The 144,179-nt window shown below is 38.0% G+C and overlaps 1 protein-coding gene, 3 long non-coding RNA genes and 1 pseudogene across 4 annotated transcripts; all 5 read right to left on the bottom strand.

Annotated features, from left to right (window-relative positions):
• Nucleotides 1–27,328: 27,328 nt before the first annotated feature.
• Nucleotides 27,329–86,782, bottom strand: LOC145790371 ((+)-neomenthol dehydrogenase-like; annotated as a pseudogene).
• LOC145790005 (uncharacterized) lies at nt 61,699–62,289 on the bottom strand. Its single transcript, XR_014328559.1, has 2 exons — nt 62,156–62,289; nt 61,699–62,042 (listed from the first exon to the last, which is right to left on the bottom strand). It is a non-coding gene; the product is annotated as an uncharacterized LOC145790005 (long non-coding RNA).
• LOC145790003 (uncharacterized) lies at nt 62,877–63,537 on the bottom strand. Its single transcript, XR_014328556.1, has 2 exons — nt 63,411–63,537; nt 62,877–63,058 (listed from the first exon to the last, which is right to left on the bottom strand). It is a non-coding gene; the product is annotated as an uncharacterized LOC145790003 (long non-coding RNA).
• Nucleotides 86,783–103,407: 16,625 nt separating the features above from the next.
• LOC145790001 ((+)-neomenthol dehydrogenase-like) lies at nt 103,408–120,544 on the bottom strand. Its single transcript, XM_082867796.1, has 5 exons — nt 120,218–120,544; nt 119,864–120,110; nt 119,386–119,454; nt 104,712–104,888; nt 103,408–104,001 (listed from the first exon to the last, which is right to left on the bottom strand). Exons 1-5 carry the CDS (start codon nt 120,244–120,246, stop codon nt 103,636–103,638), a joined length of 888 nt encoding a protein of 295 aa, XP_082723922.1. The 5' UTR covers nt 120,247–120,544; the 3' UTR covers nt 103,408–103,635.
• LOC145790007 (uncharacterized) lies at nt 109,822–110,979 on the bottom strand. Its single transcript, XR_014328560.1, has 2 exons — nt 110,855–110,979; nt 109,822–110,088 (listed from the first exon to the last, which is right to left on the bottom strand). It is a non-coding gene; the product is annotated as an uncharacterized LOC145790007 (long non-coding RNA).
• Nucleotides 120,545–144,179: the final 23,635 nt, after the last annotated feature.

Genomic DNA, 144,179 nt, shown 5'->3' with positions numbered 1-144,179 from the left:
GCACTCTTAAGCATACTTTGAGCATTGTAATTGAATTAAAGAGATAAGAATGAAGTCTAAAGAGGAATGTGTGAATTAAAGAACGGATTGAGTTATTTGTGACCCATATATGTTTTGTGATGTGTAGGGTCAAGCTCCAAGGCAAATCCACAAGCCGATCATTGTGAGTAATATCTTAACAAAAGATGTTTGAATATGTTGTTATCCTATTGCTTACCTCTATGTAAGTCTGTAAGTTCATTAATTTGAATGGTGGACAATGTCTGATATGAAAGTTTGCAATGGGCCAGAGGCCGTTCTGACAAGAAATAATGAATGGGCCAGAGGCCGTTTTGACAAGCATGAATGAATGGGCCAGAGGCCGTTTCGATATGAATGATTGGGCCAAAGGCCAGTTTGACACGAAAGTGTGAATGGGCCAAAGGCCGTTTTGACATAAACGAATGGACCGAAGGTCGTTTTGACACGAATGAACGAATCGAAGGTCGTTTTGAGATAAATGAATGGACCGAAGGTCATTTTGAGATAAATGAATGGACCGAAGGTCGTTTTGACATGAACGAATGGACCGAAGGTCATTTTGAGATAAATAAATGGACCAAAGGTCGTTTTGAGATAAATGAATGGACCGAAGGTCGTTTTGAGATAAACCAATGGACCGAAGGTCGTTTTGACATGAACGAATGGACCGAAGGTCGTTTTGAGATAAATGAATGGACCGAAGGTCGTTTTGAGATAAATAAATGGACCGAAGGTCGTTTTGACATAAATGAAAGGACCGAAGGTCGTTTTGACATGAATGAATGGGCCAGAGGCCGTTTTGACATGAATGGATGGGCCAGAGGCCGTTCTGACATAAATGAAAGTATAAATGGGCCGAAGGCTAGCCTGATACGAACCACGGTCACTTGACTTAAATTGTGTATATATATATGTTAAATAGAAGTATGAATTGGGCCCAAGGCCGTTTGGAGTATGTTGTTCTACATATCGTTTGTTTGACTTCTTTGTTTGATATTATTCACTGGGCTATCGCTCATTCTCATTCATGTATTTGTAGGTGAGCCAAGAGAGGTCCAAACCCAGCCTCAGTGAAGTTTGTGTGGAATAACCAAGGTTTTGAAAAGTCAGCCCTCGCGTCTCACGAACGAGACACGTCTTCGCCCTTTTGCTATCTTGTGTCATTTTGCCATGTTGGCGAGGACTTTGGTTTACGTCTGTATATAGTTTTGCTTGGCTGACTTAGATTCGAGTGATCCTGTATGTACAGAGGTTGTGTCAGTACATATTTTGATGTGAGTTATTAATATGTATCTGTATGATTGTTATGATGTGCCATGTAAGCACAGCTCTATGGACAAAGTTTTAAATTGCTTCCGTTTGGCCCCCATTAACTTTGTTAAAATACGTTTGGTTTGGTTTGAGGCCGTAGGTAATCTCATGATTACTGGCCGGTTACATCCTTAACCCATGGGGGCGGGTTCGGGTCGTGACCGGTTTCCTCCCGAGAATAGCTAAATTTATTGTCTTCATCTAGACATCAACACTGTCGCGCCCCACTATTTATTACTCGGAGTCATTACCAAATTCTTTAACTTAATCCAATTTCAGAGACAACATGCGGAAATAAACTCATACATTCAATCCGTAGAAATGATTAACAATACTCTCATTCGTATGCAAAGTAAACATTACATGAACTAACTTAATAAATTGCCCTTGGGCTTACATCATTAAAAGTACAAGAAGAAGGGTGTAACCCTTTACAACAATGGCATTCCGCCAACATAACTAAGGCCCCGTGGCCAACATATAAGAAGATCCAAATCTTGTAGCACACCCTGCGAAACACCTGAAAAAGATTCAACAACGTGGGATGAACATATAGTCCAGTAGGGATCTCAACATGATCCTCAACAATAACAACATTACAGATAGCTATGATCATGAACACCCATTCTCATACTAGAATAATAATGTGACAGTTTATACAAAAAATATATATATAAATATATATATGAACTTTTCTTGAAAACAATCATTTAATTCACCGCTATAAGCGATTTATCCTCCCTTTTTCCTTTCATTAACCCCCGTTCCCAATCTTTTATAACATTAACAATTACTTAGAAACATAGATTCACTAAGCCATTACTCTTCCATTTGCCACACATACAACAGATGTGCCTTTTCAAAACATGTTTGGCATTTCAATGCAATTCCAATTATATCGTAATCATCCATGCACACCTCTATAAAAAAGATAACAACTCAACTACATACATAAAATCAATCAATGAGTCAACTCGTCCCTCCAGCACTATAACAAATACAATCCACAATGTTTCCAGATACACTGAAACAATAACAAAACAACACTGCACTACTAGCTATATGCGTAGTAAGCCAAAGATACACTTCTCACCACAATCTACCAGTTTACCAGGCGCTAGCTGGAAGGGTATGGTACCTTAGATTATCAGCGCGTCAGTTCTCCAGGCGCTAGCTGGAAGGGTATGATACCTTTGATTATAAGCGCTGAACACATAAGTGTGTGGAGTCCATCCCCTATCTTCTCACACACACTAGAGTACAACCCCTCTCTTCTCCCAAACCAGTATACAAATATAATGTAATTCAGCATTTCATTACATATAATGTTCAATCAACAATGGTGTATTACATACACAGCAATTCAACACAACCACGTCATCCTCCACCGATGACCAAGGATAAAACCTCTAGATGCAAATATTTAGCACACCTATTAAAGACTCAATTACTATGAGACCACAAACCCGACAACAACATTGACATGGTAGTTCAAGATGCAATTCCACACATGTGTGTGTTCAACACTCATGAAACAATAATCCAATTTTCATACGTATTTCAAAACACTTTTCCCATTTCACAAAATGAATTCCACTTCCTTTGTTTTCACAAAATCATTCCCATGGACAAAAGCCATAACTCATTTAAATTCACTACATTCTTTTCAAAGCCATTTCGAACTAATTATGCAAATTAAGTCATAAACAATAAATTAGGGTTTTTCCTTCCTCTTTCTCAATATTGACCAAAAAGGCCCAATTTACATCAACAAACAACAATAACCACAATTAAGACTCAAAATACCTAAGTATTTGCCCCAAAGATCAAAACCCCTCAATTAATTTATTAAATCAAATAAAAGAAATTAGGGTTTCCTCTCCTTTCAATAACCACATGCTAATCAACACTCCAAATAGCCCAAAACAACTCTCAATGATAACATAACCATTTCAAATACCCAACCCTAGGTTCCTTCCCATGATTTCAAACAAATCCAACATGGATATGATTTTTATGCAATACAAAATTACCACATGTCTATCTATAGACGAAGTATTGAAGAGAAACAAGGAGAATTCCCTACCTCAAATGGAGAACTCAAATAGAGAAGACGACCCGAAATCAAAGTGCTCCAAATCCCAAATTTCTTGGATCACAACGAAGCCCTCGACGATCAACACACTTCTTACAAAGGCCCAAGGTGAGGAAAGCACTCTAGCTAGATCAATCCTAAGAGAGAAGTTAGGTTTTAGAGTGAGGTGCCCTCCAATGGAAGTTTTGAAAAAAATAAGAGAGAGAAAGGAAATCAAAAAGTGATCAAAAAGTGATTTCACGGACTGATATAATAACAGGTCCGCTCGAGCGTACAACACTCCACTCGAGCGTCAGACACAGGTTCACGCTCGAGCGTCCAAATTTCCGCTCGAGCACCGGATGCACTCTCCCAGAATTTTCTGCAGACGACCAAAATGCTGAGAGAAGGAAATTCACGCTCGAGCGTCCAAACTGTCGCTCGAGCGGAAAGGCAGCAACAAAAGCCCGCTCGAGCGTCAAACCGCCGCTCGAGTGGAGAGACCAAAACTTGGGCAAAAATTTCAAAGCTTTAAAACACCACCAACTAATTCCCAACTTGCCCAACACAACCCAAAACTCTAAAACAAAGAGTAAGGGATAGAAATAAGGATAAGACAACAACGAATCTACGGAACTGAGTCCAGATTATAGATATACAACAACAGGGAATACCGAGATCGCTATAAACACAAACTTATTTTCTTTTTTTCTTCCAATTTATGAGTATGGGTCCTTGTAATGAAAATAAATCAACCCATTCAACAGTACAGGACTAGGTTGTAAATGACTTGTTTGAAGATGATTAACGAAGTGGAGAAATATGCGTGTGAAAAGTATAGCATGTAAAGAAATCTCATGGGTGGAAACAATAAGATCAAAATCAAAAAAAAAAAAATCTCACCCATGTTGATTTACTTTATCACTACATTTTTCTACAATTAAATTGTGAGAACCCGAATATAAAAAGAAAATAAATAATTAGATATTAATAATTTTACAAGTCTCAAATATTTTGATAGTGATTATTAAAGTGTAAATTAAATATTATTGGAGGGTATTTTAATTAATTATAAACTATAAATAAATTCATTATGAAAGCCCACAATAATAATAATAACAATAATAATAAAGTGATAAATGTGAAATATAAATTGATTAGGAGGATGTATTGTTTAGGGTTTTGTTTTATACTATAGTAATCGAAATTGGTCCCTAAGTGGTGAGAGGAGCAACCTTGTGAGGATAGATAGAGAGAGAGAAAGAGAGAGAGAGAGAGAGAGAGAGAGAGAGAGAGAGAGAGAGAGAGAGACAAAACAGAAATAGAAAAGAGAGGGAGAGAAAGAAACTTCTAGCACCTTTGTGGCTCAACAACTCTAAGGTAACAATCAATCTATTCTTGTTCTATTATAGTATGTTGTTTACATAATTATGGTACATGTGGGTCTTGTGAGTTGTTGGAAGAAAAAGGAACCGTTTGGTTGATTGGGATTGTGTTTGGTGTATATTATTATCATGCAAAATTTTAAAGCGAATTAAAGAGCTAAAGTCGTTGGATAATAATTCTGCACAAAGTCACAAACTTTAAAAATCGAGGAATCATATCAAACAGATGAATTTTGAATTGAAATTTTTACAATAGATTAATTACATATTGAATTGCATACCAGCATTTTCTTATAAATTTTGCGAGTCAAAATCCATATAAAATGATGCGTTCAAATCTATTCAGAAAACTAATACAAAATAGAACTTTGGAAGTGTCATTCTCTTTGGGTATAAATCTGAAAATTATCAAATTAGCATCATTAGAACCGGTTACGAGTCTAGTTTCTTACATTTTTGGCCTTGAATTGATTGCTAGTGTATATTAAGAGAATCATCAATTTCTTTAAAGTGTTGCAGAAAACAACCTGTTTGGATATAATTAATTGTAAATAATTATTTTGATAAGCAAATCAAGTAAAACCAATTGGGTTTGAAATTCAGGATATATTAGTTGATATCTGGAGGGTTTTGGAGTTTTTCTAACAGTGTGGAGTGGGTTTTTAATTTTCAAAGTTAGCAAATAAATTGGGAAAATTTGTTTAAAATTCTATTTTATCTCAAAGTCACATTTAATTAAGTTTCGATCTGGACCCATGTCTTGAGTAATTTGAGACCTTCAAGAACATGGACTTAGGTATTATTTAATAGTAATGGTGAATTGGGTTGAGTTGTGATAGTGTAATTTAGCTTAGGATTACTTAGTTTCTTATTCCTTTTAGTATTTTTGAGTTACTAGTGACATATAGTTTTCATACTTGGTTCAGGGCAGTAGTTGGACTTTCCTATTTGGTTTGAGGATTATATTATACAATGTTTAGGTGAGTAGTTGCATGCTACATATTTTTATAAATGTTTCCTTACCCTGAACAATTGGAAAATTAAATTGTTGTTTCAGGACTAAATTGTTTTGATAAATTATTATAGTATCAATGGAATTAAATTATTTTTGAAACATGTGCAAATTTGGTATACTGTAAACTATTTGTTATGGTCTCATGTTTATAATGGTGAATTACCATGTTTTGTGAAACTGAATTGTATTGATAATTGGGACCATCTGTATATAAAAATCTAGGGAAATTATTCCACTGTGTGTGGTGACTCTGGCCACTAGAGAACAAATCTAGGTTGGGCTATGATGACTCTAGTGCTCAACAATTGTAAGAAAAAGCCCGGGTTGCCACCCCGAGGATGACTCTTGGTTCGATATTGGATCCAACATGCTTATTGCCTTAAGAACTTTGTGGCGTGTTACTTGTTACCCAGAAAATTATTGATGATCATGTTGTAAACTGTTTTAAATGGAGAATGCCATTTGTTATGTTCTTGAGAGACAAGAGTATTTTTAACCATTGAATTGTGGAACCTCCGTTTTGAAACATATTGTCTTTATCAAAATTGTATGCCAATGTAATTTCTGTGATATGTATGTTATTTTGGAGTTAAACCTTGTTTTCAAAACTATCTTACTATGCATGCTTCTACTCATTGAGCTATCAGCTGACTTCATTGTTTATCATTTCTAGGTGGTAGAAGGACTTAGAGTGGCTCATGGCATAGCGGGGACTCAATTACATGGACCTCTAGGACATTCATTTATTTTGTTTTAGCTTGTAATGTCGGTTTTGTGCATACATTGTGGTTAGGTTTTATTTAGAATTATTTTATTTTGTGAGCAGTTTGTGTTCCATTTAGTATATATTTTTGGAAGTTGGTTATGGTTAGTTTTACCATTTATACTTGTGACATGTCACTGGATTGAGTTTGGGTTTATTTATTACTTAACTATTGTTACATTTATTCTTTGTGATATTGGGTTCGTGTTTAGGCTTACGTGTGCCTTGGGCTAAGTCCCTATGGGCTACGGCCGGTCATGTTTAGATTTGGGGGTGACATAAATCCCTTTCAATTTCTTCTACATGAGAGGTCGTAACTATGGGGAGAGTTTCTGTCAAATCTATGGGTGCAAGGGTAGGCTCAAGTGACAAAAATACTAACTCCATATCAGTTATTGGATCACTAGATGGATGTGTTATGGCTTCACTAGGTTCTATTTGCAATTCTTTTTCAAAAATTTCACAGCATGCACTCTTATAAAATTCTTGAATGAGTTCATCCAAAGAAATCCACACCTCAACTGGGAACATCTCAAAATATTCGGTTGCGCACACTGTATCTACAAATTGACTTGTTTGAGAGTTCAACCCATTGTAAAAGAAAGTAATGAGCAGAGTCATTTTGTAGCCATGTTGTGGACAAGCGTCTACATAGCTCCTATATCATTCCCAACAATGATAAAATAACTCATCTGTTTCTTGAGTAAAATTTAATATTTTTCTTTTGAGAAGAGTGAGTTCGGATGGAAGTTGTGATTCTTTCCATTTAAAATAAGCTAACATATTTACTCAATAATCCTCATTAATTGAAAACTCAGGACCAGAAAAATCACTTCCAAAGAAAGCCATCTTTAGGGGAAAAAAAGATATATATAATTTTAAGTGCTTACGGGCTGTTCACTTGCTATGTAGACACGTGAAAACCCTGCACAAGTAGACACTAGCTAGAGAGAGAGTAGTAAACCAAGAATAAAAATAAAATAAAATCCTAAATTATAAATTATAAATTAAAATAAAAACTACTATCAAATTAAACAACCATGCCAAATTCCCCGACAACAGCGCAAAAAAATTGATCGATCGTTTTTCAATAAAAAATAAAGAACTAAATAAAGCACCAATTCAGTAGAACTGTGGATTGTCCAGGTATCGTACCGCGAGAACTTTGGACTAAGTTGTATCAATTCAAGTGGTAATTTGTAATTTAATTTCAAAAAGAGAAGATGATTTGATTTTTACGAAAGAGAATTTAAATTAAAACTAAAATAACTGCGCAAATAAAGAGAGTAATCTGAATATGGAGATGGACTTAGGATTTCGAATCCACTACTAATCTCATATCATATCATTAAAATATCTAATTCTATTAAATCAATAGGCTGGATAATAATGATGTGTCGTGGCTACAAGCCCCAATTTCGTCATCAAGAAAATAAGTATATGAAAACGTAGGCGCGAATCATCTTCGGTCGGCACAAATGGTATACACTAAACTAAGGTTGCAGCACAATTTGTCTCCCCTAAGCATGACTCGTCTCACGATTTGCATATACAAGAAAATAAAACAATTGTATGATCATGCATTCTCAATCACAGAAATTGAATACATAAATCAAATAAAAGTATTATTTGAATAAAAGATCTAAAAATGATCATACAACGATTATCTAATTCCAAAAAAAACTCTAATTAGTGTTTACAAGAGATTATAAATCTAAATTTATTCTATAGTAATTAAACAAATCATATCCGTCCTTTATTAGTTACCTAGCTTCTACCTTTATTTTCTTGTATTTTACCAAGAAATGAGTGTTTACCCTTGTTTTCTGCCTCTAGCTATTTGAAATGAATAATTTTGAAGAAAATTCCATATACCATATGCACCTTGTTATATATATATATATTTTTTGTAGTGTATGTTGCTTATTTTTTGTCGTACATATTACATATTTTCTTGTAAGAATAACGACAATTTATTGTTCAGAAATGAAGTTACACATTTTGTGATTAGAAAATGTTTGGATAAAAAAAATATGTAACATTACCACCAAAAAAAAATTACCCACCCAAAAAACATTACCACAAAAATAAGTAGCATTACCACAAAATATATAACTTTATTTTTAAATCACATATTATTTAAATCCTACCAAAAAATACATAACATTTACAACAAAAATACATAACAAGTTAGTGGTTGGTTTAATTTTGGTAGCTAGATATAGTTAAGATAAAAAAAAATATTTAAATTATGGGTTAGTGAGAGAAACTCTGGCTTCTGTCTAGAAACGTCTTGTTTCTAGGGTTTCAATCAGCTCATTGACATGGCCGGAGTAAATGCAAGTTTGGCTGGATTTAATTTGGAAGATGGGGCTTCTTTGAACCAGCTAGGTAATCGTTTATCGGGATTTGAGGGGCTGGCCCTTGTCACCCCTAAATCGGGTGTTACAAGAAAATTAGTGCAAAGTACAGTGGCTGATGATCAAATTTAAGAGAACAACCTTATCAATCTAGTTGATACTGCTAAGCGAAGTGGTGGTATGGAAGACAGATTTGTTTTCTATTGCGGATTTAGCAAATTGTCTTCAACAAATGAAGGAGAAATACAATCGTGATGCATCTGAGCCTAATAAGTAACCCGAGATGGAGTGATGTGCTTGAAGATGAAACTGTGGGTCGTCGCTCTGAAGGAGTGAAAGACAACCTTCCTCTCATGAAGGCCCAAGGTATATCTAATCTTTCCCATGAGGGCTTTATAGCAGTTAGTGAGAAACTGTGAACAAGCCTTGAGGGGATAGATCTATTAGGGTTAGCCCCACAAATGGCTGGGTCCAGTAGCCTTGATTCATTAGGGTTTCAGGAAATCCAAGCTTGTTTGGCTAGTGGAGAGGATTGGGGTCAACCTAGTAGAGATAATCGGGGTGGAAGAGGATATGGAGCATATTGTGGTGGTCATGGTAGAGGATATAGGGGTTATCATGCTCTACCGAATCAATTTGAGAGAGGGGGAAACCCTATTGAGGTAGCATCTCAAAGGCCTGCTAAAACTTGGGCTGAAGTGGCCGCCACACCGAAAAGATCACCAGTCAAATTGAGGTATATTCCTCCTCCTCCTTCGGATAACCCTAATGTTGTAGATTTACCTTCATGTATTGAGGGATTGTGTAGCACTTTGTACTTCTTAAATTCATGGGATTTCTTTTGACACTCTTATTATTGTACTTAGAGCCTCTTTAGTTGATGTTAGAGTATTGATTGGGGTGATATCACAATGGTAAAGTAAGATTAGACCAAAAACATTGATTCGGATAATTATCTCATGAGTATTCTTCACTCTTTTGCCCTTTTCTCTTTCCACGCTTTGAATTTGGATGTGAGGCTAGAGTCATTGGAAATCTTGTTTCATGGGCTTCGATTTGAACACAAGAACGACCTAAAATGGAGTTCGGACAAGAGAGTTATATCATTTTGAAATTTGAGTATCTGTGTTGGAAGCAAGTCTACTCGAGCGAACTTTTCACTGTTTCAGCGGTTTGCACGAATTTCACTGCTCAAGCCAAGCTTTGACCGCTCAAGCGGTCTGGTCAATATGAGGCACTTTAAAATCACTTTTTGGTTCCAAATCTTTATTCTTTTTTCCTCTCTTCTCTCCCTTTCCTCAATATCGAAACCCTAGAGCCCCAAACACTTGATTTCTCCAATTATTACCTTAGATCCACCCTAGATCCTTCAAGGAGGTTGAAAGGAAAGCTTGGATTAAGAGTTCCACCGAGTATTTCGTAATTTTGCCAAAGTTTCAAGTGAGTTCTCATCTTCAACTTCCAATCTTAAGGCAGGGGTGTCTTTAACTTGTTATATCTTTGATTTGAGACCCACATGTGGTAATTTCATTAGATATTCATCCTTATATATATATGTATGTATATGTGTATGCTTGTGTTGGTTAATAAATGATTTGGAAGGATGTGGTCAATAATTCATGATTTTTTAGATGGAATTATGTCTTTTATTGATGATTTTCGTTGTTGATGAGGAATGATTCATAAAAGAGAGAGAACCCCAAATTTTTCATGAACCCTAGTTTTGAAATTTGTTCAATAAAGAGAGGTTTTCCTCAATTGGTTTCAAAATTATGAAATTGAATGTATTTACTTAACTTTAAGGTTAAAATATAAGATTTGAAACTTTTCTCTATATACACCTTGAGTTGGGGAATGTTGTTAATGAGATATCCTCCATTATTGATGTGTAAAGTGGTGAATTGTTATGAATTGAAATCATTGTAGAAAATATTGAAGATTTATAAATTCATGCATCGTATGCATTCGAAATTTCTCTTTTGACACTATGATGAAGTGATTGTTGAAAAGCGGAAGAGAGTAAATAGTCTATGAGTTCGGTAGTGAGTTGGGTTGGTTTTTGAGTTAAGTAATGTAATTGGTACCCGCGCAGTGAGTCAAGGTGCCCAATTTCCCTGTCTGTGCATATTGATGGATGAATGTGGGAAAATATTATTGGGTGTCCACGAGCCTACCGTTTCTGGAGCCAACAAATGTGGAAAAACATGGTTCTGGGTGTCCATGTCCCCGTCGTTTATGGAACCGGCAAATGTGGAAGGGAAAATGGTTTTGGGTGCCCATCGCCCTGCCATTTCTGGAGCCAGCAAATGTGGGACTATTTTCAGTATACAAAACTATATTTATATATGTATGATTTTGATTTTTGGCTCATAGTTGGGATGTCATAGTATATTTCCACCTGTGGATAATGTGGAAAGATTGAGCTAATTTCATGCATTGCATGTTTTCACTCACATACATAGACACTTATATACATCGTCATTTCTATATTCCAAATGTTTACATTGCATGATCATGTGTTTTTCAATTAATAATATAACTTGTTAAATTCATTACCTACTGAGCTTTTGCTCACGCCAAAGCTAACCAATTTTAGGAAATGAAGACTAAGCATCTCCTAAGTGATTTCTTGAGAAAAAGAAAACCCTTTTGGAGTGTGAAACCTTTTGTTGAAATCTTTAAGACTAAGGTTATATTGTAATTGGATGTCAGTTTTATGTTAGTGTAACAAGGAACACATTTTTTAAGGAAGTCGACTTGCGATTTGTTTTGTTGTATGTTTTCTTACTTATGAACTATTTTGTTTTGTTTATAGATGTAATGAGACGATATTGTAAATCTTAGGGGATAGTTTAAAAGGGAATGAAATGTAATGAATGTTATTTCATTATTTTTGTCTCTATTTGTATGGTATGTGTTGTATGGCGAGAATGCCTAAGTGAACAGGATTGGGAGGTGTTCTCCCAAGGCGCTACAGTTTGGGGAAATGGGAGTCATGCTTAGTGGGATATTTTCTAGATAAAAAGCTATCGTTCAACTATGTTAGAAATAGTGCCTCCAACCAGTGGAAGAATATGGGTTTGAAGGAAGCCTTGGCAAATGGGGATGGCTTTATGTTCTCCATGTTTGATAATGCTGATTCATGTGAAAGAGTCTTAGAAGGGAGACCCTAGTACATGGGAAACCAGTTGCTACTTCTAAAGAGGTGGAATAGAATGATGAAGCTAACAAAGGAGTACGTATCCCAGATCCCTATATTGGTATGTTTCTATCGAACATTGGGATTTTGAAAGGCTTAGTAGGATAACTAGTAAAATAAGGATCTCCCTGTTCATGGATCACCTAACTTTGACTGGTACAAGGGTATCTTTTGATAGAGTTTGTGTGGAGGTGAATGTGGAATCTACTCTTCCACGAAACTTTTTTGTAAGGTGTGATGATGAAGTGGTAGAGATCAAAGTAGAATACTAAGGTATACATGCAAAATGTGAGTATAGACACCCCATTTTTGACCGTCCTCAAGACTTGGACGTCACCGTTTGAACACTCGGTGATCATCCACGTTTGTATTCGTCTTGAGTTCCCGGAGGTCTCGGCCACGCGCCTTGCCTCAAGATCTCTCGACTCGACTGTTTTGTGTTTGGTTTTGCACCAAACACTTGTGTTTTGCCTTGGAGGGGCAGGGAATGGCTTATGGGCCATCCCCACACATCACCGGCCATGGCTTGAGGCCACCGGCCAGTGTTTTGTTGCCATCGGCCAGATGTTTGGCTGGTCGGCACTCTAGATGGTCAGTCGACCATTTATTTTGTCAAAAAAGCATTTTTGGCTGGCCGATCACTGTGCATCTATTTTTGCAGATATTTTTATGCCAGCTGTGCTAGATGGCATACACCTTTTCCCCCCTCCATACACGTGTATGGAGGGATTTCACTCTTTCCAAGCTTGTTTTGTAAGCTTTGCAAGAGTGATCTTCTATAAAGAGGAGGCCTTTCCTCCCTCCTTTAGGGTTACAAAAAATCCCAAGGGAGCTCTGGTTCTAGGGTTAGCATAGTGCATCTATTCTATCTCTATTTCTCCCCCTCTTTTGCTCTAAGTGTGTGTTTGTCCTTAGTTTTGCACTAGGACACCTACCATTACACCTTACCTTGATTGCTAAGGCATTAGGGGGTTGTTCTTGAAGTTCTTAAGCTGGTTTGGAGCTAAGAAAGCTGCTGGAGTGATCCTTGTGAAGAAGGTCTTCAAGGGTAAGATTCTTGCCCTTTTTACCCCATCTTTGCATAGTCTTTTTGCCTACCTTGCTTGCTGTTTTAAGCTTAGTGTATAACAAATAAAAGTCTTGTTTCAATGGTGAGGATGGTCGTTTAAGGTCCTAAGAAGGAGAGGGCCACCCCCTCTCCTTGTTGTCTTCAATATGTGCCATTTAACCCTCATGTGTGAGCAACATTTTTGAGACCATGTTGGCCATGTTTCAGTAGGTATTTGGTAGTATTTTTCCATGTTTTACCTCTATTTTTACTTGGTTTAGACACACCATGCTTGCCTTGCATACTTGTCTTGTAATGCCATGTTTTAGCCTTAACACGCTTTGTGCTCTGAGCCTTGTTCTAGCATGATTTAGGCCTAGCTTTGCGAAGCTTTTATGCATGTGTTAGCATGCTAAAGGTCTGTTTTTGGTCATTTGGGCCATCCATGCTTTGCTTTGTATAGCTACCATGTAATTCCCCTTGTATGCCTTGAGCATTGACCCCTCTAGCATGCCATCCTTGCTTTGTTTCAGTGGTTTGGAACCACTTGTCATGCCATTTCAGTCCATTTAGAATGCTTGTATGCTTGCATTTGGTGTTCCTTTAAAGCCTTAAAGAGTTCATGTTTAATGCTCAATGAATGTGCCATTGCGTATGCCATCATGTGTAGGCCTCTAGGATGCCACGTCGTTGTGATTTTGGCTTTGTTTTAGCATGCTAAAACTCTGATTTTGGTCATTCAATTCATGCCGTGTTTGGTTTTGTTAAGGGTAGTTCAATACCTCTTTGGTGAGCCTTAGACCTCGAACTCTGCTTGCATGCTTTGATTGCCTTGTTTAGATTGATTTAGCATCATTTTATAACATGATTTCAGAGTTTATAATGCATGCCATATGCCCATGATGTTCCTCTTTTGAGTGTGCTTAAAAGTTGTCTCTATATGCCTAAGTGTTGGACCTTGTATGCATGCATGTTTGTATGTATTTTGGCCCTCATTTCTATGGCTTTTGGCCACTGTTTTGGGCCTAGTTGAGAGTTGCCCAAATTAGTCTAAGTCCACTCCCACTCTTTACATGTTGTTACATGTCTTACACTTTGCATGCTTTGATTGCATCATGTCTTGCATGTCCATTAGCCTTGTATGTTGAAACATACTTGGCCCATCACATGCTTGTTTGTGTGCTTCAACATCCGTATTACATCTTGTATGTTTGGCTAGCATTGATGCTTCATGCCTTGTGTGTTTGTTTGCATTATCATGTTGCATACTAGCTCACATGCCTAGGTTGCATGGCATTGGCATGCATGCTTTGCCTCTTGAGTTGAGTATGATAGAGGTTGAGCTCGTTGTTTGTTTGTGTCATCCCACATTGAAAATGCATATTTGGTTCTTGGGCCATCACGCATTGAAATGCGCGATTGGTGGTCTGGGAATCGAGTACCATGCCCCTTTGAGTCATGAATATGATAAGGAGTGTGGTTGGTGCAAACATTGCTTTGAAAATACTTTGCCATGCCTTGTCTGTCCTCTGCTGCTGTCAAAACAAGTTTCTGCAGGAATCTTTGGCCGGCCGACCGTCTATACTGCCGACCGACCAAATATTTGTGGCCGAGAGCTTCATAATTGGTCGATGACCAACTCCCTTTGGCCGGTGGTGATTCCCCTTGGTCGGTGGTGTTCCACATTGTCCATGGAGTGTACCTTGGGACTTGTGCAATTTTCAGAGGAGCAGAGCAGGGAAAATAGAGGCAGCTTGTGCATGGCGACGGATTTCCGAGCAAACCTGAGCATGCATGCATCGGACCCTCTTCCTGAGGCTATTTATTTGCTGAACTAGTTAATTGTCTGTAATATTTAATTAGCTTGTAGGTTAATTGAATTGTATTATTCTTTTGGTCCCTCTGAACGAGGGCAAATTTGTAATAAGTGTGTGTGAGTTTGTGCATGTCTTCTAACCCCCTCTTCTTTCTCCCTTTTACTTACTTGCTTTGATGGTTAGTGTTAGGGCACGTTTAATTTAGCATACCTTATGCTATGCATGCGTGCATCATTCATCAGTCTTGCACGCACCAGGCTCGGCGCATCATGCTAACTGCATAGTATTTCGAATTCCAAACTCGGATACGTGCATCAAATTGTTTTATTTCACATGTCATCCTCAGATTAGCCGAGCCTATTCTAATGGCATTTTGTATGTGATGCATTAGCCATTTTTAACATGAACTAGGATCATGCATGATTACTGACTAGTTCATTGTTTTGGCACGGAGTACGATGTAAGTATTTATGCTTTAGCATCTCACATGAGTGTGAATGTTAACATGACAGCATGCCTACCATGCGGCTATATGCTTACGTGATATTACTGCCTGAATGCCTGTGGGTGAAGGTTGGATTGTTTGAGTTGGAATAACTCATTGAAATTCGTGTTTTAGCTTACTCGTGAGTAGCAAATTTCAAATCATTTTCAAACAAACGGATATGCGCTGCTTTGTTCCAAATTAGGCGATTTAGTCTATACTTGTTTTGCTGTGCGCATCACGTAGTAAATCTAGACTAATAACCGGAATAAGAACGCATAATGTTTTCAAAACTAGATATCATGGTTAGTAGAGGCCGATCTTCGGATCGGGCGAGAGGGGGTGCTCATAGCTGAATTTCCCCAATCGTACCCAAGTTCCCAAGCCGAGGCAACTTTGGTGTTGACGGACATGTGGCCTTAGGCAAACGAGTCAGGGTTTCCTAAATTCTCCCAAAATAAAATATTTCGGTGGCGACTCTGTATCTGGCAAAGCAGTCCATGTTTGGCACTTCTTTACAAAAATCTGGTTTCCAAAACGATTTGTCGGATTTGGACTCTTTGGTGATTTATCAATCTCACATTGCATATTATGAGATCAGATTAAGAACCGACACAAATCGAGTCTGAACTGTAGCATGAGGCCCAAGGGCACGTCTACAGTGAGTACTGTAAAATTTTTGGACATGAAACTAAGAAGTGTGTAGCTAACTAGGTGGCTCACCTGGTTCAGATGCAACAAGAGACAGAAAATTTAAAGGAGGGTGATTGGCAAACAATCAAGGCTAAAGGCAAGAAGAAGTGTGGGCCCTAATCAACATGATAATCCGCCATAGAGGGAGAGTTTTAACCCAGGGGTAAACCAGGAAATGGACCCTAATCAACCAGCAATACAACCACAGAGGGAAAGTCTCATTCCAGGAGTCAACCAGGAAGCCCCACTACAGGAGCTGCATGATGAATTATTGGGACTAGCACATGTTCTCAACCCAAAAACTAGTCAAATCATCAAAGAAGTGGAAAGAAAAGCCCTGGCTGCAAAAATTCCAGTTGAGAATGTGGAACCAGTAACAACAATAGAAGTGCAAAACCGTGGCATCAAGCAACAACAAAAAAAAAAAAAAAAAAGATGTAAGAAAAGCCTCTGGGAGCTAAAGGAAGAAATACAGGTATCGATTGATTTAGTGGGTTAATAGTGACCTTCATACTTTGCTATGGATTTTGAAATTTCATCTTGGAATATTAGAGGGTTAAATGACCCTCTAAAACAAAAAGAAATAAGGAATTTTGTTTTGAAGGAAGATTTAAAAATCCTTGGTATTTTGGAAACTAAGGTTGAACATGCTAATGAGCAAAGTATTTTTAGGAGGGTATTTAAGAATAAATGGGCTTTTCTAACTAATTCCAACATGGATTCTACTGGTCGTATCTGGGTGTGTTGGGATCCCACCTTTTATGCTATTAACTGATTATATCAATCTGATCAAATAATGTTTTGCAAAATTGACCTATTAGAAAATGATACCTCTTTTGTTGCTGGTTTTGTGTATGCTGAAAATCAACATGTTTTGACAATCCCTCTTTTTGACAAATTTTTGTTTGGCTTGGGGACTTCAATGCTATCAGATACCCTTCTGAGAAGATAGGGGTTGCTAACACTTGGTCCAATGCCAAAGAGTTGTGTAATCACTCTATTAACAAGTCCTCTTTAGATGACATTTCTTACAGTGGTTGTCAGTTCACTTGGGCCAATAAACAAACTGATGGACACTACATAGCTTCTAAGATTGATAGAGTCTTAGGAATGATAGCTGGGTTAAATCATTTCCTTTGTCTCATGTCTATTTCTATCCTGCTGTGCTTTCTGACCATTCCCCTGCTATCCTGTGTATTACTCCTAAGGGGACTAGTTATAGGAAGCCTTTCAAATATTTTAACTTTTGGGCTGACCATAAGGAGTTCATTCCTGTTGTTAGAGATGTTTGGTGCAAACATGTAAAGGGTCCTCCATGTTCAGAATCTGCTGTAAGCTTAGGTCCCTGAAACCTCTGTTGAGAGATTTGAATAAGCGGGAGTTTAGTGACCTAGGAAGCATCGATGAATGCACGAGTGCGGGTACGCTACTACGGCAAAACTCAAAAAAAGTATGATACAGGTACGGCTGCGGTAGGTCAATATTTTTTTTTATTTTTTATTTTTATAATTATTGTTAAAGGATCCAACCTACAAATTAAAATTAAATATCAAAACTAAAAAGATAACTACAAAACTAAAAGACAAATATTGACATATTTCAATTCAACAATGCCAACACCAAAGGAAAAACAATGCCAATTCAATCCATGGCCAGTAAGTAGCAACAAATGGGCTCTAACTGTAGAATATGACCCTTGGTACTCAATGTTACAAAAATTACACTTAAATTTTGTATTACCACTTCCTCCTTCCCCCCTTTTGACTAATTTTGTAACATAGCCCCAAAGAGGGGCATTTCTATCTCCAGATTGATCAATGGAAGGAGTAGAAGAAGCACTTGCAAATGAACCTAAACTGCTTGATGAACTCATTTTCCTATAATTTAAAACCATTAAGCATTAAAAATAATATTTGTGAAATCTCACTTTGACATGTTATGCACTGTGAATCTGTGATCATAATTTATTTTTAAAATCGTTCTTTTTGCTCATCAAATATTTAAATAACAATTAGGACAGATCTAATATATTGCATATATTGAATAAAATGCATATTCTAGTGACAAGTATCATATTGCATACATATGATATATATCAGGGGAAAAAAATCAGGACATATCTTAGTTCAAGAAATCTGGACAGATCTTAGTTCAAAAATCTGGACATATATAAGAAAAAAAAATCTTCAAGAAAAATGAAGAAGAAGAAGAAGAAGGATCAAAGAAAGAGAAAATCAAAGAGAAGAGAAGAATCGATCATTTGCTGTGAAGAAATAGCACAAAAATCTGGACAAAAAAAATGAAAGAAAGGAGATGAAGAATCAAAGAAGAAGATGGGAAAGAATCGAAGATGAACTTACCTCTTCAATTGCACCTTTGAATGAGAGAATCAATCAGCAACACCTTTGATTAAACCTTTCAATCGCACTTTCGAAGTGTTCTTCAGACTCTATTGGGTGTATTTCTGGAAGGAGATGATCGAATAGACATGGAACCCTAGCACCTTCGAAGTTCTTTAGTCTTGGAGTATTTCTGAAGGAGAACTGGAAGGAGATGAGATGACCGAATGATATAGAATAATAAAACCCTAATTTTATTTGGTTTCATGTTTTATTTATTACAAAAGAACCCCAGATTTTTATAATTTTTTAAAATAGACACAAAAAATTGCTCCGGTACCCTTTAATTTATAAAAAATCTCATTTTTTACCCCAGAGTACCCAAAAACGTACCCATGGCATACCCATTACTATACTAACCGTATAAAACGTAACCGGTGCATTTTTGGCATACCCAGTATGCATGCAGCCTTACCGGTACGCGTACCCGCACCTGGTATTTGTAATGCAACATTTCTGAAGTACTCGTGCTTCATATTTAGTGACCTATCCTTTAGGGTCCGATGTGCTAAATCTGATTTAGAGAGTGCCCAAATCAAACTTGATAAGGACCCTATGAACCTTGATCTTTAAGCCACTAAAAACACTCTTTGCAAGAAGTATATTGATCTGTGTAAAGCTGAAGAGAGTTTAGCTCACCAAAAATCTAGGATCCGATGGCTTAGCTTGCGAGATAGGAATAGTAGTTTCTTCTTTAGGTCTGTGAGGAATAACAGAACAGAGGCTGAATCAGTGGGGTTGCTCTTGATAATGGGGTTAGGCTCACTATTCCTCCTGACATTCATTCTGCTTTTGTCACTAACTTTTCCAACTTGTTTGAATCTCCTCATGAGGACGTTTATTCTGGGTTTAAGAGAGTTAATTCCTTAATTAACAAGAGATTCACTGGTGATCAGATTAATTCTTTGGCCAAAGATGTGACTGTTGAGAAGATAATAGATGTATTAAAATCCCTTAATCCTAACAAAGCTCTTGGACCTAATGGGTACTCTACTAGTTTTTTTTTCAGAATGCTTGGGATGTTGTTGGTTCTGAAGTTACCCTTGCTATTAAATTCTTCTTTCATTCTGGTAAGCTTTTTAAGGAGATTAATAGTACCACAATTGCATTGGTGCCTAAAGTTCCCAATCCTACCAAAGTGGGGGACTATAGACCCATATCCTATTGTAATACCATCTACAAGTGCATTGCTAAAATTATTGCCAATAGAATCAAAGGTGTGGTTCCTAGTGTCATTGATCCTATCCAATCTGCCTTTGTCTAAGGGAGAAGAATTGCTGATAATATTTTCCTTTCTTAGGAGCTTATGGGGGGGTATCATAAAAATTCCCCCTCTCCTAAGTGTGCTATGAAAGTTGATCTTATGAAAGCTTATCACAATGTTAGGTGGGATTTCCTCTTTGATGTGCTAAAAGCTATGTCCTTTCCTTCTAGAATGATCAATTGGATTCAAGCTTGTGTCTCTTCTGCTATTTTCTCTATTTGCACTAATGGTAATCTTCATGGGTATTTCCAAGGGGCTAGGGGGTTGAGGCAGGGTGACCCTATGTCCCCCTATCTCTTTGTCATTGTTATGGAAGTACTTCCTAGAATCCTAAATGAGAAATCCCAGGATCCTCAATTCAAATTCCATTGGAGATGTGGGAAAAACAAGATTGTAAATCTTTGTTTTGCTGATGACCTCATCGTTTTCTATATGGGGGCATATTCCATCTATTAAGCTTATTAAGGATGGCTTTGTGGAGTTTCAAACCTTATCTAGGTTAGCTCCAAACCCTCACAAGAGTCATATCTTTTTCTTTGGTTGTGATCACTCTCTTAGGAATGATATCTTGGGGATTACTCATATTCAGGAGGGTCAACTACCTGTGAGATACTTGGGTGTTCCTCTTATTACCACTAGACTCAGAGCCATTGATTGCAATAGTCTAGTCACTAGGATCACTAATAAGATCAAATCTTGGAGTAATAAATCTTTGTCTTCTGCTAGGAGGGCCCAGCTGATCAGTACAATTCTTTTCTCCATGCAAGTTTACTGGTCTTCCTTATTCATCCTTCCCAAAAAAAAGTCATTAAGGAGATTGAAGCTCTTTGTAGATCTTTCTTTTGGTCTGGTCTAGAACTTAAGAAAGCTGGGGCTAAGGTTGCTTGGGATAGAGTTTATGCACCTAAGAATGAAGGGCGCTCAAGCTTCAAATCCATGGAGATATGGAATAGAGCTGCTGTGTTTAAATATATCTGGTTTCTTGTGGCTGGTGGGAACAATGCATGTGGTGTCAGTGGATTAAATCCTATTTGTTAAAAGGCCACAGCTTCTTGGAAGTTAAACACCTTGTGACCCTTCTTGGATTTGGAGGAAAATTTTGTCCTTAAGAGAGTCCTTGTTTCACTTAATTTAGTGAAAGATTGGTGTAGACACCCCATTTTTGACCGTCCTCAAGACTTGGACGTCACCATTTGAACACCCGGTGATTATCCATGTTTGTGTTCGTTTGGAGTTTCCGGAGGTCTCGGCTACGCGCCTTGCCTCAAGATCTCCGAACTCGGCTGTTCCGTGTTTGGTTTTGGCACCAAACACTTGTGTTTTTGCCTTGAAGGGCGAGGAATGGCTTGTTGGCCATCCCCACATTCCACCAGCCTTCCCCTAGCATCACTGGCTGTTTAGGGGTGCCACCGGCCATGATTTCCTAAAATAAATGCCCGGTCGGCACTATATTTGGCCGGCCGGCACTTTATTTTGCCGGCGACCCCTTTTGCTGGCCGGTGTGACTCCTTTGCACCTTTGAGGCATGGTGCATGCCAACTGTGCCAGCTGGAATGCACCATCACTCCTCCCCGTGCGGTTTTTGGCTGGTGTGAACCTTTGAACCCCCTTTCCTTCTAGAAGCTTGAACCCTTTGGCCAAGCTTCTTGGGGAAGCTTGGCCAGCTGTTTTAGCTTCTCCAAGAAGCCAAGACTCCTTTGCACCCTTTGCCCCTTTCCTTTAGCTTCCTTGAGAAGCTTAAGTCTTGGCCCTTTGCCTATATAAGCACTCACCCTCTTCCTTTGTCAAGGGTTGGAGCTTTTAAACCAAAAAACCAGAGCTTCTATATCTATACATCTGATATATCACTCTCTCTCTCTATATATCTCCCTCTCTCTCATCCTTAGGGTGTGTTTGGAAGCCTAAAAGTGCATTTTGACCTTACTTTTGCACTAAAACACACATCATTACACCTTGCTCCGAGATTGAGAGGCATTGAGGGTTGTTTGTTGAGGTTTTGGACTGATTTTGATCAGTAGAGAGTGGCTGGATCATCTGTTCTTCAAGGCTTTTTCAAGGGTGAGACACTTGCTTTAGTTTCCCCAATATTGCACTAGTTTTCTACCTGTCTTGCATGCTGATTTAGGCTTTGTGTTCAACATGAAAAAGTCTTGTATTTTTGTGCTTAACATCTTTCATTAAGGGTGTTTTGGCATTGGGGGTCGAACTCCCCCCCTTAGGCCTCTTTTGGCCTATTTTGGTGCCCTTTTCTTTAAGCTTTGTTTACTTTGTTGTGTTGGTCTCCTCACCACTGAAATCCAGTGGATTTTTAGTGGTGATGGAGTGATTTTGAAGTCTTGTGTAGGGGAGGGACACCCCTCTCCCCTTGGTCCTTTTTTACCTTTGTTTTGGCTTAAAAGGGCAACATGCATGCTTGATTATTTTTGGTCCCATTTCAGAAGTTTTTTGGGTGTTTTAGGTCGTATTATATCTCTGTCCAATGGTGGTTTTTTAGCCCTTAGCATGCATTTCATACTTGCTTTGTAATTCTCTATCTTGCCTAGAAGTGTGTTATGTGTTTAGTCTAGCATATCCTCTTGTTTTGACTTAACCTTGTGAAGTCTTTGGCCATGTTTTGTCATGCTCAAAGTCTGTTGGCCACTAATTTTGTCATGTTTGGCATGCCTGATATAGTTGCTTTGCATTTTGGCTTGTAAGCCTTGGTTGTATGGGTCACCAACATGCTTAGCATAAGCTTGTTATCATCATTCGGCATCATTTAATATCATGTTTCAGTCCATACAATGTGATCTTACATTATCATTTGCGTCTCATTCATTGCCTTGAAGTGTTGTAGTTTTGCGCCTTAAAGGGTGGTCATTATGTATGCTACCATGCTTAAGCATTTGGGCTGCCATATCATGGGGCTGCGGGGACTCATTTCACATGTTAAAAACCTTCTTTTTGTTGCTTAGTTCATGCCATGAGTGGCCTTGTTAGTGGTAGCAAAGTACTCCACCCTGTGCCTTAGTCCTTGGGCCTATTGGCATGCTTGTTTGCATTGGGTGTTTGTCCACTTTTTTTTTTGGACATTTTCGGCCACTCTTTATGGCAAGGTTGAGGTCTGTCATTTATGGTTTTAAGTCCACCATTGCATGCTTATCATTTGCTTATTGCTTACTTGGCTCATTGCATGTTGTCCCATGCTAGCCTTAGGGCATACTTGTCCATATTTGCATTACATTTGCGTCTCATATGATTAGCACTTTGGATACTTAACATGATAGGTTGCATCATATTTGACATGTTTTGCATCTTAGCCTAATGTTGCATAACTTGAATCACAAGTGCATACATGCATTACATTGTTTGGTTTGGGGTGTCAAACCAAACTTGAAGGATGAGGGGTGTTTGTACTTCGAGTGACAAAACGCACCTCAACCTTCGGTGACCAAGGCCCTTGACTTTGGCATGATAGGATCTTGGTCCTCATTTGTGTGTTACATGCATTTTTATATTGAATTGCAACCTTGGCTCCTTAGGCTATCATGCATCAAATGCACAATTGATAGCCCGAGGGTCAAGGGCCATATTCCGTTGAGTCCGTTACATGATTGGGAGAGTAGCCATGCATACACTTGCTTGAAATTCCATGCCATACACTGTCTGTCCTTATTGCTGTCAAAAACCAGATTCTGCAGGGATTTTTGGCCGACCGGCAGTATAGAGGGCCGACCGGCAGTATAGAGTGTCGACCGGCCATTGGGGGATGGCCGATTACTTCATCAGCAGCCGACGGATATTTTCAATGGCCGGCGGACCTTTCCTCCAGCCGATGGTGTTCCAAAGTGTTCATGGGACCTGTCCCAGAACTTTGGCAATTTTCAGAGAAGCAGGGCAGTGCAAACAGAGGCGGCAATGGTATGGTACGGACTTTCCGAGCGAGACGGGTTCGAGCATGCATCATTCGCGCATCCCGAGGCGGGGGCTGTGGCCACCTTTCTTTTTGCATTCATTCTGTTAATTAATTAGAGATTTTGTAATAATTAATGTATTATTTATTCGGACTGTAATATTTTATTTGGACCCTCCGAGTGAGGGAAATTATGTAATAAGTGTGCGTGAGTGTGTGTATGTCTTCCAACCCCACATTTTTCTTCCCTTTTATTTACCCGCTTATGATGGTAGACTAGGGCATATTTAAATTAGCATACCTTATGCTATGCATGCGTGCATTCATCCATTTGTCTCGCATGCACCAGGCTCGGCGCATCATTCTAAACTGCATTTGTATTTCAATTCCAAATTGAATACGTGATAGTTGTAGCATTTCGCATGTCATTGTGCATTAGCCGAGCCTATCTTAGTCGCATCTTGCATGTGTTGCATTAGTCATCTTAACATGAACTAGGATCATGCATATGATTACTAACTAGTTTTTTTTTGTTTTGGCTCGGAGTACTCGGTAAGCATTTCTGCTTTAGCATACCGCATGCGTGTGAGTGTTTCCATGATAACATGATTACCATGAGGCTAGCTGCTTATGTGATATAACTGCTTGAATGCCTGTGGGTGAAGGTTGGATTGTCTGAGTTGGAATGGCTCATTGAAATCCGTGTTTTAGCCTACTTGCGAGTAGCAAATTCCAAAACATTTTTCCAAAACAAACGGATATGCAATGCTTATTTCCAAATTAGGCAATCTAGCCTATACTTGTTTGCTGTGCGCATAACATAGTAATTCTAGGCTAATAACCGGAACAAGAACACATAACGTTTTCAAAGACGGATATCACGGTTAGTAGAGGCCGATCTTCGGATCGGGCGAGAGGGGGTGTTCATAGCTGACCTTCCCCAATTGTACCCAAGTTCCCGAGCCGAGGCAACTTTGGTGATGACGGACACGTGGCCTTTGGCACCGAGTCAGGGTTTCCTAAATTCCCCCAAAATAAAATATTTAGGTGGCGACTCTATATCTGGCAAAGTAGTCCATGTTTGGCACTTCTTTTTCTAAAAATCTGTTTTCTCAAAACGATTTGCCAGATTTGGACTCTTTGGTTCAGATTAAGAACCGTGACACAAATCGAGTCCGAACTGTAGTAGTGAGGCCCACAGGCGCGCGCTACAATTGGCAATGGTGAAGGGACCTTTTTATGGTATGATAACTGGCATCCCTTTGGATCTTTATGGTCTAGGTATGGTAATAGACTCATGAATGTCATTGCTTTAAATGGGCAAGCCAAGGTGGTTTCTGTTGTGGGAAAATAGGCTAGAAATGGCCCAATACTTCATGTTGGGAGGTGAAGGAAATCGTAGCCCATACACCTCCTGATCTTAAACCATCTCTTGGGTGTAATGATAGCACCATTTGGCTCCCTACAAATGATGGTAACTTCAGCATTAGTTCTGTTTAGAATATTTGGAGATCAAAGTGGCCCACTATCTAGTGGACTAATCTGGTGTGGGGCCCTTACTCTATACGTAGAGTGGGTTTCATTCTTTGGATAGCTATTATGGGGAGATTGAACACTGGTGATAGGCTTGCTATCTTTGGCCTAACCCCCAACTATGTCTGTCCCTTGTGTGGTGAAAATGGGAAGGACCATGATCACTTGTTCTTCCAATGCCCTTTCTTCTCTAAGGTTTGGGTTACTGTGCTCACCAAGTGCAAAGCTAATTGGCAGAGCACTAATTGGTTGGGTCTTACTGAGGTTGTGCCTGGAGAATGCAAGGGAAAATCTCTAGCTATAATCATCAGGAGACTTGGCTTCTGTTGCACTGTGTACCAAATATGGATGGAGAGAAACAATAGAATCTTTAGCAATGAGAGAAAATATGAAGAGGTAATTCTGCAAGGTATTATTAGTATGGTCAGATATAGGGCTCTTGCCCTTAATATCAAACAGACTCAGACTGATAGCTGGTTTCTTTAAGAGTGGAGGTCGCCTATAACTATCCTTAACATTGAGGGGGAGTGTTATCATCTGTGGGTTGTGTGAATGAGAGCAAATATTGAGGGTTGAGTGTGGTGAGCTTCTATAGGGAGATGGTTTGGACTGTTTCATTTAATGTGGCTCTGTTTTGCAAGTATAAAATGATGAAGCCCATTATTGAGAGTTATGAGTTCACCAAAAATGGGTTGAGTGTTGGCAGCAAGAAATTGAGTGAGCACATATATATTGAATGGAGTGTTGTCAGATGTTAGTTGAGTGAGCTAGCCCTAAATATATCCTCTAATTTGCTAATTTGCTGCAGGCACTTATGGCTGGTACAAAAAATAGGGAATTCCTTGAATGTAGGTTGAGTGAAGAAGACTCTAAATTATTTGTTGTTTTGGATTGTTTTTGTGTCATTCACCTGCTATCATTGCTAAGTGTTATTTACCTTTGTGGGTGAGTGATCTAGCTATCAAAAGTAGGGAGATTTGCTACTGGTTTACCAATATTCACATCATTAACACTCTCATGGTCTTACCTAAGGCCTTAGCACTATTTTTCTTTGTTGAGTGGTGTATTTATTGTGGGTTGAGTGATTTAGACCCTCTATATTGTGACATTTGCATGGAACAGTCTTCTATGCATTGTTTATTTACATATTTTATTTATGTGCTCTTGGTTCTTCCAAGCTTCATTAATCTGTGTTGGGGGCAAGCTGTGTGCTGCCCAGTTTGCTACTATAGGGAATGAGGGGAACACAAGGACCATGTTACAATGGTACGCCAGTCCAAGTGGAAAACTTCAAAATGGAAAATCCTTTGTCTTTATTTTCAGGTCTGTAATAAGCTACTATCTTTTTTGGGTTTTGTACAGATAATGTATGGATATTATTAGCTAATTGTATGCCTATTCCTACGGGCTGTGTAGGGAAATGTCATTGTTTTTGGGGATTACATATGTGCGGCCGCCTAGTCTATTGGTTGTTGCATTGTATGCCTTATTTTTTGTGGACTGCCTTGTACTGTGGCTGATATGCTTTATACTAGTTTTTTGGAGGCAGGTCAAAGTGCTATTAAGGGAGATGCTGCAGCTAGTGAAGTATGTGATGATGCTGCCTATGCCCAAATGCCTAGGATTTGGAGTGGTATATTTGAGGAGTTTTTATGGCTTTCTGTTATATGTAAGGGTCTTGATGTATGGATTTTTGTACTTATTCATGATGTATGGGTTTTTTTACTTGTTCATTCTCCCTATTTCTAGATCAAACATGGATTTTGAACAGGATGTATGACTCCATCATCTTTTTTATTTTTATTTGGTTTAGGTTAGTTTGTAGTAGTTACATTCTAGGTTGGTCTCGTGTATAGCTGTGATAGGCCTTGGGTATGCCCCTTGGAATCTTGTAAATTCTCTTGTTTTATTTTATGACATATTTACCCAAAAAAAACAAAATACATAACAAGATGCTAATAGTACATACCTTTTGAAAGGTGTGTATCATAACATCACCCATAGTTTAATTGCCTCAAGTTGTTCATAATATTACTTATTTAAATAACATGAGAATTTTTTGAGTACAAAGTCATATAGGATATATATAAATATATACTTACATCTTCATCTACAATATTGAAATAAATAGTTCTCACTCAAAAGATGACAATTCATTGCGAACAAAAGAGGCCAGAAAGTCCTTCATCAGGAAATAGGGCTAGCTTCACAAGACATTCAGCACCTTGTTCTGTGCTTGGTATGTCGTTGTTATTGTTTATATCTGTTTTAACATAATCGGGGCAGACACAATTGATGCGGAATGTGGGATACTATTTGGCCAAAAATCATGTGTACGCGTTCATGGCTGCTTTCGACAATGTATAGGCAGACAACAACATAGGCCAGCCTTTGGATTCTAACGAACCTTCTTTGAAATCTTTTAGAAACTCGTTCAGTACCTCATCTATTCTCTCTTTTGTAAAGCTTTTGGCATCATTCAACACTCCTTTAGCCCATTCACCGGGTATGTTCTGAAACCAAAAAAAAAAAAAAAAAACAAAAACAGAGAGAAAAAGAAAAAAACTAAAGTGAACAACAATTGGCAACAATAAATTTGCAAATATGAAAACAACCTCCACATCCACGAGAAAGTTGATCCTGGTTCACATTCTTTAAACAAAACACTTCGGAGAAGTAGCCCAAAAAGTACCCAAAAAATAAAATGTAGGGACCATATTCATTCCAAACTATCAAGCATGGACATTTCTACACAAGTGATGTGTTTGTGTCGTGTTCATGTCGGACATTGACACTCGTTGGACACTTACTAACACATGTCGGATACTCATCTAAACATGTCATGTTTTTTAAATTTTTATAAACATAGACACTCTTCGAGCACTTGGAGTGCACACATGTTCATCATTTAGACAGACATGAAACTAATTATAAGTTTGAACATATAATTATAAGATACAAACATAAAAGAAAAATAATGTTGATTTACAAAAATTAGTCTTGTTATATTTTTTAAAATTATATTTTAATGATATATTCATATATGTCACATATAATAAATACATAAAATTATATATTTTGTGCATGTTCTCCACGTGGTGTTTCATGCATTTTTTTAAAATTTCATGTTGGCATATCTGTCGCATGTCTATGTCCATGCTTCACCAGAATGTGGCCAACACCACACCTATGTTGAATTTACACCATATACTTTATTTTCTGGGTACTTTCGAAGTGATTTTTCTAGATGCATGGCTTTTCCATAAAACTAAATATGGCTATGAATGCCACATCCTTCTTGTATTATGCACAACGTTGATTAAAACAATTTACCATCCTTATCACCATAAAGATATTTGATGTTTTCACAGTGGCGACTTCAAAAAATTTTGTCAGTGACTCGGTGGTGACATTGTGAAGCATAAATTCTACAAATCCTAACTTCTGCATGGACAAGTTACAATGCTTTCTTAATTTGAACAAATCACAACAATTATCAAGTTACAGATTTTTTTTCTCTTTTATTATTAGATAACAAATCTCCACTATGCTCAACTCCTATCAATCGCGTGATGAGACCATATAAAAAGTGAGTCTTCGCAAGCAAAAGAGAAGGAAAAATTGTCATAGATGCTAAGCTTCAGTTCCCATCAATTCTCAATTTTTGCATAGAAAATTAGAGCCCAAAACCAAAGGGCGGGAAGTCAAAATATTTGGGAGAACAAAAGAAGACATTTTTAAAAGCCATTGGGAATTTCAATATAGATATATCAAGCTTAAACTCGTTTATCCAGTGGTGACAATTGTATTATAAATTTTTGAAGAAACAAATATGTATATATATTTGTTTCTCAAGGGGTTCAGCTGGCACCATAGATCATTGAGTGACGTCAACCATGTGTATTATTGGATAGACATAACAGCCCTGGTCTAACAAAAATACAACATTGATAATTGCTTTGGTAGGAGATAGTAAATCTTCTGCTAAATCTTCTACTTTGAATTCAAGAGGCAAATTTCAAGCAAAATTTGTAAGCAAGTAAGACTACTTAAGTTTGCAATAACCAAAGTGAAAATTTTATACTTATGAAGGAGTATCGTGTTACTTCTGTACTTTTAACTTCCCTATGCTAGAAGAGAGACATTTACAATCCTTGGTGAATCCGAGAGTTGGAGGAGGGGAATGAGTGCTCCAATCATTCTTTTTGCTCCACATTCATCAGTCAACTCATAGTTTTGAGATCAACCAGTAATAGTCCTTGTGGTTTTCTATTACTTATTACCTAAAAAGCACACACTTTTAAGAAGGTGGTGTGTCCACGTCCAACATGTGTCAGACATCGACACTCATTGGACACTTCCCAACTGTCATCAGATACTTCTAACACGTGTCAAACACACATTCAAGCATGTTCCTTTTTTAAAAAAAAAAAACATTTAGACTCGGAAACGCTTCTAACACTTGAAGGACACACATATCCATCATTTAGACACACATGAAAAACTTTGCAAGATTTAACAAAATAGTTTAAGATCTCATAATAAAAGAAAAACAATGTAAATTCATACTTAGTAGTCCATCTTGCTTTAAGCTTTAGAAATTTGTGTTATATTGTATATTTTTATCTATCTTTAAATGAAATATTCTATATATGACATAATAAATATATAAACACGTATCACCCAAGTGTCGTGTCCTATATTTTTAAAATTATAATATCAATGTGATAGGGATTGGAAAGGCATCGGATAAAATTAAAATCAACATATCAGTGTGATGAGGATCCTTCAATATTAATAATGATCTCCAAAAAACATTTTAAGGTTAAGTATAGATTTTAACCATTTCAAGAAAATAAAAATAAAATATCGAAGATAAGTAGCCTTCAGGTGGTATGCATTTTTGGAATCACACCAATTTGAATTTACTCAAGAGCGAAAGAAATGAGTCATGACTAAGACTCACATCAACAGCATCTGCTAACTTTAAAGCATCCCAATCTGTCACGACTCCACTAATCCCAGCATTGTTCACCTACAAGAATTCGAGAATTTTCTTTATTTGCTTTACAAAAAATCACCAAAACATTCAAAGAGATGGATCATAGATCTAAATTTGGATTGAAGGCTATCTCTATACATATGACTCTCACAAATAAATAAATGCATAGTTCACTTCCATATCTTCAACAAGCACAAAATCAATGATGAGAAATGCAAACATTTTTCTTGTTGCATAATATAATCATACCGCTTCCTTTGTATCAAGACAAAAAAACATGCTCATCAAATCCATGAATGCTTCAATTTCGTTCTATATTTTCAAAAAAAAAAGGCAAAGATGAATACAACTTAGGGAAAAAAGAGTACAAATGAGTAACTAGATATTGCCAAAGTTTATCAAAATAGTAATTACAAGTAAATTCATAGTTCACTTCCATATCTTCACAAAGAATGCAATGGATGATGAGAAACACAACCATTTTTCTTGTTGTATAATACAATCATACTACTTCAATTCTATCAATTGAATGCATCAATTTCATATTTCAAATTTAGGAGGGGGGGGGGGAAAGAGATGAAAACAACTTAACACTGAAAATCAAAGTACAAAAGACTAACTGGGTGTTCAACATTATCAAAATAAAAAATTTACAATTCAGTTAAGCTATAGGTATTGATTGAGATTGCACAACAAAAAAGTAAAAAGGAAATTTGATTTCGTATTTCATATCACACTTTTTTATTCCATAACCAATTTTCTGGTGAAATAAATAAAATAATATATTTGATTCTACCTCTATCAGGCGAGCTGCCTGTAGAATTACGATTCTGTAATTTAGATTCAGAGTGTGAATCTGTACATTCTTAAGAATCTAAAGAGGGGATCCCCTTAGATCTCAAATTGAGACTCACCTCCTGAGGGAGGTTTGGCAGAACCTAACCCCCGATCTCTTGTAGAAAATGAGGCAGCCCATCCTGTTCAACCACTTACCATTCAAGAGAGTGGGAGAGGTTTTCTGCTATACACCTCAAGTAGTTGTGGCAGTATTACACCAACTACCTCTTCTCGGTTATAAAATAATTTAACAAAAAGTACAAAATAAATAAATAAACAAATTTAGGAATTAGGTTGTGAAGGTTTCAAAATGCGGTGTTACGTAACGGTTATAGCCGTTACGTAACGGTTGCGGTGGTAAGCGCTACCCATTACACTCACTTTTGAGGGGTAATTGAAATTCACATGTGTAATGGTCATTTTGGTGTTACCGCTACGGTACCTTAACGGTCCATTAGACACCATTACAATATTCTGAATAGCTTCTTTTCCACACACACACACACACACACACATAAAAACCTTAAAAGAACGAATTCTCAAGTGGTCCAAGCCCAAAGAAAAAAACCTTGTATGGATTTTTTTTTCTTTATAATTTATTTTTTAATTTTTATTTCATTACATTAACATGTAAAATAATATATATATATATATATATATATAAATAGTGATTATATTTATTTTTGTAATTATTTCATTTAATATTTAATTTTAAATATTTTTTATTTTGTTACTATAATGTGTTGTCTAAAAAATGTCTTTAAAAAAAAATCACTAGGTTATAATGATTCTAGTTTAAACCCGACTTGTTCATTGTTTTGAATCTCGAATTTCTTGTCTTGTTAGTTGTTCATGTCTTCTTTCATCTTATTCTTTGTTGAGATTGGTTATTGGAGTGTCTTGGTTGTGTTTGAAACAGGTTGGGAGTTAGTTTTTCAAAACTGTTACTACCTAGTTTTTGGTTTGTTCGCTCGAGCGAACTTTGAGAACTTCCAGTACTTTTGCAGATCTGCAAAACTACCGGGAGTATGGCATTCATCGCTCGAGTGGTATTTCTTCCGCTCGAGCAGTCTTGGCTCAAGCGGTCGTTCTTGCGCTTGAGCGGTCTTTTGGAACTCTCAGTACTTTTGCAGACATGCAAAAGTACTGTAAAAGTACTGAGAAGTTGGTGTTCTTCGATCGAGCGGTACTTTGTTCGCTCAAGCAGTATCTCTTTTTTGTGTTTAGTCGCTCGAGCAGTGTTTTGGTCGCTTGAGTGGTCTCAGCGTATATCAGTTCCGAAAAGTCAATTTTTGAGTCATTTTCTCATCTCTCTCTCTCTCTCTAAACATTTAAAACCCTAAATCTAGACACTCTTTCTCCAAAACTCATTTTCAATCCTCAAATACACTATCATCCTTTGGTTTCTACATCATTGTCCTTTGGGAAAAATAGCAGAGCACACCAAGTGCTTCCATTTGATCGGAACAAAATTTGTTTTCGGCTTCGTCGAGTTTCAACCCTTGTTCTTCTTGGTTATTGTCTTTGAGGTGGGGATTTCTCCTCACTTTAGTATGGTTTTTAACTTGGTTATTTGTCTTTCTAAAGAAATTTTGATATTGGGGATTTTTGGAACAAAGCTAGGGTTTTGGTTTGAAATCAAAATAAGGGTTTTCAAAATGGGTTCTTGAATATGATATGGGTTTGTAAATGTGGTTGAGTTGTGATGAAATGGTGGATTTTTATCCTTGGAGTTGACTTTTAAAGAAAGGGGATTTTGCCCAAAATTGTGAATATTAGATTTTGCAAAGAGAAAATAGAATTGATGTTGGTTTTATAAAATTGGAACGATGATGATGATGGTGGTTAAGTTGGATATGAATTATCACTCATATCTTGAAATGTGGGAAAGTATATATTTATTGGATATTATTTATTTGTTTAGAGATATCTTTTTTGGGCTATCAGTGGAGGATAACTATGATTGTTGTAGAAATTGCATGAGAATTAGGGAAATTGAAACTAATTTCTCATCTATTTGCATTGACCATGGTAACATTTAACACATTGAAAATGCTTATTGTTTTGAGAAAAAATGGATGAATACCTTGGTGAATTTGGGTAGGAAGTGTAATTGTGGTATTAAGTTGGCATGTGTGTCCTTGGTGAAAGTCCAAAAACCTGCACGGATAGATGCCGAGCCTTCCGGTTAGTACCAGTTAAAAGGGCAATTGATAGTGCTTATAACCTACTTGCAGACACATCCTACAGATTCCTAGTGTTGTATCTACTACCCTATTTTCTATTGTAAAGCAAATGATTTCATGAACTATGATATATAAACTTGGCATTGCATGGTTTTTGAAAAGAAATGTAAAATGTTTTGACATGAGCATTGCATATACATTCACCTTATAACTTTGTTAAGATTCATACACTGTGATAGAGTTTCTCTACTAGGCTTTGGCTCACCCAACGTGGAAAACCATTTTCAGGTGTTGATGATAAGTCTCTGCCAAGGTCGTAACTTGGAAGGACTTGGAGCCAAGAACTTCTTTTGTTATTGCTGTAATTATTTTTTGTACAAGCCAAGGCTTTATTTGTATTGAGTTTCAAACTCACTTTTGTTGTAACCAAGTATCGACTTGGAAAGTTATAGCCATTAAGGCATTCATTTATCTGTTTAACTCTTAATTCATGTCTTTTGCTTATGACACATGCTATAGATTAAAAGTTAAGGCTTATGAATGTATAGTTGCATGTGTCATCTTTTGTACAACTGAATCATATAACTGTAAAGATATTATATTCTGAAATATATTGCTAATTGGTAAATATTGTGAGATGATTTTGTTGTTATATTTTAGGGACGTTATAGATTTTTATAATCATTTCATTTAATACTTAATTGCAAATAATTTTATTTGGTTAGTTGTGAAGTGTTGTCTAAAAAAATGTGTTTAAAAACAAAATCATTAGTTGAAAAATAATTTTTCTTTATGGCACAAATTTTTTTTTTATAATCATTTCATTTAATACTTAATTGTTAATAATTTTATTTAGTTAGCTGTAAAGTGTTGTCTAAAAAATGTCTTTTAAAAGAAAAAATCACTAGCTCAAAAATATTTTTTGTTTATAGCACAATTTTTTTTATAATCATTTTATTTAATAATTGTAAATATTTTTTATTTAGTTAGTTCAAGTATTGGTCAAAAATAATTTTTTAGACATTTAAAATCAATTATTCTTAAAATCATTAACTATTGAAATAAAATATGAAAAGTTCCTTTTATAGTGATTTTAAAATATGAAATATATTAGATCATACTTAAAAACTAACAAAAATTGATCAAAATTTATTTTAAACCCTAATAAATGTGACTTTGAAAGAAAATATATGCGTATCGGTAAGTTTTTTTCAAATTGTGCAAAGAATTAAAAAATTCACTATTTCGATTACCGCAACTGTTACAGTACGACCTTTACACCCTGACCCGCAACCACTCCACCACAGCCATTACGGCGACCGCAACTAGTTTTTGAAAAAAAACTTGTGAATCATACCAAGATATCAACATAGTAACTGTGTACTGTAAGAGCATCTTCAATCCTTCACTTTTTCTTTTATCAAGTTTAAATTTGATGAAAAAATGTTAAAAAATCATCTTCAATCTTTTCATCAAATGTTAATTAAATCAAGTGAGAGTCATTTTTTTAATCAAATTGAGAATGTCACGACCCCATTCCGCCCCTAGTAGAATGGTGCCATGGTAGCCAGTAATCCGAGATTACCAAAGGCCAACTTACAAGGATTTACACACAATCAGAGTATACATATGGGGCTAACATGTACGGAAGCAATAAATTTAAATCTAATTAGTCCACAAGAGCTGTGCATAGATCGAACGGAATGTCATACATCTTATCAAGGTCTTACAACTTGGGTACAATAAAATGAAGTACAAAAATACATCTTGACCAAAAGGCTTCTCGAGCCATCATATACAAAATACAATGAAATGCAAGCTAAGATGCATGATCTTCAAGATGCTACAAAATGCGAATCCAAAACAAGTTACAAGGTACATCTAGGCATCACCGCCGTCCTGCTCATCACCTACATATATATGAAGAGGGTGAGCTTGGATACTCAGTGAATGGTACAAGTAATAAAGGGTTTGCATACATGATATCCGAGATCTTTAAACAAACAATACATAATCATAGCTTGTAACACAACATGGGATGAATCAAGTTCATCTAATGAATCTTTCAAGCTTCATCAATCAGAGTCTTTCGAGGCTTTCAAGTTTCAAGGGATGGCATTAAGAAAGGTTATGCTACAAATGCTTATAGTCCCCTAGCACATACGGACTTTCAAAGGTTGTATCAAAACAAAGGCTAATACTTGACACACAAAATATGGATAGTCATTCATGCTTAACAAATACTTTTCCAAAACAAGGAAAAGCAAAGCTTTATCAAAACGTTATAACATAGCTTTATTAGAAATACCACTCACATAGTTCTTCAAACGTCGGGGTTACAAGCAAGGATCCGAGGCCTACAAGCATATAACAAATCCCATTGAATGCACTATCAAACAAGCTTTACATGAATGCAAATGATCTCGGTATTCCTTCAAAACTAGGTTGAACCAAAACAAAACACTGTTCCTCATATCGGGAAAACATAATGGGCACCAACCAGGTCTTGGCCGAGGTCCCACACCTCCTTGCTGAGGTGTGGTCCCGATGGCCACATTCAAGGAAACGAAGTCGGGAAAATCTGGGTTTCCCTTTCTTTGAAGAACATGATCATGAAAAACATGAATGCAAATAGCATAACTTGTTATTACAAAATCTGAGGTTTCATGCTATGGATTCAAAAACATGGACCTGGGCACCCATACTCGAAGGTTTTATGAAAACAAACACAAAACATGAATCTTAATGCAAACTTTTGGATCAAACAAGGTTTTTTCTTCAAGAACACATGAGTACCACTTTCTCTTTCTAAAACCAAACTTTGAATCGATGCATGGCTTACAAATCGTGCTCGATCATGCAATGCAGCTAGATGAACAATAAGAACAACAAGAGTAGGTCAAGATTCTAACCTCAAGACATGAATCTAACGGTTTGAACTCTAAGGATCAAGCTTGGAAATCTATTCCTCCTCTAATAACTTCTCTCTCCACAAGATCAAGATATGATACAAAATCATGCATTCCTCTCTCTTCTGGCTGATTTAACACTCAACTCGGACACGTGGCAACGGTTGGTTGGTTCTACTAAAAAAGGTGACTAAGTGAAAAGACAAGACTATGACAAAGTGTGTTCAACAAGCAAGATGGCATAGGCACTCCGACAGGTAATGATCTCGGCTAAGAACAAGACATCGGCAAGTAAGGTCTCAATGATATCGGCTAGGAAGGACAACACTTGACTTAGCTGTGCCACACCTCAGCCTAGATGTGTCACACCTTGGTCTAGGTCATACCAATCCAGGAACAAGATCACTTAGGCGCAAAGGTAACATCTCGGCCTAGATAATACACATCTCGGTCTTCGTGATGAACACCTCGACCTAGATGATGACATCTCGGCCAACATGCCTTGGTGAAGGTAGAGGTCAACCAAAGTGGTTCCAAGATGGTTCTAAGCTTAAAGTGACCTCGGCTTGGATTAACCTAGGCTAAACACACACACCAAACAAGGAACAAAGCATGCAAGTAGCACTTATGCAAGACAAATCAAGGTTTTGCAAATGCAACATATCAAGAAAAGATCATGTAATATATGCAAGCATGACTAGAATAAAGTGAGGGTTGTTACAGAGAACTTATCAGATCTTTCATCAAATTTGAATTTCATAAAAATTTTAAAAAATGAATGATTGGAGATCGTCTAATAGTACAATACTAAAATTACAATTTAGGTGAGCTATGGTTGTTGACTAAGACTGCAAAAACATATAATCATAATCATAAAATAAATGAACAAAAAAAAAAAATTGAGAATTGGGTTGTGAATCATACCAAGATATCAAGGCTTCCAAATTTAGACTTGATAAAATCAGCAAGGGAAGCAATACTAGATGGGTCCACAACATCAAGCAGAAAGAACACCACATGATCAAAGAGGCCATCACTTTTGAGTTTCTCAAGAGCTTCAAGACCTTTTTTGTCATCTCTAGCAGTCAACACCACCATGATTCCCTTAGAAGCTAATTGCCTACATATTTCAAATCCTAGTCCTTTATTTGCCCCTGTAACCACTGCATATCTACACATAGACAATAACACAAACAGTTGGTGAGTGTGAAAGTTGAAGAAGCTAAACGCTACAAAAAGAAGCAAAAATTACCTCTTTGTTGTACTGATTGTCTCTGCCATTGCTTCACAATATGGGATGTTTTAGAGAAGTGTGAGCTTCAGTCTCAACCTTTGGTTTTTTAAAGCCAAACCGAACAAACGTCTCAAGCCTAGAAAGTCTCATAGAATCTTTTTTATCGCTTCTTTTGTCTTTCATTTGAATTTTTTGACACGTGGAAATCTTAAAGCTTTCTCAAAAGTTTTGATGATGAAATCGTTTATTTTATAAATTTATTTATCAATAAATCTCATCTCACAAATAAGTATTTCAATTAATCTCAAATTTTTTTTATTGATCTGTTAAGTTTTGTTGATGGAGATTTTCTTTCTATGTGGTCTTATTTTTTATTTTGGTAGTATTTTGGTAGACAATTATACTCTTTTATTAATGTGTGACAGGTGTGATGTAATACTCCAATGAGGCGAGTATTAATATGGCATTCCAACGATGTGACACTCCAAAAAAAATTAAAAACTCCTCAGTGTACTTTTTTTAAATGTGACAACGTGACGGGTATGATGTAACACTCCAAAACTTTTACTCCAAAATAAAAAAATCTTAGTGCATTTTTCTCAAATGTGACAACGTAACGGGTATGATGTGACACTTCAAAAAAAATAAAAACTCTTTAATATATACTTTTCTCAAACGTGACAACATGGCGGGAATGATGACACTCTAAAAAAAATTAAAAACTCCTTAATATATTTTTCTCAAATGTGACATATAACACTCCAACATGACGGGTATGATGTGACATTCTAAAAAAATTAAAAACTCTTTAGTGTACTTGTCCCAGATGTGACACTCTAACGCGGTGGGTATGATGTGACACTAAAAAACTTTTTAGTGTACATTTTCCAAATATGACACTCTAATGTGGCGAGCAAATGAGTCATTACATATCCAAAGAGACTAAATGGATCACAAGAAAAAATATGGGACTATATATATTATAAGTTCAAAACATAGGACTTATTGGTCAATCTCCATTTTTTAATATATATTATCTATAAAAAAAATTAATTGATCCAATAATTAAAATATTTTTTATTTTATTGTGTATGTCTTTAAAATATATATATATATATATATATATATATATATATATTATATAGTCTATTTTTGAAAATATTTTTTCATTCATTTTTTCATAAATAAATACGAAAAATGAAATCATTATGATTATCAGATCAAATTAATTTTTTTCATGAATAATAAAACAGTTCGAATCATCAAAATTAAATCTACATTCATCTTACAAACCTCTTAAATTCTCTCGTATTTCATACCATAAAACATATTGATCTATATAGTACATTTTAACTACTCATATTAATAGATATTTTAAATTAATTTGTGTCATAATCACATCACTATCACATGTGTTATTTATAATTATTTCATTTTTGGGATTAGAATATTTTTAGAATATCGATATCTTTTTTATAATATGAAAATGATTGATCCACCGAATATAGGATGTCCGACTCTGCCTTAATTATATGGCACCCCTAGGCTGGACGACCTTTCGAATGACTGCCTGGATGACCAGTGTCATCCTTACAGCCGCGGCTATCACCTTTGACTGGCTGGACAGCCTCCCGATTGACCGGTATCACCCTTATCAACTACGGTTGTCACCCTTGAATGGCCCGATGACCACCCGCATGACCACGCAAGAAGCCCACACAACTTTAGGGCAACTGGAGCAAACACATTTGGACAATTCAGATAAGCCCAAATTCGACAGATGTATTACTGTTTATTATATTTTTAGACTATACATATATTGTTAAATATTAACGATTTTTGTATTTTTTTTAATAAATATTAAAGACAATTATAAAAAAAAATTTAAAAAAACCCTTCAAGCTTTAAGTCTTATAATAAAATAAACTGTAAATTTAAAATTTTGTCAATTTAAATTTTAATCTTTCGATTTATTTTCAATTTAAATCATCCATCTATTTTTGCTAAGTAAAATCGACAAACCTACATTAAATGTTTAAAATGCTAATTTGCTTGAATTTAATAACAAAAATAGCTCTTTTTCTATCAAATTTACTTAATATAAATAGAGAAGTAGTTTAAATTGAAAACAAATAAAAACTTTACGATTTTAAATTGATAACATTAAAATTTATTTTCAAATCTTATTTTTTTTTTTTTTAAACTTTCCCCTAAATATTAGCATAAGATTGTGTAATTTATAATATTTATCAAAAAAATATTTAAAAAGTTGATTGATTCTGTTATTCATCAAGTCTATACAAGGTTAGGGCAATGACAAATAATCGTCATTGCTTATGCAGAAGTAATCTGAAAAATCCCAAGTTACTTCCAAAATGAACTCCCTAATGCTTGAAAATTTAAACCTTTAAAAAAAAATGTATTTTATTAGAACGTAGTGAATCATATTAAAAATATGAATTTTTTTTTTTTTTTTTTGTCGTCGTCGTCAATTACCTGTAACGCCCTCAAAATAATACAAATAAACCCAACATTCATGACATCCATAGACATAAAGGAATAAACCATATTTCCATTTATCAGAGTATTAAGTACAAAAAGTATGGCATGTTGACAACAAAAGTAAGTGCCCTACGGGCTTACAACTTTCCAAGTCAACACTTGGGTTCAACAAAAGAGAGTTCTAACTCTAAACATATTAAGCCCTAGGCTTGAATTACATGTAATACAAAAGATAATCACAAAAGTAAGCCTTCAGCTTCTAAACCTCCCAAGCTACATCCTTGGAGGCGGCATATCACCTGCACCTGAAAATGATGTCCCATAAAGGGTGAGCCAAAGCCCAGTAGAGATACGCTAAACCAAATATGAGTAATAACTAAAACATTAGCATTTTGATAAATGTTTAACACTTGTAAAACCAACTTACAACATTTCCCAGCTCCATGACAAATACACCCAAGTTTCATTCTACTTTCCTTTACTTATCCAATTCAAATTTATAAACATGGCTCATTATCTAGCCAAACAATTAAATGAGACTACAACTCATATTAAAACACTTCCATTATCCACAATTCAAATGAGACTACAACTCATATTATCAACACTTCAATACTTCAATTATCTACGTTATGCAAACGTAATTAAGATTTTGGGACTTTCACCCTGGACACTCCGGGTAACTTAGTTATCAATGGAGTCCATCCCCTATCTCCTCCCAAACAGGTTTGAGAGTACATCCCCTATTTCCTCCCAAACCATGGAGTACATCCCCTATCTCCTCCCAATCAAGATACATATGCAATGTATTTAAACAATTTATCATATACAACGATCAATCCAGGCACATATTCAATGGGTCAATTCAACAGTCATATTCAATGACATAACTCAATTGATTAGTTTTAATTCACCTAATCATCATGCAGTGTCTACAACAATCAAGACTATCCTCCACCGATAGCCCAAAGCAATTATTTCTAAACAGATAAATAAATTTATCAAAACAAATAAATAATCAGCAACTTCATAGGTGGGTAATAAATTAATCCAACCACACCATTCTACCACAATTCCATCCAATTTCATGATTCTCAACCCAATTTCATATTTCCATATTTCCCAAATTAATTATACAAATTAATTGTTTACTTTCAATTAGGGCTTTGATTTCCCCCTATTCACAAATGTTGCCCCCAAGGCCAAGTTTCACTTATATTTCATAAACAACCCCAATTTCAAGTCTCTTATACATATTAGACTCAAACATGGAAAACCCCTCTTTTATAATTTCAATTTCAAAACCCTAATCTTCCAAAATTAGCAAAACTTCACCACTTATACAAAATGACTAAAATCTAGGTCAAAACTCATAGTAAGAAGTAGATCATCCCTACCTCAAAAGAAGAGACTCAAAGGAGATGAAGGTGAAAACCCAAGATGCTCCAAACCCAATGTTTTCGGATCAGAACGAAGGCCACGCCAAGCTCAAGCTTTTATACAAAGGAAATAGTGTAGGAGAACCCTAGATCAAGAGTTCTAGTAGAGACAAGTGGTGGTTTAGAGAGAGAAGCAGCGGGGGCTAGGGTTTGAGTAAAGAAGATGATGAAAAAGTGTGTAAAAACCCGCTACTGCAATCTGATATACACGAACTAGAGTGCGGAAAGCCTTGCTCGAGCCAACAACACAAAGCTTCAGGTCTGCAACCCAGTGTAGACACCCCATTTTTGACCGTCCTCAAGACTTGGACATCACCGTTTGAACACTCGGTGATTATCCATGTTTGTGTTCGTTTGGAGTTCCCGGAGGTCTCGGCTCGTGCGCCTTGCCTCAGGATCTCCGAACTCAACCGTTTAGTGTCTGGTTTCACACCAAACACTTGTGTTTTGCCTTGGAGGGGCAGGGAATGCCTTGTGAGGCATCCCCACACACCACCGGCAGTGGCTAGAGGTCACCGGCTGGTTTTTGCTGCCATCGGCACTATTTGTTGCCGGTCGGCACTATTTGTTGCCGGTCAGCACTCTTTTTTGCCAAAATGGCATCTTTGGCCGGCCGACTACTGTGCATCTGCTTTTGCAGATATTTTGTCACAGCTGTCTTGCAGTTGGCTCCCCTCCATACACGTGTATGGAGGGATTTCCCTCTTTAGAAGCTTGTCTTGTAAGCTTTACAAGACAAAAGGCTCTATAAGAGAGAGTCTTCTCTCTTGTTGCAAGGGTTAGACACTTGAGATTTTTTAGAGAGCTTAGATAGCCATTTTTAGGGTTCTTGAGTTCTAGGGTTAGAAACCATACACTTTCTATCTCTATATCTCCCTCTTGTGTGTGTTAAATTGTGTTTGTGTCTTACTGTTGCACACAAACACATATATAGTGTTTCACCTTCACTTAGCTACTGAGGTTCTAAGAGGTTGGTTTTGAGGTTTTGGAGCTGTTTTCAACCTAGAAGAAGCTGTTGGAGCACCATTGTTGAAGGGGTCTTCAAGGGTAAGAAACTAGCCCCTTTATTCCCCAATCTTGCATTGTATTTCTACCTATCTTAAAATCGTTTTTGAGCTTAGTGTATAATACAAAAAAGTTCTTTTTTTTAGCCCTCTTGATTGTTTATTAAGAGTGTTTTGTGGTTTGGAGGTGTTTGACCCCTCCTAGGCCTTGAAAGGCCCCATTTTGTGCTATTTTGAGTGAGCTTCGAGACTTTGGTGTTTGGGCCTCTTCACCACTAAAATATTGAGGGATTTCAGTGGTGAAGATGGTGCCTTGAAGTCTCCAAAAGGGGAGGGCCACCCCCTCTCCTTGTTGTCCTTGAAAAGGACCATTTTTGGCCTCTTGAGGGAGCACCTAGCTAAGCTTCATGTTGACCATGCCTTGGCTTTTTTTTGTGCTTAATATGTCATATTATACCTCTGTTTTTTGTTGGTTTTGGTACACAATGCATGCTTAGCATACCTACCATGTAATGCCATGTTATTGCCTCAATGTGCCTTAGGTTGTTAGCCCTTGTTAGAGCATGTTTTAGGCTTAGTCTTGTGAAGCTTTTGTGCATCTTTTGCCATGTTTTAGGTCTGTCCATAGTTGTTTGGGTCGAATTTGGCATGCTTAGTATAGCTCCTTTGCATTCCGGCTTGTTGGCCTTAAGTGTATGAGTGTATAGCATGGCATTTTTGCATTGATTTGGTGATTTGGAATCATCCACCATGTCATTTCAGACCTTATAGTATGCTTGTATGCTTGCTTTAATTACCACTTTGATGCTTTGAAGGTTTGTGTAACATGTTCTATGTTTTGGCACTTGTGCATACCTTTGAATTTGAGCCATTTAGATGCCATCTAAGTGGTCTTTTGGGCTTTATTTTATGTGCTAAAATTCTGTTTTTAGTCATTTAGTTCATGCCATGTTTGGTCTTGCTAAGTGTAGTTCAATACTCCATTGGTTTACTTTGAGTACTTGGACCATTTGTATGCTAATGTTTAGCTTATCTTGTTGCTTGGTTTGACATCATCCTAACATGATTTATGACATGGATAGGCCCACAAGGCATACGGCCCACGGCAAACCACCCCGAACCCATCGCTTGGGGCCAATGGCACAACCCGGTTGACAAGGCCCAGAACAGCTGGAGGCCACCTAGACATGAAGGGCCAACGGCATTTAGGCACACGGCAGGTGGGACACGGGCCACATCAGCAGACAAAGATCTGCAGAGTTATTATCACAACACATCACCATTAATGCAACCCATCACAGCATTTATTACAACAGCACTGCCCGCCGGAACAGAGCCTCCATCACCCTAAACAAGATGAGCTATGGCACAGGCTTTCGGCGAAAAAAAGCACGTCACAGGAGACAGGAAAAATGATGACAAAAGGATATAAGCAAGGATAAGAGGAAAGAAAAAAGGTTAAGTTATCTCTCTCTTGATCTCTCGATATACAGTTTTTTCATACTCTGCTCTACTAATTCTTGCACCGGAGGGTTCACTGGGGGACTACCCCGTTCCCCCCTGAACTTGCATGCAGGTCATCTGACGGAGTCTCCCTCTTGAGCCGGAGCCTGAAGAGCCTGGGCCGGTCCGACCCATCCACCCGAGAATCGATACCTCATCAGTTGGCGCCGTCTGTGGGAAAGTACTGGTTTATTCGCGCGGTAGTTGTGTTCACTACCGCCGGAGCCCTCCCTTCTCACTATCACCTCTCCTTTTTGCCCATCTAGGTGTATGGTCACGACTAGGTCCATGGCTTCTCACCACAACGCCTCCGGTCACCAAACAGACCCCTCCCACCCAATCAATCCACCACAATACATCATCGAGCTCACCAACAGCATTAACCGCATGGCCGAGCAAAACCAGGCCCTGATCAATGCGTTACTCCAAAGAAACCCCCCCGTTCCACCTCCAAACGTTCCACCCAACCAAGGAACAGCCCCAGGCCATCTCGCTCCACAGCCCCCTCCACCTAACCCAGAAGGTTCGCAGCACCTTCCTCCCCAACATGAAAACATACCACCTCCACGCCCGCCGGTTGCAGTACTGACTCCTGAGGGGGAAGCTAGCAGCGTCCAGCCTCCATTGGCCGACCATGGCGACAACACCCCCCTCTGGGACGCTGAAATCCGAGCTATGAAACTCCAACTACAAGGGGTCATCCAGAACATCCAGCACAAGCCCTCAGCCACCGCCAACTCACCTTTTGTTGCCTCCATCCGCGACAAACCATTGCCTGCCAAGTTCAAGATGCCTACCATTGACTCCTTCGATGGCACGACGGACCCAGTCGACCATCTGGAAACCTACCGCACCCTCATGGTCCTCCATGCCTTCCCTGATGAGATCATGTGCCGAGCTTTTCCAGTGACACTAAAGGGATCAGCTCGGCTGTGGTTTAGCCAGCTACCGGCGGAATCCGTCTCCGCCTTTCAACACCTCAGTGACTCCTTCCTGAGCCATTTTATTGGAGCCCAGCGTCAGAGGCGCCCGGCCACCCAGCTCCTTAACATTCGTCATACTGAGGGGGAGTCGCTCCGCAGCTTTGTCACCCGTTTCAATACCGAAGCCCTTCAAGTAGCGGAAAATGACGACAAGGTCATCCTCACCGCCTTTATGGCCGGCCTGCGGTCGTCTGACTTCCTCTTCTCCCTCTCCAAAAACCCCCCAGCCACCATGGCAGCCCTACTGTCCAAAGCTCAGAAATACATGAATGCAGAAGATTCCCTGGCCGCTCGACAAGAGCCGACCCCTAAAAATCCGACTCCCAGAGAGAAGAGGAAAGACTCCGAGCCCAGAACCGCCCAGTATAATGACCGCCCCCCCCGAACTGACCGATCGATTCCGACCCGACCGCCCGGTCGGTTCGAGCGGTACACCCCTCTCAACTCCCCTATGGATCACGTCCTCAACCAGATCCAGCGGGACTACCCCCTCAAATGGCCCCTACCGTCCCGAAACCCTTCCACCCGGAAAGATCAGTCCAAATACTGCCGTTTCCACCAAGACCATGGCCATACCACCGACGAGTGCATTAACCTCAAAGACCAGATCGAGACCTTCATCCGCCAGGGCCGTCTCAGCCGATTCACAGACCCCCGTCCCCCACAGAGACAAAGAACTGACCATCCCAGGAACAATCGCCGACGCACACCGCCCCGCAATCCAGCCCCACCAAACGAAGGCCACGATCGCCCCCCACCACAGCCTCGGCCTCCGGGCAATCCCCCCCCACCAGTCGGCGAAATTAGAGTCATTTCAGGAGGCCTTGCTTGCGGGGGGCCATCCCGCTCAGCCCAGAAGGCAGAACTCAGAAAAATCAGACAAGGCTCAGACAAAGCAGTAATGACGGTGGACCGACCTCCCAAACAGTCAAAACAATGGATCGAACCCATCACCTTCACTGATACCGACTGTGCCGGAGTCCGTTACCCACACGATGACCCCCTTGTCATTTCCGCCATCCTCTCCAACTACAAAGTCAGACGAGTCCTCATAGACAACGGCAGCTCTTCAGACATCATCTTCCTCAATTGCTTCCGCCAACTCAAGGTTGGGGAAGAGAGCCTGTCCCCTCTCCAAACCCCTCTGGTCGGCTTCACCGGAGACCGAGTGACCTCCATCGGCTCCGTCGATCTGCCTATCACCATCGGTGAGCACCCGCGGCAGACCACTAAGCTGCTCACCTTCCTCGTGGTCGACTGCCCCTCCGCTTACAACATCATCCTTGGCCGCACAGCCCTAAATACCTTCCAAGCCATCACTTCCACATACCATCTGGCCATGAAATTTTCCACCGACCTCGGCGTCGGAACCGTCAAAGGCGAACAAACCACAGCCAGGGAGTGTTATGTCGCCTCACTCAAAGAAGTCAAGCTAAAAGAGGCCATGATCATCGAAGGACTTGACGTCCGAGACGAGGACGAGCTGGTCAGAGGTGAACCTGTAGAGGAACTTGTTGAAGTCAACATTGATCCCACCAATCCAATCAGAACCGCCAAGATCGGCAGCCAATTACCCGCTCAAGCCAAGGCCGACCTTACTGCCCTCTTAACCGAGCACAGAGATGTATTCGCCTGGACTCATTCTGACATGCCAGGCATCGACCCCTCCTTCATAACCCATCGCCTTAGCATCGAACCCCATTTTCGACCCCACCGCCAGAAGCAACGCATCTTCCATACGGAGCGCAACACCCTTATAGCCGCCGAAGTTAACAAACTCCTCGAAGCCCAATTCATCAGAAATGTGGACTATCCTAGGTGGTTGTCCAATGTGGTCCTCGTCCGAAAACACAATGGCAAATGGCGGCTCTGTGTCGACTACTCTGACTTGAACCGAGCATGTCCTAAAGACAGTTACCCCCTCCCTCGCATAGATCTGCTGGTCGACGCCACCGCCGGTCATCAAATGCTCAGCTTCATGGATGCCTTCTCTGGGTACAACCAAATCCTAATGCACACATCCGACCAGGAGGACACATCATTTATTACCGACCGAGGTACTTACCATTACCGGGTAATGCCGTTCGGATTGAAGAATGCTGGGGCCACTTATCAGCGGCTGGTTAACACCATTTTCCATCACCAAATAGGCCGGAATATGGAAGTCTACGTCGACGACATGCTAGTCAAAAGCAAATACTCCTCCGACCACCTCACTGATTTACAAGAAACCTTCACCACCCTGCGCAAGTACCAGATGAAGCTCAACCCAGAGAAGTGCGCGTTCGGCGTAGGATCTGGCAAATTTTTGGGTTTTATGGTCAGCCAACGCGGCATCGAAGCTAACCCTGAGAAGATCAAAGCCTTGGTCGAGATGCAGTCACCTCGGACGGTCAAAGAAGTTCAGAGGCTCACCGGCCGAGTGGCGGCCCTTAACCGCTTCATCTCCCGCGCGACAGATAAGTGCTTGCCCTTCTTCAAAGTCCTTCGGCAGACCTTTGAATGGACAACTGAGTCCGAAGAGGCCTTCCAACAGTTAAAGCAATGCATGGCTAACCCCCCCTTCTCTCTCAAGCAATCACGGGTGAGCCTCTCTTTCTCTACCTAGCAGTATCAGAAACCGCAGTCAGTGCGGCTCTCCTCCGAGAAGATGGCTCAGTCCAACGACCGGTCTATTACATTAGCCGAGCTCTCAGGGGCGCGGAGCAGAACTACCCCTTGCTGGAAAAACTATCCCTGGCCTTGGTCATTGCCTCTAGACGACTCCGCCCATACTTCCAAGCCCACTCCATAGTGGTCCTCACCGACCAGCCCCTGAAGAAGGTCATGCAGCAACCGGAACTCTCAGGCAGATTGATGCAGTGGTCAGTAGAACTCAGCCAGTTTGACATCTCTTACCGCCCTCGGACAGCAATCAAAGGGCAAGCTATAGCTGATTTCATCATGGAATTCACTAAACCGACCCCGACCACCACACCCCCGCCCTTACCAACTCCAACAGAGCCAGAAGATCCTCATTCCTGGACTCTCAATGTTGATGGGTCGTCCCGAAGAGAAGGAAGCGGTGCCGGCATCATCCTCACCTCTCCTGAGGGCGGTCACTTCAAATGTGCCCTCCGTTTCCTGTTTGAAGCAAGCAACAATGAAGCCGAGTATGAGGCATTAATAGCAGGACTCCGCCTCGCCAAGGACATAGGGGTCAGCCACCTCCGAGTTTTCAGCGACTCCCAACTCGTCGTCGGTCAAATGACGGGGGACTTTGACGCCAAGGACGATACGATGCGAGCCTACAGAGACCTGGCACTCCCCCTTGCTCGCCTCTTCAATACCTTCCACATCAGACATATTCCTCGGGCAGACAACTCCAAAGCAGATGAGATGGCTCAGTTGGCTTCAGCTGACCATCCTACTCTCAGCCATGATGTCCGCATAGAATACCTACACCACCCGGCCGTTTCACCGAGTCTACAAGCTATACAATACATTCATAATGAACCTATCCCATGGGCATCCGACATCCTCCTATTCCTGACCACAGGAGCACTCCCAGAGGACCAGCAGCAGGCTTCCAAAGTCCGATCCCGAGCGTCCAATTACGTCATTATCGACGACATATTGTACAAACGCGGTTTCTCCCGGCCATACCTACGCTGCCTCAATCCAGCGCAAGCAACTTACGTAATGCAGGAGATCCATGAGGGGATTTGTGGCAATCACTCAGGAGGCAGATCCCTTGCCCAGAAGGTACTCCGTACTGGGTATTTTTGGCCAACACTCAGTCAGGATGCGACTGATTTCGTGCTCAAATGCGACAAATGCCAACGCTTCGCCAACATCCCTCATGCTCCTCCTACAGAGTTAATCACACTCTGCAGTCCTTATCCGTTTGCCAAATGGGGGATTGACCTGGTCGGTCCCCTTCCCACCAGTCGAGGTCAGACCAAATTCGCAATCGTTGCCATCGATTACTTCACCAAGTGGGTCGAAGCTGAACCCCTTGCCACAATCACCGAGCGGAACACAACCAGGTTTATCTGGCAATCGATCATTTGCCGATTTGGCATCCCTCAAGCCATCATCTCTGACAATGGCAAACAATTCGATAACGCGAAGTACAGAAAATTTTGTTCAGATCTCCAGATCCAACCGTGCTTCTCCTCCCCCGGTCACCCCCAGGCAAACGGCCAAGTTGAAGTCACCAACCGTTCCCTTCTCAAAATCATCAAAACCAAGCTCGAAGCTGCTAAAGGCCTTTGGGCCGAGGAACTGCCCAATGTACTCTGGGCTTACCGAACCACTGCTTGCACCCCCACCGGCGAAACCCCTTTTCGCTTAACATATGGCGCTGAGGCGGTTATCCCGGTAGAGGTCGGCCTCCCCACTCCTAGGGTTTTACATCCGGATCTGGCCTCAGCCGAAGAGCTCCATCGAACACACCTCGATCTAGTCGAAGAGCTCAGAGAAACCGCTGCTGTCAGATTGGCTTCTTACCAGCAGAAAATGAGAACACACTACAACCGCCGAGTCCGACCTCGAGAGTTCTCTGTGGGGGATCTTGTCTTACGAGAAGTGACTCTCGCCACAAAGAATCCAGCCGAGGGCAAACTGGCAGCCAAATGGGAGGGCCCCTACATCGTCAAAGCCCGACCACGACCAGGCACTTACCGACTCCAAGACATGGAAGGCCGAGACCTGCCCCATCCCTGGAATGCAGAACATTTGAAGCGTTACTATCAATAAGTTCATATTTTTGTATTACCAATATTGTTGTATTCCCCTTTTCTTTATATATAACGCAAATTCCAATTGCAGATCTACACTTTCATAATTCAAATGTTTGTATGACGATCCCATAACATTGCCACCGACATCAATTCAAAACTTCACAACCTCAGCCAGTCCGAGCACTTCAAAACCTCGACCAGACCGAGCACGTCAAAGCCTCGACCAGTCCGAGCACTTCAAAGCCTCGGCCAGACCGAGCACTCAAAGCCTCGGCCAGACCGAGCACTCAAAGCCTCGGCCAGTCCGAGCACTTCAAAGCCTCGACCAGACCGAGCACGTCAAAGCCTCGACCAGTCCGAGCACTTCAAAGCCTCGGCCAGACCGAGCACTCAAAAGCCTCGGCCAGACCGAGCACTCAAAGCCTCGGCCAGTCCGAGCACTTCAAAGCCTCGACCAGACCAAGCACTCAAAAGCCTCGGCCAGTCCGAGCACTTCAAGGCCTCGGCCAGACCGAGCACTTCAAAGCCTCGGCCAGACCAAGCACTTCAAAGCCCCAGCTAGACTGAACACTCGACCGAGCACTCCAAAACCAAACAAGGCTACATTTTCCACACTTGGTCACATTTTGAAACTTCCCCATAACACTTACTTACTCTCACTTTCATGTTTACACTCTCACTCGTCCGTTTTGAAACCTCCTCATAACACTTACATTTTTCACATTCACTTTCAAATTTACGCTTAACTGTCTAGCTACTACTTGTAACTTACCCTTTATCCTCATTTGTGGACTTTTACTGCACAAAATTTCTTACTCATTTTTACTGCACAAGGTTTTTATTCATTTTTGCTGCACAAACAGTCAGCTGCCAACAGACACAAAATAACATTCGTACACAAATTCATCTTAACCAAACCCTTCATTTATTTATTCATTCACTCATCGAATTACAATGTATAAAAAAAAAAAAAAAAAAAAAAAAAAAAAAAAAAACAATGAACAAAAATTACAATGTATACACTTGACCAAACCCCACAAAGCACGCCCAGCCCTTCTTTCCCTTGGCTACTCTTCCTCGCTGGATGCTAGATCCTCTTCTTCAACGCCTTCGTCCAGGGGGGTCTGGGCCACATCATCCTCGCCTATTGTCACACTACTCAGGTCCAAGTCTGGAAACAGCTCCTCAGCTCTACGCTGGAACATTTTCCAACCGCTGTCCCAGTACTCGGCCATTTCATGCTTGTAGAAGTCGGACTGCTGGAAGCTTTCAATCACCTCTGATTCTGTCCTACCTCCAGCAGTCTTCCTTGACGGGCCCACCCCCCCAGGCTCTTGACCAGCCAAACTCCTGGCGACAGCAGCATCCACCACCATTTGAAATTCGGAGGACCCCTTATACTGCTCCACTGCTGCGATGCATAGATCAGGGTAGGCCGCCTTTTCAGACGCCGCCTTCGCCCTCTCCTCGTCCAGCTCCCTTTGCAGAGCCACCCTTCCAGCAGCTGCCGTCGCCCTCTCCTCTTCCATCCCCTTCCTCAGACTCTCTAGCTCCGCCGCCATCTTCGCCTTCTCCATCTCCCATTCCCTCAGAAGCCTCCCCTTGTCCTCCTCTGCTCTGGTGCGCTCCTCCCCCAGCTCCTTCAGCAGGTCTCCAATTCTGGAGTCCGCTTCATCCTTCTGCCTGACCAGCTCTTCATTGCTGGTCATAGCCTCCTCGTGCCTCTCGACCGCCACCGCGCAGGCCTTCTCGGACTCTTCCAACTTTTTCTGCTCACCAGCCAGTTGGAACTCCAGCGACACAACCTTACGGCGTGTGTCCTCCAGTTCCAACTTAACTGCTGGCAGGTCGGCATAGGCAGTCTCCCAGTCGGCACTGTCCTTCCTCAACTTGGCCAGCTGGGCCCTGGCCTCCTCAGCCTTCAACTTGGCGGCCCCAGCTTTCTTGAGAAGAGCCCCCGCCAAGGTAGTCACCTCCATTTGGGCGGAGCATAACCCCCTCAGCAGGTCGGCCTCACCATACCCAGATGCCGCGCGCAGAGCTCCTTCGTCCACAATCTTCACCAGGCGGTCGGCTCCCGCCCTGGCTGGGCCTTCTTCTCCCTCCATCCTCCCAGCTACCGCGCGCGCATGATAGATAGCCGTGGCCACACGAACCCCCCCTTCCTGGGGGTCGGGCCTCCTTTGAACCTGTTCCCTCCCACTCAGCGCCGCCTCCCCCACCCCAGCCTCCGCTTGTACTGGTGGACCCACCTCCACAACCTCCACCGTTGGGATGATCTCCACTTCCTCTGGGGCGTCCTTTGCCGCAGGGACCTCTGCATCCGTTGGGGCCACCTTCGCCCTCTTGGCCCCAGACTCCTCTGCAGCCTCCTCTGGGGCCCCCCTCTTCCTCTTCTCCTTCTTTTTCTTCATGACCGTCACCCCCCCTCTGGCCTTTTCCTTTACAGGGTCTACAGGCGGCGGAAGCGGCTCAAAGCTGCCCAAGTCTTTCTCCCCCAAAGGCCTAGGGCGCGGTCGGATCCTCTCCCGCGAGAGCGGTTCAGCCGGTCGGTCCCTCTGTGCCTCTATCAACTTCGCAGCCTTGGCCATAATGGCTCGATCCTCCATCTCCTGTACTCTTCTCCTCTCTTCCAACTCCCCCCGGCCGAGGTCTCCACCTTTCGGCTGCGGTCCCAGCCCCGCCTCAAACAGTGCAAACGGCTGGACAAGATCGTCCCATCTGGCTTTCTCTCTCTCTCTCCACTCCCTCACTTTCTTCACCCTCTCTTCCGCCACCACCCCCAGCCTAGACTCCATCGACCGATTTGGCACCTTCCAGATGGTGCGCACACCCATCCCCCCATTAACTGACACGAAAAACCACCGTGGCCGCCACCCCTTGATCGACGTAGGCAGCCCTGCCACCAACCCCCTGCCCATCACCGCCTGTAGGGTGACCCACGTTTCTTGCTGACCCGACGCTTTGTAACATGAGAAGAACTCGTCGATCGTCATGGCCTCTCCTCCATTCGCCTTAGGCCACGCACTCGCACAAGCCATCAGAATCTTCCGCGCATTGGGCATCAACTGCCCCGGCGCTACCTCCAGGCGATTTAGCACATCAACCACCACTTGAGGCAATGGCAGCCTCAGCCCCCCTTTCAGCGCCTCCTCGTACAGGGAAAACTCCCCTGGCTTCACCATAGACGGCCTTTCCTCTGGCATCGGCAACCGTAAATCTACCTCCGCCGAAATCTGGTATCGCTCCCTAATCGCCTCCAAATCTGCCACCGTGAGTGTGGATCTGTCCGCCTTAGTGTGCCACTGCCCCGACTCCACCTGGTTTAATGGCTTTGGGGCCAATATCAAGGCCGATGCCTCTGTCCTGTACTGCGCTGCTAACTCCTCCCCATCATCGTCCCCCAACGGGTCTACCCTCACGTTAACTACTCCTTCTTGTGCCATTTCTAGGGCTTGCTCACAAAACACTTCTGACGCAGACACAAGAAAGTTGAGAGAATGCTACACAGATATGTCGCACGCCGTGAAGGAGTTAGATATTTTGAGTTCTTGTACCACGGTAAGTGAAACGCATTATACCTAAAACCTACGGTTTTGCCCGTATTCCACGGATCCCCATTAATTTTCGCCCGTTTCAAAACCTTTCAAATCAACCGCCAAAACCGCCTTTTCAAAACCCCCCGTGACCTATCGCTTCATTTCCTGCCCCAACGCTTCATCTTCCCCCACGACACTGCCACGTGTGTGGCCACGATGCACTGTCCCCTCCCCTTACCCTGTCTTTTCCATTTTCACATCAGCACCTTTTTGAACTCCACGCCGCCCTGGTCGGCACACCTCACGGCCGACCCCTCCCGCTCGGCTACCCTCGTGGTCGGCACGTCTCACGGTCGACCTCTCCCGCTCGGTCACCCTCGTGGTCGGCACGCCTCTTGGTCGACCCCTCCCGCTCGGCTACCCTCGTGGTCGGCACGTCTCACGGTCGACCTCTCCCGCTCGGTCACCCTCGTGGTCGCCCCGCCTCACGGTCGACCCCTCCCGCTCGGCCACCCTCGTGGTCGGCCCGCCTCACGGTCGACCTCTCCCGCTCGGCTATCCTCGCAGTCGGCACACCTTCCAGTCGGCCTCTCCACTCGTTTCACACTTCTCTCCCTTCTTACTATTCCCTTCGTTGGTCTAAAGCTGCACTCGGAAATGGGGGACTACTGACATGGATAGGCCCACAAGGCATACGGCCCACGGCAAACCACCCCGAACCCATCGCTTGGGGCCAATGGCACAACCCGGTTGACAAGGCCCAGAACAGCTGGAGGCCACCTAGACATGAAGGGCCAACGGCATTTAGGCACACGGCAGGTGGGACACGGGCCACATCAGCAGACAAAGATCTGCAGAGTTATTATCACAACACATCACCATTAATGCAACCCATCACAGCATTTATTACAACAGCACTCCCCGCCGGAACAGAGCCTCCATCACCCTAAACAAGATGAGCTATGGCACAGGCTTTCGGCGAAAAAAAGCACGTCACAGGAGACAGGAAAAATGATGACAAAAGGATATAAGCAAGGATAAGAGGAAAGAAAAAAGGTTAAGTTATCTCTCTCTTGATCTCTCGATATACAGTTTTTTCATACTCTGCTCTACTAATTCTTGCACCGGAGGGTTCACTGGGGGACTACCCCGTTCCCCCCTGAACTTGCATGCAGGTCATCTGACGGAGTCTCCCTCTTGAGCCGGAGCCTGAAGAGCCTGGGCCGGTCCGACCCATCCACCCGGGAATCGATACCTCATCAATTTATAATGCGTACCTTACATGCTATATGTCCATGATTGCCTCATTCAAATGTGCTTAGAAATAGCCCTTTGATGCTTAAGCATTTGGGCCTTAACATGTGCATGCGTGTATGTGTATTTTGGTCCCTTATTTTGGTCACTTCGGCCGCTGTTTTGGGTCTATTTAGAGTTGCCTAAATCATGCATAAGTCCATCTTTTCATCCATTTGCATTGCCTCATGTTTGCTTGTATGCTTGTATAAGTGCCTTGCCATGCCATGTTGCATCCTTAGCTTGCATGCCTAGGTTGCATTGCATCTTGCATGCATGCCTTGTTCCTTGACTTGGTGATAGGAATTGGGCCTTGGTTTGTTTGTTTGGTTTGCATTTCATTTGACATGAAAGTTGCACTCTTGATCCTTTGGGCCATCATGCATGGAAATGCGTGATTGGTGGTCCGAGAATCGAGACACATGCCCTTTTGAGTCACAAACATGATAAGGGACATGATTGGTGCATATATGCCTTGAATTGTGCTGTCATGCTTTGCCTTGCCCTCTGTTGCTGTCAATTGCAGATTCTGCAGGAACACTTTGCCGACCGGCAGTTCCCAGTGCCGACCGGCAATCCCTTCTCTGCCGATAGCTTCACCAATGGCCGGTGGCCACATCCCACTACCGGTGGCAATCCCATTCAGCCGGTGGTGTTCCCCCATGTCCAAGGAAGAAGTCCTGAGGTTTTGGCAGCCTCCAGAGGAGTAAAGGAAGGAAAACAGAGACAGCCTACGCATGGCGGTGCATTTCCGAGTAAGACCCGAGCACACGCTGCATCTGGCACTCCTCCCGAGGCGGTTTACTGTCTTTCCTAGCTTAGTTAATTTATTAATTAATTAGGCAATTTGTAATATTTAATTAGCTCGCGTAGTTAATTAATTTGTATTATTTATTTGGTCCCTCCGAGTGAGGGCAAATCTGTAATAAGTGTGGGTGAGTGTGTGTATGTCTCCCAATCCCCACTTCTTTCTTCCCTTTTATTTACCTGCTTTGATGGTAGATTAGGGTACGTTTAAATAAGCATACCTTATGCAATGCATGCTTGCATTCATACATTTGTCTTGCATGCATCGGGCTCAGTACATCATGCTAACTGTATTTGTATTTCAATTCCAAATTGAATACGTGCATCAATTGGTTGCATCTCACATGCCATGTTTAGGATTAGCCGAGCCTATCTAATGCATCCTGTATGTGTTGCATTAGCCACTTTAACATGAACTAGGATCACGCATGTTTGCTAACTAGTTTATTGTTTTGGCACGGAGTACGATGTAAGTATTTATGCTTTAGCATCCTCTCATGCGTGTGAATGCTATCATGACAACATGTTTACCATGCGGCTAAATGCTTATGTGATAAATTGTTTGAATGCCTGTGGGTGAAGGTTGGATTGTTTGAGTTGGAAAAACTCGTTGAAATTCGTATCTTAGCCTACTTGCGAGTAGCAAATTCCAACACATTTTCCAAAACAAACGGATATGCAATGTTTCTTTCCAAATTAGGCAATCTAGTCTATACTTGTTTGCTGTGCGCATAACATAGTAATTCTAGGCTAACAATTGGAATAAGAACACATAACCTTTTCAAAATCGGATATCATGGTTAGTAGAGGCCGGTCTTTGAACCGGGCGAAAGGGGGTGCTCATAGCTGACCTTCCCCGATCGTACCCAAGCTCCCGAGCCGAGACAACTTCGGTGATGACGGACATGTGGCCTTTGGCACCGAGTCAGGGTTTCCTAAATTTCCCCATTAAAAAATATTTAGGTGGTGACTCTATATCTGGCAAAGCAGTCCACGTTTGGCACTTCTTTTCAAAAATCTGTTTCTCAAAATGATTTGCCAGATTTGGACTCTTTGGTTCAAGATTAAGAACCGCGACACAAAATCGAGTCTGAACTGTAGCGAGGGCCCCACGCGGGCGCGTCTACACCCAGAAGCACGCTCGAGCGATGAAAAGCTCGCTCGAGCAAAGAAACCCAAAACATAGTCGTCGCTCGCTCGAGCGAAGGAAAGCTCGCTCGAGCCAAGAAACACAACCTTCAGGTCCAAACTTGACGCAAATGCACGCTCGAGTGAAAGAATGCTCGGTCGAGCCAAGAGACACAAGCATAAAGCTCGCTCGAGCAACAAAAGCCTCGCTCAAGCAAAGACACCAAAAACTGGGCAGCAACACTTTGTTTCTAATCACAACCAACCTGTTACAAACCTGCCCAACACATCCTAAAACTCAAATACAAAGAATTAAAGGTTAGAACGAGACATATACAACAATACTGAACTATGGAACCCAAGTCCAAAATACTGTACATAAAGGAGAAAACCCAGGAGTGCTATATACCGCTTAAATAAGTTGAAACCAAACAATCAAAATATTGTGAAGAAATTATAAAATAAAAATAAAAAATAGGATTTGGCACTTGTAACAAAATATTTTTTTAATTTTTAATTTTCTCAATTCCAACATTAATTTTTTGATTTGTTTTCAATCTAAATTATTCACTTGTTTTTGTTAAGTAATATTAACCCCCAAAAAAGTATCTCAGTCATTAAACTCAATATAAGTACAAATAAAATATCTAAAATATCATTTATAGATTTTTCTATCTACTATAATAGTGAAGGTGGTTGAAATAATTTAATGCATCCTTAACAAGTATCCTTCGGGCATTGCTTAACAAAATCCTACATTAAATGCCTAAGATGCCATTTTGCTTGAATTTAATGACTAAAATAACTATTTTTCTATCGAATTTACTTAATATAAATAGGGAAATTGTTTAAATTGATAAAATTAAAATTTTATGTTCAAACCCTAAAATTTTTTTTTTTTTTTTTTTTACTTTCCCCTAAATACTAGTATAAGATTGTGTAATTTATAATATTTATCAAAAAAAATATTTAAAAAGGAGATTGATTCTGTTATTCATCAAGTCTGTACAAGGTTAGGGTAATGACAAATAATCGTCATTGCTTATTCAGAAGTAAGCTGAAAAATCCCAAGATACTCCCAAAATGAACTCACTAATGCTGAAAATTTAAACCTTTTGAAAAAAATGTATTTTTGTGAGAATGTAGTGAATCATATTAAAACATTTGATTTTTTATTGTTGTTGTCGTCTTCATCAATTGTGATTTAAATAAGTTGAACCCAACAATTAAAATATTGTAGAGAAATTATAAACAAATAGATTGAATTTGACACCTATAATAAAATAAATTTTCAATTTTCAATTTTTAATTTTCCCAATTTAAACATTAATTTTTTGATTTGTTTTCAATTTGAACTATTCACTTGTTTTTATTAAGTAATATTAACCCCAAAAAAAAAAATGTATTTTAGCCATTAAGCTTAATGTAAGTGTACATAAAATATCTAAAATATTATTTTTAATTCAGTTTAATGACTAAAATAAGCTTTACTTAACAAAAATAGACAGATTATTTAGATTGAAAATAAATCAAAAGATTATGATTTAAATTAATAAAATTAAAAACTCGGCATTTATTTTATTACAAATGTCACCCTTGAGTTTTTTTTTTTTTTGTAATTTTTCCAAATAATATTTCCTTAAATTGCAAAAATTACTTCAGTTTTTTTTTTTCTTTTCTTTTTTTTTTTTTTTTTGTTGTTGTTGTTGTTACAATTGTCCCTTTATTTAAATTTTTTTTTTTCATCAAATTCAATTTTCATGATATATCAATTTGATGGAAAAAAATATATTCCTTTCTTGATTTGATAAACATTATGATAAAAAAATTAAAATTAATTTCATTTTTTTTTATCAAATTTAAATTTAATTAACTAAAAAAAAACCTTCAAGGATCGGAGATATTCCAATCACCGCCATCAAGAAAGCTTATATTCTTGTTACCTTTTTCAGTCCTTGAATCCCTTATTATGTACTGATTAACACCATTAGGAGCACAAATTGACCATAATACTTTTTTTTTAGTTTTTTATCGAAAAATAAGCAGAAATTGATTTCGTTATAGTAAATTAAGATCGTGGTGCCAAAATTTGATAAAAATTTGCAAGACAGATGAGAAATAAAAAATAAAAAATAATTAATTAATAGTTTCTCGACTTCAATCTACTGATTTTCTGATCATGTTAGAAATCATATAAAGACAATTCATATTAAATATACAATATTTTAGGATTAAGGTACAATTATCTCTTGTATATGTATTAATCTACACTATATGATATGTCTTTTTTCAAATTACAGTGTTGATATCCGTGATCCACAAATGATGATTTATCCAGATGAGCAAAAATAAAAAAATCATAGAGAAATATAACCAACCAAAATAATTAAGAGGATTTTTTTTTTAAGATCCCTAATATTGAGATTTTAGAAGATAAAAGATATACAATATTTTCATAGTAGTTAAGGTCTCTCAACATTTCTACAGAGAAAATTTGACTTAGAGAAATTTTGCCCGACTCAGAGAAATTTCAATTTTTACAGAGAAATTTCTCTAATTTTATAGAGAAATTTTGAAATTTCTCTGTGATCATACCAGAGAAATTTCATTTCTATAGGTTGGGGCCAAAATTTCTTTGAGTCAAGTGAAATTTCTCCAAGTTGAGCAAAATTTCTTTAAGTCGAATTTTCTCTGTAAAAATGTTAAGAGACCTTAGCTAATAAAAAAAATATATATCTTGGACCTCTCCTACTATACAAAATTGGAAAGGAATGTTTCACTAGTTTTTCCCAAGTCATGTATCTTAATCAGATCAAGTGGACCACACAGTATAAAAAAAACAAAATGTTAATCCTTTAATTTTTCCTAGAAATTATAGGAACATGTTCCTTTAGGCAATGTTTCAGTCTTAGATTCATGGAATAAAAAGGTGGGGAGAAAAAAAGAAGAAGAAGTAGGTTTGTACTTCATTTCCTTTTCTTCTCCCTTTTCTTTTTTTTTCCCCCTCTACAAATCCAAATTCGAAACACAAAAATTTCCAAATAAAATCACATTGGTTGTGCTCACTATCCCCAATAAATAAATAAAATAAAATAAAAAAATCCATCATAAAGGCATTTAACTTTTGTGTGTGCATCTGTCTATGTTTACAATCACAAATTTGAGAACTACTAAATTTTGATTGCATAAACCATAAAAATAAATAAATAAGATGAAAATGCACAAATTTTCACATATATTAAATTTTAATTACATGAACCATATAAAAAAAAAAAACAAAAAAATCACCTAGGTTTCGCCATGTAGTTTTATTGCCTCAAGCTATTCATAGCAAAACTTGTACAAATAACATGAGAATTATTTGGGTAGAAAGTCACATAAGGTGTGTATATCTATCGATATGTTTTATAAGAAAAAAAGGATTTTTAGTGAGAATCCTTCTAGGAGCTCTAAACTCTCATTCTAAGATTATTGAATTTTTAATTTTAAAAAAAAATTATTGACTAATATATTTAATTAATTATTAATTATTTTATAAATAATAATTATTCTTTAATTTATGGATTTCAAATGAAAAGATAACAAAATATTCCATAATCACCCCCCATCATAATCTCTTTCACCAATTTTCAAAAACTTAAAACCTTTCTTCCTACTCTTTCTCTTCCTTCCCCAAACTATCTCTCTAATAAAAAACCTACCTATCTTACACAGTTCTAATATTTTTTTAAATGTCAGATGCAACTTGCTTATCCCTAAAAGGATTATATCATACAAGAAAACATCACACCATTTTTATTATTTTTTTCTAAGGTTGTTAAAGGTTAGTCAATATTAATTTCTTTTTTCTCTACTCATTACATTTTTATTTTTCAACAATACTATTTCTCCATTCTTTTACACCACATCGCTTTCAATCTCTTTTTTCTACTTGAAGATCTATACTATATATATAAGAACATATAGTGGGTGTGCTCTTAAGCCTCCAAATCTCTATTCTTAATTTCCTAAAATTTTAAAAAATTATGTGGCACTTAAGTTTCAAACTCACTCCTCTCCAATCACTTCCATTTAAAATATATATATACATATATATATATATATATTAATAATTTAATAATATATGCTCTTAAAATAATAGTTATCCAAATACAAACTTATTAACAAGAAGAAAAAAATAATAATAAAAAAATTAAAAAGATAAATAAAACTATCACGAAATTCAAAAATATTTGAATTGAAAATCTATATAAAGATAATCTATATCTATCAACAAAATTCAAAATAAAGATTATTTAAATTTGAATTCGAATCTATAATAAACGTAATCTATATTTGTCTATCCAATTTCACATCTCTATCCTCCTATATAAACAATTATATTTCAATTGATTATAAACACATACAAAATTATTATGTTACTCTTTCTCTTTCCCCTCCTCTCCTTCTCTCTATATATAATTTTATATTGTTATAGGTATAGCTGAAATGCTCCTCACATTTGCATTTTTTGTCTAAATTTTAATTTTTTTTACAAGTGACATCATAAATATAATACCAACCTTGATGGCTCAAGAGTTTTTTAATTTCTTTTTATGGCATCAATGTTGAATATTATGTACCAAAATTGCAAAAAAAAAAAATGTGTAAGAAAATTATTTATGTGTATCATTCTCATAATAACTTTCCCACCAAACTAAAAAACTCTTTCCTATTTGAGAATTTCAGAGTAATTTAACTTAACCTTTAAGTATTTACTATATTCTTTTACCTAAAATTTTATCTTTCGAGGATATTTTGGTGATGGGTTCACATAGTTTATATGTTTTCATGTAATATTTAATTTTTCTCTTTTACATTTGATATCAAATTTATTTTTTTAATAAGCAACTTGAATAATTGAGTCTTTTATTTTGTTTTGTTTGTGAGTTGACAGTAAAATATTATTTTTATCGTAGCAAAGCAGAGTTATCAATTATATGATACTTATTGATGTTTCACTGCAGTTGTTTTTGATTTATTTGTTTGTTTAATTGAATTACATTTTATGTTTTTGGTTATTAAAATCTCATCAAAAATATATAATAAAAGTCAAAATTGACTTTTAGTGACGAATATTGAAAGTGTCCCTAAAAATAACAATTAGCGACAAATTTTCTATCGTCGCAAAATGTTTGATTTTGCAAAACTAAAATATTTCGTCGCTAATACTTCGTCACAAAATGTCTCCATTTGGTCGCAAAAAGTAAAATAGTGACCTTTTTAACAACAATTATATTTGGTCGCAAAAAGCAAAATAGTGACATTTTTAACAACAATTATATTTGGTCACTAAAGGTTAGAAATAACATTTTGAAAACATTCAATTTCATAGCTACAAATTGACATCCAAAACACAAATCTATTCCTGTAGAAAAAAAAAAAAAAAAAAGGATCAAATCTTACACACAAGATCAAATCTATTCCTATATATACAAAAATCAAAACTCTAAGTATCCAAATTCACTTCAACATAGTTCATTATATGAGTAAAATCCCAAAACAAGATCAAAATAGTTCAACATTGTATGAGTTAGAACTCTATGACGACTTCAACTTTGTCTTTCTCTCGCACCACATCTTCACAAGTTCAGTTACAAGAGCAACATGCCCCAAACAATTAGTTGTTCCACGACCACAAAAGCTTATCACCGTCTATAGTCACCAACAGTTTCATGTAGTATAAAAATTGAAATTCATATGGCAATCTAAGTAAGTCTAGAAACAAAAATTTGGGCTGATATAAAGCAATATAAAGCAAAGCAAACCTGATGCAACATTGCTTTTTTGCTCCCGAGTACGACTAGTCAGGATGACATAGGGATCCATGTTACCTACTCATTATCATCACATACACCTCATCAAAGAGAAACACAAAGCCAATTGTCATGAGATTGTGATCTTTTAAAGTGCAAAGAATACAAGATGGGTTTGACTTATGAAGACCAACCTAACCAAATCTCTTCTAGTTTTCAAAACAACAATATAAAGCAAACCCACTTCTCTAATTAAAGCCACTTTTCTCTCTAACTTTTAAACCCACAAAGCAAACCCACCCACATTAAACTCACTTTTCAATTGTAGCCACCATATAAAGCAAACTCCCTTTCTCTCTCTCTCTCTCTCAAAAAAAAAAAAAAAAAAAAAAGCTACAAACCTATACTAAATTCTAGTCAAATAGTAATTTGTAAAAGAAGAAGAAAATGTTATATTCCCACCACACACAAACAAAAAAAAGAAAGAGAAAGAAAGAAAGAAAGAAAGAGAGGCATAAATGGATATGTAGTACACACACCTCCAATCAATCTATTTAAGCAAAATGAGAAAGAAGGTAGGTAGTATGGGTAAATCGATATATATATGGAGCATCTTAAACTAATAAATGCTTAAATTAGGAATGATGAATGGAGGTACTGCCAAAAAATTCTTCTAATAAATACCTTGGTAAGATTTCCTGGAGATGCCAGTGGTAGGAAATAGGCAAGATACTTAGATCAAATATGTTGAATAATAAATTGATAAATTTAATGGCTTCAATTAACAACAATTCAAATAACTTGGTTCATTCAAACCAAAAGCTTATTAGAGCAACCTTCCTGCACTGCCAATGAAGTCTGCATACATGCGCCACTATTTTGGGTCATCATCAAAAAGATTGCCACATCGCCTACCTGAAAAAGATAGCCATGGTTACTGGAAACATTTGTCATACCCGTTTCTTTCCCTTAGCTTAATTGACAATTGCTAGACTAATGAATAAAACGTGAAGATAACCAATGCTTGAATCCAATTTCAGACTACTTTTGAAGATTAATAGAGTGGCTCCCTTTCCTTCTAAATATACATCATATGTGCATGTGACAATTGGAACAAGGAAGATAACTCATCAAGATCTTTTCTTCAGATAATTTTAGGGTCAAACCACATGCTTTCTCTTCAATTTCCTTATATAAAGAATAAATTGCAAGGGAACATTCAAAGGGAACATAGAAGAAACTATAAAGCCAAGAAAATTTAAAATACCTGATGGCAGCAGCAGAAGCAGCAATAGTTCTGGAGAAAGAGCCCACACCAACAGCCTACGGTGTTAGTGCATTATACTTCTTAGTTTAAGATATACCTGGAGTACAACTCATCTTTACAAGTTAACAGTAGTTAAATAAAAAACCATTAGAGGGAGTGGATTACCTTTTTGGAAATTGACTTTTTTTTTCTTGATTTTTTACTATACATCCTAGGATTCGTCTGTAAATTTACTTTTTTTCTGATTTTTTATGGAAAGATGTGCAAACAAATTTGAGAGAGTGGATTACCTTTTTTTGGCTAATTTAGCATGTTCCCAAACATAGCCTTAATGTTCTAGTTTAGTTGCTGAGGAAAGAAAAAAAAAGTGATGCTTAAAAATTTTAAATAAGCTTCACAATTGTGATCTAATAGAACAGAAGGACTCCACTGAAGTAAAGCTAATACAAAATTAAATTCATAGATTTTTTTTATATACTTCATTTTCAACATCCAACATAGGGAAAATGAAAAGAAAATCACACAAAATTGAAAATTTTGTAAAATTAACCAGTGGATTGATGTTAATGGTACCTTGCAATTAGCTTGCTAAAGCTGTGGCAAATGAGAGGCAAGAGAGAGCATCGTCGAAGCCATTTGAATCAGACAAGATGATGAAACAATAAGATCAACTTGAAACACTTAAAATTAGAAGAAAAAAAATCAAGTAGTGATCCTCGAGAGAAGTAGAACTTTGTTGAGTCTAAATTCGAATCGGTAATCGATGTAAAAAAACAAGAGTAAGAACACAAAAACAAACCTCAGAAAAGTAATGATGTCGTATTCAGATCTAGGAACAAAATAGCCAAAAACAAAAAACCAACCCTGCCTTTCAAATAAAATTGATAATTCGAACAAAAATGAGAACTAATCACTGTTTTCTTCGTAGATCTATAGATACACATACATATGAGGTACAGAGAGTGAGAGATGCACCACGTCTACAAAAAAATAAAATAAAAATAAAAATAAAAAATTGAAATAAATGATGGATCTGTTGTGAATGAAGCTTTAGATCTCAAATCGACCAAAAAAAAAAATAAAAATAAAAAATATGAAGAAGATAAAGAATCAAACCCATAGACTTCATGAGCTCTGTGTGTGTGTGTGTGTGTGTGTGAAAAATGATAGATCTACCTGATTGAAGCTTAACATCTCATATGTTCGATAGATCTACCGTTAACGAGTAATGATAAATCGATTTTCATGATCCATTTTCTCACATCGAGCTTCAAACGAGAGAGAGAGAGAGAGAGAGAGAGAGAGAGAGAGAGAGAGAGAGAGAACTACAAAATCAGGGCAAAGGAGTGTCTGAGCTCATAATTAAAGAATATCACAAGTTTTGTTTTCGTCTCTAAAAGATTGTTTTTAGGGACCACATTGAATTGGTCTCTAAAATTTAGTCTCTAAATAACTAATTTCTTGTAGTGTAAATACATTTGGTAAATTCGAATAGGGGGTGTAGATTGGTATTGTTTAAGTTGGCCTGAGTGTCCAGGGTGAAAGACCGAAAACACCACAAAGTAGGTACCACGTGCCTTCCGTTTAGGAGCCGGTAAAGTGGAGATTGGTAGTGCTAGTTATGCCTACTTGTAGACACCAGCCTAGGGATTTCCAGTGTCATATTTACCGCCCTTTGTTCTATGAAATGGATAATTGAATTGGTTATGCTATTGAACAAGTGCATGGCATAAGAGTTTGAAAATGAGAAAAACCTATGATTTTTGGCATTGGCATCTCATATGCATTGCACCTCATGATATTGTTAAACTATGTACACTTTATTTAGATTATCTCTGCTGAGCTTTATGCTCATCCCTTAGTGGAAACCATTTTTAGGTGATTGCGATGTGCCTTTGTCGAAGTGAAGGCAAGAAGGAACTTTTAGAGCACGAAGCTTTTTTTTTTTATTTGTTTTCTTTTTGTAAGCCAAGGACTATTCGTGTTTAGGTGTGAACACCATTATTGTGTAACTGTGCAAGGCCTTAGAACTTATAGCCAATAGGGTATTATTTTGTACTTAGCTTGCTTTAAATTTCTATCATCACATGCCATAAATTTATATTTTAGAAATAGTGAATGTATGAATGCATGTGATTTCTTTTATTATTCTTACTAGAAAGTCATGAATAGAAAAGAAAGGGGTTTTGGTCCTTACATTAATGAATGTAATATTTATCATTCTCTCTCTCATGTTAATGATGGAATAATTGAAAATTAGATCATCTTGAGTTAAATTGGGTTTATCGGATGTATATATTTTTGGGGCGTTACAAAAACTAAGATCAACTACAATTTGGCAACAATAAATTTGAAAATATGAAAACGGAACCTCCACATCCATGAGAAAGGAAACGTATGGACTACACAATACAAATCTCCACTATGGTCAACTCCCTTCAATTTCATCATGAGACCATATAAAAATTGAGTATTTTGCAAACAAAAGAGAAGGAAAAAATTTCATAGATGCCGAGACATTTTTAATAGTAAAGGAACACATTTTTAAAAGTTATATGGGAGTTCAAAATGATTTTTCTAGTGGTGACAATTGTATTATAACTTTGAAAGAAACAAATATATATAAGGTTTCAAAAAATATTTTTTTAAGGGGGTTCAGCAGACGCCACTAATCATTAAGTGGCGTCACCCATGTGTCTTGACTAGACAGAACCACCCTGACCTAACAACAATACAACATTGATAATTACTTTTGGTAAGAGATAATTAAACTTTTGCTTTCAGTTCAGCAACTGAATTTTAATCCAAAATTGAAAGCTAGTAAGGCTATGTAAGTTTGTTTTAATTAGAGTGCAAGTTTTGTACTTGTGAAGGAGGGTACAGTTACTTTTATACCTCTAGTTTCCCCGAGGCTGAAGAGACATTTACGATCCTTGGTGAATCAGAGAGCTGGAAGAGGGGAATGAGTGCTTCAATCATCCTTTTTGTGCCGTAGTAGTTCGTTTGCAAGCATTCGTTACCCAACTCGTAGCTTTGAGTCATTACTTTTTTCCATGAGCTTACAACTTCTTCCTGCATTAATGAAATCATTCAGTTACAATCCTTGTGGTTTCTATTACCCATTACCTAAAAAGCATGTTTTAATTTTTAGGTTTAATTAGCAAAGCATGAAATTAGAAGCCAATTGAGGTGATTTTGACCCAGCTTATAAACTAAACTCTGAGCACTCTCCACTCTCTTCAACCACTTTTTTCTTTCTTCTAAAATATAATGACTCGTTTTTTTTTTTTTTTTTTAAACAACATGAAAGAATTATTGAAAAGGAGTATGATGACTTTTGGGATCTTTTGATCACGTAAATTATGCACATGAATCATCTTAGAGGTTGTCACATATGAGGCAACAAAAGGTTTCCCTATCACAGATTGTAGGAAAATCTTGTCCAAATATATAAATAAATATATATATATATATATACACATTTAATAAAAAGTGCACTTTTGCTCTTTTGCTTTTCTATGTGGAATCGTGTAATAGTAATAGTGATCTCCATGAAATTTAAAGATTAGGTATAGATCGTGATCTTTTCATAAAAAAACATGCAACTTTGTGAAACAAAAGAAGGAAAAATAAAATATCAAAGGCCATTACATGGTATGCATTAATGGAATCACAGCAATTTGAATTTACTTGAGGGCAAATGAAATGAATCATGCATAAAGACTCACCCAACTACCCCTTGGTGACTGCAAAGAATCCCAATCCATCTTGGTTCCAAGAATCCCAGCATTGTTCACCTACAAGAATTCAAGCTTTTTCATTATTTACTTCACAAAAAATCATTGAAACATTCAAGGAAACGAGTAATAGATCTTTCTAGAAATTGGATTGAAGGCCTTATCTCTTTAGTGTGTGAGTATATATATATATATAAATATGCTTCTCACCAATAAGTAATGCATAGTTCATTCCATATTTTCACCAATCATGCAATCGATGACAAGAAAGAAACACAACTAGTTTTCTTCACTACAACAAAATACACATTTGGCGACCGAATTTGGTGACCAAAACAAATTTAGTCGCCAAAAATATACCTTCTGGCGACTAATTTTTTTTTAGTAGCCATAGGTTCATGGTTTAGCTACCATGTTATTTTAGTCGATATATATTGTTTTTTGGCGACTAAAAAAAATTAGTCGCCAAATATATAGTAATAGGCTACTAAAATAATATTAGTCGCCAAAAGTCTATATTTTAGGCTACTAATTCTAGGTTTAGTCGTCGCATATAGTTATTTGCCGACCAAAAGATAGCTTAGTCACCAAATAATATGGACATTTGTAGACCTTTGGTGACTAAAAAAATTTAGTCGTCGTATATTCAATTTTTGCCGACAAAAAAAAAAATAGTAGCCAAATGATACTTTTGGTTACCAATATATTAGTCACTATTACTCAATCTTTCATTACAAAATATTTAGTCGTTATTCATGATGATTTGGCGAACAAAAGTTTAGTCTCTAAAGATTGAATATTTTTTTTTAGAGGGAAACGAATTAACTTTGGCGTCCGATTTACACTTTGTTCACACACACTTTTGGCTCTGTTATGTCTCTCTCACACACACATTATATACACTCTGTTCTGTATCAAACACTTTTGGCTCTCTGTTGACACTACCAAACCTCACCCCCGTTCACCACCGTCACTAGTCACCGGCGCTCGTCACCGTTGCACATCACCACCGGCACTGTTGCAAATCACCACCACCACTAAATCACAGGTATTTCTCTCTCTCTCTCTCTCTCTCTCTCTCTCTCTCTCTCTCTCTCTCTCTCTCTCTCTGTCTCCCGTCCTTCCTCTATTTCCCTATTTCTCACACTTGCTCTAGGGTTTTATATGATTTTTTTTGTTTAATTGTGTGTAGATTTCTTAACTCAAAATCTGTATTTGGATCTCAAAACTTATATCATCCTCTCATCTTCCCTTGTCATCTTGATGAAGACGACATCGCTCTTCTCAAAACTTATGTACTATCTCTTCCCTTTTAAAACCCTAATTTCACTTCATATCTCGATGTCTATTATTTTCTTATCATTTGTTTGGTTACATAGAAAACTAAATTGAGAGAATGAAATCTGTATTTTGATCTCATTGCTTTATTTGGATTTGTTCTCAAGTATCGAAATACACATAAGAAATCGTACCTATTATTTCAGAGTGATTATTATTCAGATTTTTTGTAGATTTTTGTGTGGTATTTCTTCATTATTCAGATCTTCATATGCTTTTCCATCAATAGTAGGGCTTTTCTATTTTCCCTAATGTTGTTATTCGAAATATACAAAAGCAACAGATTTTGAGGCGAATTATTTCACAATGATTAATATTTCAATTTTTGGTACATGTTTGTGTTGTGTTGTTGCCTGTTTGTTATTCAATAATAGACCTTCAGATCTTCATATGATTTTCCATCAATAGTAGGGCTTGTTTGTTTCCCCTCATGCTGTTAACAGGTTTAAAAGTAAGGAAATGTATGAAATTAAGTAGGGAAATATATGGAAATGATGCTTATTGAGCATTACCAACTACTTGTAGCTTGTTCTATGCCTTTTTTTGTTCTTAGGCCTCGTTTGGGAACAGGCTAATTTAGTAACTTTTTGGCTATTTGGCTAAAAAGGTAGGTAAAAAAAACTTGTATGTTTGGGATGACTTTTTGGCTAATTACGAAAAGATGTGCAAAAAGTAGAGAGAAAAGAGAATCTTTAACTTTTTAATATGGATTGTTGACTTTTTGGCTAATTTAGTAACTTTTTGGCTAATTGGCTAAAATAGCCTATTGCCAAACGAGGCCTTATTATGTTGTTGGGTGTCTATTAAATTGGCTTTATTGTTATGATTTATGCAGGGTTTGGGTCCTTACTCTACCAGCATAAAAAAAAAAAAGCAGAGAAGGAAATTAAGGGTTAATTTCTTAACTCAAAATCCCAAATTTTGTGTTGATTTGTTACACTTGCTCTACTGTTTTGTGTTGATTTCTCACACTTGCTATAGGGCTTGATTTCTAGACATAAATCCCAAATTCAAGCTCAAAACTAAAAATCCAAAACTTATCATGTTATAGTGGGTGGGACTGAAATTCTGCTAGTTGTGGAAAGTTGAATTGATATTTTTTGAGTGTGTAAATTTGTGAGAGTACTGAAGTGTGGTAAATATCTAAATGATTAGAGCATAAGTTATACATCTACTTATATTAATTACAAGTCCAAGTTAGTGTAAAGATACCATTGGAACCTTTAAGGTTTGCAATCAAGCCATCGTTCCTCTTGTGTAAATATTTAATTTGGCTTGCAAATTGAAATTTGCTACCTTATTTGACCTTTTGAAAATCATGCTCTTCAGTTAAGTGTTGGTTTTAAAATTCATTCATATTATAGTAAAAGTTCTACAAAAATACTCTGTTGCAAGGTTCAGATGGTCATCGTCCTATTTGGTAAGAGGAATTTCATTCATATGATAGTAAAAATTCTACAAAAATACTTCATATATTGACAATATTGTTTTGGAGAACTTGGTATTGTTTTGACATTATACAAATAAGAGAAGAAAAGAAAAGTCATTAATTATGTAAAAAAAAAAAAAAAAGAGGAGGGAATAGAATATTTAATGATGCAATATGATATCACAACGATGGAATTCCATTAAATGATAAACCTAAAAAAAAACACAGATAGGACCTGTGGCAAAACACCTTAATTAGTGGCCCCCTTGACAAATAGGACCTGTGACAACAGACGGAATGTAATTAGCACGTGGAGGTTGGGAGTTAGAGCCGAAAATGCCTTAAACTTAACTGAAAAAGGGCATTAAGGGAACAACCTCTGAACCACCATATGGATGTCAAGGCCACCTTCCCCATCAAAAATAGGACCCGTGACAATAGATGGAATGTAATTAGCACGTGTAGGTTGGGAGTTAGAGCCGAAAACGCCTTAAACTTAATCGAATAAGGGCGTTAAGGGGGAAAAAATGCGAAATAGCCCCCAAACCACTGTACGGATGTCAAGGCCAGCTTCCCCATGAAAAATAGGACCTATGATAATAGACAGAATGTAATTAGCATGTGTAGGTTGGGAGTTCGAGCCAAAAAGGCATTTAACTTAGCCGAAAAAGGGCGCTAAGGGGGCAAAAATACGAAACAGCCCCCGAACCATCGTACAGATGTCACGTCCAGCTTCCTTGTGACAAATAGGACCTGTGAAAATAGACATAATGTAATTAGCACGTGTAGGTTGGGAGTTAGAGCTGAAAACACATTAAACTTAATCGAAAAGGGGCGTTAAGGGGGGCGAAAATGTGAAACAGCCCCCGAACCACCATATGGATGTCACGGCCAGCTTACCCGTGGCATATAAGGCTTGTGACAATAGACGGAATGTCATTAGTACACATAGGTTGGAGTTAAAGCCGAAAACGCTTTCAACTTAAACGAAAAAGGGCGTTAAGAGGGCGAAAATGCGAATCAACTCCTGAACCACCATACGGATGTCACAGCCACCATCCCTGTGACAAATAAGACCTGTGATAACAGATATAATGTAATTATTGGGAGTTAGCACGTGTAATTAGCACGTGTAGATTTCTCATTCATTTTACTTTGAGTAGGAAAATGAGAATGTAGAAGAGTTACAAATAAATTTATAACCAAAACATTCTACCAATAAGCATTTATTTTATGAAGTTGTATGCTCCTAAAAATTGTATTTTTTGTAAATTAAAATCTAGTTTGGAATAAATCTTTCATGATACATCGTACGATTGTATTTTGAAAAAAGGTTTTTATAGATTGTTCTACCTTAAATGCATATTATTACAACCTTTTTCCTATGTCTAAATGAATTGATATTTTGTAATGGGTGTAATTGTTTTTTTATTTTTTGTAGATGGCTTTTGGCATGGACTTGTGGATAGTCTACATTTTTGTTTATGGAGGACACTTGACACTTTTGTATAATCTTGCTAACTATGTCGCCCTCTGCTTTTGTGTAGATTAGCACCGATGATACATATAACTTTTGTAATCCAACTGATAGTTGTTGGCGTGGCATATAGACCACCTTTTGCCGTGGTACAAATTACGGTACCACGCCAAATGGCCATATCGCATGGTAGCAAATATATTTTTTTGTTTATGGAGGGTTGGATTTTTGTATGGAAATATAATTTTAGTTTGGACACTAGTTGGTTTCTATGGAATATATACATTTAAAGTTATTCATTTTTGGATGGTTGGAAGTAATATGGATTGTGGAATGATTGATAATTTTACGTTGTGGAATGATTGATAAAACATGTATTGTTTTGTTTATATACATACTACAGGTTGCATAGAATATAGACAGGTTGTGGAGAAATTAGAATTTTGTGATAAAACATAAGAGCATTTTTTTGGCAACTAAACAATTTGTAGTAAAAAAGGAAGTACATATTTCAGTGACTAAAGTGTTAGTAGCTAAAACCAAATAAAAAATTTTGGAAAACAATTATGGCGACTACAAAGCTTAGTGCCAACAGAAAGTAGACATTAAACGACTAAAACTAAAAAAAATAAAAATAAAAATAAAAATAATAAAAAATAATAAATAATGAATAATAAATAATAAAAAAAATCAGACATTTGGTGACTAAAATATATTGTAGCGAAAAAACATAACACATTTGTCGACTACAAGTTTAGTAGCGAAAAATTTGAAACTTTTGCCAACTAAATGTTTAGTAGGAAAAACACAAAATATTTGCCTACTAAAAACTTAGTAGCCAAAAACAGTCAAACTTTTAGCAACTAAAAAATTAGTAGCCAAAAAGAAAACCACACTTTAGGCGACTAAAATCTTAGTAGCCAAAAATAATCCGACATTTGGCAACTAAAATATTTTACAGCGATTCTAGTTTGGACTCGACCCATCTTGTATTTTGGACTCAAGTTTTATGATTCTGTATTGTTGTTGTTGTCTTTTTCCCCTTATTTTTCATTGAGTTTGAGTATTGGAGTGTCTCGGATGTGTTTGGAACAAGTAGGTTGCTTAGTTTTCAAACCTCTTGTTGCCCAAAATTTTGCTCCTCTGCTCGAGCTGCACTTCTTACGCCCGAACGGGCTTTGCAAACTCTCAATACTTTTACAGGTCTGCAAAACTACTAGAAGAGTGTATTCTATGCTCGAGTGGTTCTTTCTGCGCTTGAGTGGGATTAGCTCAAGTGGCGCTGTTTGCGCTCGAGTGTTGGTCTGTTGTCTAGAAAACTATTGGAAGTGTGCATTCTTCGCTCGAGCGTCATTTCTTCAAGCGGACTGTGCGTATATCAGTTTGCAGCAGCCTCCTTCTACATCACTTTTTCCTCTCTTTTCATTCCAAAACCATAGATCTAGAGCCTCTCTCTAAAACTCACATTCTCTTTATATTTTCACCTAAATCCGTTGGTTTCTCTACCCTAGTGTCTTTGGGAAAAAGGTAGAGCATCTCAAGAGCTCCATTTTGATCCAAACAAAAGTTGGTTTCGGTGTCTTTGAAGTTTTCTCCTTGTTTTGTGCATCTTCTAACTCTGAGGTAGGGACTTTCTACACTCTCCAATAGTTTTTAACTTTTGTTGTGTAAATAATGTTGGGATTTGGAGGATTTTAGACAAACCTAGGGTTTTGGTTTAAAATCAAAAGAGGGGTTTTCAAATGATGATGTTGAAAAGGATTATGAGTGTAGATATGAGGATGTGTTGTGTTAAATTTGTTGATTTTGGCACCTGGGTTGGGTTTTGAACGAAAATGGGGTTTTGCCCTAAAATGTCTCAAATGGTTATTTTGTATAATTAAATGAAATTGGTATTGGAAATATGAAGGTAGAGGAATGCTTATATAAATGGTGGAGTTAGATATGTATTACTTTTTATAATTTATCTGTTTTAGAGATTGTATATCTGTTTAGAAATATTTGTTTTTGGGGCTATTGGTGGAGGATAGCTATGATTGTTGTAGAAATTGCTTGAGGATTAGGTGAATTGAAACTAATCGCTTATTGATTAACATTGAACATGATTGTGCTTTAATACATTGCATATGTACAATATTTGGGAGGAGAAATGGGATGTACTGTAGTAAATTAAGCTCTTGTGTGTCCAGGGTGAAAGTCCCGAAAATCGTTTTTATACATGGGTGCCGATATCGCGGACGAAATTTCTGTAAAATGGCAAATGAATGAGTTTGTATCATAAGTATATTGATTTAAGACCCAATGAGTTGCATCCTCAGTATTGGTTGATTAAATGAAACGGATATAAACAATGAAATGAGATATTAAACTTGGCATATTATGACCTTGTAAATTATAAACGATTTTATCACAAGTATTGTACATGCACATCATGCTTATATCTTTGTTAAGATTCATTCGTTGTGTTAGATTGTTTCTACTGGGCTTTGGCTCACCCTACTTGGGAAAAATCATTTTCAGGTGCTAATGATATGCCTCCGCCAAGGACTTAGCTTGGGAGGACTGTGAAGTTGAAGGCTCATTTTCGTTTATTTTGTATATAACTTTTGTACAAGCCGGGGGCTTTATTTGCATTGAGCTCCTGACTCATTTTGTTGTAACCAAGTACAATCTTGGAAAGATGTAAGCCTGTAAGGCATATGAAATATCTGTTTAACTTTTATTTCTTATTACTACTTGTAACACATGTTGTAGATTCGGGATGAACCATTTATGAATGTATTATGGATGTGTCACCTCTTGTATACCAACTCTGATTGATAAAAGATTACTATTTTGTTATGTCATTATGTATATAATGTTGGGAATCAGTTTATAGAATTTATTTCAGAGCATGACAACTTCGTATCAGAGTGTACCAAGTTTGAATACTTTGGGTACGTGGGAAGTGGTTACTACCACAATGGATTTGTCTCGTTTGATAGAGACATTAGCATATATGATATGCTTACGTGATAACATGACTATGGGGTTATATGGGTATGAGATTTGATTTCGAGGATATTGATTGGGTCTACGGGTTTCTAGAAGTCCTATTAAAAGAGTACTTGATCACTGCTATTTCTAATTGGAACTCTGGCAACGCCGCGGGACAATTATTGTCCGGGAATGAAATTCGTATGTGTTTATGTGTAGTGAATTATTGTTGTCCACCGCATTAGGACGCGAGTGAGTTAGCTTCAGCACATTTGTGAATGTGCTAATATTTTCTGTTACCTTCATTAGGATGTCAGGACGTGGACATAATAGTGGTAGGCGTGGTAGGCCTAGAAGACATGAGGTGCCTATACTGGATGATATTCCAGTATAGGAGAAACGGGTTGGTCAGACTAGTGTGGCTGAACCAGTTGGTCAACTGGCTATGGGCACCTTAGCCCATGAGATGGCTGAAGCGCTGCTGGAATCCATGGACATTCTCAGGGCTGAGAATCAAGTCCAGTCCCAAGTAGTTGAGGCAAGGCCATCTTTCTTGAAGCGAGAGTTTTTTCGGTCAAATCCGGATGAGTTTGTGGGTGATCCTAAAGAGCCACTAGAGGTAGATGAGTGGCTAGAGCAAATAGTGAAAATGTTCGAGATGTTTGTCATCGAGGACGACCAGTTGCGAGTGACCTTGGCATCTTTCCAATTGAAGTGAGATGCAGGTCAATGGTGGAAATATGCGCGTGGGTGCATTAGGGTGACTTGGGAGGCTTTTATCAGTGCCTTCCGGGACAAGTTTTTGCCTCCCACAGTTAGAGAGAAGTTGAGAGATCAATTCTCTAAGCTTGTGCAGTTGAATACTCTGGTGGCTGAGTTTGAGGCCACATTTATCAGCTTGTCTAGGTTTGTACCAGAACTCATGGCAACTGAGGAGTGCCGCTGTTTAGAGTTCGAGAAGAGGTTGAGGACCTAACTTATGTTCAAGGTGGTCAGGTCAATGATTACAGATTACGGACGCCTTGTGGAAGTGGCAGCTCATCAGGAGACCGTAATGCAAATGCAGGAGAAGAGAATGAGCGACTCTAGGAGGAGTCAAGATGTTCAGGACGACAGTAAGAGGCAGAGCGATTCTAATCCTCAACAGTCCCAGGGAGCATAGTCGAGCTTTACCTTTCCAGTGCCAAGTTTGGGTTCTATGAGGGGTGGTCAGGGAGATTTCACTTGTTACAAGTGTGGTCAGTTGGGCCACAAGTCTCCAGCTTGCCCATAGAGAGGAGGAGGGCAACGGTCTGCACCGTCTTCAGCTCGTTCTTAGGGCCAGAGTCAGGGGAGAGGCCAGCCGGTCACTTGTTATCAGTGTGGGTAGGTGGGGCACATGAAGAGATTTTACCCTCAGTTGGGCGGCACATCTGGTGCGTCTGGTTTGAGGCAGACACAGAGCCACCAGCCAACACAGTCAGCACAAGCCTCGAGGGCCAATCAAGGAGCCTCTTCGGCTCAAACAGTGCATTAGGCTTATGCTCCGACGGGTGAGTAGGTTAAGCAAAGACCTACGAGGTGTGTGTATGTTGTTACTGCGGCAGATCTTGTACCAGCTCCTTCTATAGTGAGAGGTACCTTCTTGTTTTGCAATTCAGTTGCTAATGTGTTGATTGATAAGGGTGCATCTCATTCATTTATCTCATCTGCATTTGCATTGGTTTTGAGGTTAGAGTTGGCTCAGTTAGCATCTCCTCTCTATGTAGAGTCGCCTATTGGTGGTGAGATTGTTTTGAAATAGGGGTGTCAGGGTTGTGACATAGAGGTTGTTAGTCGCCGACTCCATTTTGCATTTGTGTTGATTGACATGTCTAGCTTTGATGTTATTTTGGGTATGGACTGGTTGTCATCATATCAGGCTGTTATAAATTGCTACAGGTAGAGGGTTATTGTATGTACCTTGAGCGATGATTGTTTTTATTTCTTAGGGGACCAGGTTGATAGGGTCTTATCACCGGTGTATGATCCGCATGGGTAGAGTGAGCTTAGTCGCCTTCTTGCCAACTTCTTGAGTACTGAGTGTGATAAAGTCCGAGTTGAGTTGCCAATGGTAGTTTGTGAATACCCAGATGTTTTTTTAGAGGATCTTACTAGCTTACCACCTCACCGAGAGATCGAGTTCTCTATTGATTTAGTGTCTAGCACGACACCAATCTCTATGGCACCATATAGATTTGCACTTACGGAATTGAGTGAGTTGAAGATTCAACTCCAGGAATTGTTAGATAAGGATTTTATCTGCCCTAGTACTTCACCATAGGGAGCCCCAGCTCTTTTTGCCAAAAGAAAGATGGTGCATTGCGATTTTGTATAGATTACCAGAAGTTGAAGCGAATAACTGTTAAGAACAAGTACCCAATGTCTCATATCGATGATTTGTTTGATCAGTTGAAGGGGTCTTGTTGCTTCTCTAAGATAGACTTGAGATCGGGTTATCACCAGCTAAGTGTGAGTGAGGGAGAATGATATCCTGAAGACGGCATTCCGTATGCGGTATGGCCATTATGAGTTTCTAGTGATGCTCTTTAGGCTAACCAATGCACCAGCTGTGTTTATGGATTTGGTGAATCGGATCTTTCGTGAGTTCCTAAACCGTTTTGTGGTCGTCTTTGTGGACGATATCTTGATTTACTCACCCTCTGAGGAAGAGCACGAGGAACACTTGCGAGTGGTGCTTGAGTTGCTTAGAGCACACAAACTGTATGCTAAGTTTAGGAAATGTGAATTCTGGCTAAGGGAAGTTAAGTTCTTAGGCCATGTGGTATCCGGGGAAGGGGTGACTGTAGATTTATCCAAGATAGAGGCAGTGCAAGATTAGAAGCAACCTAAGAATGCTTTTGAAATTCGTCGTTTCATGGGGTTGGCCGGGTATTACTGTTGGTTTGTAAAAGATATCTCTAGATTGGCTGCACCGTTAATTAGACTGACCAGGAAAGGAGTTAAGTTTGTGTGGAATGAGACTTGTGAGAAGTCTTTTCAGGAACTTAAGGTTAGACTTACAACTACTCCAGTATTGATTATTCTGGAGAGAGATTTGGGTTATTCAGTGTATTGTGATGCCTCACGGAAAGGTTTGGATTGTGTGTTGATGCAAGAGGGGAATGTGGTAGCTTATGGCTCACAGTAGTTGAAAAGACACGAGAGAAACTACCCTACTCATGACCTAGAGTTAGCAGCGGTGATCTTTGCCTTGAAGATTTGGAGACATTACCTGTATGGTGAGAAGTTTGAAGTGTTTTCTGATTATAAGAGTCTGAAATATCTGTTTACACAAAAAGACTTGAATTTGAGGCAGATGAGGTGGATGGAGATTATAGAAGATTATGATTTTGAGTTGCTTTATCATTCAGGGAGGCCAATGTTGTGGCCGATGCGTTGAGTACAAAATCCATTGGTAGTGTGGCTAGTGTTGTCATCTGGGAATGTGAGATGTTGGGTGCTATTGGGGAGTTTGACTTGCATCTTAGCGAGTTCGTTGAGTTTCCAACCTTGTTTTCGGTAGTTGCACAACCTACACTTGTGAACCAAGTGATAGAAGCACAGAGGGGTGACCTTGAGGTGGAATCCCTCTGGGAGAAGATCTCCAGTGGGAAGGTAGAGAGAGGCTTAAATGTGCATCTCGACCTGAGTGTGAGATACCGTGACTGTTTGTTCATGCCAAAGTCTTGCCGAGAGGAAGTACTCTGAGAGTTTCACCATCTACACCTTGCGGTGCATCTGGGAGGCACAAAGATGTATCACGATTTTAGTCACCAGTTTTGGTGAAGGGCTATGAAGAAGGATGCAGTCATGTTTGTATCAAAGTGTCTTACTTGTTAACAAGTGAAGGCCGAGCATCAGAGACCAGTGGGTCTGTTACAACCCTTGTCTATAGCTGAGTGGAAATGGGAACATGTCACAATGGATTTTGTTGTGGGCCTTCTGTGGACTCAACGAGGTGGTGATGTAATTTGGGTAGTAGTTGACCAGTTGACTAAGTGGGCGCACTTTATACCTATGCATATGAGTGACTCGGTAGATCATCTTACCTTTATATTAGGGACATAATGAGGTTGCACGGGGTCCCTATGACGATTTTTTCGGATAGAGATCCATGTTTCATGGCTCAATTGTGGCAGAGCCTACAGAGTGCCTTGGGCACAAGACTGACCTTTAGCACTGCATATCATCCTCAAACTAACGAGCAATCTAAGCACACCATTCAGATTTTAAAAGATATGCTTCTGGGTTGTGTCCTTGACTTTAAGGGTTCGTGGGAGAGGCACTTGTCCTTAGTGGAGCTTGCCTATAACAATAGTTTTCAGTCGAGTATTGGCATGACACCGTTTGAGGCCTTGTATGGCCGACAGTGTAGATCCCCTATGTGTTGGGCCAAGGTGGGTGATGCACCTATGTTGGGTCCAGAGTTAGTCCAGGAAACGACGGAGAAAGTTACACTTATTTGTAAGAGGTTGGTTACTACCCAGAGTTGCCAAAAAAGTTATGCCGACCGTAGGAGGAGACCGTTGTCTTTTGAGATGAGGGACCATGTATTCTTGAAGATATCACCTAGGAAGGGTTTGATGAGGTTTGGAAAGAGTGGAAAGTTATTCCCTAGATTTATTGGTCCTTTTGAGATCCTTGAGCGGATCGGAGAGGTAGCTTATCGTTTGGCCTTGCCGCCACAGCTTTCTGGAGTTCATGATGTGTTTCATATTAGCATGCTTTAGAAGTATGAGCCGGATCCATCACACGTGTTGGATTGGACCGAGTTAGACGCAGATGAGGATGCCTCGTATAAGGAGAGGCCGGTGATAGTCTTGGATACCCGGGACCAAGTCTTGTGAAGCAAGACGATTCCTTTGGTTAAAGTATTGTGGAAACATCACAGGGTTAAGGAAGCAATTTGGGAACGTGAGTTAGAAGCCCGTGAGAAGTATCCAGACTTATTTGTTGATGTTTGAACACGTATTGGAATTTTGATTATGTCAATGAAATATGAAAGCATTGTATATGTTTTGAGAATATGAAAATATTGTATATGTGGTATATGTTCTGGAAACACGAGTTTAATATAAACATTGGATATGTTTTAGAAATATGAATTGTGTATTAAGTATTGAAAATTTGTTTATCATGTTGATGGGATTGAATGACCGGAGAATGGGTCGTGGTGATGGAATTGAATGATTATCATTATTGTAATTGGTTTTAGCTTGGTTTTAAAAACTTGATTGAGATTTCAGGGACAAAATTCTTTAAGGGGTGAGATTATAGCGATTTTGGTTTGGACCTGACCCATCTTGTATTCTGGACTCGGGTTTCATGATTCTATGTTGTTGTTTTTGTCTTTTTCCCTTTATTTCTCATTGAGTTTGAGTATTGAAGTGTCTCAATTGTGTTTGGAACAAGTTGGTTACTTAGTTTTCAAACCTCTTGTTACCCATAATTTGTTCATCTGCTCAAGCGACACTTCTTGCGCTCGAGCCGGGTTTTGCAAACTTTCAGTACTTTTGTAGGTCTACAAAACTACTGGGAGAGTGTATTCTACGCTCGAGCGGCACTTTTTGTGCTCGAGCGTTGGTCTGTTGTCTGCAAAACTACTAGGAGTGTACATTCTGCGCTCGAGCATCATTTCTTGTGCTCGAACGGAACCACTTATTATGTCTGACGCTCAAGCGTCACTTCTTGCGCTCGAGCGGACTGCGCGTATATTAGTTCGCAATAGCCTCCTGCTACATCACTTTTTCCTCTCTTTTTATTCCAAAATCCTAGATCTAGAGCTTCTTTCTCTAAAACTCACATTCTCTCTACATTTTCACCTAGATCTGTTGGCTTCTCTACCCTAGTGTCTTTGGGAAAAAGGTAGAGCATCTCAAGAGCTCTATTTTGATCAGAACAAAAGTCGATTTCGGCATCTTTGAAGTTTTCTCCTTGCTTTGCGCATCTTCTAACTTTGAGGTAGAGACTTTCTACACTCTCCTATGATTTTTAACTTAGTTATTTGTTGTTGTGTAAATAATGTTGGGGTTTTGAGGATTTTAGACAAACCTAGGGTTTTGGTTTAAAATCAAAAGAGTTGTTTACAAATGATGATGATTATGAGTATAGACATGAGGATGTGTTGTGTTGAATTTGTTGATTTTGGCACCTGGGTTGGGTTTTGGATGAACATGGAGTTTTGTCCTAAAATGTCTCAAACGGTTATTTTGTATAATTAAATAAAATTGGCATTAGAAATATGAAGGTGGACGAATGCTTATATAAATGATGGAGTTAGATATGTATTACTTCTCACCTATGGAAATTTGGATAATTTATCTGTTTTAGAGATTGCATATCTATTTAGAAATATCTGTTTCGGGCTATCGGTAGAGGATAGCTATGATTGTTGCAGAAATTGCATAAGGATTAGGTGAATTGAAACTAATCGCTTATTGATTGTCATTGAACATGATTGTGTTTTAATACATTGTATATGTACGATGTTTGGGAGGAGAAATGGGATGTACTCCATGTTTGGGAGGAGAAAGGGGATGAACCCCAATAAATTAAGTTGGCCTATGTATCCAGGGTAAAAGTCTCGAAAACCTTTGGCATACATGGGTGCTGATCCCACGGACAAAATTTCGGCAAAATGACAAATGAATGAGTTTGTATAATAACTATATCAATTTGAGATCCAATGAGTTGTATCCTCAGTATTGGTTGATTGAATGAAATGGATATGAACAATGAAATGAGACATAAACCTGGGCATATTATGACCTTGTAAATTATAAATGATTTTATCACAGGCATTGTACATGCACATCATACTAATATCTTTGTTAAGATTCATACGCTATGTTAGATTGTTTTTACTCGGCTTTGGCTCACTGTACTTGGGAAAAACCATTTTCAGGTGCTGGTGATATGCCTCCACCAAGGACTTAGCTTGGGAGGACTGTGGAGTTGAAGGCTCATTTTCGTTTATTTTGTGAATAACTTTTGTACAAGCCTAGGCCTTTATTTGCATTGAGCTTCTGACTCATTTTGTTGTAACAAGCATAGTCTTAGAAAGATGTAAGTCTGTAAGGCATATGAAATATCTGTTTAACTTTTATTTCTTATTACTACTTGCAACACATGTTGTAGATTCATGATGAATCATTTATGAATGTATAATGCATGTGTCACCTCTTGTATACCAACTCTGATTAATGAAAGATTACTATTTTGTTATGTCATTCTGTATATAATGTTAGGAATCGGTTTATGGCATTTATTTCGGGGTATGCCAATTTTGTGGCCAAAAAATTTTTGATGAACAAAGACAACAACACTATTGCCGACTAAAAGTTTAGTAGCAAAAAATGTGAGACTTTAGGTGACTAAACTTTTAGTAGCTAAAACACAATCACACTTTAGGTGACTAATGTATTTAGTAGCTAAAAAATTAATAGGAGGAACCAAAATAATTTTGGCGACTAAATCTTTAGTTATAAGTAAGGTTTTTTGTGACAAAATAATTTTAGTCACTGAAAAGGTGGTATTTAATTTTTATTCAATACTTTTGGCAACTAAAAAATTAGTCGACATTTTAGTACATTTGGCGACTAAAATAATTTTAGTCGCCAAATACATTTCCCGACAATCCTTCAGCGACTACTCTTGCGACCAAAAAATTTAGTCGCTAAATAGTTTTGGCGACTAAAAGATGACTTTTGGCGACTAAAAATTTAGTCGCCAAAAGTGTAAATTCTTGTAGTGCTTGTTGAATAATATAATCATATTGTTTCCATTCAAGACAACCAAACATGTATTGCCAAAGTTCATCAAAATAGTAATTCTAATCATAAAATTTACAATTGAGGTAAGCTCATCGCTGATGATTGAGACTGCAAAAAAAAGTACTGATAATTATAAATTAAATGAATAAAAATAGAAAAAATTGAGAATTGGGTTGTGAATCATACCAAGTGAGGGGGAATAAAAATAATCACAAGAATTATGTGGGTCCAGGTATTGTCACGTGGCATGGTTATGGATTATCATGTATATGATAGTTATCAAATTCTTATCAAACACTGCATTAGTGTTTTATGTTATGCAAAACTCATTAGGATATGAAATCTTATTGATATAGAAGTCCTGAATAGATTGTTTGGGATAGGACTTCTGGAACATTCAAATTACTTGAGAGGTAAGTCATTGGATATTATAAATAGGCAACACCCTTATGGGTTGAGGCACGCAATTTCTCTCTATGAATTACTCTATTAAATATTTTGATAATATTGGAGGACTGACTTGGGCGTCGGAGGACCCCCGGCTATGGCTGGGGGCGTTTTGTCTTCCAGATAGCGATTGTGTGGTGGTGCTATTCATCTTCTTCATTGGATTTCTTTATCAACAAGTACGTGATTTTTCTTTGCCTGTACAATTGGCGCCGTCTGTGGGAAACGATGAAATTCAACAAAAAGATAATTAATAAACCGCGGTAAACTTTCTTGGAGGGCTTTGTTCATGATATTGGTTGTTTTTTACCGAATACATACTTTTACGTTGGCGTTCATCAACAACATAAACAAATGCAGTTTTCTTGTATAAATATGCTTTCAAATCTACATGGATTTAAGCCACTGCTTTTATAATGGTCATCATTCATAAGGCTCTATCAAAGATTTGCTATTTCAATATATATATAAGTATAATGTGTGTATGCGGATATGACGAAAAACAACGTTAGCAACGTCACATGCAACCAGTTTCAAGATTTTTTTCTGTACACACTCGTTTTTGTTTTCCGAAGTTGCTTCTAGGCTCGATGTAAAGTTAATCGTACACATAAGAGGATTGACACAACTCAACGGAGGAAAAAGAAATAGATGAGTTGCGATATGGTTACATAAATCAAAGTATAAGTCATGGTAAAAAGACAGTAGCTTCCTAGCCAAGATATTATATTGAATTTTTATTATTTACGGAGTATGGATTTTATGCATTATTACTCTGCGGATGAAGATATTTTATTGTGCTAAATTTTGATCATCTATGGAGCGCGGACTTTATCCATTATTATTCCGACCACGAATACATGGAAGGTCAAATTATCATATCAGATTTTTATTATCTGAAAATATGAGTTTTTATACCAAACATGGATGAAGACTATTATTTGGGTCAAATATGCTGAGATGGAGTTTGCGTTTTATGGATCATGGGGGCAATATGAATTACACTACCCTTTGGTTACAAATTTTATCTCTTTGCCAAGTTGGTTTGGGCAAGAGATAAGTTGGCAGGTTTGACCAATTTTGATAAATCTTTATCGAGCGGGTTTTGCTTAGTGAAGTAGATTAGCAGGTTTAACCAATTTTGAAAATCTTTGTTGAGCGGGTTTTGCTTGGCGAAGTAGGTTGACAGGTTTGACCAACTTGAAAAATCTTTATCGAGCGGGTTTTGCTTGGTGAAGTAGATTGGCAGGTTTGACCAATTTTGAAAATCTTTGTAGAGCGGGTTTTGCTCAGCAAAGTAGGTTGGCAGGTTTAACCAACCTAAAAAATCTTTGTCGAGCGGGTTTTGCTTGGCGAAGTAGGTTGGCAACTTTGAAAATCTTTGTAGAGCGGGTTTTGCTCAGCAAAGTAGGTTGGCAGGTTTGACCAACTTGAAAAATCTTTGTCGAGCGGGTTTTGCTTGGCAAAGTGGGTTGGCAGGTTCGACCAACTTTGAAAATTTTTATAGAGCAGGTTGGTGGTTTGTCCAACAGTAGGATTCCTTGCCGAGCAGGTTTTGCTTGCCAATAAGCAAGTTGGTGTTTTGGTAGTTCCTAACAAGATTAGGCATTCTTGGAATAAGTCCTAACTAGGTTAGGCATTCTTAGAATAAGTCCTAGCAAGGCTAGGCATTTTCGGAATAAGTCCTAATGAGGTTAGGCATTTTCGGAATAAGTCCTAACGAGGTTAGGCGTTCTTGGAATAAGTCCTAACAAGGAATTTTTGGAATAAGTCCTCACTAGGTTAGGCATTCTTGGAATAAGTCCTAACAAGGCTAGGCATTTTCGGAATAGGTCCTAACGAGGTTAGGCATTCTTGGAATAAGTCCTAGCAAGGCTAGGCATTTTCGGAATAGGTCCTAACGAGGTTAGGCATTCTTGGAATAAGTTTCAGCAAGGCTAGGCATTTTTGAAATAAGTCCTAATAGAGTTATGCATTTTGGAATAAGCCCTAGCACCTACGTATGGTTTTAGCTAGACATTATTACACGGCTACTTTTATTATAACAACAGAAAGCTTCTACTCTTTCACTGGGTTCAAAGAGAATGAAGGCTTGGGGGCAATTGAGAGGGAATAAAAATAACCACAAGAATTATGTGGGTCCAGGTATTGCCACGTGGCATGGTTATGGATTATCATGTATATGATAGTTATCAAATTCTTATCAAACACTGCATTAGTGTTTCATGTTATGCAAAACTCATCAGGATATGAAATCTTATTGATATAGAAGTCCTGAACAACTGGAGATTGTTTGGGATAGGACTTCGGGAACATTCAAATTACTTGAGAGGTAAGTCATTGGATATTATAAATAGGCAACACCCTTATGGGTTGAGGTACGCAATTTCTCTCTATGAATTACTCCATTAAATATTTTGATAATATTGGAGGACTGACTTGGGCGTCGGAGGACCCCCGGCTACGGCTGGGGGTGTTTTGTCTTACAGATAACGATTGTGTGGTGGTGCTATTCGTCTTCTTCGTTGGATTTCTTTATCAACAAGTATGTGATTTTTCTTTGCCCGTACACCAAGATATCAAGCCTTCCAAATTTGGACTTGATAAAATCAACAAGGGAAGCAACACTAGATGGGTCCAAAACATCAAGTTGACCCATATGATCAGAGAGGCCATCACTTTTGAGTTTCTCAAGGGCTTCAAAACCCTTCTTCTCATCTCTGGGAGTCAACACAACTATGATTCCCTTAGAAGCTAATTGCCTACATATCTTAAACCCTATTCCTTTATTTGACCCTGTTACAACTGCATACCTACTACACACAGACGTAACACAAACAGTTGGTGGGTGTGAAAGTTGACGCTAGAATGAGAGTGACTGAAAGAGAATTCAAATGCTACAAAAGAAGAAAAAATACACCTCTTTGTTTTAGTGCTTGCCTCTGCCGTTGCTGACAAGATGGAATGTGCCTGAGGAATGTTAGCTTTAGTTCACCTCTCAACCTGCGGTTCTCCTATTGATAAACCAAGATAGTTTTCCTAAATACCTTATTTATAGTCTATGTTTATGCTAAGTTAGGGTTTAAATTAGTGTTGGTTATAAATTTTTGTGGTGTTTCGTGGCAATCTATATGTAAGTTATTGTTTAAATTAACCGTTCATTTACTTATACAAAAATTGGGTATAACCCGTTTATACAAGTGTGGGATTCACAAAAAGTAAAAAACGTCTCATGTGTAAGGATTATATTCCTATGGGATCAGTTTATTTGTTCCTAATTTTCTTCTTAATTTAATGTTGGTTGTGCATTTTGGGATGTTCTTTGATTATGCTCCATTATGGTAGTAGAATCAATAAATTATCAAATCAAAATTAGTATGTCTTTTTATTATGTTTGATTATATTTAAGGTGATGTCGTTTATAACTCATTGCGGTCAATTAATTATAACTAAAATGATATTCAATTACACTAAAAAAAAAATTATTTTTATTTTTATGGGACAAGTAGTATTACTTACGACTTACAATAACTAATGATCAATAACTCTAATATTTTTATTTTCAGAATATGTAAGTAGTTAAAGATTCTCTGTTATCAATTATTTTTATTTTTCCATCTCAAAACACTTAAAATAATTAAATAATTAAAATTTTTGAATGTCTTCAAACATAGGAGCAAAAAGATTTAAAGACATAAGTTTTTAAATTTAGTTTTTGGGTAGTTTGAGCTAATTAACAAGTTTGGGACAATTTTTGTTTCAATTGGTAATTAATAGTGGGATTGGGGACTATCTCCAGTCCGTAATCGAACTGGACTATTTAGTCGAGTTCGGTGGATTTATTTTTAGGCCCTGTTTCAATAAATCGAACCGTTCACATTTTAGGGTTTGTCAACTATATTATCTCTGCAAAAAATCAAATTGATCGGATAACATAAAATATGTCTTCAGATCAATTTTATATGAACCACATATTTCCTCACTGCACTTTTTTTTTTTTCATACAAAACTAATCCAAACATATGATTGTCGTTATCTGATCTGTTTGATTTTTTTTTTATAAAGAATGATATACTCAGTAAATTTTAAAATGTGAACAATTTAAGTTATCGAAACATGACCCAAAAGTAGGCACACAAAGCCCAACAATACCTTTCTTCTGATGGAATAACCATTTATATTATTTCATTTATTACTAAAAGTGGTTTATCGAGGCATTCAAATTCGTACAAGGAGAAAATAATCGTCATCGCTATGGAGGGGATTGTTAGTAAGGGGTTGATTGTAAAGGAATTAAGTAAAATTGTGTTTGTTTTGATGATAGTTGTTAGTGTGGGGATTGTTAAATTATTACCCTATGAACTAATATAAAATATTAAAACAAGTAAAACTATGATTTTTAACAAAAAAAATGCAAAAACATTGAACATTAATGTTAAAAAAAAAATGCCCAACATGTCAAAGTAAACCAAAAAAAAAAAAAATACTAAGTGTAGACACCCCATTTTTGATCGCCCTTAAGACTTGGGTGCCACTGATTGCTTACTTGACAGTGAAGGTTATGTTGTGCAAAGGTTGGATTTCTTCGACAAGAGGAGCTTCAAACCCCAACCTTACACCCTATTTTGGACCAAAACTATTTTGAATGATTTTAGACCTTAAAACCATCTCTTTCAAAATATTTTTGAAAAAAGCTTCTACGATGTTCCGAGGCTTGCATTTCGTTAAATGTTGCACTTTTCGGTAAACCGAGCAAGGACAAAGTGGAAATAAATGAAAGAGAGGTGAACTCTTTGAAAAATCTTTCAAAGCATCTTGTTTATAGGTTTGGATTTGAAGAAAATTGGAGTGGAGAGAAGAAACCAAGTTAGAGAAGAAGTTGGGCATGAATCCGGATAGGATCGAAACTGAGCAGTCTTCACTACAAGAAGCATATCTTTTTGCACACTTGGAATTTTGATGTGAGGCTGCCAATTGGAAAGAATACTTCCAGGGATTCAATTTAGGCTCAAGAATGACCTGCAAAGGAGTCCAAATGAAGGAGATATTCCCATTTGAAGTTGGGCCCAAAAAGCAGATTTTTCTGGCCAACCAGAGGTGGAGGTTGCTGGCCATGGATGGGCTTTTCTGGCCATGTGCCGGCCATGAATGGCCTTTTCTGACCATGTGCCATCCAAGAGTGTGCCTTGCCGTCCAGAAATGGACCTCTACCGGCCATCAGTGATCCCTTGCCGGCCATTGGTGCATAAACCAAATTTTTTGCAGATATTTATCTTCCATTTGTTCCAGCTGTCCCTTTTGAGATATTTTCGACCTGAAGCAGCATTTTTCTATATATAGAGAGCCTTCTCTATTGTTTTGGAGGTTAGAACATTTTAGGAGTGAAATATTTTGGGAGTCTCTCTCTCTCTACAATTCTCTCTCTCTACATTTCTCTCTCTCTCTCTCTCTCTCTCTCTCTCTCTCTCTCTTGAACCTTTGTGCATACAAGTGGAGATACACTTCTCCGTTGCCTATACATCCTTGACCAAAGTTGGTTATCTTTGCACTGAGGTTCTAGGAGGTCTTCTTGGAGCTCTTGAAAGTGATTTTGCTTGGTTTTGTTGCCTAAAATTGTGTTGTGCTTCAAGAGGTATAACCTTCACCCTTTAAAGCTTGTTTTGCACACTTGTTTTACCATCTTTTTGTACTATTTTTGGCCTGGTTTTTAACTACAAAAACCTCTGTTTTTGAGGCTTAAACATGGTGGTTTGAGGCTATTTTAAGTTTGGGGGTGGTCCACCCTTCTTGTCTCTTTGCTTGTTAAGTTTTTGTGCCATCTTTTCATCACTTTCAAACCAACTCTTTTGGCCTTTTAACCACTGAAATTTAGAGGTTTTTTAGTAATAAAAACTTTGTTTTGAGGTCCAAGATTTGGAGGGGTTAGCCTCCCCTCCTTGTTTCTAGCTTTCATGCCTAGCTATCTTCACATGTTAGCATATTTTTGTAGCTTAACTTAGTTTATTTCCAGCATGTTTTTGCCTCTAATTTGGGCTTCTTTAGCTCTGTTTTGAGCTATTTGTGTTGAATGAGTAGTCTTTTGCATGGTTGTAGTGTAACCCCGTGTTTTAGCTTATTGTCTTAGCTAGTTTTGTCTTCATTCTGGCATGTCTTTCAACTGATTTTGAGCTATAAAAACTCTGTGTTTTTGGGCTGAAGCTTGGGTCCAAAGACCATTAAAGGTTGAGGGGTTGATAGCCTTTCTTTGTACCTTGTTTTGGAGGCCTTTGCCCTTATGTTTCCCACCCTTGCATCATCTTTTTCAGAGCTTTTAAACACTATTTTTCAGAGCTATTTCAGTGGCTAAAAACTTGTTTTGAGGTCCAAAATTGGAGGGGTTAGCCTCCCCTCCTTGTGTCTTGCTTACTAGTCTAGCATGCTTTATGTTTGCTTATTATTCTAGCTTGTGTTAGCTTAATTTCAGAATGTTTTAAGCTATATTTTGGACTGTTTTACCTCTGTTTGGGGCTGGTTAAGTCCCTTGAGCTTTGCCTTGCATAGTTGTAGTGTTAATTCCTTCATTAGCTTAGTGTTTTAAGGCTTTAACCATCATTGTGTGTCTTGGTTGCATGTTTTAATGCTTTTTCATGCTTCATTCCAGCACCTAAATATCTGCAACCTCCCTCATTTCTTCACTTTTTCATTTTCTTTGAGGGTTGGTTAGCCTTAGGGTCGTGTTTAAGCCTGAGATCGAGGTTCGTGCTTAATGGTTTTAATCCTCTTTTGGGGGTTTCTACCAACCAACGACATGACCTCTCTCCTGCCTTAAGTCATCCCATGGTTGACACCTCTTCCATTAGAGGACACTCACGTTGGACTTAATCAATTAAAGAATTGATTGGTAACTAAACTAAGTAAACAAAATTGGACAAGTAAAAGAGGCAAGATAAAGCATCTTTCATGTTGCATTGCATGTGTTCGGATCGCATGTGAATTCGAACACAAGGAAAATGGGACATTTCATACTCAATAGTGATGAAATGTGCTATTTTCCTTGGTCTCCATCACCCTTGATCATGCATGATAGGGTGATGGTCCTTTGAGTCATATTTGTGCATTTATTAAAATTGTACAACTTGGATCTTTGGCCATCATGCAATGAAATTGCTTGATTGGTGGTTTTGGATCCAAGAGTGCCACTCCTTTGAGGTTTTGAGATGATAAGGAGGGGTACAGTATAAACATACCCTTGAAAAAACCTTTCTTTTGCTCTATCTGTGCACTGTTGTAGTATGGTGACCCGGAGCATCAGTGGACGGCAGTGCCTCATCCATGGCCGGCAGTGCCTCATTTTTGGCCTACAAGGCACCCTTTTGGCCGGCAGGGGGCCGGCAGCAACCATCCATGGCCGGTAGGCCACTGTTGTGATCCTCAGTAGAGATTTGGTAAGTTGGAGCAGAAAGATTCTGAAGTATAGTCAACCCTGCAAACAGAGCCTCTCAAGAGAAAAACTAGAGGGCTTTTCGGGGCGAAAACCAAGTGCATGCATTCTCCACTTCTCGAGGCAGAGCTGAGGCAGTGTAGTTTAGTTATTTTTCATGAATAGTTTATGTACATTTGTGTTGTAATTTAATTAATTAGTTGCTAATTAGTTAAGTGTTGTCATAATTAGTAGTTTGCTAGTTATTCATTTGATTTGTAATAATTAGTCTAATTAGTTTAATTAGATTAGTTAGTCTAGCTTAGCTCTTATTTATTCGGACCCTCCTTCGCGATGGCACATTGTTGTAATAAGTGTGCGTGTGTGTGTGCATGTCTTTTAACCCCGCGTCTTTCTCCCTTTTACTTAACCACTTTCGATGGTTAGATTAGGGACATTTTCAATTAGCATACCTTATGCTCGCATATTTGCATCCATTCATTTGTCTTGTATGCACTGAGGCTCGGCGCATCATTCAAACTGCATTGTAATTTCAATACACTTCTTTGAATTCGTGTTTAAAAGCATGTTATTCAAGCTGCTTCGTATGCCATATTAGTAGCCGAGCCTATTAATTGCATTATTGCATGTGTTGCATTAGGCATCTTGTATGGTTATGATCATGCATTTTTCTAACTAATTTTTTTGTATTGGCTTGGAGTACTCGGTGAGTTTTATGCTTTAGCATACTTGCATGAATGTGATTGCCATATTGCCATGATTAGCATGCTTGCCATGAGGCTATGTGCTTACTTACTAAACTGCATGAATACTTGTGGATGAAGGCTTTGTTGTTTGAATTGGAACAATTCAGTGAATGTGAGTTTTAAGCCCACTTCGTTGTGGCAAAATCATATTTTAAACCTACTATGTTTGGTGGCAAATCCGCGCTTTTTAAGCCCACTTGAGGGTGGCAACTTTAAGCCATTTTCATAACAAACATGAGTTGAGCTGTTCCAATTCTTGCGATTTTAGTTTATACTTGATTGTGTGCATCACATAGTAAAGTTAGCTAATAACCAGAATAAGAATACATAATGTTTATAAAAGAACATATCATGATTAGTAGAGGCCAATTTATGATCGGGCAAGCGGGAGTGCTCATTTCAGGACCTTCCCCTCTCATACCCAAGTTCCCGAGCCGAGGCAACTTTGGTGATGACAGACACGTGGCCTTTGGTATAAGTCAGGGTTTCCTAAATCTTTCAAAAATAAAATATTTAGGTGGCGACTTTGTAATCTGGCAAAGCAACCCAGTTTTGGCATTATTTGATTCAAAATCTGATTTTTCAAAACGATTTGCCGGATTGGACTCTTTGGTGTTTATCAGTTTCACATTGCACTTGTGAGACTAGATTTAGAACCACAGGTAGAGTTCGAACTGTGAGGGCCTTTCTTTTCAAACCCTTTTTAGAAAGGTGCGGGGCGCGAGAAAAAGGCGAGCCCACACTAAGCCAGGGGACAAACTTCTAATACCAACTCTCTCACCTCTATCTCAATCCCCCTTCATGGCCCATCCTAATCCGGAGGCCCATCTCAATCCCCTCTCCATCTCCCAAAACAAATACAACATTAGTAAGTCCCACCTCCATCTGAATCCAATCCCTCATCCATCTCCCAAAACAAACGTGGCCTTAGGCTCTTTTGCGAGTAATTGTCATTGATTATGTCACAAGGTCTACTCGATTTCATTTTTATTTTCTAAATTATTCTTAGCCTCTATTTGGTTTAGTTTTATAATCATAATTTAAATGTAGAGTTATATTTTGAAAAATAAGTTTTTGAAATGAGTTTTGAAAAGAGAAAACTTATTTGGTTAAGAGTTTTGAAAAGAGTTTTAAAAAAAGATATTTGAGTTTTGAGTTATATTTTGAAATTGTTTGGGTTTATTTTTTTAAAAATATTTAAAAATTTCTTAATTTCAATTTTTTAGGATAAATATTTTTTATTTTAAATACATTTTTTTTCCGTATGCGTTGTATTTACTACATTTGTGCATTGTTAAATAATATTAACCGGAAAAAAAATATTTGTCATTAAATTCAATACAAGTATACATAAAATATATAAAATATCATTTTCAATTCAGTTTAGTGATTAAAATATTATTGATTAAAACATTCTCAATTTTACTAAATATGACTTACTGGTTCAAAAAATCTTAGATAGGATTTGATCTATCATAACATTTGTAAATAGAATTTTTAGGTAAGTAACTCTATATATGTATTTGTTTTGTTTTGTTTTGTATTAAGTTTTTGATCGAAAAATACGCAAAAATTGATTTCCTTATAGTAAATTTAGATCATGGTGCCAAAATTTGATATAAATTTACAAGATAGATGAGAAAATAAAAAATAAAAAATTTAATTGATAGTTTCTGGACTTCAATCTACTTATTTTGTGATTTTGTTCAAAATCATATAAAGAAAATTCATATTAAATATACAATATTTTATCATTAAGATACACATATCTCTTGTATGTGTATTAATCTACTATAACTATATGATGTCTTTTTGCAAATTACAGTGTTGATATCAATCATCCATAAATGACTTTCTTTGGCCTTTATCTTGATGAGCCGAAGGGGGAAAAAATAATAATAATAAAAATAACAAATCAAAATACAACACACTGGAATGCACATATATAATTAATAAAAAACATATATATGATTAATAAAAAAAACATATATATGATTAATAAAAAACATTAAAACATTAAACTTAACAAAACATTAAAACCTTGAAATATTGATTAACTTACAATTGTAATAGCAACTGTAAGGATCGTTAATTGGGTACAACGGGGAAGCTTGTAAGGCTCTCAAAACACTCTGGTTTTCTTACAACAAAGATGGAGAAGAAAAAATTGAAGAATGCCTGAATGCTTACACTTGATTACAATATAAAGGAATAAAAAGCAGAATAGTGAGCATGTGACTTCTGAAAGCAGCTGGCAGATCCAGCAGCAAAGGAGATGCTGTCGGATGCTTTCGGTGGAGTGATTGCACAGCTGAGCAGCCTTTAGCAAAAGTTGATTGGGTGAATAGTGATAGTGAACAGTAAAAGTGAACAGTAACTTTTACTATTCACTACTTTCGGTGGAATAAAGGAATCAATATAAATATAAATTAGCAGCTTTTCTCAAAGGAGTATTGATTGAAGCTAATTTGTATTTATAGGGAATCCAATGTTGATTAGGCAAATGGGTCCTGAGCATCTTGAAACTCTGGGCCTGAATACTGATTAGTTGATTCTTCAGAAGAATGTAAGCTGACTGAACCTTCTTCTGACTGGTCTGATCGGTCTGAACTGGAAGCAGATTGGGCTTCAGCTTGATCTGTAATTTGTCTTGCTAATTGGAGCAGTTCATCTCTGGATAACTTGGGCTTGGCCTTTGATTTAGCTTTGGGCTGAACAGGAGGTGAAATGGGCTTAGCCGTAGCTTTAGACTTTGATTTGGATTTGGACTGGTCTTTGGGCTGGGCCGGAGCTGTAGAAGCTTTGGTCTTAGCCTTTGATTTTGAATGTGTTGATTGAACGGTTTTGGATTTGGGCTTGGAACCACTAGATGAGGGGCTTCCAAGATTGATTGGAGGAAGGCTGGGCTGACTTCGATGACTGATTGCAGCAATTGGGATCTGCTGGGCTTTGACCATTGCAGGGGTTGGAGCACATTGACCAGATGGAAATTCTTCATGAACAATTTCAAATATGCGGGGCAAATTAAATTTAGCCCACCATTTAACTGAGTGATGTCGGATAATTATGTTACCATCAATCCCATAATGCCATTTGAATATCCAAGGGATTTTATACTTGGCTATAAAAATTAACAATAGGGGGAATGATCTCTGATGAGAGGTGAATGGGTAAACAGCAGCAAAATAGTTGATTAGTTCAAGCAGATTATCAGGGAGGATATCTGAAATGGCACCATAGTGACTCCACTATCTCAGAAACCAGGAAGGTAATTCAGACTTGAATTTTTGATCAAATGAAATGAACCAAGAATGGCTAAAAGTTTCATTCTGGTACAAGAAAATCTTGAACCAGGCATCAATGTAATCATGGTAATTATACTAAATAGAATGACCAGGCAAATCACGAAGCTGGTATGGAGGACCCCATTCAGCTAAGGAAACAATGTTGTGAATATAAATGGAATGATACAGAATCTTATAAGCATAAGTGCGATCTTGGATTGGTTTGATCAGGATTGATTGATGATGAAGCAAAATATCTTTGTAATAGGAGAGTGTTTTCTCTGGATGTGAAAGGGTGAAATGGCATCCAGGACCAAAATAGGATTTAGCAATGTCATTAAGGATTTGGCTCTTGGGGTGACTGGGTTCTTTATAGAATAAATTGGTAATATGTGATTTGGTGTATTCAGTTTTGGATGATCGGACTGGGTTAGCTGGGAATGGGGTGACTGAAACTGATTGACTAGGAGCAAAAGGATCAGAAGCCAATGCAGTAGAGTAATCAGGGCGACAAAGGTTACCAAGAGCTTGGTAACGATTAGCCATATCAAGTGAATAGGATGGGGTGATTGACTCCAAAGGAGGAGGGACAAAAAGTTGATTTGGTTTGCTGGAAGATGGGACCAAAGCCTTGGAAGGAGGCTTTGGGCGAGACATCTGTGTAATAATAAACAGGGATTAGCAACCAGAAAGAAGATCTAAATAATCTTGATGATGATGTAAACAATTGTAGTTGTGAGCAAGTAAATTGCGGCGAGCTTGAATGTAACGCCCTCAAAATTAACCCATTATATATCATTGACATGCATTACTTAAAGAAGACAATATATTAATTCATTCATCAGAGTATTACCAAATAAAGCATTACATGTAATATTGAATAAAATGCCTTACAGGCTTACATCTTTCCAAGCCAACACTTGGATACAAAAATATGAGTTCTAACTCAAAACAAGAAAAGCCCTAGGCTTGAATGTTTACATGTACTAATAAATAAAGACAATTAACTAAAGGTAGTCTTCTTCAAACCAGAAGCCAAACCCTCCCAAGCTAAGTCCTTGGAGGTAGTTTATCACCTGAACCTGAAAATGATGTTCCCATAAAGGGTGAGCCACAGCCCAGTAGAAATATTCTAAACCACATATAAGCAATGAATAAAGCAATAGCATTCAACAGATGGTTAACCAAAATAATCAATTACTTCATTTTACAGTCTCATGACACTATTGCCAAAGATACGTTTTACTTTCCAATTTTATCAACATGGCTCAGAACCTGGCCAAACTTACAACAGTGAATCACATATATCATATTCACATCCTTCCGATACCAACAAACAAATGAGACTCAAGCTCAAATCAAACACTTCATACTTCCAGATTGATACACATTTTAGTGCTGTATCAATAAAACACTTCTATATAAATAAGCACACATAAAAGTGATGCTAATGGAGTCCATCCCCTATCTCCTCCCAAACAAAATCCGGTTTAGAGGTCCATCCCCTATCTTCCCCTAAACCGTGGAGTACATCCCCTATCTCCTCCCACACACAAAACAATGTATGCAAATGCAATGCTCAATCAATACACGTATTTTCTGTATCAATGCCATAGTCAAAATTAATGACTTAACCAATGTGATTAGTTTCAGTTATTCCTAATCCACATGCAATGTCTACAACAATCACGACTATCCTCCACCGATAGCCCAAAACAGTTATTTCTAAACTGAAAATAACTATGTAAACAATTCAATAGACAAATGATACCAATTACCCAATTACGCCATTTAATCAATGAATTCCCCAATTCCATGAATTTAACCCTCTTTTCCCAATTCCATGAATTACTTATACAAATTAATTCAATAATACAACTAGGGTTTTTCCCAAAATTTACCAAAGTATCCCCAACTTATCAAAATACCAAAACTTAGGACAAAACCTATAAAATGGAGTAGGAAATCCCTACCTCCAAGAAAACAACCTAAATGGTGAAGACAGAGATGAGTGCCCAAATTCCAATGTGCTCCAAATCACCAAATATTCAGATTAGAATGAAGCCCAAGCCGCCCTCTATCTTTCTTACAAAGAACTTAAGATGGATTCACACTAGAAGTAGATGAACACCTAAAGAGAAGATGAGTTTTGAGGGAGAGAAGTCGGACCTAGGGTTTAGAACTAAAAAGAATAAGAAAAGACTGATCAAAACCCGCTGCTGGGTATATAAACTGGACAGGCTCGCTCGAGTGAAGACTTGGTCGCTCGAGCGACCAGACACAGAGAAACTACGCTCGAGCCAAGGAAGCCTTGCTCGAGCCAACAACTCAAAAGCTCGCTCGAGCGAAAGAAAGCTCGATCGAGCGAAGAACTCAAACCCTCAGGTCTGCAACAAGACACACGCTCGAGCGAAGGAACTATTGCTCGAGCGAAGGATGAACTCACTCGCTCGAGCGAAGAAAATCTCGCTCGAGCCAAGAATGAACAGCTACAGGTCCAAATCAAACGCAACCATTCGCTCGAGCGAACAACTCCTCGCTCGAGCGAAGAACCAAAAACCTGGACAGCAACACTTGGTTTCTAAACCCAACCAACCTGAAACAAACCTGCCCAACACATCCTATAATTCCAAATGAGAAAATAAGGGACAACAACAACCATTATACAATGACAGAATCTACGGAACCTAAGTCCGGATACAATAATCAAATGGGAGAAGGCCGGGGTCGCTATATTGAATCTGGTGGTGATTGATGTATTGGGCTCTTTTGGTAGTTGGTCGAGCTAATTTGAGGCGGTGAATACGGTGAGTAAGTTGTTTAATGAGGGTTTTGAAATAGGTAATTCGGGATTTATGGTAAGCAGTAAATGGTGTAGTCATCCCTTACCCCCTGTAAAAATTCCCGAGTAAGAAAATCAGGTAGGGAATTTTGACAACCAGGTATATAGGTAATATCAAAATCAAAAATACTTAAAATAGCTTGCCAACGAGCAAAAATTTGTTTACTAGCAAGATTTTGAACATCTTTTTCAAGAACATATTTAGCAGATTTGCAATCAACACGAAGTAAGAATTTTTGATTTAAAATATCATCTTGAAATTTTTGAATACATAAAACAGTAGATAAAATTTCTTTTTTAATAGTACTATAATTGAATTGTGCTTTATTCCAGACACCAGAATGATAGCGAACAATTTGTTCAGATGATTGAGGAGTAAGTTGCTGAAGTAGAATGTCACCGTAACCAATATCGGAGGCATCAGTTTGAATAATTTTGAATGAGTTTTCAGTGGGAATACCAAGGCAAGGAAGAGACTTGACATACTGTTTAACTTGTTGAACAATAGAAGTGTGAACAGAAGACCAAGGAGGAGGATTATCCTTTAACCTATCAAATAGAGGTTGACAAGTTTTCCTAAGGTCTTTATAAAATTCAGCAATGTAATTGAGGGAACCTAAGAACCTTTGTAATTGAGTCTTATCAAGAATTTCATCAGGAAATTTGGATGCAAATTCAATGGATCGACTAATGGGTAGGATAGTATTATGATGAATATCATACCCTAAAAAGCGAACTTTAGTTTGAAATAATTTAATTTTAGGAGCAGAAATAACAAGACCATGACTTTTAATTGTATAAAAGAATGCAGTTAAATGTTTCCAATGTTCACTAAGTGATTTTGAAAAAATTAATATATCGTCAATGTAAACAATGGAAAAATGACTAAAAGGGTTGAATATGTCATTCATGATATGTTGAAATTCACTAGGAGCATTTTTTAAACCAAATGGCATGACATTCCATTCATATTGACCAAAGGGTGTGTTGAATGCAGTTTTATATCGATCTTTAAGATGGATTTGTATTTGCCAAAAACCACTTTTTAAATCGAACTTACTAAAAATAACGGCTTGACTAAGTCGTTTAATTAAATCTTTTTTATTAGGAATAGGATACCGAATCCATTCTAAAACAGCATTCAATGGTTTGTAATTGATAACTAGCCGAGGGACACCTCGTTCTAATTCAGCATTTTTATTAACATAAAAAGCAGGACAGGACCAAGGTGATTTACTTGGGCTAATTATGCGATTTCTTAATAATTCATTAATTTCTTTTTTGCACATTTCAAGTAATTCATGATTCATTTGAATAGGTCGAGATTTAGTAGGAATGTGTGTTTCATTAAAATTCTTAACATAGGGTAGGGTAACTACATGTTTTTTTCCTATGCCAAAAAGCAGTAGGTAAAGTAGAACAAACAGTTGATTCAAGTTTTAGTTTAAAATCATTAATTTGGGAAACAAGGATTGGATTAGTTAATTGTTGGTCAATGCGTTTGTGGTTTATTTCTTCCTTAAGAAATTTTAAATGTCGAGACAGGCGGCTAATTTGATGAGAAATAGAACAATCTTTTAATTGGTTTAAGTGTAATAGTTCAGGAGGAGATAAAAATTTGAATGTAACAGGTTGTCCTAAAACATGCGTAGTTATTCCTGTACTAGATGTAGTAAAAGGATATAGTAAATAGATAAATGGGGATCCTAAAATAATTTTATCAGTCATATTGGTAACGAGAACAAAAGAGGTTTTAAAACATACATTATCTTGGCAAACATGTACTTTTGGTAATTTATATTTGATATGCATTTTAGTGCCATTAGCAGAGGTTAATTTTTCTTGACATTTTTTATAATATGTAGTAGGAAGTAATCCTTCTTGTATGCAATTTAAATCAGCACCAGTATCAATTAAAGCGATTAATTCTAATTCAAAATCATTAACAATTATTTTGATTTTAGAATACCATTTTTGAATATAAAGTTTGTTGATTAAACTTAATCGTTTTTCGTCAGGATTATGGGATGGAGATTGGTGTGATCGATTATCAAATATTAAGTTATCAGGATTAGGATCAGATTCATGTTCAGATTCATGTGGGGACTCATGTTCATTAGTGTGGAAATTATCTAAACTTTTATCAAGTTTTAGGGCAATAATTTCATCTTCGAGTGTTTTATCTTTATGTTGTAATTCTTTGAGTGTTTGTTTAATGTGATTGATTTCTTGTTGTAAATCTTGTAATGTAACTTCTTTTTGTTTATTTTTAAATCTTTCTAAAGTTTTGGATAGACTGATTATAGGTTTATCAAACTTAGGTTTGGAATCTGAATGGATTAATAAGGATTTTAATTTATCAGTATATTTTTGTTTTAACTTGGGATCATCTAATTTACTAATTAAGTCGATTAGGGCAGATTCTTCTTGAGTACTTTTGGTGAGAACAGTAATCTGTTTAACTGGTTTACAACAAACATCATTACATCCTATATTAATATTATTATCAGAATCATCACTAGGGGATTGGTAGTCAGATGAAGTATCAGGATGATCGGAAGAAGAAGTACTACTGATAGTTTGATTTAATTGAAAGATTTCATATAATTGATTTTTGGAATTATCATCAAGTTGGAGTTGGTTAACTCGGTCCTTTAATTTTTGTTTGTCTTTACATTTATTTGAATAATGTCCTTTTTGACCACAATTATAACAAGTAATATCTTTAGTTGATTTAGATTTTGGATGGGCTTTGGATTTATAATATTTATTTTTGGGTTTAGTATAGAATTTATCATTGGATTTGGAAGGTGTATAGTTCTTCTTATATTTATATTTATTGGAATGTTTGTATGATGATTTATGTTTGGAGTATTTGTGTGATTTCCTACGAGAGGGTGCAACAGGAGGTAAACCGTATTGTTCACAGAAATTGCCTAATTCATATTTAGCTTTATGTTTATCTTTATTAGCTTTCTGAGTAAGTTTAAGATCAATACACATTTTTAAACCTTCTTTTTGAATAGTGCTAATTATATCACCATACGTGAGATTATCATATTCAATAACACCAGTGGGTTGACTAAGAACATCTCTATTTTGATGGGCAAATAAGCTAGGTAAGCCATTAATAAATTTTTCTTTCCAAAATGATTTAGTACAATCTTCTCTTAACATGACGCGAGAGGTAAAGACATCTTTATACCATCTAAAATCACTTAAGGTTGGACAGTTGAGATTACTTAATTGATCATGGATGCGCGAATAAATATTTGTAGGGGTACCAATAAAGTGTCGAACGATTGTATATATTAATTGATTAATTCCATCAGGGTGACAACATCCTACGGATTCATCGAAAAGAGGGAGACCATTTTCATCAGTTTGATTGGCATAAATAACAGAATCACGGTCGGTTTCAGTGAGATATTTTTCCCACCAAGATTTGAGCATACCAGTAAAACCAGAAGTAAGTAAAGAAACAATTTCAGGTTGAGAGTATTGGGGATAATTACTGAGATAACTATTGGCGACCATAGATAAATGGTTTAGTTTTTGAAGGATTTGATCTTCACTAAGACCATCAATATTCCACTCGTATAATTTTTTGGCAGAAACAGAAAATTGATTACTAATATTTGTCTCTTCAAATTGGAGATCGACAGGAGTTGGTTTAGAATACCAGTTTTTGGTATTGTGGGGATTAACTTTGGGATAGTGGATTTTATTCAGATGAGAAGATTGAAATTGTTGAGCCAATTGGTTTATTTCAGTATCAGTAGTGTCAGTTTCAGATTAATCAGATACAGTATTAATAGGTTGTTGATTCAAAACAGAAAGACCTTTATCTTTAGATGTAGAAGTATCATTGGGAGTTAATTTAGTAAATAATTGTTCAATAGCTTTGACGGTAGATTGGTCATTAGTAACTAAGCTAGTTCGTTTAGAGCGATGACTCGGTAGATTAAGTAACGGTTGATCTAGAGATTTAGTTGATTTGGCAGATTGGTCATCTAAATTAGTTTCTAATTTGTCTAATTGTTTACCAATTGTTTTTAAACATTGATTAGTATAATTATTTTGTTCAATAACTTTTTTGATTTCAGGGTCAGTGCCAGGTAACTTAAAAGGAGAGGCTGGAACTTCAGATCCTTGGTGATCAATAATTATATTTTCTAATGGAGGATGATTAGAGCTCACAGAAGTATTAGGAGAAGTTTTCCACTTATGTTTGGTGATTGTATTAATCTTTTTGTAATATTGATCCATATAATCAAAGAAAGATAATTCAAAACCATATTGAACCATAAAATCATACCATTGTCTAGTTATTCGAGATTGTTGAGCAGAATCATATTTAGCACGATAGGCATGTCGCTTAGTCCTATTATCTTTGGATCTAAAGTCAATAAGTAGTTTATCTAAATCAGGAGTAAATTCTTTTTTGATTGTCATTAGTTGAGGATTGACAGGTGGTATAAATTCTTCGAAGTCAGTTTGAGTTGAGGAATTATTTGAAGCTATGTCTTCTTCAGGAAAATGTGAGGTAGTAGTATAAACAGGTTTACTGATTTGAGAAGTTGTAGAATTATCAATTCCTTTTAATTTATTTTTGGAAATTGGATTAGTAAGACCAAGATGGATTTGACTATTTTTTCGAAATAACGGAGTGTTAAATATTTCGTCTTCAGTTGATATTTCAGAAGGGACACTAGATGTACTATGTCTAGAAGACTGATTGCGATTAAATTTAATATTAACGGATCCATCAGTATTTTGCTGGATATGTTTAATATCTTGGATTGAAGATTGTTGTTGATTATGTTTGTAATTTTCATTGACAATAACCCATTGATCAGGTAAATTAATATCTTTCCATTCAATCATGTGAGGAATATTAATGTTTGATTCATTAGTACTGCTGCTTTGGATTAGTAAAGTTTTATCTTTGGGACTTTTATGTAAAGCATGAACATTTAAATTAGTTTGCATACATTTATAATGAACACGATAAATTAAAGCAATATTATGAGAAGAATCTAACATTTCAGTATATTCACCATGTAATTGAATGTTTAATGTTAATGCTTTGAGAATATGTGGATCTCGTAAACTTAAAGTAAAATCAGGAAAACAGTTAAAATGTACAGGACCTTTATTAAGACCAGTTTCCATCATTCCCATTAAACTAGCATTATAATTAAGAAAACGGGCATCTCTTAAACAGAGTAAAACAGAAGTATTTTGTCCTATCATAGTTAATGGATTAACGCCAATTTGAATTAGACCAATATGCATAAAATTGTAACCATGATCTAAATGTCGTTTGATTAATTTTTTATCAAATAACTGACAGGTTTCTCTTGGTTTTTCTAAAGCATAAACTTGTTCAATAGTTTTAACATGGAGAGTAACTTTAAAAACATCCTGTATAAAAGAAGTTTTATAAATCTCTTTAATAGGCAGTTTTGGAATATTCCAGCCAGAATTAATTTGATCATTTTGTATTTCAACATCTTCTTCATTAATTATGATTCCTGGATTAGGTATGGAAGGCAAGGTTGTTGACCTAGAACTGACTGATGAGTTACTTCTAAATAATCGATTCATTGTTTCAGTTTAATTAACCAGTTTGACAGATATCTTAATACATACCCTATTCTTGTCAATTTTATCACATACCTAGTATACATACATACCCTATCTTTAGACCCCAAAGTCTGACTGTGCCTAAACCGAAGGACTTACACAAGACTGGGAAGAAGTGGGTGACTTAAACTAGGTGGATAAAACAAACTGATCTTTCAGGTGATTAAGATGAACTGAAAACAGGATTAATTAAACAAACAAGGAAGACGATTGATCAAAAGTAGCTAAACAGTTAGAAACAGGATACAACATCACTTGGCTCTGATAATAATAATAATAATAATAATAATAATAATAATAATAATAATAATAATAATAATAATAATAATAATAATAATAATATAACCAATCAAAATAATTAAATTAAGTCCTGTATCTTAATCAGATCAAGTGGACAACATACACAAGTATAAATAAAACAAAAAGTTAATCCTTTAATTTTTCCAAGAAATTATAGGAACGTGTTCCTTTAAGCAATGTTTCAATCTTGGATTTATGAAAAAAAAAGTTGAAAAAAATAAAAGAAAAGGGCAGATGAAAAAAAAGGGAAGAGTTTGTACTTCATTTCCTTTTCTTCTCATTTTCCTATTTTTTTTCCCCTCCACTAATCCAAATTCCAAACACAAAAATTTTCAAAAAAAATCACATTGGCTGTGTTCACTATACCAAACCAAACTAAGTCTTAAGTCCCATCACATTGGTTGTGTTCACTATCCCAAAATAAATAAATAAATAAATAAAAATAAAATTCCATCATAAAGGCATTTAACTTTTGTGCGCGCGTCTGTCTATGTTTACTGTCACAAATTTGAGAACTATTAAATTTTGATTGCATAAACCATAAAAATTAATAAATAAATAAAATGAAAAGGCACAAATTTTCATATATATTAAATTTTGATTACATGATCCATATAAAATGAAAATAAAAATTCACCTAGGTTTCACCATATAGTTTTATTGCCTCAAGATATTCATAACAAAACTCGTACAAATAACATGAGAATTATTTGGGTAGAAAGTCACATAATGTGTGTATATATCTATATATTTATATCTTCCTCTGCAAAATTGAAGCAAGCAATTCTCACACAAAAGACAATGGTTCATTGTTAGCAAAGAAGAGGCCGGAAGGCCCATCATCAAGCAGCAAAGCTAGCTTCACAGGACATTGAGCACCTTGTTCTATAGTTAGTTTGCCGATGTGGTTGTTTATATCTGTTTTAGTCCAACCGGGGCAAACACAATTGATGCGGAATGTGGGATACTTCTTGGCCAGAATTCTTGTGTACGCGTTCACTGTATATGCAAACAAAAAAGTCGGCCAACCTTTGGTTTCTAATGCACCTTCTTTCAAATCTTTTAGAAACTCATTCAGTACCTCTTCTACTCTCTCTTCTGTAAGGCTTTCGACATCATTCAACACTCCTTTAGCCCATTCACTAGGTATTAACTGAATCAAAATTTGAGAAACTAAGATCAACTACAATTGGCAACAATAAATTTGAAAATATGAAAACAAAACCTCCACTTCCATGAGAAAGGAAATGTATGGACCACACAACACAAATCTTCACTATGCTTAACTCCCTTTAATTTCATTATGAGACCATATAAAAATCGAGTATTTGCAAACAAGAGAGAAGGAAAAATTTTCATAGATGCAAATATCAGTTCCCATATATTCTCAATTTTTGCATAGAGCCCAAAACTCAAGTGTGGCAAGTCAAATTATTTGGGGGATTTCTTTCGCTACTAAATTGAACATTCCTAACAACAAACTATAAGGAACACATTTTTAAAAATTATATGGAATTTCAAAACGATTTTTATAGTGGTGACAATTGTATTATAACTTTGAAAGAAACAATATATATATATATATATATATATATATATGGTTTCGAAGATGTTTTCTCAAGGAGGTTACACCACTAATCATTGAGTGGCGTCATCCATGTGTCTTGACTAGACAGAACCGCCCTATTAACAACAATACAACATTGATAATTACTTTTGGTAAGAGATAGTTAAATTTTTGCTTTCAGATCAACAACTGAATTTTAATCCAAAATTGAAAGCCAGTAAGGCTGTCTGTGTAAGTTTGTTTTAATTAGAGTGCAAATTTTGTACTTATGAAAGAGGTTATGATTACTTCTATACCTCTAGCTTCCCCGAGATAGAAGAGACATTTACAACCCTTGGTGAATCAGAGAGCTGGAGGAGGGGATTGAGTGCTTCAATCATCCTTTTTGTGCCGTAGTAGTTTGTTTGCAAGCATTCATTACCCAACTCGTAGCTTTGAGTCGTTATTTTTTTAAATGAGCTCACGACTTCTTCCTGCATTAATGCATTAATGAGATCATTCAGTAACAATCCTTGTGGTTTCTATTACCTGTTACCTAAAAAGCATAATTCCAACCCTGAAATTAGAAGCCAATTGAGGTGATTTTGACTACCAAAGCATGAAATTAGAAGCCAATTGAGGTGATTTTGACTGAGTTTATAAACTAAACTCTGAGCACTCCCCACTCTCTTCAACCACTTTTTTCTTTCTCCTGAAATATAATGATTGATTTTTTCAAAACAACATGAAAGAATTATTGAAAAGGAGTATGATGACTTTTGGGATCTTTTGATCACGTAAATTATGCACATGAATTATCTTAGAGGTTCTCGCACATGAGGCAACAAAAAGTTTCTCTGACACGGATTGTAGGAAAACCTTGTCCAAATATATATATATATATATATTAATAAAAAGTGCACTTTTGCTCTCTTGCTTTTCTATGTGGAATCATTCAATATTAATAATGATCTGCAAGAAAACTTAAAGATTAGGTATAGATCCTAACTTTTTTATGAAAAAATCATGCAACTTAGTGAAACAAAAGAAAGAAAAATAGTGTGTGGGTGAAAATCTGACCACACTGCCCGTTTAGTGATCAGTTGGAGAGCACAGGCAGAATAGATGGCTTTAGGAACCTGTAACAGAAAGAAAAAGCTCCGGCGGTGGTTCTTCCACCCGGGGGCACTCCGACGATCAAGTCAGTATCTCTCTCAAAGATAAATCAAGTGCTAGATTGAATACTCAAAACATAAATTGCATGCCTTAGACCCACGGGGGTGCCTTTCTTTTATAATATACTCAATCCAAGTCCCACTTGAATTATGACTTCTATGTACTCCAATTTTAGTGCTTACTTTGGACTCTTTAGGGGATAAAGATAAACTCCCCAAGAGCTTTACCCTTATCTTAGTTAAGTCCCCTCTTTGCCTTAGGACTCCTGTCCCTTATCTCGGATTCCGATATCTTCGGAGATAACCTCGGCTTCTCCGAGATTATCTCGGCTTAACTACCAGGACACGTGGTACCTCGGCTGACATGTCGGCGTCACCATGCCACGTGTTGGTATTCAGAAAATACATCCCCACAACTGCCCCCTAGGTTCTATTACCTCGGCATTCTGAGGTGATGGAACCTATTCTGATATTTCGTCACTTCTTTTCTAAGTAATGGCTCAAAAACTGTTTTAGCCAAGATTATCCATTTTCAGCCGATGTGTTCTCTTCGGAGAACAAGGCTTCGATCGTACTTTCCCACGCGCATGAGCTGTCATGCATATCTAACCGTTTCTTTCACGTGTTTTCTCTTCATTGGAGCGTGTCGGTGACGCGCCTGGAAGCTGTCTGTTCGTTCGTCTGCGCCGTCTGACGCGTGCGTTGCTCTAGGCGCAATAATTGCCCTATTTTTGCCGCCGTTTCACGTTTTTGACAAAACTTCTCCTTTGCCTCTATTTTTCCCTTACTTTTTCATTCTGTCTTCTTGCTCTTTCTCTCTCTGAAAGCTCTTTCTTCTTCGAATCTGCCATCGCTTCAATCTCTCTTCTGGAACTGCCCTTAATCCCTCATTCTTGCGAAGCCTTCTTTGCTGTTGCAACCAATTTCTGAGCTCGGCGAACACTGCCCCGGCTTCACTTGTTCCGGTAAGATTCATTCCCTTCAATGTTAATTTCTCTTTCTGCGCTTTTGTCTGCCTGTTGCCATTACTGATCTTGTTCGAAGCCTTGGGTTTATTTGTATCTTGAATTTGTGGCTATTCCTTGAACTTCTATACTTTTTCACCATTCTCTTTGCCACTGTTCTTGATTTTTTTTTTTCTGTATCTTTATTGTTTCTGAGAGCTATACCTCTGTTCTGGAATCTGAAACTTCGTCTTTGTTTTCTCTTTTTTGTATCTGCCCCAGATCTGTGCCTTCAATCTTGGTCTTTAGAGTTCTTAGGTTTGGGATGTGTGCGTAGAACCTTCAAATTTAGGGAAAACTGAAATAAGCCTTATCAGCCATTTCTTAGATTTTTACCGAGATTCTTGTAACCCTTCCTAAAAACGCCCATCTTCTGAAACATATTTTAAATTGACATAATGGGTATGTGGAGGCATAGGGTTAATACCCCAACAAAACTTGAATACTTTAGGCAGGAATTCTCTATCCCAGCCGATGTTCATCTTAAACTAGCTGGGGACAGTGATACCATCATGCCCACAGACCATACGATGCCCTTCCCTGTAGTAGCTTTCACCGAATGTGGACTTCGGCTTCCACTTGATCCCCTGTTTCGCGAAGTTCTTTACTTCTATAGGCTGAACCCCATGCAACTTACTATCAATTCCTATAGGGTAATTAACGGTATTATTACTTTAGCTAGGCAAGAGAACCTTAGAATTACCTTGGCCGACCTTCAATACTGCTATACCATGTGCCCTCTTGACCTGAAGGATAGGGGTTTCGTTTATTACCTTAAACCGAGATCTACTCAGTACAAAATCGTAGCCGACCTCCCAGACTCCAACAAGGGGGCTGGAGATGATTTTCTCATTGCTTCTGGAAATTGGGAATTTGGCCCAGATGAAGATGTCCACCTCTACCCTCTTCCTCGAACAATTTCAGAGGGCAAGAGTAAGAGCCCTGAGTCAACACTTAGTTGTTTTTATTTAAGTCCTTAATACTTTTTGTTTCTGACGTCTGTTTCTTTGTCCTGCAGATCTTCATCAGCCACCGAAAAATTTTCGTCAATCCTTCTTCCCAGGAACGGATCTGAAAACACTCCTTAACCTTCCAATCCATAAACGAAAAGCCCCAGTATTACTAAACTTCATCCCCACATATAAATCCACTTTACCCGACGTCCCAAGAAAAAGGAAGAAGAGTCTTTCTCCACCCACAGCCACAACCTTAACTGCTTCTACATCCTGAACAGATCAAGAGTCCACATCTGACCCAGCCGATCTTCCATCAACTTCGGCCCCCTACTTAATACCAATTCCTGAACGTAAACGTCGACGAAGGCTTGTAAAGACTGCCGATATGGTCCGTCCAAGGCCTGTCGTTCAAGACCTTCTCGCCGATCTTCCAACTGACGCCGAAGCCGCACCAACGCAATCAATGCTCCCACCCAAACCAAAAAGAGTTAAAAAGGCTCAGCCTAAGGCCAAGGCTACAGATGCCGAAGCTGAGGATGCTGTGCCTATTTCAAAGCTGGCAGAAAGCAGAAAATCAATCTCTGTTTCCACCAAGAGGTCAGCTGAGGGTCAACCCTCAGGGTCTACTCAATCAAAGAGGCCAAGGTCATCGTCTGCGACGACCTCGGCTTCAAAGAAGCCCGACGTCCCCTGGGCCCCTGATCTATCCCTGGAGGATAGGCCCATTATGGCTAGTGAAAGTGCTGATGACATTAACGTTGGTGTCGCCCTCAGCACTGCTCTTCTCCTTCTGAATGACTTGGAGCGAAATGCTAAGCTTAGTGAGTATGAGAATTACGCTCTCATGCTCCAACACTCCGTTCAAGTAAGTGTTTTCTGTTTGTACTTGTGATTTTTTTTCTTTCGTTTTTTACTGAGAGTACTGTCTAACACTTCTGTTTTTCTGCAGGCCATTCAGCATGCCCATTCATTTTCAATGCAATCTTTTGAAAATCGTCAAAGGTTGGTTGATATGAAAAGGGAAGCATCTTCCATGAAGAGAGAGATAAAGTCCCTTGAAGCAAAAATGAAGAAACTGGAGGATCAAGCCGAGGCTGCAACTAAAGTTCAAACTTTAGCTCTTGAGAAGGCCGAATCTGCTGAGGCCGTTAGAAAAGTTGCTGAGGCCGAGAAAAGAGAGGCCGAGGTTCAAAAGGCCCAAGCGGAGAAAGAACTCCAGCAAGCTCTGGCCACCAAAGAGGCCGAAGTCAAAGAGGCCGATGAAAAGGCCTACGCCCAAGGTATGGCCGACGTCGCAGAAGATTATAAGCTTCAAGTCAGGCAGGCATGCAACAGGGGATTTTCCCTAGGTTGGATGTCCCTGATAAAGAAGCTTGATCTCCCTGTTGACTCGCCCCTTCGGAATGCTGATGCCATCCCTTTGCCATTTCCTCCACCTCCACCTGAAGGTGGATCAGAATTTGATGCTGATGCCGAGGATGAAGATAAAGAGGTCAACGAAGAAGCCTTGGTGAGAAAGCCCAAGGAAGCCGTCGAAGCCAAGTCCCCTCCTCCTATAGAGCAGGTTATGGACTTAACCTTGGATGAGGAGGGTGGTGAGGCCGAGGAGGCAACCAAGGAAACTGCCGCTGGGCAGCTATCGTCCAATCTTCTCTTGATAGAAAGAAGTGTTGAGTCAACAATCGCAGAGATTGATGTCGAGATACAAGCGGAGAAAGTGGCCGACGAGGTACCACCAGAGTCGTCCGAGGTCCCAGTCCCTGCAGCGGCTAACACTGAAGAATCTTGAAAAAAAATGTTTTTTGTACCTTTTTCCTTCTTTTTCTGTTTTTTGCGTTTTGTACTTTTTTACTTTCTGGATAATGCAAAACTCCTTCTTTTGGCCGGCGTGGTTTTTTCAATATGTAATTGCAACAGTTTTTCCTCTGGATGTTTTAATTTTGTGATATTCTGTTGACTGCTTCTGCATAGTCTTGTACTTAGAAAATTTTTTGCATGCTTCTTCATGTTGCTTCCTTTGTGCAATCTTCTTGGGGTTACGTACCTCGGGTATAACCATAAAACTTTTACTTCGACAAGATACTGACCTGCAAACTTTTCGTAAATTTCAACAAGTATAGAACATATATTTCGGAATGTAAACTTTGCAAGCTTCTTCTCAAGTTTCAACAAGTATTAAATGGTAATCTTTGTCACACCCCAAATCTGGGCATGACCGGCCGTGGCCCACAGGGACTTAGCCCAAGGCACACGTAAGCCTAAACATGAACCCAAAACCACAAAGAATAAATGTGATGATAACCCAGAAATAAATAAATCAAAACTCAATCCAGTGACATGCCACAATTGAAAAACAAGTCATAACCAACTTCCTATAAATATGTATATACCAAAAGGGACACAAACCGCCCACAACATAAAATAATTCTAAATAAAACTCAACCACAATGTCTGCACAAAACTCGACAAGCAACCTAAAACAAATTAAATAAATGCCCTAGAGGTCCATGAAATTGAGTCCCCGCTACACCAAGAGTCCACTCTAAGTCCTTCTAACACCTGAAAATGGTAAACAACTAAGTCAGCTGATAGCTCAGTGAGTAGCAACATGGATAGTAAATACAGTTTTGAAAACAGGGTTCAATTCCAAAATAAGATATATATCACAGAAACTAGATTGGCATACAGTTTGGTAAATACAATCTGTTTCAAAAAGAAGGTTCCACAATTCAACACTTAAAATACTCATGTCTCGCAAGAACATGATAAACGACATTTTTCACTTAAAACAGATTATAACATGAACACCAATAATTTTCTGGGTACCAAGAAAAACAAATAATCTGCCACACATTTCTCAGGCTATAAGCCCCGTTGGATCCAATACCGAACTAAGAGTCATCCTCAGGGTGGCACCTGGGCCTTTTCTCAAAGACGATCCGATTGAAGGTCACCTAGTTGTTTTTAAAGGTCTTTTCCTTACAATCGTTGAGCACTAGAGTCATCACGGCCCAACCCGGATCTGTTCCCTAGTGGCCAGAGTCACCACACACAGTGGAATAATTTCCCTGGACTAAATACACACATGGTCCCAATAATCAATACACATCAGTTTCGCAAAACATGGTAGTTCATCATTATAAACATGAGACCAAAACAAATAGTTTACAGTATGCCAAGTTCACACATGTTTCAGAAATAATTTGATTCAATTGATAATATAATAATTTATCAAAACAGTTTAATCATGAAACAACAATTTAATTTTTCCAACAGTTCAGGGTAGGGGAACATTTATAAAAATATGTAGCATGAAACTACTCACCTGGAAACGAAATAATATAATCCTCGAATAGAGTATGAAAGTCCAACTAGTGCCCTGAACCAATATGAAAACTACACGTCACTGCTAATTTAAAAATACTAAAGAATACGAACTGAGTAACCCCAAACTAAAGCGCACTAACACGGCTCAACCCAACTCACCGTTACTCTTAAATATTACCTAAGTTCATGTTCTTCAAGGTCTAAAATCACCCAAGACATAGGTTCCGATCGAAACTTAACTAAAAATAACTTTAAGATAAAACAGTGTTTTAAACTAGTTTTCCCAATCTATTCGCTAACTTTGAAAATTTCAAAACCCACTCCACGCTATTCGAAAAATTCTAATAACCTCCAGATATGATCTAATATATCCTAAGTTTCAAACCCAATTGGTTTCACTTGATTTGCTTATCAAAATAATTTTCTACAATTAATTATATCCAAATAGGTTGTTTTCTGCAGCACTTTAAAGAAATTGACGGTTCTATTAATATACACGAGCAATCAATGCAAGGCCAAAAACATACAAAACTAGTCTCGTAACCGGTTCTAATGACACTAATTTGATAATTTTTGGATTTATACCCAAAGAGAACAACAATCCCGAATTTACTGTTTCGGACTGGTTTCCTGGACAGATTTGAATACCTCAATTTATATGGATTTCGACTCCCAAAAATTATGAAAAAATTCAGATATGCAATTCAATGTGTAATTGATCTACTGTAAAAATTTCAGATTAAAATTCATCCGTTTGATATGGTTTCTTGATTTTTAAAATTTGTGACTTTGTACAGAATTTTTTTTTTTTTGGACTGAAAATTACACCCAATCTTTACACATAAATTTAGCTCCTCAAGTTTCTTAATAGGATATCTATATACACAATGCATAAACCTACAACCTCTCCATGAATGAATAAAATAATTATAGAATAAGAATAGAACAAAGAAAGAAGAGAAGAAAACCCAAGAGGGCTAACCTTTGATGATCACACACAACACAACACACCCAAAAGTTCTTTGATTGCAACATCTTCTTCTTTTTTTTTTTCCTTCTCTCAAACCTTCTCCCGTGGCTGCTGTGTTGTTGCCCTATGTGGTGAACAAATAATAGAGTAGGGTTTGTGTTTATTTTATTTTATACTAGTGGTGGGCACACATAGGTCAAATAAATAGATAAATATACAAAACATATGTATAAGTTACATGCAACTCAAATGGTAGGAGTCTTATATATTAACCTTGTGGTCTAGAGTTCAAGTCACCCCCTCCTCTCTCTCTCTTTTTATTTTTATTTTTATAATAAACCTTGTCTCTAAATTAAAGACTTTCACCATAAATTTATTTTAGGTTTAAAATTAATTAAAAGATCCTCCAATAATATTTAATTTGCACCTTAGAATTCACCACCAAAATATTTGAGATTGTAATATTATTATTTAATTATTTACTTAATTTTTATATTCGGGTTCTCACATTTAGTCTAACTTATTTGTAAATTGCTACAAATTTCAACAAGTAGTGAACAATATACTTAGCCTTTACTTTAACCTGTAACTTTCTGTATACCTCAGCGGGTGATCATATGTCGGCTTAACATAAACTTGTAAATTGCTACAAATTTCAACAAGTGTTAAGCATCTTTCCTAGGGTTTAAGTAACCCACATATTGCTATGAGAACTTAAGCAATAACCTTGGCTTATCTTCAACTTGTAAATTGCTACAAATTTCAACAAGTGAAGATAAGGAATCAGCTTAATTCCAACTTGTAAATTGCTACAAATTTCAACAAGTGAATTAAGGAATAATCTCGGCTTAACTTCAACTTGTAAATTGCTACAAATTTCAACAAGTGAAGATAAGGAATCAGCTTAACTCCAACTTGTAAATTGCTACAAATTTCAACAAGTGAAGATAAGGAATAATCTCGGCTTAACTTCAACTTGTAAATTGCTACAAATTTCAACAAGTGAAGATAAGGAATCAGCTTAATTCCAACTTGTAAATTGCTACAAATTTCAACAAGTGAATTAAGGAATAATCTCGGCCTAGTTTTGCCTGAGTTTGATATGTCTTCAATAAACATCCATGCATAACTTAATCAATCATATATGTTGAAAGGATTCTGAAAAGACTTTATTGATGATATCGGCCAAACAATGGTGTTTATCTAATGATAGAAAAATTTCAAATTACAAGTATTCCAAGGTCTGGGCAATGCTTTGCCCTCATTGTCCTCAAGCCGATAAGCTCCATTGCCTAATACTGAAGTAATTCTGTAGGGTCCTTCCCAGTTTGGGCCAAGCTTGCCCTCTTTGGGATCCTTCTTGTTCCCGACGACTTTTCTTAGGACTAGGTTGCCAACTTGAAAATCTCTTGGATTAACCTTCTTGTTGTAAGCTCTGGCAAGCTGTTGCTGGTATACTACGAGCTGAATTGCAGCTTTCTCTCTTCGTTCTTCCAATAAATCCAGGTCTCGGGCTAAGAGTATGTCATTGGTGCCATTCTCTACTCCCTGGGTTCTGATCCCTGGGATGCCGATCTCCAAGGGGATGACTGCTTCTGTGCCATAGGCCATGGCAAAGGGGGATTCTCCTGTTGATCTTCTCGGCGTAGTCCGATATGCCCAAAGTACGTTGGGCAACTCGTCCACCCATTTTCCTTTTGCTGCCTGCAGCCTCTTCTTTATTCCATCCAGGATTACTTTGTTGGATGCCTCTGCTTGCCCATTGCTTTGAGGAAAACTTGGTGTTGAGAAATAATTCTTGATCTTGAATTTTGCACAAAAGTTTTTGATATGTTTGCTGTCGAACTGTGTTCCGTTGTCGGCAACTATTGCTCTTGGAATCCCAAATCTTGTGATAATGTTTCTCCATATAAAATTCTTGACGTCCACATCTCGGATTTTGGCAAGAGGTTCTGCCTCTATCCATTTTGTAAAGTAGTCTATTGCTACCAGCAAGTATTTTCTCTGCCCAGTTGCCTGGGAAAGTTGTCCAACCAGATCCATGCCCCATTGGGCAAATGGCCAAGGGCTGGATACTGGGTTTAGGTCGGCAGCTGGCTGATGTATCAAAGGTGCAAACCTTTGACATTGTTCACACTTCTTTACATAGGCTTCGGCATCCTTTTGCATGTAGGGCCACCAATACCCCTGGGTAATGGCCCTGTGGGCTAACAATCTGCCCCCAGCATGGCTTCCACAAATCCCTTCATGAATCTCGTAAAGAAAATCTTCAACCTGCAAAGGGTGTACGCACCTTAAAAGTGGTCCAGTGAAGGACCTCCTGTAGAGATGGCCTTCTGCTGTTAGAATGAATCTGGCCGATTTCAGTCTAATTTTATGTGCTTCTTTATGGTCTTCTGGCAGCTTCCATTCTTTTAGGAATGCAATGATTGCATCCATCCAACTTGGTCCCAAGTCTACGCACATTGCTTCATGTTTGGTGCTCTGTTTGTCTATGCTCAGGGCCGACATGTAATCGATCATAATTGTCCTTGTTTTTCCAGTTTGAATTGAACTGGCCAGGTTAGCCAACGCGTCGGCGTGGGTGTTGTCATCTCGGCTAACTTGGAGTAATCTGCAGTTCTGAAATAGGGCTGCCAGTCGGACGACTTCCTTTGCATATGCCGACATTCTTTCGTCTCTGGCTGCAAATTCTCCTGTTGACTGGTTAACAATGAGTTGTGAATCACAAAAAACAATTACCTCGTCTGCTTCTGCTGCTGCTGCTAGCTTTAGCCCTGCAATTAATGCTTCATATTCTGCTTCATTGTTGGAGGCTTTGAACCTCAGACGGATGGACTGTTCTACAATTTCTCCATCTGGAGATATCAGCAGTACTCCTACGCCTGCTCCCTGGCGGTTTGAACTTCCATCGACGAATAGTCTGAATGAATCGCCGATGTAGATGCTGCATGGTCTGAGCTTTTCCTTCTCTTGCTTTTTTGTCTTTGACTGGGATTCTTTTTGCTTGTTGGGGTGATGCTCATCTTGGCTCGACGGAGCCCGAGGTGTGATGGCTTCAGGTGTGAGTTCTGCGACGAAGTCGGCCAAAACTTGGCCCTTTATTGCTGTTCTCGGCCTAAATTCTAGGTCAAACTGGCCCAGTGTTACTGCCCATTTTGCTATCCTTCCTGTTAAGTCTCCTTGATGTAACAAGGACTTCAGTGGGTGCTCTGTTAGGACCACAATCTTGTGTGCCTGAAAGTAATGGCTCAATTTCTTTGAGGCCATTACCAAGGCTAGCATTAATTTTTCCAGCGGTAGGTATCTTGTTTCTGCGTCAGCCAAAGTCTTACTTACATAATAGACAGCCTTCTGCTCCCCTTTTTCCTCTCGGATCAGCACTGCACTGACTGCGTGTTCAGAGACTGCTAAGTACAGAAACAATTCCTCCCCTGGAACTGGGTTAGAAAGGACTGGGGTTGTGGTTAAGTACTTTTTTAGGTCGACTAAGGCAGCTTCACATTCTTCTGTCCATAGGAAGTCTGTGGCTTTTTTCACCAGGTTAAAGAAGGGTCTGCATTTGTCTGAGCTTCTGTTGATGAATCGGTTTAGGGCTGCGGCCCTTCCAGTGAGCACTTGAACTTGCTTTGCCGATGTCGGACTCTGTAGTTCCAGGATGGCCTTGATTTGGTCTGGGCTGGCCTCAATGCCCTTTCTTGTTACCAGATATCCTAGAAATTTACCTGACCCAACTCCAAAGGCACACTTCAAGGCGTTGAGTCGGAGCCGATATCTTTTGAGTATGTCAAAGACCTCTTTTAGGTCGGCAAGATGACCTTTTGATTCCTTGGTCTTTACGACCATATCATCGATGTAAACTTTTACTGTTTTGCTAATCAGGTGTTTAAACATCTTTGTCACTCACCTCTGATAGGTTACTCCTGCGTTTTTCAGCCCAAAAGGCATTACCCTGTAACAGTACAGGCCTTTTGGGGTGATGAACGCGGTCTTCTCCTCATCTGGAGGGTACATAGCAATCTGGTGGTACCCTCTGTATGCATCTAAAAAACTCATCCTTTCATGTCCCGAAGTGGCGTCTACCAGTTGGTCGATTTTGGGCAGAGGAAAGCTGTCTTTCGGGCAAGCTTTGTTGAGGCTGGTAAAGTCTACACAAACCCTCCACTTGCCATTCTTCTTTTTTACTACTACTGTGTTGGACAGCCATGTTGGGTACTGAACTTCTCGGATGGCCCTGGCTTCAAGGAGTCTGTCTACCTCTTCCTCTACTGCTTCGACGTGCATCAACGTCGGCCTTCTGGCTCGTTGAATCACAGGCTTTGCCGATCTGTCGACATTCAGACTGTGGCAAGTGACCTCGGGGTCAATGCCAGGCATTTCATAAGGTGTCCAGGCGAACGCCTCTATGTTTGCCCTTAAAAAATCTTCCAGTTCTTTTTCCTCTCCTTTAGCTAAGCCTGAGCCGAGAAGAAAAAATCGTTCTTCGTCGCCCTCCTGGACGAGGATTTTCTTTAGCGCCTCTTCGCTTTTCTCGGCTGGTTCTTTCCCGACGTCTTCTAGGACTTCCATGTCCTCATCTTCAACTTCTGCTTTCTTTGGCTCCCGTATACTACAGGTGGACTTTATTGCTGCCATGGAGCAATTTTTGGCTTGTAGTTGATCCCCTCTGACTTCTTCAATCCCATGCTCTGTTGGGAATCGGAGTAGTTGATGCAACGTTGAGGGAACTGCCCCCATTGCATGCAACCACGGTCTTCCCAAGATGATGTTGTATGGTGAGGGTGTGTCAATTACCAGGAATTCCATCCTGATCTTCTTAGTGCCAGCTTGTATCTCTAAGCTTGTTGCACCCAGTGGCCATGTCGGCGTTCCATTAAAGCCGACCATCGGGCCGCTGGATTGTTCTAGGTCATCGGGGTGAAGGCCTAGCTCTTTGTAACATCTGACATACATGATGTCACAGGAGCTGCCTTGGTCTATTAGGATGTGTTTTACTTGGCACTCCCCAACCTGGAGGGATACTACCAAGGCATCATTATGCGGATGTTGGACCAGTTCTAAGTCGGCTTCAGTAAAGGCTATCATTGGCCCTTGGCATTCTTCTGGCCGATGTCTCTTTTCCCCGACTTGGTAGATATGCTGTAAATGTCTTACCCTCTGGGTTTCTCCTCTGACTTCGTTTTCGTTGACCCTTGAGTGGATCACATTAACCACCCTCGGTTCTCCTGCTTGTGGTAGCTGTGCTGGGGGAGGGGGTGCTGCTGGTGCTTGAGGCAACCTTGCCTGCTCTTCCCTTGTTCTAGCCTCATCGACCAGGTCCCTCAGAAAGCCTTGTCTTACCAGGTCCTCCAAGTGTGCTTTTAAGGCTCTGCAACCTTGAGTTGGATGCCCTTCTTCATTGTGGTAGGCACAACGTCTACCAACGTTCCTTCCCATGAATTCCCCCGGTGCTCTTGCCGGAGCCCTAAAATAAGGTTGATTTCGAATCCGATCTAAGATTTTATGGATTGGGATCCGGAATACCGTTGTTACTGCCTGTTTATTTCTTAATTCTATTTCTTGTTTGGTTGGCCCATTGTTGACTCGACCTCGCTTTGGCGAGCCGTTTCCCTTTTCTTGTTTTACCTCTTTGTTTCCCGATGTATCTTCTTCGGCCCTGGCGTATTTCTCAATTCTTGCCATGAGTTCTTCCATGCTTTTTGGCAATGTTTTTGCCAAAGACTTCCGTAGTGGGCAGTCATCTTTCAGGCCGTTCTTGAAAGACACGACTGCTACTTCCTGGTTGCATTCGGGTATTCGGTTGAACACCTCGTAGTACCTCTTCGCATAGGCCCTAAGGCCTTCTTCCTTGGTGATTCTTAGAGCCATCAAAGCATCAACCCTCAGAGGTTGCAACTTGTTGGTCACGAACCTGGCCACAAACATCTCGGCCAAGCCTTCCCATGTCTTTATGCTTCCTCTTGGTAACTTATGGAACCAATCAGATGCAATTTCCCCAAAGGATGAGGGGAATACTTTGCAGAGCAACGGCTCGTTCCCACTATATAATGCCATTGAATTTAGGTATAGCCCAACATGAAAGTTCGGATCTGACTTACCATCATAGATTTGAAACCTCGGCATACTGAATCTCTTGGGCGGTTCGAATTTGTCCAGTTCCGCCGAGAAGGCTGTTTTTGGTTTTACTGGGGAGTTTACCTCGGCTTCTGCATTCTGCTGCCTCCTTTTGAGGTAGTCTCTTAGGTCTTCTTTGCTCCTCCCTGGAGCTCGGCTGTCTTTGGATTTTAGTCTTTTTGGTACACTGCTTTCGGCCTCATGGTGGGTCCGTTTGGATCTTTCTTCATGGGTTGTGTCAAAATGGAGTACTTGCCCCTGAACATGTCGATGTTCTTTGGGGTCTGGATTCTTCATGTGGTGTGTCCTTCGGGACTCTTCTTGCCTCGGCTTTTCCCGTCCGACTTCCCTAGAAGGCCGGTGAGAATGCCTTCCGCTCCTGGTATGCTGAGGGACCTCGGGGATTGTTTTTCTTCTACCCTTCTGGGTGTTGGTCGCTGGCATCGGCGTATCTTGCAGCGGGTATGGTGGATGCATAACATTATTCTGCATCATGAAGTTGACGACTGACTGAAGGTCCGACAATTTGTTCGCCAGTTCTTTCACCTCCTCATCCCTCCGTAGGCACTTGTCCCTCCATACCTGGAGGTTATCTTCATTATAGTACTTTCCTTGGTTTGTCTTTTTTGAAGTGTCGCCTTCTGGGATGACGTCGTTCTCTCTGTGACCCTGGTCACGGGCTTCTGTATTGTGGTTGTCTCCTTCCATGTCAGGATCAATTGGTCTGCCACTCCCAGTGGGAGCGTCATCCCCAATTTTTTCCTATTGTCCGTTACTGGCCATCTATTCTTCCTTCGTTCCCACAGACGGTGCCAAATTGTGTGGGTGAAAATCTGACCACACTGCCCGTTTAGTGATCAGTTGGAGAGCACAGGCAGAATAGATGGCTTTAGGAACCTGTAACAGAAAGAAAAAGCTCCGGCGGTGGTTCTTCCACCCGGGGGCACTCCGACGATCAAGTCAGTATCTCTCTCAAAGATAAATCAAGTGCTAGATTGAATACTCAAAACATAAATTGCATACCTTAGACCCACGGGGGTGCCTTTCTTTTATAATATACTCAATCCAAGTCCCACTTGAATTATGACTTCTATGTACTCCAATTTTAGTGCTTACTTTGGACTCTTTAGGGGATAAAGATAAACTCCCCAAGAGCTTTACCCTTATCTTAGTTAAGTCCCCTCTTTGCCTTAGGACTCCTGTCCCTTATCTCGGATTCCGATATCTTCGGAGATAACCTCGGCTTCTCCGAGATTATCTCGGCTTAACTACCAGGACACGTGGTACCTCGGCTGATACGTCGGCGTCACCATGCCACGTGTTAGTATTCAGAAAATACATCCCCACAAATAGATATCAGTGGCCATCGGATGAATGCATCAATGCAATCACACCAATTGAATTTACTTGTGGGAAAATGAAATGAATCATGCATAAAGGCTTACCGTACTACCCTCTGATGACTGCAAAGAATCCCAATCCATCTTGGCTCCAAGAATCCCAGCATTGTTCACCTACAAGAATTCGAGCTTTTTCATTATTTACTTCATTAAAAATCACTGAAACATTCAAGGAAACAAGAAACAAGTAATAGATCTTTCTAGAAATTTTGATTGAAAGCCTTACCTCTTTATATACATATATATATATATATATATATATGGCTCTCATTAATAAGTAAATGCAAAGTTCACTCCATTAACACAACTAACTTTCTTGTTGAATAACATAATCATACTGCTTCCATTCTATAAAGACAACCAAATATGTATTGCCAAAGTTTACCAAAATAGGAATTCTAATTATAAAATTTACAATTGGGGCAAGCTTATCGCTGTTGACTGAGACTGCACAAAGACTAATGATAATTATAAATTAAATGAACAAAAATAGAAAATTTGACAATTGGGCTGTGTATCATACCAAGATATCAAGCCTTCCAAATTTGGACTTGATAAACTCAGCAAGGGAAGCAACACTAGATGGGTCCACAACATCAAGTTGACAGAACACCACATGATCAGAGAGGCCATCACTTTTGAGTTTCTCAAGGGCTTCAAAACCCTTCTTCTCATCTCTAGCAGTCAACACCACTATGATTCCCTTAGAAGCTAATTGCCTACATATCTCAAACCCTATTCCTTTATTTGACCCTATTACAACTGCATACCTACACAGAGACAATATAACACTAACAGTTGGTGGGTGTGAAAGTTAAAGCTAGAATGAGAGTGACTGAAAGAGAATTCAAATGCTACAAAAGAAGCAAAAATACACCTCTTTGTTGTAGTGATTGCCTCTGCCATTGCTAACAAGATGGGGTGTACCTGAGGAATGCTAGCTTTAGTTCACCTCTCAACCTTTGGTTCTTTTATTGATAAACAAAGATAGCTTTGCTAAATACCTTATTTGTAGTGCATGTATATGCTAAGTTAGGTTTTAAATTAGTGTTTGTTATAAATTTTTGTGGTGTTTCAATTATGTGATTGGATATAACCCATTTGTATGGGTGTGAGATTCACAAAAAGGAGTTTTTGGTCTTGTTTGGTTGGTTGGCTACTAAGTATGAAACGTTTCATGTGAAAGGATTATATTAATGTGAGATCAGTTTATTTGTTCCTAATCTTCTTCTTAAATTAATGTTGGTTGTGAATTTTTTGTCATGTCTTTGATTATGGTTCGTTATGGTGGTAGAATCAATAAATTATTAAATCAAAATTAGTATGTGTTATTATTATGTTTAATTATATTTAAGATAATATCGTTTATAACTCATTATACAAATTATAAATATCAAAAATTTCTTAAATTACGTAATATTATCAATTAATACATTAATTAAGATATTAATTAATATATATAACATTATTAATTCTAAAATACAAACGATCTAAATTATCAAATCTACTTAAAAGTGAGTCTATGAGCCCCCAACAATACCTCTCTGTCACGATGGAATAGCCATTAATATTATTTCATTTATTATGAAAAGTGCCTTATTGAGTCCGTACAAAAGAGAAAATAATCGTCATCGCTTAGGCTCTCCTACGAGTAGTCGTCATCGATTACGTCACAAGGTTTCGATTTCATTTTTATTTTCTAAATTATTCTTAATTTTTTTAATTTTATTCTTAAACTATTAATTTTATATATTTAGTCCAATTAAAAATAAATGTCCTAACCTTTTTACTTGTCAAATTAAAGTTTAACAATTGCTGACGTAGACATTTATCTCCAATTAAAACATATTATCTTAAATTTAAAATGTTGGAGACTAAATAAATAAAATTAAGAGTTAAATGTTAAGATAGACAAAATGACGTTATTTTGAGAATAAAATGAAATTAACTCATTAGTTTTTATAAAGTAGAGGAGAACGTTTTTTTTAAAAAAAAAAGAAATAGTAATAATGTTAAAATAGCATGTAAAGCATCAAATACTCACTTCAGTGGTATAATTGATGTGCTAAATGGAACAAAATGTATCCAGCCACTACATTATGCTATACATTTTAATCAATTAATTATTTGATAAAATTGCATCTATACTATTATAATTAGAATTTAATTTATAACTTGTTTATTATGTCATTTTTAATAAAAATAAATTAATTAAAATTTCCGCTTATCATTTATACCATTGTATTTTTGTTTGATTTTGAATTTCCAAATGCAAATTTTGGGCTGTGTTTGGTTAGGTGTTCCAAATACATTTTCACCCACTGATTTAATTGTGATGTTTGTTTTAAGCTTTCAAATTATAATTCCACACTCACTTTTGAAAACTCTTTTTAGGTGGGAAAATTTGGTTTACCCAGACGTTCGGCCAGTTGACCGGAACAGTGTTCGGTTTCTTTTTTTTTTTTTTCCGCACCTATTATTTTTATATTGTAAATAAAAAATATTTTTGAATTTTTTTTTATTTTTATATAAGTTTTGAATAGAATTTTCGGTTGTGCGTTTGGTTATGAATTGTAAGCTTTTGAATCAGATAACTTTTCTAATTTCAAAAACTCAAAACTCCCTTTTAAAACTCAATTCAAAACTCATAACCAAACAAAATTTTCACACTCAAGTCATAATTTTAAAACTCACAAACTCAAAATACAACTCTATTCTCAAATCATATTTAAAAAATTCTACCAAACGTTACCCAAGGTTGTTAGTGAACATTTCATATTTTAGTCAATTTTTCGTTGTCACATATTTAAAAAACTCTATCAAACTCACAAATTTTTCGTTGTCGTTACTAAACATTTCATATTTTAGTCATTTTTTATTTTATTTTAGATACACTTAATCTACACACTTAGAAAATAAAATATTTGTAGATAAAAAAAAAAAAATAAGTGATATAAAAATACAAAAATATACTAAATTTATATAAAAATATACGCAGCTTGTGATATAAATTTATAGTCAATTTTTATATTTTTTAAAAGTGAAGAAACCAAAATAATGAAAATATAGGGGTATTAATATTAAGTGTAATTAACTATTTTGTTTGAAACGCAAATTGAGAACTTTTAGGTACCGTTTGGTAACACTTACGTTTTCAGTTTTCTGTTTATATTTACAAAAATTTTAAAAACTCAAATAAAAACTTGTTTGTTAAATTTTTAATTTATAAATCAGTGGTCTCAGTTTATAAATTTGTCCAAAAAATGAAAACACAAAAAATTTGTTTCCGTTTTGAGTTTTGAGTTTTTTTTTTTTTCTACCACCCAACACTAGCTACTACCCGCTATCATTTTCCACCACCGTCTTCTGCCACCACCCCCTACCACGACTCACCACCCACCTACCACCACCACTAGCCACCCACCACCCACTACGCACTTGCCACCCACTCGCCACCACCACCCACCCGTCGCCACCACTACCACTCACCTGCCATCCACCCGCCACCACTCACCACCCGTCACTACCATCCACCGCCCACTACCTACTTGCCACCACTGCTCACCACTCGCCTGCCACCACCATCTACCACCCACCACAACCATCCACTTGCCACCCACCCGCCACCACCACCATCACCCCCATTACCCACCACCCACCCACTTGCCACCACCACCACCACCACCCACTCACGACCACCTGCCACCCGCTACCGTCACCTACTCGCCACCACCCACCACCACCTGCCACCCGCCACCCACCACCCGCCACCACCACCCACTCGCTACCACCCGTCACCGTCACCCATCCATCCACCCACCACCACCACCACCACCTACCCGCCACCACCTACCACTACCCGCCATCTGCCGCCAACCAGCCACCGCCGCCCACCTACCACCCCCACCCGCCACCACCACCACCACCACCACCCACTCGCTACCACCCACCACCTGTGCACCGTCACCCACCCACCCGCCACCACCCAGCACAACTAGTTACCCACCACCCACCGTCACCACTTTCCACCACCATCTTCCGCCGCCACTTGTCATTTTTCACTCTTTTTTATATTTTTAAATTTTTTTAAATATCTTGTAAATTACCAAACGCGTTTGTAGTTTATGTTTTTCTAAAAATAAACAAAAATCAATTTATAAAATTTTTATAAATATAAACTAAAAACGTAAACGTTACCAAACACACAAACTCAATATAAAAACACAAGAAAGAACCCAAAATTTGAAATCAAGGTTAAAAATTCACTGATGGTATCTCATAATAACAACTTTAATCCTACACCATTAATTTAATATTTTGTGATATTTTTTTGGATTTTTTTCGGTGCTATATGCACCAATTAATAGACTAACTAGTATACCAGCATATGTTATGGTATTATTATTGATTCCACTTATTATAGAAATGACAAATATCAAAAATCTCTTAAATTATGTCATATCATTAATTTATACACTAATTAATATCTTAATTGATGCATATAGTGGTGTTTTAGAAAATTGATAAAAAGTTAATTTTTTAATTTATTTTAATTTATTTTGTCTCTTTATAAATAAAAAATATGATAAATAATGTAATCCAAAATGAATAAAAAACTAAAAACTGATTTTTTACTTGTTTTGCAAAAAAACCCCATAGGATTATTCTTTTTTTTTTTTTTTTTCAAGTCCATAGTCCATAGACTTTTCCATTCAAATTTGTCTAACATGAAGGCGAATAATAATCGTCGCTTATGTCACAAGCTGCGTCATCACTTATGCCACACGCTTTTAGGTTTTGAGATTTTTTTTCGGTAAATTACACTTCGATCCTTAAAATAATTTTCTCACTTTAACCTCAAATGTTTGTAATAACTTTTTCACAATTAATGGATAAATAATAGATAAATTATACTTTGTGCCCAATTTTACTATTAATTTTTTTGACTAAAATAATCAAAAATGCATAAAATAAAATAAGAGTAAATTAGAAATATACCTTTGAAAAATTACATGAACTTGTAGAATTTTTTTATTTAATAGAATTAATAAAAAAATATAAAATTCCTAACTGTATCTTATACAATAATAAAATTACATAAATTATTAATTAAAATAATTTCTAAAATCATTAAAAATTATTAATTATCTTGATGATTTATTAATAAAAGAGTCATTTGTTATGAAATTAGAAATTTTAAGAGATGAAATGTAATTTCTAAAACCATAAAAAAACAATTCATATTTTAAGTAAATCTCAAAGAATGTATTTGTAATTTATCCAAAAATTAAAAAGTCAAAATATCATATTATACACACTAATCAATTATTTTTTCACATTATACACACTAATCAATCAACTTTATTTATTTATTTATTTTTATTTTTTATTACACAGGAGTAAAGGAATAGTCCTAGGTAATAAGCTCTACTGAGGGAAAAGGAGGATGAGAGACCCAGTTGAGTCCTAAACATCCACTAAGAGCGGATTTTGCCACCCGATGCGCAACCATATTTGAAGACCTAGGGTTCGAAAAAAAGAATTGAAAATGAGAGGCCATGAATCTGATATCCCTAATAATCAGAGCCACATTCCAAGAAGGAACATTCACTAAATCACTTTTTCTCTCACAATTATTTATGCAAATGACTATTTTAGTTGATTTTTAATTTTTTTGTGAAAAGATTAATAAAAAAATAGTTAACTTTTTTTGTAGTGATTTTTTAATTTTTTTAACTATCTTAACCTATTACCAAAACAAACTTAAAAAACGTATTCCAAATACTAATTTTTTTTCACTTACTAAAAAGCTAAAAAAACCAAATTATAGAAAAAGTCTAATTACCAAACGGACACTTAGGCCTCGTTTGGGAACCCTCTTTTTTAATCAAAAAGTCAAAAAGTTACTAAATTAGCCAAAAAGCCAACAACCCATACCAAAAAGTCCAAGATTCTCTTTTCTCTCTACTTTTTGCACATCTTTTCGTAAAAAGTCAAAAAATCATCCCAAACATACTAGTTTTTTTAGCTCATATTTTAGTCAAATAGCCAAAAAGTTACTAAATTAGCCTGTTCCCAAACGAGGCCTTAGTTGCCTCGTAAAACATACTCATGAACCCTTAATTAATGGGCAGTTAGGCCATAAGTCTATTTTTGAATCTTTTGAGCCATTAGACCTAAGCTCTAATCTCTTTAGACCAAAAGGACACAATTTGTCTAAAAAAATAACTATCTGTCAAAATACAATACAATCACACAACACATGCTACTGGTGTGCTTCCTACTTGTGAGAAAAGAAATAATACCAAATGTAAAAACATATAATTCACATTTGACAAAGTTGGCTCCAACCAATAACCCAAACCCCCCTTTATCCCCTCCCTCCTCCTATTTAACCCAGGCCTTCAATACTATTCCTTTTCAGCAAGTTTCAATAAAGGAGGCCGAAATCATCAATGACTGATCAAATTACAGTATTCTGAAAAAACATAAAAAATGCAATAAGATTAACAATCCATGACCAGATTCTTACTTAGCCAAAAGGGCTTTACAAAGAACTGTAGGGGGGTCATTCTTCACTCCTGACCTCCTTTCTCTAGTTCTGCCATTTCAGTTGTTATTGTTCTAGGCTCAAAAAATTACAGTTACATAATAATAACTAACCATGAACATATGAATGCCTGTAGAACATGAAGACATAGTCTGCAAAAAAATATCTGTCATGGAGAGAGAGAGAGAGAGAGAATGAGAGATGATGGGACCTCTATTTCACATGAACAAGAGGTTTGTAAACAGGATACCACATGTTGTGTGTGACATATTCCATAATCTCATCTTGCAATCAAAATATTAAAGCCACAGATGAATACCTATAACAATAACTAACACACTCTAGTTGAATTGAGTTTTTTATATATTTTTTACTTTGCTAGTATCATTTTTGAGGTTAAAAAGGTAAGATGAAATCAATCCATACTTTTGACATCCGCGTGAGCTCTCGAGCTTCCACATCACTATGTCCTTCTGCTAGTTCTTCAGCAGCAGCTGCTTGAACAATAGCAGCTCCAACCTCTGCCGGTATATGCCGAATGCTGCAATGATGAGTAGGCCATACCATTAACTAATTAGTTAGGGTTCTTGTTCCTGTATTAGTCTAATTTTATTATGGGATGTCTTCAAGGGGATTAGAGGTTGGATATTTAGTTCTAGGGTTGAAAACAAGCAAAGTCAAACTTAGTAGTAGGTTGTTCGAGCTTGGATTGATAATTTAATGAGCTTAAACTTATGTTCAAACTTGACTTGTTTACATAATGAACTGATCTCGGACAAACTTTTAACAAGCCAAACAAGAGTTGATTTTTTATACCGCATATAAGCTTATCAAGCCAAACAATAAGTTGTTTGAGCTTGATTTGAACACTTAACGAGTTTAGGTTGTTTACATAACGAGTCGATCTCAAACGAGTTTTTAATTTGCCGAACATGAATTGAGCTCGAGTAGGTTGGTTCGTTTAACAGCCCTATTTTGTTCTAGCTGCTTTAGATAAAGTGAAACAGAACTTGATTATAGTATCAACCATACAGTCACAATAAATGGAAAAGGTTTCATAGTTCTGAGTTCACAAACACAAAGATTACCATGTCTATATAATCTTGGCAGACTACAACCACCTGATTATTGATTAATTTATTATTATATCTAAAACAACAAACCTACTAAGAAATCATTACTGTTCTAATGGAACTATAGGAGCGGTTAATTTGAGCCCATTAAATTAATTAGGTCTAATCGGAGCCCAATTAGAAAGCGCAAAATTAATGGGTCGCATAAATTATTGCCAAATGAGCCCAATTGAATTCTATTAAATGGGCCCATAAGAAAACCAACAAATTGGGCTGAGGAAGACCCATCAAGCATATATCTCTAAAGTGAGTCCAACAAACCTATCCGATGAGGCCCAGATCACACAGGCGTCCAAGGAGGTTAACCGTTGCTTTCAAAATAGATGAAACCCTCGGAGGAGATCCATTCTCCGAGGTATTGGCTTAGTCTTGAAAGGGCTCAAAACCACAAACCTAGAGACCTATTTGAGTTTGGACTCGAAAAGGTTCAAATTCGCAAACCTAGAAATCCGAAGCACGCGGCGTTAAACAAATTCGAACGCAATCTAGAAGTCGCTCTGTTAATGAGTTCTAGAACATTTGTAGGCTTGGAGCTTTCCGAGATCTACGCACTAGAACCATGGGCGTAATGGAGTCTAAACAAAGGACCTGATCCCGAGGACAGTGAGCGGAGATAAATTCACTCTTCGGTTAAACTAGCCTATACCCGGGTTGAGGTGGCACGATCTAGGAGGTCCCAGAAACTCGGCGGTATTTGCGGCAGGGAATTCTTTTGAACTACCCCTGACCCTTCTGCAGCAAGGCTTCCTCTGGGACTACCCCTGACCCTTTAGGATGCTTAGGGATCATTGGTTAGGCCTGACTAAGAAAAAGGGTTCATCGAGGAAGTGATCTCCTCTTCGGGGTCTTCCTCATCCTCGAAGAAATCACATCCTTGGACAAGGTAGTTAGAGGAAATATTCCCCATGTGCCTTGCACATGGGCTCCATCTTACATCATAGCACCCATTCATAGTTTTACAAAGGAAGGATTTTGGAGAGATTATTTTTTGGGAGAACTTACAACATCCGTCTCCATAAATACTTGATAAATTATTAGATTGTCTTAATTATGTGCTTCATGTAAAATTATGTGCCAATTGTTATTGTCTTGTGGTTATATGAACAGATGCATAGAGAATAGGAAATCAACCTGTCTGAATCAGTAAACCATAGGATTAAAATTAAATATTTGGAATAGGCAATTGGAGCCTGATTCACATTAGTATGAGATGAGAAGGGAATTAATTAAGTGATTTTGATTCATTAATCTAAACTTATGATTAATGAGTTTGTTAGTGCCGAAGTCATTTATTAGCTCAATTCAACAAATAAGAGGGGGAAATATAGAGATGGATATTTTTTATAGAGAAACTTGAGAGAATTCTAGAGCCAAAAGAAAAAGAGAGAACACTAGGGCACAAGAAAAAAAAAAAGGGGGGGGGGGAATTGAACAATCTTCACCAAAATATCAAGTAAGGTAAGAAGTTTTCCTTAAATCTCATGAATTATGGTTGTCTTCATCATCGAATAAGTTGAATCAAGAAGTAGAGTAGTGTTAGTTGTCATTAAGAACCCTAAAGAAGAAGATTGTAGGAAATAACTTTAAATTTGAGCACACATGGCATCATTTTTGTTTTTACATGTGAGATTATGCATGATTCCTCAAATTTGAGGAGAAATTTCATTGATTTTAGTTTTGGCAACCACAATTTGCGTAGAGTATGATTCTATACTCAAAGCTCATGATTTTGAGTTCTTGCATACAAGCATTGAGTTTTGATTTGAAGCTATAGCCTTTATTTGAGTTGAGAAAGGTTTAATCAACATGTTTTTGAAGAGTTGTGAGCCTTGTTTGCATCAAATGAAGTGGAGTTTGAAAAAGGGAAAACATACATTTTTCAGCAGATTTTTGGACTGGGTTTCAATCTAGATCGCTCGAGCGACCTGGGCCACCGCACGAGTGGCCAGTCCTCCTCTGTTCCAACTTGCATTTTGCTCGCACGAGTGGCCTAGCCCATCGAACGTGTGGCCAATGCCACCACATGTGCACCCAACAGAGCACGTTCAGTTTGTTTTTCCTTTAATTTCCTGATTTTCGGGGCCTCAGTTTGCATGGTTTTCAAGTGTTTTTCATGTGCAAGCGCATGGATGGACTATATTTTGAACCGTTATACCTAAATGTGTTTATGTAGGTCAGACACCACATTCTAGCCACGTGTTTCACGGAGCCAACTGTGAGTAATAAGTTGTAGCGATTCCAGTTTTGCCACTGAGTATGTTGGGGATCGAGCTGCCCGGTCAATTCGCAGGGTCCACGGGACAGCGCCCCTTGGTGGGTCCAAGGGCAGCGCCCTGGCGAGGATCGAGCTGCCCAGTCAACTCTCAGGGGTCCAGGGGCAGCGCCCTGGCGGGGATCAAGCTGCCCGGTCAACTCACGGGGTCCAAGGGGCAGCGCCCTTTGGCGGGTCTGAGGGCAGCAACCTGGCGGAGTTGAGGGGCAGCACCCCCAAAGTAAAAATGCAAAATGCATGCAAAATGCATTAGAAGTTGCTTATCTGCTCGAGCAGTCGTTTATGCGCTCGAGCGGAGAATATTTTGTTTCATAAGTTTGACATGTCTACAAAAGTATTGGGAAAGTGTATTTGACGCTCCAGTGGGGCTTTCCACGCTCAAGCGGGCCATGTTATATCAGTTCGTGAATCTGATATTTCAGATCACTTTTGCATATCTCTCTCTCTAAAAACCCTTTCCTATCCCTTCTCTCTACATTTCCCTACGCCAAATTGGATCAAAACCTTTATTTCTCACGATCCATTAGAATTTTGCCATAAGTTCTTCATCAAAGTTGGTTAACTTCTCGAGGGCTTTGTTGTGTGCGGTGAAGATCGAGTTTCGACACCGTTGATTTTGGGAGTTTCATCTTATTTCTTCTTCAAAACTTGAGGTAGGGATTTTCTTAGAGTTATATATATATATATATATATTTTTGCAAGATCTATATGATTTTTGAAATCATCTTTTGATAGCTTTGAAAATTGATTGTTGATTCAAGAAGTTGAACGATTTTGAAAGTGGGTTTGTCTCTTGTTCTCATAAAAATGATCTTATGGGTTTTGATCTTCGTTGATTGAAGAAAAGAAGATTTTGGAAAGTTTTCTTTTAAATGATTTGAGTTATATAGCTTTGGTGAGAAAACCTAGAATTTGGGGATTTTGTTTTAGAGACTGAAAATCCAGGAATGATAGTGTTGTGTTTATTTTGTGTGTCAAAATAAATGGATGTTTGGAAAATTTCTTATTTATATTTATATAAATGATGAATTTCATGGAATATGAGAATTGTTGTTCATTTTGGAAATTATTGTTAAAAACGTTGAAATAGTCTTGAAATGACTAATTGTTGAGGATACTTGAGAAAAGGGAATTGTGTTATTCCTTGGATGATGAATTGGAATAAAAGTATTTATATTCATCTTGTGTTATTGGCATAACAATTCATTTGATTACATTAAACTTTGAAAGTTGATTTGAAAACTTGCATTGAGAAAAGAATGTTGAGAAACAAGTTTTCATGAAATGGTTTTGGGGTAAATACGTTGATAAGTCTTGATAGGTGGTGTAGATGATATTGAATAAGTTAGCCTGAGAGTCCAGGGTGAAAGACCAAAAACTCACGCGGATAGGTGTCGAGCCTTCTAGTTAATACCGGTAAAAATGACAATTTGGTAGTACTTATATAGTCTACTTGCAGACACCGACCTAGTGATTACCAGAATCGTATTTACCGCCCTTGAAATAAATTGTTAAGTTTTGAACAATTGAAATTGCATGACATCATTAAGCATGATAGTTTTCAAAAGATGAAAATGTGATTTATCTTCAAAAAGGGGCATAGCATGGCATGGGCATTTCATCTCTTGAGACGTGTATAAAATGTATATACTTTGTTAAGGATTTCCTATTAGGCTTTATGCTCACCCAACGGGATTTTTGGTGTAGGAAAAGATCTGGTGATGCTGCCTAACTAAAGGCGAGGAAATGTGTGTTGAGAGTACGAGACTCTAATTTTGTTGTGACTCTGTGTGTAAGCCAAGGGCTGTATGTGTGTGGGTTTGAATAATCGTTTGTGTAACCAGGCTCAAGCCTTGGAAACTTGTAAGCCCTTGGGGGTATTTATTTGTTTATTTACTTGTTGTTGGATTAATTTATTGTTGCATGAAGAACTATTATATCATGTAATGTAAGTTTGGAGATTTATATTCGGTTTTCCTTGAAAGAGCCATGATTGTTGTATTATCATTTGGACTAGAAATTTGGGGCGTTACAATAATAATGTTGTAAAGATATGTTTAAGCTATAATTATTTTTTCAATGTTATTGTTAAGTACTGTTTCTGAAACGATATGATTTACTGAATGAATGATTGTCCTATTTATGAACTGTATTTGTGGCTGTAGACGCGCCCGCGTGGAGCCTTCGCTACTACAGTTCGGACTCGATTTGTGTCACGGTTCTGAGTCTGAACCAAAGAGTCCAAATCTGGCAAATCGTTTTGAGAAATAGATTTTTTTTGAAAAAGAGGTGCCAAACATGGACTACTTTGCCAGATACAGAGTCGCCACCTAAATATTTTTTTTTTAAAATGGGGAAATTTAGGAAACCCTGACTCAGTGCTGAAGGCCACATGTCCGTCATCACCGGAGTTGTCTCGGCTCGGGAGCTAGGGTACGATTGGGGAAGGTCAGCTATGAGCACCCCCTCTCGCCCGATCCAAAGACCGGCCTCTACTAATCATGATATCCGTTTTTGAAAACTTTATGTGTTCTTATTCCGGTTATTAGCCTAGAATTACTATGTTATGCGCACAGCAAACAAGTATAGATTAGATTGCCTAATTTGGAAATCAGCATTGCATATCCGTTTGTTTTGAAAAGTGTTTTGGAATTTGCTACTCGCAAGTAGGCTAAAACACGAATTTTAATGAGTTTTTCCAATTCAAACAATCTACCCTTCACCCACAGGCATTCAAACAACTTATCTCATATAAGCACTTAGCCACATGGCAAACATACTGTCATGGCAACATTCACACGCATGCGAGATGCTAAAGCATAAATACTTACATCGTACTCCGTGCCAAAACAGTAAACTAGTTAGCAAATATGCATGTCCTAGTTCATGTTAAGAATGGGTAATGCATCGCATGCAAAAATGCAATCTAGACAGGCTCGGCTAACCTAAACATGGCACGTGAAATGCGATCAACTATCACATATTCAATTTGTGAATTGAAGTACAAATGCAGTTAGCGTGATGTACCGAGCCTAATGCATGCAATACAAATGCATGAATGCACGCATGCACAGCATAAGGTATCCTAATTTAAAAAATGCCCTAGTCTACCATCATAAGCAGGTAAATAAAAGGGAAGAAAGACGTGAGGTTGGGAGACATACACACACTCACGCACACTTATTACATCATTGCCCTCGCTCGGAGGGACTGAATAAATATTACAGTCCGAATGATAAGCAAATAAAATTATTACAGAATTTTTTATTAATTAATAAAAAGAATGCAAAGAGGAAGAAAAGGGGTGGCCGCAGCCTCTGCCTCGGGATGCGTGAATGATGCATGCTCGAAACCCGGCTCGCCTGGAAAACCCGTACCACATCACTGCCACCTCTGTTTGTACTGCCCTGCTTCTCTGAAAATTCCCAAAGTCCCAGAACAGGTTCCTTGCATGCCGCAGAGTACCACCGGCCAGGGGAAATTACCACCGGTAGTGCACAATTCCCACCGGCCGTTTTTGGATCTATCGGCTGTAAGTAGATTGCCGGTCGGCACTGAATTCTACCGGTCGGCAGAAACTTCCTGCAGAAGACAGTTTTGACAGCAAACAGAGGACAGACAGTATGGCATGGGTTTTCAGGCATATGTAAGCATGGTTATGCTTCCTATCATGCTTTAAACTCAAGGAAGCATGGCCCTCGATCCTCGAGCCATCAATGGTGCATGATAGCCCAAGGAATCAAATTTGCCACTTGATGTAAAGATGCATGCAACAAACGAAATGAGAACCAAAGCCTTATCAAGTCGGAGTCAAAGGCCTCGGTGACCGAGAATCAAGGCACATTACATCACTTGAAGTATGAATGTCCCTTGATCCCCACATTTGGCTTGACACCCCAAACCAAATAATGCAATGCATGTTATGCAAACATGGCTCAAAATGCAACATGATACCAAGATGCAAGGCATGCCAAGTGTGGTGCAACTAGTATGGCAAGCATGCAATGTTAGGCATACGAGATGCAAATGTAGTGCAAACATGGGCCGTTTAGGCAATGGGATCGACATGTTACGACACTTAATGAAGCAATTATGCAACGAACATGAGATAAGCATGCAAGGGTGACCATAAACCACAAAGGGGCAGACCTCAAACCATCTTAAAACAGTGGCCAAAAGTGCCCAAAATGGTGGACAAACTCTCATGCCAACATGCAAGCCAATGGTCTCAAAACTAAGGCACAAGAAAGGAGGTACCTCACTCCCATAACATGACCAATCATAGCATGATTTAGACAAGTAAGAAACATAATTTTTATAGGCAAAATAGGGCTCCAAACCCTCCTAATATGGCAGCTAAGATGGCTCCAAAGAGGTGTATGCACTAAGGTTCATGTGTAGGCACAAGAGGGCACACCTTCAAGGCACAAAAGAGGTCACAAATGCACACATATGAGCATGATTTATGGACTGAAATATGGTCCTAAATGATGCCAAAACATGAGGATGGTCCAAACTATGCATGCTAGAGGTCAACATACTCAAAGCTTACAAGCCAAAACACAAAGAGATGACATCAAACAAGGCAAACATGGCTGAAATAGATGACCAACAGACCTCAAACATGATAAAATAATACCAAACCTTCATGGAACCATGCCAATATATGCAAGAATCATGGCCTAAGCACAAGGGGCATTTCTAGGCCAAATGGAGCAATACAAAGCAAGTACTTTAAGCATGCAAAGAGACATAAATCCGGCCAAAAACAGAGGTCACACATGACCTAAAACACCCAAAAAACTTCTGAAATGAGGCAAAAAATGATCAAGCATACATGCTACCCTTTTAAACCAAAAAGCAAGGAAACAAGACATTGAAGGGAGAGGGGTGTCCCTCCCCTATGCAAGACTTCAAACCACCTTCCTTACCACTGAAAATACACTGGTTTTCAGTGGTGAGGAGATCAAAGCACTGAAGTAAAAAAAGCCTTACCAAAGAGGCAACAAAAGGGGCCAAATAAGGCCTAACAAGGTGAGTTTGCGCACAAACTACAAGACAACCTTAATGAAAGTTCTAAAGCATGAAAATATAAGCCTTTTTCATGTTATTCACAAAAGCTAAATCAGCAAGAAAGATAGGTAAAAAACTATTGCAAGTTTGGGAAAAATAAAGCAAGATGCTCACCCTTGAAGAACCTTTGAAGAACAAATGGTCTAGCCCTCTTCTTTTGATCAAAATCAGTCCAAAAACTCAAGAATCAACCCCCCAAGTCCCTCAATCTCGGAGCTAGGTGTAATAGTGTGTGTATTGGTGCAAAAGTAAGGTAAAAACACACTTTTAGGCCAAGAAACACACACAAAAGGAGGAGAGAGAGGGAGGTATAGAGATAGGGTGTATCTATATCTCTAAGCTCTGGTTTTTGCTTCCAAATCTCTAACCTAGATCAAAGAGGAGAGCCTTCCTCTTATAGGACTCCCTCTTGCAAAGCTTATACAACAAGCTTGCTTAGAGGGAGATCCCTCCATACACGTGTATGGAGGGAGGCAGAGTTGGTGCCAGCTATCAGAGCTGGCACAAAATATCTTCATAAAGTAGATGAACAGTGGTCGGCTGCCCAAAAATGTCATTTTGACAAAAATTAGTGCCGACCGGCAACAGATAGTGCCGACCGGCAACAAACTGTGCCGACCGGCAACAAAAGGTGTCGATGGCGGCAAAAAAAAACAGCCGGTGGCCTCTAGCCACTACCGGTGATGTGTGGGGATGCCTCACAAGGCATTCCCTGCCCCTCCAAGGCAAAACACAAGTGTTTGGTGCAAAACCAGACACTAAATAGTCAAGTTCGGAGATCCTGAGGCAAGGCGCGCGAGCCGAGACCTCCGGGAACTCCAAACGAACACACACATGGATAATCACCGAGTGTTCCAAGCGGTGACGTCCAAGTCTTGAGGACGGTCAAAAATGGGGTGTCCACAGTGGCATCCATAGCATACTGCTACTGTTCATTGCTATTGTACTGCTACTTTTACAGAGATCTTTATCAGTTCCAATCTTTGGAACTACTGTTACTGTATTGATGGTCATCAAATGATTGTTCGGTCTTTAAGACCTACTGTACTGTTCTTCTATTGGATGTACCACGCATGATTGATATGATTTTATTACTTGTATGTGATACTACTTTGTGAATTGATTCACTAATGAACTGACTGTTTTAAGTGACTGAAAAGACATCATTCATAACCTCTTTACACAATTGTTATTCATTAGGCTCTAGCTCATTGTATTATATATGCATATAGGTGACCAAGTTTAGGACCAGACCTAATGACGTCAACCTACCCTCTATTTTGTGAAGCCAACGGCTGTGCCTCACCTCGAGGTTCCTCCTGGTCTAGCTCTAAAGCCTTTTGGGTGCCGTGGAGTTCATTATTTTGACATTGTGATCATGTAATGGTTTGGCTTAAGATCTTTTGTTTTGACTAAATTTGTTAATGGGATTTAACTCCCTAAGCTATGTAAATGTTTTGTGCATACGTATGAAATGGTCTATATGAATATTTATATGTAAAGTTGTTTTGTTACATGCAAGTCTCACGGCTCATTGGACGATATATTTTATTATTTATTAGCTTCCGCCAACCCCTACTACTGATTACTGTTAAGCAGGCCTTTGGTAATCTTGGATTATTGCTGGTTACGACTCTAATCACGTGGGGCGGGGGTTGGGTTGTGACAGAGTGGTATCAGAGCACGAGTTATACCACACACAAGCATTTAAATGAGCGATAGTATATCCTAGAAAAGAAATTAGGGCATTGCATTACATGTGTGAGTGTGTGTGGACTTGATGTATGCATACATGATAAGGATATGAGAACTATCTTTCCTATGTTTATTATTTCCTATTTTATATAGACCAATGGAGAATGCAAGAAATAGATAAGTCAGAATCTTTGGATGCTAAAATGGACTGGTTGGAAAGAATGGTAGAATTGTTAACAGAATCCTTAAGGCAAAGACAACAGTTTCCACCTCCTCCTTCTCCCACCAATCCAAGTTGAGCAGAACAACAATGATGAGATTATCACTTTAACACATAAGTTTAATAGAATGAAGCCGCCAACCTTTCAGGGAGGTCTTGACAATTTGAAAGCCGAAGTGTGGATCTTGGAAATTGAAAAATTGTTTGAAGTCTTCCCATGTTCAGAGGTACAAAAGTTTTTGTTAGCTCCCTTTACATCGCAAAAAGAAGCGAGACAATGGTGGATTCTTGTCCGAGATAGCAATGGTTCTATGACTTGGTATCAATTTAAAGAGGCTTTTTATGAAAAATATTTCCCCCAATGTGTTTGAGACCACATAGTGATGGAGTTTGAGAAGTTAAAGCATGGCACTATGCCCGGTGGCTGAATATGAAATGAAATTCACAGACTTTCTTGGTATGCACCACATATGGTAGATACTGATTATAAAAAGGCTAGAAAGTTTGAAGGTGGACTCAATGTTGAAGTGCTCGATGGGGTGAATGTTCTAAAATTGACAAAGTATGTCGATGTTCTTGATAGAGCTCTTATATCCGAGGCTAATATTGCAGCTCTTAAGCAAGTCAAGGCATCGGTAACTGAGTGAAAGGGAAAAAAGGCAAGGGTTTAATTTTAAGAAGGGCCGAAACAATTCGCAAAATAAGAAACAAAATGCAAGGCCAATAACTAGCTCTAGTCAAGGAAATGATTCTACACCGCCATACCTAGAATGTGGAAAAAGACACAAGGGGGATGTGTTATAAAATTTTTGGGGCTTGTTTTCGATGTGGCCAAATGGGCGACATGGTTAAAGACTATCCTGTCCTACCCCAAGGCACAAATAGACCACTGGCAAGTTCAGCAGCATCAGTCTCTACATTGAAATCTGACTCTAAAGTTATTTCAGGGAAAGAAACTTTGACGCTAGCCCAGGTGTTTACTCTTGTTCTAGGAGATGTCCAGAATATAGAGACAGTAGTGTCAGGTATACTCCCTATCTGTGCCCAGAATGCTTATGTTTTGATTGACTCAGGGTCTACACACTCGTTTATCTCATATGCTTTTTCTCAAAAATTAACTAAACCCTTGGAACCGATGAATTATTTGTTAGTTGTGTCTTCACCTACTGGGGGTCCATGACTTGTGCATATATGTATCCTGCATGTGAACTTGTTGTTGGGGACATGATTTTATATATTGATTTGTTGCCTCTGAACATTGATCATTTTGACGTAATCTTGGGAATGGATTGGTTGTCAAAATAACATGCTACCATTGACTGTGTGACTAAACAAGTTGTTTTTCACCCACCTAATTTCCTTGAATTTACATTTAACGGAATTGGTGTTGTGCCTCTCCTATATTTGGTTTCATCTATGAAGGCGTGTAAATTAATTAGAAAATGATGTAGGAGATATTTATGTTGTGTATTGACTGTGCCTACTGTTGATAAAGCTAATGTGGATAGCATTTAGATAGTCAGATAATTCCCAAATGTTTTTCCAGATGATTTGCTAAAGGATTTGATTGACAAGGAAATTGAATTCACTATTGAGATAATACCGGGTGCATAGCCAATTTCCAAAACTCCATATCGAATGTCAACCACTGAACTGAAGGAGTTAAAAATTCAATTATAAGAGTTGTTGGACAAGAAATTTATTCGTCCGAGTACTTCACCGTAGGGTGCGCCAGTCCTCTTTGTGAAAAAGAATGATGGTTTCTTGAGGCTCTGCATTGATTATCGTGAGTTAAATAAGGTGACAGTGAAGAAGAAATATTTGTTACCTCGCATTGATAACTTATTCGATCAATTGCAAGGTGCCAAAGTATTTTCTAAAATTGATCTTAGATCCAGATACGACCAACTAAAAGTCAAGGCTAAAGATGTAAAAAAGACTGCTTTCCGAACAAGGTATGGCCACTATGAATTTCTTGTTATGCCTTTTGGAGTAATGAATGCGCCGGCCGCTTTTATGGATCTAATGAATAGAATTTTCAAGCCATTCTTAGATGAATTTTTTGTTGTCTTTATTGACGACATTCTGACTTATTCTTATAAATGTAAAGAAGAACATGAACATCACTTGAGACTTATTTTGCAAACCTTGAAGAAAAAGAAATTGTATGCTAAACTGTCAAAGTGTGAGTTCTGGCTTGATAGTGTGACGTTTTTGGGGCATATGATAACTAATGATGGCATTTCTGTTGATCCGCAAAAGATAGAGGCCATTGTAAATTAGCCTAGACCGACCAGTGTTACTAAAGGTCAAAGTTTCTTGGGTTTGGCCAGTTATTACCATAGATTTGTGAGAGAATTCTCTAAAAGTATTTTGCCTCTTACACAGTTAACACAAAAGGGGATACCATTCGAATGGACTGATCGTAGGGAATCATCTTTTCAAGAATTGAAAACTCGACTTGTAACTACACCAATTCTCACCTTACCCTTAGGTACGAATGGATTAACTATTTTTAGTGATGCTTTTTATAAAGGTTTGGGGTGTGAATGGATACAGAATGGAAAAATGATCGCATATGCGTCTTGCCAACTAAGGCCACATGAAAAGAATTACCCAACTCATGATTTGGAGCTTGCCGTGGTGGTTTTTGCATTGAAGATTTGGCGCCACTATCTGTATGGGGCAACATGTGAAGTTTATACAGGTCACAAGAGTCTCAAGCACTTTTTTGTCCAAAATGAGTTGAATATGAGACAACAGAGATGACTAGAACTAATTAAGGATTATGATTTACAAATATTGTACCATCCGGGGAAAGCTAATACTGTTGCTGATGCCCTTAGCCGGAAATCAATTGGGAACTTCGCTTGTTTACTCACCGGACAAAAAGAATTGCTCTAAGACTTAGAAAGATTTGAAATTGAGATTGTTTTGCGAGATCAAGGCGGGACATTGGCTGCTCTTACTGCTCAACCGACAATCATTGAAGAGATTAAAGTAAAACAACAACAAGATGAACTTCTAAAGAAAGTGATTGATGAACGAGAATCTAAACCGAGGCCGAACTTTGTTTTTGACAATGAAGTGTTGAAATTCCAAGGAAGATTATGTGTACCAAATGATCTTGAATTAAAGAAACGAGTTATGCAAGAAGCTCATAGTTCGAAACTTCTTATCCATCCAGGGACTACAAAAATGTACCAAGACTTGAAACTTAATTTTTGGTGGCCAGGATTAAAGAAAAATATTGCTAAATTTGTGTCAAGTGCTTAAAATGCTAGCAAGTCAAAGCCAAGCACCAACAACCTGCGGGATTGCTCCAACCTTTACCAATACCAGAGTGGAAATGTGAGCATATCACTATGAATTTTATCATTGGAGTACCTCGCTCCAATAGAGATATGGATTCAATTTGGGTTACTGTTGACCATTTGACAAAATCTGCTCATTTCTTACCTGTGAAAACATTTTATAATACGAATAAGTTGGCTATAGTTTATATTAATGAAATTTGAAGATTGCATAGAGTGCTTGTGTCCATTGTTTTTTATAGGGATCCGAAATATACTTCTAGATTTTGGCAAAGTTTGCAAAAGGCCTTAGGAACTAAATTGAGACTGAGCAGTGCATATCATCCACAAAATGATGGGCAATCTAAAAGGACAATACAAACATAGGAGGATATGTTACGCATGTGTGTACTAGATCTTCAAGGGCATTGGGAAACCTATTTGCCTTTAGCCAAATTTCTTACAACAATAGTTTTCATTCAACCATTGGCATGGTGCCTTTCGAGGCTTTATGTGGCAGGAAATGTCAGTAACTGATTTGTTGGGCTAAGGTTGGAGATAGACCTTTGTTGGGGCCTGAGATTGTGCAAGAGCCAACAGAAAAGTGAAGTTGATTCATCAACGGTTGAAGACAGCACAAAACCGACAGAAAAGTTACGCGGATGTGCATAGACGGGATAGAGAATATGAAGTGGGCAATCATGTTTTCATAAAAGTGACACCGATGAAAGGGCAGACTCGTTTTGGAGCCAAGGGCAAGTTAGCACCTCGGTACATTGGGTCGCATGAGATCATTAAGAAGATTAATCCGGTAGCGTACTAAGTGGCTCTTCCTTCTAATATGGAACATATGCATAACGTGTTCCATGTTTACATGTTATAGGAATATCTCCGGGACCCTTTTCATGTCATTGAGCCTATGTACGTGTTATTGAATGATGATTATACGTATAAACAACAGCTCATTCAGATTGTTAACCGTTGAATCAAGAAGTTGAGGAATAAGGAAATCCCATTAGTAAAAGCGGATTGGCAAAATCATGGTGGCATGTATGCAACTTGGGAAAAGGAAGACGATATGAAAAGAAGATACCCGGATCTCTTTCCTTTAGACCTGGCATTCTTCACGGAAGAAGGTATCTAAGTTTGGAGGACCAAACTTTTTAAAGGGGACAGAATGTAACATCCGTCTCCTTAATTACTTGCTAAATTATGAGATTGTCGTAATTATGTGTTTTATGTTAAATTATGTGCCAAGTGTTAATGGCCATGTGTTATTGTCTTGTGGTTATATGAACAGATGCATAGAGAATAGGAAATGAACTTGTATGAATTAGTAAACCATAGGATTAAAATTAAATATTTGGAATAGGTAATTAGAGACTGATTCATAGTAGTATAAGATGAGAAGGGAATTAATTAAGTGACTTTGATTCATTAATCTAAACTTAGGATTAATGAGTTTATTAGTACCTAAGTCATTTATCAGCTCAAGTCAACAAATAAGAGGGGGAAATAAAGAGATAGATATTTTGTATAGAGAGACTTGAGAGAATTCTAGAGCCGAAAGAAAGAGAGAGAACACTAGGGCTCAAGATCAAGTAAGGTAAGAAGTTTTCCTTAAATCTCATGAATTAAGGTTGTCTTCATCATGGAATAAGTTGAATCAAGAAGTAGAGTAGTGTTAGTTGTTGTTAAGAATCCTAAAGAAGAAGATTGTAGGAAATAGCTTTAAATTTGAGCACACATCATTTTTGTTTTTACATGTGAGATTGTGCATGATTCCTCAAATCTGAGGAGAAATTTCATTGATTTTAGTTTTGGCAACCACAATTTGCATAGAGTATGATTTTACACTCAAAGTGTCATGACCCGAACCCACCCCTATAGATTAAGGTCATGACCGGCCAGTAATCCTGAGATTACCTACGGCCTCAAATAAGATTAAATGTATTTTAATTATAAATAAGGGGCCAAAGCGGAAGCAGACTTTCAAAATTTTGTTCAATGAGTTGTGCTTACATGGCATATAAAACATTCCCCATATACTTGATAATAACTCACACCATAAACCAAAATTAGCATCTTGTACATCCAGGATCATTCAAACATATAGTCAACCAAACTGAAAGTTTATATACATAGGTGATCCAATGGAACCACCAAGGTAGCAAAAGAGTAAAACAAAAGAACAAAAACAAAGTCTCGTACGTGAGACATCTGGACTGACTCCACAAAACTTGGGTTTCTCTCACATTCTTCACTAAGGCCGGGGTTGGACATCTCTTTGCTCACCTACATACATATAAATAAGAGTGAGTGAAAGCCCAGTGGATAAAACCAAAATAAAGGGGTTATATGAATGAGATTCATATTAAATACTTCAACCTGCAAATTTCATATGCAAACGGCCTTAAGCGGCCTTATACCCATTCTGTGTCTTTGTTGTACACGTCAAATGACCTCGGACCCATTTTAGATCCTTAACAAACATATCAGACGGCCTTGGGCCCATTGTATAACTTGCCAGATTCATTAAACAGCCTCGAGCCCGATTCATCAAACAATCTCGAGCCCATTGTTTCCATATTCATATTTATGCGCATTTCATATTCATGATCAAGATCACTTCTCCATTCAAACGGCCTTTGGCCCAGCACGTTCATAGTTAAATGTATCAAACGGAAAACGGCCTTAGGACCAATTCAAACATATCAAACGACCTCTAGCCTAATTTATATGTGTATGTATCAAACGGCCTTAGGCATATAGAATACTCATTCATAAGTCAAACCAACAAATCCATGAAGCTTAAACAAAAATAGCATTTGGAAAATAACATACTGGAAAATATCTTTACTAAGATATTACTCAAGGTGTTCCGTCGATGGATTTGCCCTCGTGCTTGACCCTATACATTTCGTAACACATTGGGTCACAAGTAATTCAATCTGTTCTTAACTTGTTTATTGCTCTTAGGCCTCTTTCTTATTCCTTTAGTTCATTTACAATGCTCAATGCATGCCTAAGAGTGCTTAGAAATGAAAGAGAACAGAAAATGGAACATGAAACAACTTTTCAAAATTTCTAAAATAAGACACTCTGCTCGAGCGCAGCTTTGGTCACTCGAACAGTCTGTAAAACTCTATAAAAGTACTGGTTGCATGATTTTTATGCTCGGGCGAGATTTCTGTCGCTCGAGCGAGATTTCTGTCGCTCGAGCGATGAGTCTTGCAAAATAGGGTTCGCTTGAGCACAAGGTTTGCCGCTCAAGCTACCATGTAATTCTTTGTAAAACTTATGGGAGCTTGATTTTTACACTCGAGTGAGACTTTCTTCGCTAGAGCGGACAGGACAGATTTTGGAATTTCCAGAATTGTGTTTAAAGCTCAAAACACATTTCCAAAGGTTCAATTCATGCAAGTTGATACTAAAAACATGGAAAAACATTGTCCAACATTAAAGCATAGGAAATTTGAAACCAATTGGCTAAAATTATGGTCCATGTTCCAAATCACTCCAAATTCTTCTTGTCAATTTCAAATTTTATGCAATCAAGTCTCATAATTTCAAGAATTGTGCATGCATGTCTCAAATGTATATCAATCCAACATGATTAACATGCTTCATGTTCAAACATGCAATTATCATGGAAAATCTTACATGCACATACATATTAACTTCAAATTCATCATAATCAACTCAATTCTTGTTCTTAGTTACTTATCATGCTTGAATTCACTTAGCTATGAACTAAAACTCATGAATTTGACTTAGAAGCTTCAACCCTTTTAATTATAGCAAATTCTAGAGCTAATCCTCTTAGTTCTTGAGTTCATTTACAAATCTTCAAGGATGATCCCTCTCTGTAACGCCCCGAAATAGAACAATATTCCAACAAAGACAATATGTAAATGACAATAAGAATCAGAGTATAAAGTCCTTCTATTACATGAGATCGAATTATACAAAAGAGTGACATATGCAATTATACATTCATGAGTTTATCCCTAAATCTACAGCATTTATTGCAACATGAGATAGAAGCTGAAAGCAAGCCAAGAATAAATGTCTTAAAGGCTTACATCTTTCCAAGATAGTCCTTGGTTACAACAAAAGTGGACTTTCAGCCCAATACATTTAAAGCCCTTTGGCTGTACAAAATTTAAGTACAAAAATAATAAAAATGAGCCTTTTGCTCCACAGTCCTCCCAAGCTAAGTCCTTGGCAGAGGCATGTCACTAGCACCTGAAAATGGTTTTTCCCAAGTAGGGTGAACCAAAGCCTAATAGATATAATCCAACACAATATATGAATTTTAACGAAGATATAAACATGCAGTGTATATATAATGCCTGTGACAAATTCATGTACAAATCTTTCACAAACCATGCCACGCCAAGTTTTACATCACAATCCATGTTATCAATCTCCTTTTTAATTCAATTCATTTTATCTCAATTCATGAGTTATCTCCATTTATTACAAACAACCAACTGAGGATACAACTCAAAAGTTCTCAAATCAATCTAGTCATCACACAAACACTTCCATTTACCATTTTACAGAAATTTCGTCTGCGGGAATCGGCACGTATGTAGAT

Source organism: Camellia sinensis, chromosome 5 (genome assembly GCF_055761805.1).
Source record: "Camellia sinensis isolate YWXY chromosome 5, ASM5576180v1, whole genome shotgun sequence".
NCBI lineage: Eukaryota > Viridiplantae > Streptophyta > Magnoliopsida > Ericales > Theaceae > Camellia > Camellia sinensis.
This window is presented reverse-complemented; position numbering and strand designations above follow the sequence as displayed.

Bases quoted from the DNA above. Each gene is read 5' to 3' on its own strand.
- LOC145790001 (XM_082867796.1), bottom strand. From the start codon at position 120,246: ATGGCAGAGGCAATCACTACAACAAAGAG. The intron at 119,455-119,863 runs GTATGATACACA...GAATTCTTGTAG, and splicing joins TTGGAAGGCTTGATATCTTG to GTGAACAATGCTGGGATTCT. The intron at 104,889-119,385 runs GTAAGCCTTTAT...GCATTAATGCAG, and splicing joins AGTCATCAGAGGGTAGTACG to GAAGAAGTCGTGAGCTCATT.